Source organism: Cavia porcellus, unplaced genomic scaffold (assembly GCF_034190915.1).
Source record: "Cavia porcellus strain 051 isolate PalLab524CR breed Dunkin Hartley unplaced genomic scaffold, mCavPor4.1 scaffold_28, whole genome shotgun sequence".
Taxonomy (NCBI): domain Eukaryota; kingdom Metazoa; phylum Chordata; class Mammalia; order Rodentia; family Caviidae; genus Cavia; species Cavia porcellus.
The window spans coordinates 45,098,067-45,238,221 of record NW_026947511.1 but is presented as its reverse complement, the minus strand read 5'-3'; the positions used below and the strand labels follow the sequence as shown (position 1 = coordinate 45,238,221).

At 50.7% G+C, this 140,155-nt stretch overlaps 3 protein-coding genes and 2 non-coding genes across 11 annotated transcripts; 2 read left to right on the top strand and 3 right to left on the bottom strand.

The window, feature by feature from the left end:
* Nucleotides 1–3,979: 3,979 nt before the first annotated feature.
* LOC111757989 (small nucleolar RNA SNORA11) lies at nt 3,980–4,109 on the bottom strand. Its single transcript, XR_002792241.1, has one exon. It is a non-coding gene; the product is annotated as a small nucleolar RNA SNORA11 (small nucleolar RNA).
* A 31,637-nt stretch (nt 4,110–35,746) lies between these two features.
* On the top strand, nt 35,747–67,533 carry Brpf3 (bromodomain and PHD finger containing 3). Its single transcript, XM_003473893.5, has 13 exons — nt 35,747–35,895; nt 39,147–40,632; nt 43,650–43,806; nt 46,047–46,178; nt 48,320–48,448; nt 48,743–49,055; nt 49,756–50,055; nt 51,449–51,955; nt 54,642–54,735; nt 58,565–58,662; nt 61,339–61,436; nt 64,964–65,118; nt 65,937–67,533. The coding sequence occupies exons 2-13, from the start codon at nt 39,173–39,175 to the stop codon at nt 66,118–66,120; spliced, it is 3,627 nt and encodes a 1,208-aa protein (XP_003473941.1). The 5' UTR covers nt 35,747–35,895; nt 39,147–39,172; the 3' UTR covers nt 66,121–67,533.
* A 20,595-nt stretch (nt 67,534–88,128) lies between these two features.
* On the top strand, nt 88,129–123,600 carry Pnpla1 (patatin like phospholipase domain containing 1). 6 transcript variants are annotated; one of them, XM_063238982.1, is made up of 11 exons: nt 88,129–88,783; nt 103,595–103,827; nt 105,279–105,344; nt 105,802–106,011; nt 106,711–106,771; nt 111,982–112,545; nt 113,928–114,006; nt 115,492–115,617; nt 115,867–115,945; nt 120,015–120,120; nt 120,731–123,600. In XM_063238982.1, exons 1-10 carry the CDS (start codon nt 88,579–88,581, stop codon nt 120,117–120,119), a joined length of 1,728 nt encoding a protein of 575 aa, XP_063095052.1. In that variant the 5' UTR covers nt 88,129–88,578; the 3' UTR covers nt 120,120; nt 120,731–123,600. The 6 variants fall into 6 exon arrangements, with proteins under 6 accessions (XP_063095052.1, XP_063095053.1, XP_063095051.1 ...); XM_063238983.1 differs by having other exon boundaries at nt 88,130–88,783; nt 115,882–115,945; nt 120,727–123,600; XM_063238981.1 differs by having other exon boundaries at nt 88,130–88,783; nt 120,727–123,600.
* LOC111758028 (U6 spliceosomal RNA) lies at nt 110,688–110,790 on the bottom strand. Its single transcript, XR_002792269.1, has one exon. It is a non-coding gene; the product is annotated as a U6 spliceosomal RNA (small nuclear RNA).
* Bnip5 (BCL2 interacting protein 5) lies at nt 123,137–139,026 on the bottom strand. 2 transcript variants are annotated; one of them, XM_013156598.3, is made up of 12 exons: nt 138,876–139,026; nt 133,532–134,133; nt 132,662–132,781; nt 131,108–131,172; nt 130,702–130,951; nt 129,619–129,750; nt 128,956–129,017; nt 128,614–128,866; nt 128,073–128,210; nt 126,988–127,052; nt 125,676–125,921; nt 123,137–124,050 (listed from the first exon to the last, which is right to left on the bottom strand). In XM_013156598.3, exons 2-12 carry the CDS (start codon nt 134,127–134,129, stop codon nt 124,015–124,017), a joined length of 1,965 nt encoding a protein of 654 aa, XP_013012052.3. In that variant the 5' UTR covers nt 134,130–134,133; nt 138,876–139,026; the 3' UTR covers nt 123,137–124,014. The 2 variants fall into 2 exon arrangements, with proteins under 2 accessions (XP_013012052.3, XP_063095050.1); XM_063238980.1 differs by having other exon boundaries at nt 133,532–134,129.
* Between the last annotated feature and the right edge of the window lie 1,129 nt (nt 139,027–140,155).

Below are 140,155 nucleotides of genomic sequence, written 5' to 3'. Positions count from 1 at the left end.
CATACACACATTTATGTGTATTTAATTAAAATTATACATGTATGTATACACATAATACATATCTCTCTTTCTTTCTTTCTTTTTTGAGACAGGGTCTCACTATGCAGTTCAGATTGGCCTTGAACTATGTAGCCCAGGCTGGCCTCAAACTTGCAGAGATCCTCCTGCCTCAGCCTCCTGAGTGCTGGGGTTATAGCTATCTACCGTCATACCTGGCATATCTTTTTATATGTTCTTTAAAAGACATATAAATATTTAAGGAACATGCCACTACACTACAAAATTTATCATATTTATATGTTCATATGCATAAAAATAGGTTGAGATAAATGGAACTGTAATGTTGAAAGATTCTTGTATTTCATGTTACATGATGCAAATTAAATCTAAGTAAATTGAAGCATATAGAAATTCCTAGAGTATCCATTAAAAAATAATACAAAACAAGAATTAAAGAATGATTAAAAACCTCTCTTAGCCCCAGTTCCATCCCTAGTACAGTACTGCAAAAACAGAGTTAAAAAAAATACCCGGGGCTGGGGATTTAGCTCAGCGGCATAAGCGCCTGCCTTGCAAGCAGGCAGTCATGAGTTCGATCCCTGGTACCGGTAAAAACGAAAAAGACAAAAAAAAAAAAAAAAATACCCAGGCATTGTAGCACACATCCGTCATCCCAGCCCTCGGGAGGCTGAGGCAAGAGGATCACTATGAGTTTGAGGCCAGCCGGAGCTACGTAGTGAGTTCACAACCAGTCTACACTACAAAGCAAGACTCTGTCTTGAAAAACAAAACAAAGCCAGAACAATAACAAAAACCAACCACAACATAGAGCATTCAGTTAATTGAGAGAATGGCAAGAAAGAGAAAAGTAAATGAACAAGTCCAAAATGAGCAAAGTGGGGAGGGAAAAGCATGGAAGGGGAAGTAAAAAGTATCAACATGTAATACATATTTATATATGTGTGTGTGTGTGTGTCAATTACCACAATGAATATATTTATTATGTATTGCAAACATATGCTAATTTTAAAAAGAAGGAGGAAAAAGTGGCAAGAATGACAGGATAGGTGTTCAAAGTGAAGGGGATGAATGATAGTTTATTTAGACATTAAAGCCAAAATAGTAGGCCTAAATCCAACCATATTAACATTATATTAAATGTAAATGACCTAGACTTCAAACTGAGGACAGAGATTACATCAGAATATATAAAACTAAGACAATCATATATGCTGTCCACATGAGAAGTACTTTATGCTCTATAAACACACAAGTTAAAATGAAAAGGATGAAAAATTAAATACTAAGAAAACAGTAAGCATAACATACTTGAGTGCTTATAGCATATTCAACAAAAATGATCTCAGGACTAGAAGTGTAATTGGAGATAAAAAGGGGTGTTCATAATATGAAAAGGTCCAGTTTCATCAGAAGACATAACAATCATAAAAGCGTATGTGTCTAGCAACAGAGCTTCAGTGCATGAACATTGGTAGAACCAGTATTGACAGCATTCACAATGTATCTCTTTCTTTTCTTTTCTTTTAAAGAGGATAAAACAAAGCAATAAAATGAAACAAAAAAATGAGAAAATATTGGCAAAAACAAGACAGTAGGGAATCCACAATAGTGTCCATTATCCTGCCCTGCAGCATCCCAGTGTCGCAGGCTTAATCCACATTCACACACCCTATCATGATGCATATTGTTATTCTCTAAATCATGCTCAGACTCCCAGCTTTAGGTCTGCAAAGTCAATCAAGCAATACAAGCATTAAGTCCTTACTTCACTTCACTTGCTGTCATCTCAGCCTGTGTTCCTCGGAATCAGCCAGTTGCTTACGGGAGAGCAGAGAGGGGACGTGGTGGGGACTCTTCTCTCCCTGCCCACACATGGGCTGACTCATGGGGAGGGTGCTGCTTCCTGATTCTCTCCCAGCTGGTCCATTCTTTCCTTTTTTATGTTTTGTATTGTTAATATCCTCCCTTAACTATTTTACTGTATATATCATGCTCATTCTAAACTAGTTCATTTGTTCTAATACATGTCTCCTAATGGCATCTCTCATCTAGCTATGTGTAGGTTTTATTTTTCCCTTTTATCTTTGTTCCATTTGTAGGAAGGTTGGAGTATGACGACCTGAGTCCACTCAACAGCTCCCTATGCAGTTCCCCAGAGCAGGATTCCATAATGTCCTGATTTTAACAGCTCAATAAAGTGTTAAATAAAATGGAGATAGTAAGCAACTTTGTTTCAAAGGAAATGCTTCTAAAATGTTGCCTTTTAAAATGAATATTTAAGGCTGGGTGTGGTGATGCATACCTGTAATCCCAACACTTGGGAGGCTGAGGCAGGAGGATTGCTTAAAGTTCAAGGCCAGCCTGGGTTACAAAGTGAGTTCAAGACCGACCTGAACTGCATAGTAAAACTCTGTCTCAAAAAAAAAAAAAAAAAAAAAAAGAGAGAGAGATTTGAGGCTGGGGATTTAGCTCAGTAGCATAAGTGCCTGCCTGGCAAGCACAAGGTCATGAATTTGATCCCCGATACCAAAAAAAAAAAAAAAAAAAAAAAAAAAAAAGATTTAAAAAAATTGAATATTCACTGGTTTTGAGTAGATACAGCTTTTCAGGTGAAGGAAGGAAATTCATCTTTTCCCTAATTTTCTAGTTTAAAATACTACAAATGGGTATTATGTTGTATTAAATTCCTTTTCTGTGAAAATAATCTTATGTATTTTTTTCCTCTTTAAATCTATTAGTACAGTGAATGTATCAAATAGATTTTCTAACATTAAACTATCCTTAGATTCTCATGGCATTATGGCTTATAGCTAGATGTCCCCCTGAATCCCTTGTACTCATAGATGGGGAGTTGTGAAGGTGTCTGGATTAGGGTGTGTGAATGTGGATTAAGCCTGCGACACTGGGATGCTGCAGGGCAGGATAATGGACGCTCCGCCCTGGGCATGACCAGCACCCGGTCTGCAGTTTGCATGGACATAAAGAGACAGAAAGGAGGCCCTGCTGCTGCTCGTAGCGAGCGGAGCGTCCATTATCCTGGTCATGGGATGTCTGTCTGGCTTCTGTGATGCTGGATGCCTCTCTGTCCTGCTCCCCTATCAGATCAGGAACTGAAAATCTAAACACACACACACATACACACACACACACACACACTCTCTCTCTCTCTCTCTCTCTCTCTCTCTCTCTCTCTCTCTCCCAGGAGGCCCCAACAGTTTGGAGTCAGCTCTCAAAGGTGAGCTGAAACAAACCTTTTTCTTTTTTTTCTTTTTTTTTTGAGACAGGGTCTCTCTGTGCAGTTCAGGCTGGCCTTGAGCTCACTTTGTAGCCTAAGCTGGTCTCGAACTCCCAACGATCCTCCTGCCTCAGCCTCCCGAGTGCTGGGATTACAGGCATGTGCCACCACTCCCGGCTCGAAACAAACCTTTTCTCCTTTACCTTTTGGATATCCAGTATTTTGTCTCAGCAATGAGGGAGGTGACAAAGAGATGGTAAATCTTTCCTGGTCATGACACAGACTTGCAGATACTTCATAAGTGAGATTGAGGTGCCATTTCCTTTTCTTTTTTTTTTTCTTTTTATTGGTACCAGGGATCCAATTCATGACTTGGATCGAACAAATGCACCCACATCCTTTTTTTTTTTTTTAATTATTTTAAAAAATTTATTGAAAACAGAAATTCAAGGGGCTGGGGTTTAGCTCAGTGGCATAAGCACCTGCCTGGCAAGCAGGCAGTTGTGAGTTCGATCCCTGGTACCAATAAAAATGAAAAAGACAAAAAAAAAAAGAAAGAAAGAAAACAGAAATTCAAAGTCTTTACTTTTAGGACTATCAACAGATCCCCTATGGGTACACTCAAAATGTCCACCTCCCCACTAAATGCTACCCACTTTCCCCCATTACTGAGTCCCGTCACATTATTACTATCCGGCAACTATGTGGAAGCGTGTGGAATGCATGTGTAGGACATTTGCTCCCAAGAGAGGTCACAAGTTTTGTGCCCCTTGTCACAATGATCCTAGATTCCTGTTGGGTGTGTTGTAAACAGAGAAGCCATTCTTCAGGCCACCTGCTCTGAGCGCACCCCAATGCACCCACATCCTGAGGACTGATACCCCAAATAGTTCCCATCCCCCTAGGGAAAAGTCCATAAGAGTGCCCACTTTCTATGTGACTGGCTTCCCCATTTGTCCCTAATGTAATCAACTTTACCTGAAGTATTGATCTTATTGGCTAACTATAGTTATGTCCCAGCTTACGCCCAGCTGCCTTGTGAGCTCCCAGTCCCCCCTCCACCTTGAACCCATGGTTTTACTCTATCAAAGTCCCTAGAAAAGACCGAGTCCTGGGCAGCCTGCTTGGGACCCCTTCTGTCTCTCTTCAGACAGAAGCTTTCTTTCTTTCTTTCTTTCTTTCAATAAATGTATTCTACTCATCACCTCTGTTGTTCCTTAAATTCACTCTTCAGTTTTAGAGAACACAAGCTTGTACCGGACAGAGTAGGTCGGGAGTCTCAGTCCCCTGTATCACTAGGCACCACCTGCATGCCCACAGGAAGTGGCTGTGCCAGGGTCAGGCCACCTGTCCCAGGCCACGAGGTCCTGTCCTCTGCTCCGTGAGTCCGCTTCTCGGTGCACACCTGGGGGACACGTGGGTGTCGGAGCTGGACACCAGCATTTAGTCTTGGTAAACTGCAGTCTCGTGAGACATTTTATATATACATAAATATGTGGGTGGGCACGGGATGTAGATTATACACATATGCACATAGATATTCTGAGATTTAGATATATCAGCATAGCTATTTTTGTAACACTCTCTTAGGAAGTTTTAAATCTCTGCTCTCAATTTTACCGGAGGGTGTTTTTTTTAAAGTCTTTTTAATCCACTTTTGGCTCTATTGATCTTTTTTATTGCATATTTAAGTGTTTTCTTTAAAAAATAACTTTGTGTTCGTAATTTTAGTTCTTTTTTAGATTTATTCTGCTGTTCCTTTTCTAACTTCATAAATGGGGTGGCTAGCTCATTAATTTTCTATTCTCTCCATTTCTAATACAGTTACCCTCCTCCATACGTATGGGTTCCACATTGGCAGTATCAACCAACAATTTATTAAAAACATTCAGAAAAATTTCACCTGTACTAAAAAATATTTATAGGTTTTTCTTTTCATTATTTCCTAAAGAATTCAGCACAGCAGCCATTTCTATAGTGTTTGCACCAAATATGATAGGAAGTCATTGATTGACTGATTGATTGTGCTACTTGGATGGGACGTAAGACCTTTGCACTGTGCTAAATCTCTGGCCCTTTTATATGTTTTTATTTTGATACAGAGTCTCACTATGTTACCAGGTTGCCCAGTCTGAGCTCAAATTTATGATCCTCCTGCTTCAGCTTCCCAGAGTGCTGAGATAACAGCCATGGGCCACCACGCCTGGTTTCCAGAGATCATTTAAAGTATACAGAAGAATATATACAGCTTATAAATTAATATGCCATTTACTATAAGGTACTTGAGCCTGGGAAGATTTTGGTATATGTATGAGGGTCCCAGAACAGACAGACCTACTTCCCAACCCCCACAGACAGAGGTGTGACTACTTATATTTAAGGCCATTGTATAACACTTGATATGTGATAGACTACTTATTGTTTAGTGGTAAACTTTTTTTTCCAAATCTTCACTGAGATTTATTTGGGGGCCCATAAATTATTTCTCCCCCCCTAAGTTATTTCTAATAACTTTATTTTTGCATTTCTAAACGTTTGAGATTTAAAATGCATCTTTTTGTTATTCATTTCAATTCAACTGCATCACATCAAAGAACATGATATGTAGCTAACTAGGTTTTTATTCTTTAGAGCAGTTTTAGATTTATAGAAAAATTGAGCAGAGGAGCCTGGGATTTAGCTCAGCAGTGTAAGTGCCTGCCTGGCGAGTGCAACATCGTGAGTTCGATCCCTGGTACAAAAAAAAGTCTGGAAAAATTGAGCAGAAAATCTCTCTCTCCTCTTCCACTAACCTCAAGGCTTCTCCTATCAGGAGCACTTTGTATTTGTGCACTGATGAGGTACGTCTGTTACAATTTATAACCAATATCAATATATTATTATTGACTAAAACTCACACTTTATTTAAAAAATTTTTTTTAATCGGTACCAGGGATCAAACTCATGACCACACACTTGCAAGGCAGCACTTATGCCGCTGAGCTAAATCCCCAGCCCCAAACTCATACTTTACAATAGGGCCTTTCTTTGTGTAATACAGTTCTGTTGTAGTCAGGGGCTGCAAAGAGAACAATTATGTACAGGACACAGAATTTATAGTATTATTTATAATGATCACCCAGAGTTAAATACAAGAAAGTGCAGGAAATGTGTCCACACTCTAAAGACCTAGAACACCCAGCCGAGGGCCTGGATCCTGCAGCAATGTCCTGCAAGAGTCCAGCTGAAGACTGAGAGCCCATGACAATGCCCCCCATGAGTCCAACTGGAGGCCTGGAGTCCACGACAATGACTCCTGAGAATCTGCCCTGGGAAGGCCCCAAGGTCAGTGATGGAAGCCTAAGGTCTGTGTCCTCGGGGTGAAGGAGCTGTGCCAGCAGGCTGGGGGTTCGGCACTGGAGCCAGGAAGCAACGCTCCAAGTCAGGACCAGGGCTCCCCTGAAAAGTACCACAGCCAGCCTCAGCGACAAAGAGGTCCCAAACTTTTCTGATAACAGCCAAGTTCTTATCAGGTAGCCAGCCTGATAAGCTCCTTCAGGAGACTAAACAGCACACATCTTCCCCTCTGGAGCCAGGAAACGATGCTCAACGGAAGGACCAGAGCTCCCCCAAAGTGAACCGCAGCCACTCTCAATGACGAGGTCCCGAGCTCCTCCGATGATAACAGCTGAGTTCATGTCAGGGGAGCCAGCATGTCGAGCTCCCCCAGGAGAACCCCCGGCTCCACACAACACTTTGGAGAACCCACCGGGCTGCGCTTCCTCTCCGGGTCTCCTCAAGCTGCAACAGCCCTCAGGCGGGCGTCCACACCCGGCACCACACCCATGCAGCCAGCTGGGGTTAAGCTGACGCCTACTTCCCAATCCACTACAAGTTCCAAGGGTTTTGACGAATGCAAAATGTCACGTGTGCATCATTACGGGATAATACAGAATCATTTCATCATCCTCAGGCTCCTGGGCTCTGCCCATTCACTGTGCTTTCTCTTTGCGTCTCCGGCAATCACTGATCCTTCTGCCGCCTCTCTGGTTTTGCCTCTGCCACACTGTCACACAGTTGGAGCCTGCAGGCTGCGGCCTTCCTATAGTCTCCCCCACTTAGCTACATGCATTCAAAGTTCCACCAGGCTTTTCGGAGCTTGACAGCGCCCTTCTGCCAGCACAGAGTAACATTCCACGACACTGATGTGCCCGTTTGTTCATCCCCTCGCCTCCCAGAGAACGGCTCAGCTGCAGCCATTTGGGGGCCGTTATGAACAAGCTGCTATAAACATTTGTGTGCAGGTTTTGAGGGGCATAAATTTTTAAGGCAACTGCTTTAAGCTCCTAGGAGTAAAACTGCTGGATTGTGGTAAGCTTTTGTTCAACTCCTCAAGAAGCTGCCCAATCATCTTCCTCAGTGACTGTTGCACTTTGCATTCCCACCAGCAATGAGAGAGAGAGAGAGAGAGAGAGAGAGAGAGAGAGAGAGAGAGAGAGAGAGCCAGCCTGTTACCCGCATCCACAGCACCTTTTGTTACTCTTGGTATTTGCTGTTTTGGCCGGTCATAGCTGTGGCGCGCTACCTTGCTGTAATTTCCAATTTTGTGACGGCCACTGTGCTCTGTATCTGTTCAGCTGCTTCCTGGCTGCCTCTGGATCTGCACCAGGGAGGTGTCTGTTAAGACCTCTTGCCCTTTCTCTGATTGGGTTCTGTATTTTCTTACTGTTGAATGTTAGAGGTCCTTTGTGGGTTTGGGGTACATGTCCTTTATCAAATATATGTTTTGCAAATAATCTCCCAGCCTGCAAGTTTTCTTTCCATGATTTAGTAGTGCCTCGCACAGAGCAGAAAGCTCTAATTATAAATGAAGTCTAGCGTATCTGTCTTTTCTTCTATGATTGTGCTTTTAGCGTTATAGCTAAAACTTCACCCAGAGCCAGGTCACCTGGGTTTCTTTCCATGTGCTAAACTCACCTGACTTGAAGTGTGTGGCTTCTCCACCTTTCTGCATAGTATGATCCTTTAATTTCATTCATTTTCCACATTTTAGCAGCCACATCACTGAATCTCTCACTCCTCAACTCTCTTCTCTCCTGGGCAATCATCTTCCTGAGTCAGTACAGGACGAGCTCTTTCCTAATTTTCCAGAGCCTTTGTTCCGGCCCTTGGACAGTGATCTCTGCAGATAACATGGAGTGGAGATCAGGAGGCCGAGGCGGGAGGATTGCTGCAAGCTTGAGGCCAGCCTGGGCTGCACAGTGAAATACGACTCTGTCTAAAACACAAGGCAAATGATGTGAACGTAGCAGTCACTGGCTTCCTGAGCAGAGCCAGCCTTGGGAGATAAAGCAGGGAACAGTTTCCAAACTCTGCAACTCCTGCCTTCTTTGTGCTAAATATACACAGAAGGCACAGGATTTCACTTATCTCAGCTTCTCTACTGACTTTCCTTGGGCCTTAGCAAAGATACTTTAGTAGCCAAAACGTTCCCTTGAGGGAACATCTCTCCTAGCAGAAAGCAAATTTTAACTGGTTCTTTCTCATTTGCCTTTTCCGTCTGTCACTGAGTATTTGAGCTCCTAATGGTTCAAATAATTATACTCTCACTTCATATGTAAATAATATTAGTGAGAAATTTATTTGCTGGACTTGCTAGAAGACTGATTTTTTTGTAAATAATGACTGGGTTCTGATTGAAGTGTGCTGCTTACAAGGACAACGAGCCACTGAATCATTCATATGAATTTCTGCCTAACATGTTTTAATTGATTAATTAATGAGTCTTTTGAGATAGTGATCCTTCTGCTTCAGCCTCCCGAGTGCTGGAATTCCAGGGGTGAGCTACCACACTCGGTTTATATCCCCAGCCTTTAGTTGAATTTTTTTTAAAATGATTTTTCTGTCCTTTCCTTTTTTTTTTTTTTTTTTTTTTTGTATGTTTGTTTGTTCTTTGCCAGGTGAGATGGTGCATGCCTATAATCCTGCACTCGGGAGACTGAGGGAGGGATCACTGCAAGTTTGAATCCAGCCTAGGTTACATAGTAAATTCAAGGCCAACCTGAGCTATATAATTTTTTTTTTTTTTTTTGCTTTGGACATAGAGTCTCACTATGCCTTGAACTTACTGTGTAACTCAGACTGTCTCAAATTTGTTGCAGTCCTCCTGCCTATCTCTCAAGTGCTGAGATTACAAGCATGCACTACCATAACTGACTAAAATTTTCCAATTTTGAGATGAAGTCTCACTGAATAGCCTAGACTAGGCTTAAATTTGCCATCCTCCCGCCTCAGCCTCCCCAGTAGCTGAGATTACCCTTGCACACACTCTCACACACACCCATTTTTTTTTTTTTTTTTTTTTTGGTCTTTTTCGGTACCAGGGATCGAACTCACGACTGCCTGCTTGCAAGGCAGGCGCTTATGCCACTGAGCTAAATCCCCAGCCCCTCACACACCCACTTTTGATTCCATTCCTGTTTCCCCTCACTGTCAAGGGTCCAGCAGGCCGCTCCCAAGAGCCTCCCCTGCATTCCAGCCCCTGGGGTCACATACTTCCCAGCTACTGAGCAAGCAGAACTGTGCAGGGTTCTGCAGCTGTCCTCGGACTGGCCTGGTTCACCTCCGAGTCCTTATTCTCACGCTCACTTGGGTTCTCTTTTTCTTGGGTCCTCCCAGCACCCCCAGTCTTCCCTCGCTGTCTCTCACACCAGGGCTGCTGCCGTGCCAGGCCTGTGGCCATCATGGTGGCCCCGGGCTTGTGGTTTCCCACCCAGTTCTGCTGTAAGCATCTCTGGAGGTTTCAGTCTCTCTGCCCAGTGCCTATGTTCGTACTTCCATTCTGGGGGAAATTCACAGGGGCAGCCCCGGGGGTCCCACGCCGTGTGCCCTCAGCTGAAGTGCAGAATTGAAACGCTGAGATTGTGGAGCTGGGGGACGGGTGAGTGGCGGGAGTTAGAGACCTGGAGATGTTACCCTGTGAGACTGGAGGTGCGGGGTAGGAGTTTTACAGCTCTGCACTGTGATAAGCAGCACACCAAGGCCGGATCCCTCATGCCCTGTGGTGATGGTGTGTGGCGTCACTGCTGGGCAAACCGCGGCAAGGGTGCAGCATCTTTACCACTTCCTGTGAATCTATACTTATTTCAGAGTTTCACATTTTTGTTTTGTTTTTTTTATCCTGCTATTTTTAAATTTATTTTTCCCTTAATTAAAAAGATAAAAAGAGAAACGTAAATAATTTAAAAAGGGGGGGGATTGAGATAAAAGAGGGCATAACAACAGAACAGCGCAGGTCAAAACATAACTATTTAAGCCAATAGTGTTTCACCACAAGATATCCTGACATAAAAATAGTTACCATAGTGTCTCTTTCCTTGAAATCTTGGAGTATAACTTCGAATACTGTAGCACCAAACATATCAAGACTCTATAAAACCATTCAAGAGAATGACATTATTACAGGGTATTTAGAACCAATTAACAGAAAATGAACAATGGTTTCTGTATAATTTCCTTGTCTATAAAAGTTTTTACTTATATTATCATATATAATAAAATCCATTAAGATACAACCTTTTAAGACTGATGGAGACAGAAGAATACATGTTTGATGGGACTTCAAAACAAGATGATACTAAATCAGCACTAGCTATTATGACGTCTTGTTTTCTCCAAAATAGCTGTTCCTACCATCCAGTCTTGTCTGCCTCATTTCTGTTGAGCTCTTTTTCTGTCATTTGTTGTCAGTTTGTCTTCTTCATTTCGCTTTCTGCTCCATTCATTGTGGCCTCTCTGCCACTATTTCTGGAATCTTGGTATTTTCCTTTTTTAGAATATCCTGCAGTATTCTCTGTAGAGTTGAATTGGTGGTTGCATATTCCCCTAGTTCCTCTTTATCCTGGAAGCACCTTGTTTTTCCATCAATTTCTAGGGACAGTTGTGCAGGATATATTAATCTTGGTTGGAGGTTATTATATTTCAAAGCTTGAAATATTTCCCCCCATGCTCTTCGTGATTTGATGGTTTGTGCCGAGAAATCTGCTGTAATTCTGATGGGTGTTTCCTTGTAAGTGATCTGTTTCTTGTCTCTGATGGCTTTTAGTATTCTGTTTTTATATTGGATTTCTGGAATTTTGATTATTATATGCGTGGGTGTAGCTCTGTTTGGGTTGTAGGTGGCTGGGGTCCTGTATGCTTCATACATCTGAGTATCTTTACCATTTGCTAAATTAGGGAAATTCTCTTGGATTATTTCTGTGAATAGCTTTTGTAGTCCATTTGTTTGTGTCCCTACTTCTTCTTTTATGTTTTTAATTCTTAAGTTATAGATCCTCTTATCATCTTCTAACCTTTGTATTGTTGCTGTTTGTTTTTTTTTTATTTTTAAGAAGTTTTTCATTTCATGCTCCCATATTACAAATCTGCCCTCCAGTTCAGATAATCTATCCTTAGTTTCTTTCAAGCTGTTATGCTAGTTTTCAATAGAGTTTTTAGTTTCCTGGTAATCTCTTTGAACCTGCTTCACGTATTCTATGTTTTCTCTATTTTCTCCATCAAACAATTCTCCCCTTTTTTTCTGTTCTTCCATTCCACCATCTGTTTTTTCTTGGGCGGTGCTTAGCATTTCTCTAACTATTCTACTTATATCTTGCTTCAGGTTGTTAAAAACTTCATTCCTGAACTCGTCTATGAGGCTCTGGAGATAGCGCTTTATGTCTATTGGTGCCGTGTCTGCTATTGCATGTTTCTCAGGATTGGGGGCCAAGGACCCTTTCTTGTTGCTCCCTCTTCTCATATTTTTTGTTCCTTTTATCCAAGCATATATAGGAGGCCCAATTTCTTTTTTTGTCGGTTACAGTTTGTTTGAATTGCGCCGGCTAGGTGTTCCCGCCCACTGCAGTGTACTAGGAAGACACACACCTGGGCAGCCTATGCTGGGCCTGCCCCTCCAGGTCAGCCTACCAAAGGCTTCACTGCTAGGGTGTACCTCCAGGCACTGGGACCTGGTTTGGGCTAGCCTACTGGGTCTTAGTCAGCGGCATGACTCAGGCCAGGCACGCCCCACTAATCCCACTTGAGAGGGGGATATGTTACTGAAGTCACTGCAGCATCCTGTTCTGTCTAGTCTGCCTGGTCCCAGTATGTCCTTTGCTGAAGCCTCTTATGGAAGAGTCCCCAATCTGCTCACTCACCGCAGGTCGATGCAGGGCTCCCGGCCAGTCCCGCTCTCAACTCCATTCACCACTTCCTGCTCTCAGAGCTTTTGCGCCTCTCTCCTTGCTGTGCCAATTGGGACACAGCAGCAGCTGCAGGAAATTCAAATCGTAGCCTCCAGTGGCGTGGGGTCCAGCTTCTGCGTTGAGACCTTATCTGTTCCTGTTATATCACCGGGATTGCATTTCCAGTTGGTTTCTCTTAGTTTAGTTCGTTCCTGGATTGGCAAAGTATATCTCCCCTTGCTTAGGATTTCTCGCCCAGCACCATTCCTGGATTTTAAGTGTGGTTTCTCAGAGAGCCTCCGAAACTGCTGCTATCTATCTGCCATGTTCTCCTGGAAGTCTTATTTTGTTTTTGAGACAGGGTCTCTCTATGTATTCCAAGCTGGCCTTGAGCTCACTATTTAGCCCATGATGGCCATGAACTCATGGTGATCCTCCTGCCTCAGCCTCCTGAGTGCTGGGAGAACAAGTGTGCTCCACCATGTCTGGCTTAAATTTTTTATTATTATTTTATTGCTCATATTTATGGGGTACAGTGTGGTCATTTGATGGATGTGTAGGAATACTGATAAAATCAGCGTGGTTAACATTTCCATCTCTTTGGCATTATTGCATCCAGAACCCCCCCCCCAGTTATTCATGAAATATATAATAGGTTATTGTGAACCCAGGCCAGCAGCCCTGATGCAGGATGCTACAGCTTATTATATAGCCATAGCTGGTACCCTACTTCTCTCCACCTCCTCTATCCATCCTAGCCTCTATTCTAGAACTTTTGTTTTGTTTTGTTTTGAGATAGGATCTCTTTATGTAGTTCAGGCTGGCCTTGACTCACTACATGGCTCAGATTGGCCTCCAATTCATGGCAATCCTCCTGCCTCAGCCTCCCGAGTGCTGAGGTTACAGGCATACCCAATATACAGTTTGAACTTTTTAAGAAGAAAAATGAAGAATTAACACATGAAATAATAGGGACAAACTGTGAAAACATTATGTCGCTGACTGTGAGGCAGGTTTGAAACCCCAACTCAAGGAGGATGAAGTAGGAGGACCACAAGTTTGAGTCCAGCCTGGAAAACTTAGCAAGAACCTCTCTCAAAATTTAAAAAAAACTGTAAAAATTTTTAACAGGCTCAGTGCGAAGATCCTGGGTTCATTTCCCAGTACCACACACACACACACACACACACACACAAGCCAGTCACACAAGAGCCTGTACCCCGGAATTTTAATCTGTACCATGTCCAGAATGGGCAGAAGGTGGATCAGCGCGGGCATCATTAGAGGTTAGGGCTGGTAAGAGGGGCTTCAGGAGAGGATGATAGGGGGTGCAAGGGTTCTTTTCAGGGGGTGACGATGTTCTAGAATTAGCTAATCAGGTCGGGGACATAGCTCAGTTGGCATAAGCACCTGTCTGGCAAGCACAAGGTACTGAGTTTGATTCCCAATACAAAAAAAGTAAAATAAAATTAGCTAGTCATAGTGATTGCACAACTCTATAAATATTCCAAGTTTATAGAAATGCACATTTTATTTATTTTTTGTCTTTCTGAGACAGGGTCTCGCCATATAGTTTAGGCTGGCCTTGAGCTCACTTTGTAGCCCAGGCTAGTCTTGAATTTGCTATGATCCTCCTGCCTCAGCCTCCTGAGTGCTGGAATTACAGGTGTACACCTGGCCAAAATAAATGCTTTAAATGGGTGACTTTCAGGTACATAATTTATATTGCAATAAAGTTCTTTTTAAATGACTGTACTTAATATTGGTCAAGATAAAAAAAATTAGCATGCACTGTTGGTGGGAATGTAAGACAGTACAATTAATTTGGGAAATAGTTTGGGCACTTTCATTAAAAATTAAACATAAGTCTGCCATATGATCTCACCATTCCATGCTATAGGTGTCTCTCATAGTCTGGTGATCTTTGATTTTTTTTCTCATATTGTAAAAATAGAAAAGACACTACCCGCTTCCAGCGGTGACACATGCCTGTACTCCCAGCTACTTAGGAGGCTGAGGCAGGAGTATTGCAAATTTGAGGCCAGCCTGGGCATTTTAGTGAAATGCTTTCTCAACATAAAAAAATAAACTAGGCATAGTGGTGCATGCCTATAATTGCAGCACTAAGCAAGCTGAGACAGGCGGATGGCCATGAGTTCAAGGGCAGCCTGGGCTATGGAGTGAGTTCAAGTCCAACCTGAATTGCATAGTGACACCCTGTTTTAAAAACAAACAAACAAAAAAATGGGCTAAGGATATAGCTCAGTGACAGAGAACCCCTGGGATCGATCCCAAATCCCAAAAGAAATAAAAAGGCAGGTAGGGAGGGAAAAAACATCAAAAGCTCAGGTGTAAACAGGAGGCCTGGATTCCTTTGGGTACAATGAGGGGTCTGTGCTTTGCAGAACCACACCAGCTGCCCAGCCCCTCCCAGGCTTCACCTCAGTGTTTTTTCGGTGTTTGCTTTCCATTCTTCTCAGAGGGCTCTTCTGCATTCCCTGTGCCAGACCCTGGGCGGAAGGGAGTGGTGATTCCATCATCCTCCTGTGTGTAGCCTCAGTTCCCAGGGAAGCAGCTTCGCCCCCTCAACCCCGATGAAGAGGTCTCTCCCCTGCTTGCAAACCCATCTACCCCCTTCCCCACAAAAGAAATCCAACCCTATGTAACTACAGGCAGATCCCCGCATGTTCTGGGAGGTAACAGTTTGAGTCAAATCAAAGAGAAGGCTTACTCACAAAAACAAGCACAGACGCTTTGCTAATCCACAGCAGAACTCGAGTCTGTGTCTGCCCACCAAATGAGAAGCCATGCGATTTCAGCTCAGAAGGAGGTGTATTGATGTGGGTGTCTTTGCAGATCTGGATTCACTGAGCTAACAGCTGGGAGTGGATCTCACAGTTTGCTCTGCTGGTTAACCCAGCCCCACCCTGGATTCCACTTAACAACGGACCACGCAAAGTCCAGAAGTTTCTTGACTTAATGCAGAAGAGGTTTCAAGACTTGGGAAGACAAACACATTGGAAAGATTGATCCTACATAACCCCTCCCGTGGCCAGCACAGTTATCTGCCCTTCATCAAAAGCACAGCACATCACTGGTGAGAGCTGCTATCTTTGAAAAGCTCTTGAATGGCTCTGCTTCAGAGGCTACCAAGGTTGCCGGAGCACAGAAATGAGAAGGAATGAATAAATTTGACGGGACTGGGAACTTCTACTGTGGCAGGGACCCGAGAACAGCATTTACCTTCAGAAGCCAAGGGAATATGAGGCCTTGGAGATGTTCAGTTTGAGTCTGCAGAGATGCAGGATTTTCTCTATCCCATCCCAAATGCTTAGGCTCTAGGCCAATCACAGCAGTTGTTGCTTTAGGACTTGGCATGACATCAGGTCTAACAAGATAATGAGGGGATTCTGGAGGCTTCTAGGACATGTGTCCTCAATTCTTCAAAACATCAACAAAAAGAAAAACAAAGTTACAGGCAGCTGAGCTAGTTAGAAATATTACAGGCAGTCAGACAGGGCTAGGCCTTCGAAGAAAGCTGCACAGATGACCAGATATCTGATGACCTTGCAGGGGACACACACCTCTTGCTGTGGGCCAGATCTCAAAACAGAAGGCAAAACAAATGCAGCCACACCCTAAGTATAATCCTTAGGGGTTAGGTACGGATCACCTTGAGAAGCCAGGAGTCACCAACCTGACCTCCTACAGGAAGAGGCACTGATCCATAAAGAATGCTCCTTTAGGGGCTGGGGGTTTAGCTCAGCGGCATAAGTGCCTGCCTTGCAAGCAGGCAGTCGTGAGTTCGATCCCTGGTACCGATAAAAACGAAAAAGACAAAAAAAAAAAAGAATGCTCCTTTGCTACGGGATTGCTTCCCCATTTGTCCCTGATTTGGTCAATTTTACCTAAACAATTAAATGTATTGGTTGACCACAGCTCCGTCCCACCTCATGCCCATCTGGCTTGTGAGTTCCCAGTTTTCCCCAATTTTAGATTCGCCTTGCTTCATGATTTTACTCTAAAAATCCCAAGAAAATATAGAATCTTTGGCAACTCACTCAGGACCCCTTCTGTCTGTGTCTCAGACAGAAGCTTTCTTTCTCTCAGTAAATATATTCTGTTCTTAACCTCTGTTGTTCCTAAAATTCATTCTTTGATTTTAGAGCACACGAATTTGTACTGGACAGATGGTAGGACAGGAGTTTCATTCCCCTATATCAAAGGAACTCACACAGGAAGCAGGTGGGAGCAGGAATCTTTCCTCTTTCTTTGGGTTTTAGTATGCCCAGACCCCAGACACAACTCACACAATAACCATCGCTATTTGTGATCTTGAGGCAGCCAGTCTGAAGTCAAGGCACCAAATACAGGGATGAAAAACAGAGACAGAACTCTTTGATGACAGTACTGACCACCTGATCATAGTATAGCTCTGACTCTCTACCTCTGGATTTCCCACTGGGTTGGGTTTTTCTTGTAGCCAAAAGCATCAGGACTGAGCCCCTGGGATGATAGAGGTGGGCACCACCCATCCAGGTCACATTTGTGAGACATGCAAGAAGCTTTCACTTGGCTTGATGACCAGCATGTCCTATGGTGGTCCCCAAAAGAGTAGCAGTAGTGACTGTGATATGGAGTCTGTGGCAGGCTTCAGCGGGGACCCCAGCCAGCAGAGACCCCAGTGTTATGGAGTAAAGCTGCGGCCACACAGACAAGGGATTCTTTTCATCTTGAGCACTGCTGTACCCTTCCTCGCTCTTAACACAAATGCAGATAGCAAAGCTGGCCTCTGTGAGTCACATCTTACTGTGGCAGAGAGACAAGTCAGGCTCCATCCATTGCTGGTGACACCGGGAGTCGCGTGCTCCCGTTTACTCATCCTCCCCACAGCCTGGCCTGGCAGCTGGCCTCAGCCCAGCAGGCTGCACGACGGCAGAGCCAGATGTGGGACAACGGGGACAGCGCCATGCTGGTATGCAGAACATGCCCTGTGTTCTGAGTCACCGCCAGAGTGTGTGTGCCTATTGATTTTTCTATAATTAGAATATGTAGGTGTGGAAGCGGGAGAACACTTCTCGTGATGAAGACCAATGGCTTACTCACCAAATTAGCAGGCGTGGCGGCGCATGCCTGTAATCCCAGCACAAAGTGAGTTCAAGGCTGGCCAGAAACTGCAGAGCAAAACCCTGTCTTTTTTTTTTTTTTTTTTTTTTTTTTTTTGGTCTTTTTTGAGACGGGGTCTCCCTATGCAGTTCAGGCTGGCCTTGAGCTCACTTTGTAGCCCAGGCTGGTCTCGAACTCCCAACGATCCTCCCACCTCAGCCTCTTGAGTGCTGGGATTATAGGCATGAGCCAGCATGCCCGGCTCAAAACCCTGTCTTAAAACACAAACAAACATCTGCTTGGCAAGTGCAAGTTTGTAACTTTGATCCCGGGTACTCCCAAAAAACAAAAAAACAAAAAAACACATGCTGGGGATTTAGCTCAGTGGCATAAGCACCTGCCTGGCAAGCCGTGAGGTCATGAGTTCGATCCCCAGTACCAAACCCACCCCCTCCCCAAAACCCCCATAAAACCAAATTGTTGCTTCTCCTCGCTGTGACTTGGGCTGTGCTGAGCTGGACCATGGGAGATGACTGTCCTGAGTAACTGTGTCCTTTGAGGGGAAAGAAGGAGACCATTCAGAGGTCTGCACAGAAGTCAGTTCTGGCGTTTGCAGAGGGTCTTGTGCCATGGCAGCCGATGGGAAAAGGGAGTGGAAGGCTACGGGTCCCCGCAGGGACAGAATTCCACAGGGCCTGGGTAATTCTCATGAAGGTGCGTTTAGCCAGGAAGCCCGACTCACACTGCAGGTAGTGGGGACTGTGGCATCTGGGGGAGCCGGGAGTGGGACGGGCCGCCAAAAGGAACTGTCACTTCTACTTAGGTATTTCTTTGCTCCACGATGAAGTTTATACATTTTCATGAATTTGTTTCCTTTCTCTCCCCCAATTCCATCACTTACATTTGACGTGTGATTAACTGAATTAGCTGCACAATTTCTTTCTTTCTAAAAAATTATGGTTTACTGAGAGATAATTGAGTAGAATACAATGCACCCATTTTAGGCATTTGGTTCATTACTTTTTTTTGTACCAGGAATCGAACTCAGGACCTTGCACTTACTAGGCAGGCTCTGTGTCCCTGAGCTGTACCCCGGGCCCTGGCTCAGTACATTTGACATTGTAAAGCCATGTAATCAGTATCACAATGAGCTATCAATGACCCACTTCACCTTCAAAATCCCAGAATGCACTTAAGGTCAGTTTCTCCTCCACCTCTCACCCAGAAACAGCGAATCTGATTTTATTGGCTTTTTTTTCTAATCCGGGGATCAAACTCACGACCACACCCTTTCAAGGCAGGCACTAATGCCACTGAGTTAAATCCCCAGCCCAGCGAATCTGATTTTTGACCCTCTACCTTTGCATTGTACAAAATGTTATACTGCATGCTGCTTTGTGTTTGGAATCTATATAAAAATAGAATATATTTAAGTATATACTGCTAGGGTTATTTCCAAAAGATGAAAAATATTTCTAAAAGATGAGAAGTATAAAAACCGGCCTTTATTCTGAGTACACGGAGAGAGATGACTGGCACCCCCACCACTGGCGTCCCGCCATCTCTCTGGCAGACACGTGCCATGGGGGAATGGTCTCGGTTTGGGGTGGAACCTAAGGAGGGCATTAGGGATGCACAGGTCGCCCATTGGTCCTAGGTTTGGCGCCATATGTAAATTTCCAGGGGCGGGAAGATGGCATCACAGGTAAATTCCTAGGGGTGGGGGAGATATGGGCTTCCTGCTCCCGGTTGAGGCTTTCCTGGCTACAATGTCCTGTCTGGGCCAAAACCCTTTCATATACAACATTTGAAGAAATAAAAAGTGAAATCTTGCAATTAGTAACCAGACCCAAAATAGAACAAAGAGAGATAAGAAATTGAAAGACTAGCCGGGTGCGGTGGGGCACACCTGTAATCCCAGCACTTGGAAGGCTGAGGCAGGAAGATCATTGCAAATTTGAGACCAGCCTGGGCTACAAAGTGAGACCCTGTCTCAAAAGGATAAAAAAAGAAAAGAAAAAGAAATTGAAAAACTCAAAAGCAAGTTTAAGAGATATAAAAGAGAATCCAGTGTCTAATCAGTCACAGGATAAGAGAATAAAGGGAGAGGAGCTGGGGTGTAGCTCAGTGATTCACTGCAGGCCTGGCATGTGTGAAGCCCTAGGTTCAACCCCCAGCGTTACAACATAATCACTCAATCAATGAATCAATCACAGAGGGAAGCAGTGTTTGCAAAAGCAATTACCATTTTCCAGACCAGTTAAAAATATGAGGAATACAGCTCAATGGTACAGCGCTTGCTGGCAAGCACAAAGTCATGAATTTGATCCCTGGTACCAAAAAAATAAAACAGAAAAACCCCACAACATGTTAAAAGTATGAATCCTTGATTCAGTATGCAAAATGTACAGCAATCAAGATAAATAAAAAGAGAATTACATCTAAGCATAATGAAGTAAAACTCAGGACACCAAAGATTAAAAGGGTTTAAAAATAGCCAAAGAAAATGGTGGGGTGTGGTGGTGCATATCTGAAATCCCAGCACTTGGGAGGCTGAGTCAGGAGGATCACTTGAGTTCAGAGTCAGCCTGGGTTACATAGTGAGTTCAAGGACAGCCTGAACAGCATAGGAAGACCCTGTCTCCAGAAAAGAAAAAAAAAAAAAAAAAGTAGCTGAAAAGGTAGCTGGGCATGGTGGTGCACGCCTGTATTCACAACATTCTCAAGGTAGAGGTGGGAGTTCAAGGCCAGCCTAGACTACATAGGAGTTCAAGACTAGCCTGGAGGGGCTGGGGATTTAGCTCAGGGGCATCAGTACTTGCCTTGCAAGCAGGCAGTTGTGAGTTCAATCCCGATACCGATAAAAATGAAAAAGACAAAAAAAAAAAAAAAAAAAAAAAAAGACTAGCCTGGACTACCCAGTGAGAGCCTGTTCCAAAAGTCTATTTTTTTTTTATCGGTACCAGGGATCGAACTCACGACCATCTGCTTGCAAGACAGGTGCTTATGCCGCTGAGCTGCTGAGCTAAATCCCCAGCCCTGTCCCAAAGATCTAAAAAAAAAAAAAGTAGTTGAAGAATGGTAGATCGATAATGACAGAGAACAATAAATTGACCAATAACAGACTCCCCAATAGTAACAGTAAATTCTAGAATATTGACATAATGCTCAATGTGCTGAAAAAATAACATCAATTTAAAATTGTACACCAGAGAGTTATTTTTCATGAAATATAATGAATTAAAAATGTTTTCAGATAAAAAACTAACAGAGCTTCGCTGAAGAAATTCTACAGGGTACATTGCAGGTAGAGGAAAAATGAACCATTAAAAGGTCTGAGGCTGGGCATGGTGGCACACCTCTGTAATCTCAACACTTGGGAGGCTGAGGCAGGAGGATCACCATAATTCACAGCCAGCCTGGGCTATATAGTGAGCTTTGGGCAGCCTGAACTGCATAGCGAGACCCTGTCTCAAAAAGACAAAAAAAAAAAAAAAAAAAACCCGAAAACAAAGAACTGATGCCAAGGGCATCACAGAAGCCCTGCCTGGATGTCAAGTGGGGCAGATACCACAGATGACATAGATGACAAAAGGGGGCAAGAGGTGGCAGATTTTGGATAAAATCAGCTGAATTGCATTTCCTGCAGGTATAAGGCTCACCCTAAAGTGAGCCATTTACATCCTTTTCATGCCACAGAACAGAGAAACTGGAAACTACCAGGCAGAAAGCATCTTGTTCGAAACTGTGTGGGTAGAAGTACAATAAAAACGAAACCTTTCTGAAAAAGCTGGGCGTGGTGGCAACACACCTGTGATTCCAGCACTCGGGAGGCTGAGGCAGGAGAATCGTTGCAGATTCTTGAGACCATCTTGGGCTTCAGAGTGAGCTCAAGGCCAGCCTGAGCTGCATAGCGAGACCCTGTCTCAAAAAAAAAAAAAAAAAAGCTGTCAGAAAATGCCCACTAGGCACGATCTTAGAAGGCACTTCTTCCAAATGACTCGGCCAGAAGATCCAGATCATTGCATTAAAGGGAACAGGAGCTGCCCATCATGATTATGAAGATAGTATGATGAAAGAAAGCACGTGGGCCAAGTAGCTCAGTGGTGCAGTATTTCCCTGGCGTACGTGAGGCCACGGGTTCCATTACCAGTACCAACGTGAGAAGAAATAGTAAAGGAGACAGAGCCAGACAGGGAGGAAATGAACCTTCTGACCAAAAGGGACATAGAACATAGAAGTGACAAAAACCAAAGAAGTGAGAACAACGAAGGTCAAATGCACAGCCCTGTCCGGTGGGATCTTCACTGTGTGGTGTCCAACGTGGTAGCCTTTGGCCACGTGTGGCCATTGGACCTGTGAAATGTGGAACAGAACTTTATCTAATTTTAACTCACTTGAATGGCGATGAATGTGTGCCATACCAGACATGCAGAATTAGAAAGAAAGAAGAACAAAGGAGAATCAAACCCACAAGTGATCATTTCCCTGAAGACAATCAAACCAAGGCTTTTTGATTTCAATCAAGATCTAGTCTAAGACATAAAGTGTTACATCTTTCCTAAAATAAGACTGAAGTCTTTTCAAATCAACGTCCTACCTTGTGCTAGGACAAATTGTTTTAGACTTATCCTAGCAGGACTAATGGGCTTTTTTTTTTTTTCTTTTTGAGACAGGGTCTTGCTATGCAGTTCAGGCTGGCTGTGAGCTCACTTTGTAGCCCAGGCTGGTCTCGAACTCACAGAGATCCTCCTGCCTCAGCCTCCCGAGTGCTGGGATTACAAGTATGTGTCACCACCCCCAGCTGGACTATTGGACTATTAAAGATAAGGATTTGACTGGGCAGGCAGGTAACACTCCCTGCAAAAATAAAAGCAAAACAAGTTAAGACTTCTTCCGATTTCTTCCCAGCAATATGCAGCCTCAGCAGGGTGTGGGCCAATACTTGACAGACGGGGAAGTATGAATCAAGGGTTTTCTCTCCAGCCGAGCTGCCTTGCCAGGCAAAGGCTGCAGACCTGCAAGCTCTGGGGAACACGTGCAGACCCTTGCCAGATCCCCAGGAAAGGGGAATCAAGAGTAAGCATATAAAAGGGTGCAAAAGGTCTCTTATAATAATAGGAATTCCAGTTAAAGCTGCATGGACATATCACCTTCTTACATATCAGCCGGGCAAAATCCAAAGTCTGGTGGCACATTCTGCCAAAGAGTCTGGGTGGAACCGGGTGCTAGGTACGTATGAATAACTATTAATAAGAAAAGAACTTGAAAATATTCCAAGTGAAAAAAGGCAAGATGCCAAACAGTTAATTCCCATCTTTAACTTCTTCATTAAAGGGCAATCTGGAGTACTAATGGTCTGTTTGTTTATATTTGCTTGTGCCTAATAAAATCCTGAAGGAATACATAGCAGACTAAGAACAGTGACAGAGACCTGCTAGGAGAAAGAACTCAGCACATGAGGTATAAATCTGAGATGAAGACTTTTTTTTGGTACCATTTTAACTGCTGGTTTTTGCTCTGAAATGGAAGTGGTGGGGTACATTGTTTTTTTTTTTCTTTTGTTTTGTTTTGTTTTTTGTACCAGGGATTGAACTCACAACCTTTTACTTGGCAGGCAGGTGCTTATGCTGCTGAGCTAAAACCCTGGCCCCTAACTGCTGGCTTTTGAACCACGCAATCCTATCACTTAGGAATGTTAAATGCAAAAAGACAGGTCTAAGGGCCAGGGATTTAGTTAGCTCAGTGGCATAAGCACCTGCCTGGCAAATTATAGCATGTAATCAGAAGTTTGGGTAGTTGGAGCAAAGAGCTCTGTGTTCTTTATAATGGTCAGAAGTGTCACAGTACTGATTAGCTGAAGACTTTACTAAGTAAAACATCAATGGTAATCGCAAAAGAATAAAATTAGAAGCCAGGCGAGGTGGCCCATGCCTGTAATTCCAGCACTCCAGAGGCTGAGGCAGGAGGATCTTCACAAATTCGAGACCAGCCTGGGCTACAAAGTGAGCTCAAGGCCAGCCCGAATTGCATAGGGAGACCCTGTCTCAGAAAGACAAAAAAAAAAAAAGAGAGAGAATAAGATTAGAATTGTGTAATTTCTAAACCAGTACAGACTGGATCCATGGGAGAAGGGAGAAACAATTTGAAAATATCCAAAATGAGGCAAGGAATATATGTGTGTGTTGCAGGGGCTGCAGAAAAACAGAGAAAAAGATACACAAAGCAAGATGAAAAAAGGGGTCTGATAATGTAGCTCAGCAGCACAAGCACCTGCCTTGTAAGCATGCAGTCATAAGTTCAATCTTCAGTACCAAAAAAAAGTCTCTTAAGATAGAAATACTTAAATTAAATGTAAAATAAAATAAATCCAATATATATTGTTTACAACAGTCTTACCTAGGGCTGGGGACTTAGCTCAGTGGAATAAGCGCCTGCCTTGCAAGTGCGTGGTCATGAGTTCGATCCCCAGTACTGATAAAAAAAAAAAAAAAAAAAAAAAGGCATCACAACAGTCTTATCTAAAACAGTGCCACAGAGAGGTTGAAAATCAAGATAGAAAAGACTTTTTTAGACTAAAACCAACAACAGAAAACAGACAGTAATATCAGAGAAAAATTAATTTTAAAGCAAAAACACTATTAAGGAGGAAATAGTTCATTACATAATTGAAAAATAAATCAGGAAGTTATAATACACAAAAAATCAGCAAAAATACAGAGGCTTAAACTGGGTGTGGTAGCACACACCTGTAATCTCAGCATTCTGGGAGGCTGAGACAGCAGGATTCCAGATTTGAGGCCAGCCTAGGCAATTTAGTGTAACCCTATCTCAAAACACACAAAAGAGAGCCAGGGGTTTAGCTCAGCAGCATAAGCGCCTGCCTAGCAAGCACAGGGTTGTGAGTTCAACCCCCAGTACCAAATAAAACCAAACCAAACAAGAACAAAACGAAACAACCACAGAAAGACTGAGAATTTAGCTCAATGCAAAAGCCCTATGTTCAACAAAAACTTCAACAAAAGTACCACAAAAGTTCCCCAGTACCATGAAAAGAAAAAACAATTTAAAAATTGAAATAGAAATAAAAAATAAAAAATAGATGTATTCAAGAATACAATTAATTGTTGGTCACACAATGGAACACAATTGAATGCCAAACCTAAAAATTAAGAGAAAATGCGTTCTCAAGCACGTTAGAAACATTATAAAGTTTACAATTGTAATAAAGCAAGCCTCGCACATTTCAAAGAACTGCCACAATGCTGATCACACTGTCTGGCTACAATGGAATTAAATTAGGTTGTTAATAACAAAGATAGAAGAAAAAACTCTCTAGATTGTCAGAAATTTAAAACCATATTTTTCTTTTCTTCTTTCTTTCTTTTTTTTTTTTTTCTTTTTTTTTTTCTTTTTTTGTTGAGACAGGGTCTCGCTGTGCATTTCAGGCTGGCCTTGAGCTCACTTTGTAGCCCAGGCTAGTCTTGAACTCGCCATGATCCTCCTGCCTCAGCCTCCCGAGTGCTGGGATTACAGGCGTGTGCCACCAAAAGCATATTTCTAAAGCTGTCAGTTCTTCTCAAATTGATACACTGGTTTTATGCAACTTCTACTAAAATTCCAGAAGGTTTTTATGTAGAATAGACAAAATTATTCTAAATGTTAAATGAAAATGCAAAAATACTAAAATAGCCAACATCATTTTGAAAAAAAAGGATAAAGTGAGAGAACTAGTGTATCCAATTCTAAGACTTTTATAGAACTACACTAATCCCCGCGGCATTAGCAGAGGGACAGACATACAGATCAATGGAATAGGATGGAGAACCCAGAAGTACACTTAAACGAAAATGTCCGACTGAGTTTTCACAAAGGTGCCAAGAGGAAAGAAAACCTTTCCAACAAAGGGTGCTATATATTCACAGGCAAAAATCCGAACCAAAACAAAACAGTCTTGATGTAAATCTCCAACTTTATATAAAAATGATCTCAAACTAGATCACATCTTTAAATGTAAAGATAAAGCTGAAAAACTTTTAGAAAATATAATAGAGATCTATAGTAGAGAAAATGTAACTGAGCTCTAGCAATAAACAATGATTTCTTAAACCTAATACCAAAAAATTGATTCTTAAAAAGAAGTCTGATAAATTGCAATGAAAATAAAACAACCTTTGCTTTGCCAAAACCATGTTACAGAGATAAAGAGATTGGCTACAGGCTGAAGAATGTATTTGTGAACTACGTACCCAGGGCAGGGCATGTAGCTCAGTGGTGTAGCACCTGCCTGGCAATCGTGAGGCCCTGAATTCGACTCCCAGAACCAAAAAAACAAAAAACAAAACCAAACAACAACAACAACAACAAAAACCCAAGCAGACAAATATAAATCATTCATGCAACAAAAGCCTTAGTCTGTATAATATGTAAATGTCAAAACTGAACAGTAAAAACTCCAATCAAGTTAGCAAATGAGTAAATAAATTAACAGATATTGTACTGAGGAGTCATTATAGATGACAAACAAGTAGTTATAAAGATGAGTAATTTCATTAGCCATTAGGGAAGTGCAAACCAAAACCACAATAAGAAGTATCAATATCTCCTCTTATAGCAGCTAAAATTAAAAAATTTCAACACTATAAAATGCTTGCAAGGATGCAGAGAAACTAGATTATTCATATATTACTGATGGGAATGCAAATTAGTGTAGCCATCCTGGAAAACAGATGGAGAGTTTCTTTGAAAACAAAACCAGCTGGATGTGGGGTGCATGCCTGCAATCCCAGCACTTGGGAGGCTGAGGTAAGAAGCTCGCTGTGAGTTCAAGGCCAGCTACACTGCATCACCAGAGCCCGTCTCAACAACAACCTGCAAATATGCAATTCAAAAATTGCACACCTGGCATGAATCCCAGAGAAATGCAGATTTATATTTGCACAATAAACCTACACACAAATATTCACAGCATCGGAGCTGGGGATTTAGTTCAGCAGCATAAGCACCTGCCTTGCAAGCAGGTGGTCATGAGTTCGATCCCCGGTACTGATTAAAAAAAAATTCACAGCATCTCTATCCATAAATACCTCAAATTGGAAATAGTTCAGGTGACTTCAAGGGGGTGAACCCTTAAACAGTGATACATTCATATCATGGATTCTTACTTAGCAACAGTGGTGAATAAAGGGCTGGGGATTTAGCTTAGCAGCATAAGCACCTGTTTGCAAGCAGGCGGTCGTGAGTTCGATCCCTGGTATCAATTAAAAAAAAAAAAAACAAACACACACAAAAAAATAGTGGTGAATAAGTTATTGATAAAGCCAAAAATCCAGATTAATCTTTGGAGAATTATGCTGAGGGGAAAAAAACCAATCCCAAAATATTATGTAATGTCTGATTCACATAACATTTTTGAGATAGCAAAAGTATAGAAGCAGAGGATTAGTGAGGATTTAAGAGGGATATTTGAAGAAACAAAGTGTCACTTTGGGAATAGAGATGATACCTTTGCCAGACACCAAACCTGCTGGAGCCTTGGTGTGGGCTTCCTTGGCCTCCAGAACCGTGGGAAAGCACTTCGCTGTTCTTTATAAATCTCCAGGTTCTGCTGTGTTGTTGTAGTAGCAGAAATGGACTGAGCCAGTGAACTCTACCAACTCTCTGGTAGAAAGGGTTAACTGAAGGAAAGACTTAATTCCAACTTTATACAACCTCTTCCAGAAAAGAGACCTTACAGTCAAAGGAAATATTTCCAACTTGTTCTGTGAGGTCGATGAAACTCAATTTCTCAAACAAATTATGGCAGTCTCATCTGATAGTCTACGAGCAAAAATCTTAAAATATTAGCAAACCAAGTTAGTGGTGTATAGCAAAAACGAAGAAATCATGAGGAAGCCAGGCTAATTCCAAGGATGTAAGAATGGTTTAATGTTAGGAACAAATTCTTCACCTCCCATTAAAGAAATGTTTGAGAAAGGAAAGCAATCCGTTTCTCCTGCTAGCTTGTGTGATTCTGTATGTGCTGGGATTTTTATTAGTCCATTTTTTACTGCTAAAATGAGATACCTGAGGGCAGTTACAAAGAAGTTGATTTTGGCTTGTAATTCTGGAAGGTTCAAGGGCATAGTGCTGGAATTTATCCACAAATATCCTACTCAGTGTATTACTTTTTCCTATAGTGTAGAAAATTAGATGATTGGGGCTGGGGATTTAGCCCAGCGGCATAAGCACCTGCCTTGCAAGCAGGTGGTCGTGAGTTCGATCCCTGGTACCGATAAAATGAAAAAGACAAAAAAAAAAAAAAAAAAAAAAAGAAAATTAGATGATTAAAAACTGAATTCAAATCTGCTGTTACTTTATAATTTTCTACCTTTGCTATACTCTTATATTTTCCCCCTGGTCTTCTTTTTGTTTGGTGGAGGGTTTTTTAGCTTGTTTATTTTTGTGATTCATTTTTTCCTTATTAGCTTGTAATTACATACTCATTTTCTTTATTCTTTTAATCTAAAAATTGCAATTTATTAGTGGGAAAGTTATGCGAGGTAAATGAGAACTATTGTATAGCCTGATCGGTTTTGACATGTGTACATACCTGTGTTTTTCTACCATCACCACAATTTATAGGACAGTTCTGTAACTCCTAAAAGGTCCTACATGCCCATTATAGTTGATGTGTGTTAGGGTTCAGATCTAGAATACCCCCAAAGCCCCCTGTATTTCAAGGCAGGACTTCTGGGAAGTGTTGAATTATGGGGGCGATACAGTTGATTTACTGTGCAGGGGAGGGAGCTAGTTGGAGGTGGGTGCCTCAGGCATGGCCTACAGGAGGATACCTCCCTCTCTGGCTCCTCCTTCTCTATTTCCTGGCCACCATGATGTGAGCTGCTTTTCTCCACCAGACCCTTCCCCCCTGGTCATTCTCCCTTTGACCCATGCATGGACTGAGACCTCTCAAACTGTGAGTCAGGACCTTTTAAGTCATGGGTGTCAGGTATTTTGTCCTAGAGAAAAAGTGACTAGGACAGAGCTCCTCGCCACCTGCAGGTTGCATTCTCAAATAAATGGAAACATGCATTTGGTTATATTATATATTCCTAAATAATCAAGGGTAATACCAATTCAATGTTACCCTTTTCCCAAATAATTCAAGGACCTTAAGGTATTTTCATAATGGAATTTCAAATATCTTCTAATCCACTTGTTTCAACTTTCATATGCACAGGAATCTTGTTAACATGCAGGCTCTGGCTTGGTAGGTGCTATTATGCTTGTGTATTTTTTTCTTCCTATTAATAAAATTATACCAAGAATATGGCTGTTTGTAGGATTGGTTCTTCTGCTAAAATATGAGAGCAAGTTACACTTTATGATTTCCTGGCTTCATTTACAGTTAGGAACTTAGGATTTAATAGAAATGCTAATTAAAGGTTGAAATAAGACATTAGGTCAGATCAAATGATTTATGTTGTTACACCTAATTTGCCCTTGCAGTTTAGTGTTCCATGGAGTAGATGGTAAGAAGGTCAGCTAGATTCAAATCCAAAGAGGACAAGGTAAGCCATACTGGATGGATACTGTACCATATTTTCTTGTCTTCCCAAATCTTTCTTTCTTTTTTTCTTTCTTTCTTTCTTTTTTTTGGCTTTTTTAAGACAAGGTCTCACTATGCAGTTCAGGCTGGCCTTGAACTCATTTTGTAGCCCAGGCTGGTCTCAATAATCTGCAATGATCCTTCTGCCTCAGCCTCCCAAGTGCTGGAATTACAGGTGTGCCCCATCATACCTGGCAATCTCCCTGAATCTTAAAATATGAACTATTCAATAACTTTGCTGTTTGCTGTACTGCCAGTCCTGGTTTATTTCCCTACCTGACAGTCTCCGTGCTTTGACTTCATTTCAGCTTTCCAGCCCTCTCTCTCTCATCGCCCAATTTTGCATCAAACAGGGAAGCTGAGTGTTTCCCACACTAAACTTCCACATCACCAAACCCAAACCAAACTGTTTACTTGGAAGATACGACCTTCCTTCGAAGAAATCGGGAGATGCTAGCCAAATCCCATTAAGCTAACCATATTTTGTTTAATCCCCATAAAGAAACTAACTGTGAAAAGACCAATCCACTATTCATTCATGGTTCCTGCTTTCCTCAGGTTTTTTCCCCACTTCTTCCTGCCAATAAAACTCACCCATTCTGTTTTGCTCATGGGAGTTCCTTTCTCTTTTGTAGCCTGGAAGCTGCCCACCTCGCAAATTGCTAATAAAAGCCAATTAGATCTCTGAAACTCAATCTGCTGAACTGTTGTTTGACACACAGTTTGCTCATGCTGGTGGCACAGACTGGGCCACACTCCCACCACCATCCTCGAGCTGGCCCTCTACTCACTCTGCGGATGGAGCTCGAACAGCGGCTTCTTCAGTCTCTCTGCTCCTCTGAAGCCCGCCTGCCTCTCTCTTGGGGTGTCCCACTTACTGACACATATGCTTTATTTTGTGAGTAAGCTGAAAGTGCCCTGAAGTGTGAAAGCACACTCCTTTACCTTTGGGACCTTTACATGCATAAAACAGAACCTGACTCGGTTCCCAGTCAGTTATTGAATAGATATGTATTTTAGGGTGACCAAAAGAGGCCCTGCAGAATTTGAGCTGATCTTGTGATTTCCTCCATCGGCTGGCACATTTCCAGTAGGACGACGAACCGTGTGCTACCTCTTAATTTACAATAGTTGTACCAGTTTTAAAGAGGCAAAAAAATAAATAAAACAACCAAAACAAAAAACCAAATAGAACCAAAATAAAATAAAAAACCAACTCTCAAGTTAGAATTCAGATTTACTTTGTTTTGTTTTTGTCTTTTTGAAACAGTTTCACTATGCAGTCTAGGCTGGCCTTAAAGTCACAGTAATTCTCCTGTCTCAGCCTCCTGAGTTCTGGGATTACAGACATGCACCACCACACCTGAATGATTTGTCTCTTTATTGTAAACCCAAAAATCGAGTTCAGTCATCCAAGTATTGTAATCCTCTTTCTAATTTTCCTCTCAATCCAAAAGGTTATATTTGTAATCCCATTGAGACGTTATTGGAATTCCAGCTGGTCAATTCCAATCTACCACCACCAACGCAACCCACAGCAAGACATAAAGACACTGAGATATATTCCAAGTTAAGGGCAGCCAAGGGGACCCAAATCCATTTCCCGTGAGGACATGTGGACAAAGGCCACGATCCTAGGCCTCTCCCAGCATTTATTATCTTGTCAAGAAAAGGGAGGGGTTGCTCAGAGATGAGTGATAGGATGTCTGAGATAGCTGAGTAACTTGAGCTGGCTGGCCAGGTGCAAGGAAGGCATCTTTGTAATCTGCAGAGATAAAGATATGCAGAAGGGTCAATTTACACAACCTGATTAAGGTAGCAGGGGAATCGTTTTGGGAGGCTGTTGCTTCGGTTTTTGATATGCAAACTCTTGTGTCCTGGGAAGTCATAGCCTCTTATCTTGAGGCTCCTTCCCAGTTGACATCCCTGGAGTCTGCTCTGCCAGCTGAATCCTTTAATGTGGAGAGCACCATGCATTGACATTCCTTGAGCTAATTGCTCTGCGTCTTGCCAGCTCAATCCTGTAATGTAGGAGAGCGTCATGCTAGGAAACAGGGGGCTTGTCTGATGGCCAGACTTTGCATATTACCACCTCGGCTAGCCTTATTTGCAATGCTTAGAGCCAGTTGAAGAGAGGAGGATATTTCCTAGCCAGCCTTTCACATATCAGTATAAGGAAATGAGTCCCCAAGTAATCAAAGTCACACTAATTGTTTTGGATCCAAAGGAAGTCACCGGAGTTGTCTCTCACTCTGTGATGGCTGCACATGAGCACCTGGGCTAGCCTGTTTGCCATGCTCAGAGTTAACTGAAGAGAAGGAAATACCCTAGCCACCTTTTTACATATCAGTATAAGGAAATGAGTCTCCAGATATTCAAAGTCACAGTAATTGTTTCGGATTCAAAGGGAGAGACTGGGGTTGTCTCCCACATCTCTTGATCTGGTCCTTCCTTTCCCTTTTTCTCCACCACCTCTTCCATCCTTTTGATTAATGCCTTTTTATTTTCCTAATGCTTATTTACCTGTAGTCAATTCTTCCTGGTATACCTCATGTTTGGCTCTAGTTTTCCTGTGTGTAGTGAGGATGTTAATGATACTTCATAGAGAACACTGATAAATCTGGCATGCATATTGGGCCTACTGTATTTTGTACATGTGCCCACCGTTCTGTGGAGAATCTGTGTCCTCTGGTTCTAGCAGTGGCACATGAGCGTATCTTACCAGAGCAGGGTAACTACTGGGTCAGGATGGTAGAGAAATGGCAAGACAGCAGTGCTCCATGCTATCATCTGAGTCCCAGTGCTGGGGATTTAGCTCAGTGGCATAAGCACCTGCCTTGCAAGCAGGCAGTTGTGAGTTCAATCCTTGGCACCGTCAAAAAAAAAAAAAAAATTTAGTTTCTATCATCTGAGGCCCTTCCTTGCCCCCCTGGACTTTCTCAGTTAAGCACAACAACAAAGATTTGGGATAAATGGTATATGTAAAGCACTGAGCCCAGGATCTTGCATGCTGATTTTTTTTTTAAATCTCTATTCCCTTGCTATAATACATACCCAACTCAGCCTTCACCCCTCCCACCCTGCCTTCTTGCCTTTCTCCTTCCTCCTCATTATGATCATTGTGTGGGCACGTGGGTGTGAGATGGGGTCTCCTATGTTGCCTTCACGGCCACGCTCGATGATCCTCTTCTTCAGTCTCCCAAATAGCGGAGACAACAGGCTCCACACCCGCCCATACAGACCAGTTAGGACTATTTCCTTATTATTCCCTGCATATTGTCCCTTGGCCTGGGCCACCCTGTCACCAACCTAACAATGGCATTCTACACTGTTCACCAATTCACATCCATCACTGTTCAGAACCAAGCTAAAGAAGCTGCCCATCCTCCAAGCATGCTCCTTGGCTGCACTGCTTGCGACTGTATCTAATTTTTTTGATTTTTTCCCCCTGCGTGCCTCTCGATTTTTTTTCATTCTGCTTGACATAAGGGTAATTGGGGGCTGGAGTTTCTTTCTTTACCTGTGATCACTTATCCCTTCCTAGGTTTTAATCTTGTCATTATTTGTATAGTTTTTGATCAAATGTTTTAAGAATAACAGGACTTCAGCCGGGGATTTAGTTCAGCAGCATAAGCAACTGCCTTGCAAATACGTGGTTGTGAGTTCAATCCCTGGTACAAAAAACACAACCAGAAAGAAACAAACAATAACAGGCTTCAATTTAGAGGGTGTGGTAATCTGTTTCAGACCTTCTGATTAATCTAATTTTTTCCCTTTTTCTTAATACTCTTAAATCATTTGCGTTACAGCATAAAAATATGATTCCAGGGGCTGGGGATTTAGCTCAGCAGCATAAGCACCTGCCTTGCAAGCAGGCAGTTGTGAGTTCGATCCCCGATACCGATAAAAAAAGAGAAAGACAAAAAAAAAAAAAAAAATTAGCTCAAATACAAAGTGCAGGGGAAAAAAATGATTTAGCAACCAAAGACCTATTTTTTGTTATCACACATATTTTATTAATCCAGTGAGTGCAGTATCTGACTGCTTCAGAGGTTTCCTTCCCTGGTAAACTAATGATAATAGTGAAGCGTTAACAAAGATACTGTGAGACACAAGGGAAGAAAGGTGTACACGCGAAACGGAAACTTGTTGTATTTGTTTCCTCTTTCAGTGCTAAACGGTGAAACAGTCTCCTATTCCCAATAAGTAGCTTCTACTTAGAAATGAAGGAGTTAAAAAAAAACCAAACAAAACTACTTGGAATCAAAGGCCTGGGTCCCATCTGTTGAACTTAACCACTGTAAGATTTAATGGAAAGGCCAGGAGCTGATGAATATAAACTCTAAAACAGCTAAAGATGAAAGCGAATTAAATTTAGTGCCTCTGGGATTGTTGATACATGTTCCAAATTTGTTTTTAATGACATAATTGTTCCATGTTACATTTAAGATTACATCACAGTGAACTGCTTATATGTGCAGTTACACTAATAGAAGCCAATTCCAAGTGTCAAAAACGAAAAAGAGCACAACTGTAATGTTACCAGTAAAAAAAAAGTGTTCGCTGAAAATGAAAGAGAAATACTTCGGCTGAATAACGTAATATGAAGACGTTGGGTAGAAAAACCTGAAAAATCACAGCGTTCAGTTGACATTTTCAACAGCATTTAGATCAAGTAGAAACCGGGGCATTTTCTCAAGGTATTATTCATTTTAGTAGGAAAAAAACAACTCCCAATCACATAAATGGGAATTGTGCTAAATAAATTTTGAGAACATTGTTCAAGAAATATGACATTAATCATATGTATAAATGCTTATATTTTACATTTTAGAACAAGAAATGAAATTCAGCATTTTTTGTTTCTGAGGTCTTCAGATATACACTGTTTTTCTGCTGAAAGTAATTGCAATATTTTCTTGCCTCTGGGGCTCTCCCTTTCATAATTAATCATTTCTTCCACACCGTCCCCTGAATGATTATTCCCCCTAGCTTTAAAACACTTGACAGTAACTAACACAATTTCATCTTCTCGGCTTTTCAAAACATTTTCCGGCCCTTGCTTAGTTCTTTAACCATCTTTATTTCTTCTTAAAAATTAGTTAACAGAATTCTTGCCAGAAGATGTATTTATTCAGAAAAAAACTCTGTAGTGCAATTTGGTTTCCTTGCTTTAAACTTTTAAATGTAAAGCTAAATATTTAAAAAATTTTTTGATATTTAAATTCTTAGACTAACAAACACCTGTTCTTCAAAAGTAGCAATATGGTCACTGCAAACATTTAGGAGGTCTGGACCCTAAGATTTCATCGTTCATTCTTCTGACTTTCGAACCTATGTCCTGGATCATCAAAACCAAGAAGAGACTGTGAAAGCCCCACTAACCACACCGCCAGCGCGGGCAGAGGAAATGCTTTCGAGATATGTCATTCATCTTCACATTTTGAAAGCAGCTTATCCATATAGCCTTCGCAAACATCATTAAATATTGGTGCTTGGGATTTCAATCCTGTGAGGTAAGCTTTCCAAGCCGTAGGCAAAGGAACCTGTTTTTTCTTAAATTTATTTTTCAAAATCAAAACAGCCAGTTTGATTACATCTGAAAGTGTGCAGTTGCCATGTGTCAAGCATCTTTTAGGAAGCCGCCGACAAGTGCATTAAATTAACCGACTTGTAGCCAAATCAGGTTTAAGGAGAATGTGTTTCGGGTGCCTACGGTGATAAACGAGTTCCCCGACGTCCTTAAGCAGACTGTCAAACTTTTATGTTTACTATTCTTACAAATGGAAGGGTGGAAGGGATGCCACAGGGCGCAGAGGCAGGTCTGCTCCGCAGAAGGGAGCTGGACGCGCACCTGTGCACCGCAGCCGCGGATCCCGCCCGGCTCCGCTTGCGGGGGGAGGGGACAGACCTCGCCAGACCTTTGTCCTCGGGACCAGGGGTGAGGGCGACTTTCGGGGAGTCGTGCAGTTAGCATCTGCACCCCAAGAAACCACGCGCCAGTTCTGATCTCGCTGTCGCTACCCTGGCTTAACCTTCCTGGGGACCCTCCGGGTCGGAGAGGGTGTGTGTGGGGGGTGACGGCTCCCCCAAACCCCCGCAGGGACGGGGAGAAAGGACCGCAGACCAAGGGAAAGAGTGACAGAGCCCAGGCTTTGCCAGCGGCCCCGCAAACCCGCAGCTCCCGCCCAGCTCGCTCCGCGGGCAGGGCCGGGTGATCCGGGGCCGCAGAGCCGGTTCCGCCCGCGGCCCGCCGCGCCCGCACCGCCCCCGTGAGGCCGAGCTGGGGACGCTGCCCCGTGGCGGCGGCGGCTCCGCTGCGCGCCGGCCGGGCGGGCGGGCGGGGGCATTCCTCCCGTGCCCCCTCTTTCGCGCTCTCGCTCCTGTGCGGCGGGAGAGCCGCGGAGCCGGGGAGGGAGCGAGGGAAGGGGTGGAGGTGGCGGGGGGAGGCCGGAGGGGCGGGTCCTGCCTGGGGGCCGATCCCTCCTCCCCTCGGCTGGGCTCCGTGGCGGCGGCGGCGGCGGCGGCGGCGGCTCCATTCCCCCTCCTCCTCCCCCGGGAGCGGCGGCGGCGGCGGCGGCCGGGCCGGGGCCCCAAGCGTGGGCCGGGAGGGGGGCGGCGGAGGCCGCGGAGGAGGCGCGGAAGGTGGCCGCGTTCCGCTTCTCAGGCCGCGCCGATCTGCTGGGCAGCCCGCCCGCCGGTGCCCAGGGGCCCCGCACGGTGGGGCCGGGCCGGTGGCTGAGGTAATGGGGGCGGCAGCGGGGCCGCACCGAACGGGGGCGGGGGTAGCGGGGCCTACGGGGACCAGCGACCGAGCGAGGCGGGGAACGAGGGAAGTAGAGGGCTTCCCGAATGGGGAGGGGGCGGCGTGAAAACTCTGCCCTGGAGCGAGGGCGGCGGCAGGGAAGGAGAAGGCGGGCGGGGTAGGGAGCTGAAAGGCGAGGACCCCCTCCCGTACCCGCCATCTTGTCTCCCCCCCAAGCTATGGAAGCCAAGCAGCCAGGCCCCGCCCCCGCCACGCTGTCCAATTGGCTGGGCCAGAAGAGAGTCCCGCCTCCTGTGGGATGGTCCCTTGGCCTCCCGGTTCCCGATGATGGGCATGTCAGACGGCCAATAGACCCTCTCCTCCCTGCCCCGCTCGTTCGCTGGCGCTAGCTTTCTGTGAGGGTCGGAGTCGGAGTCAGTGAGTCTCTGGTGCGCTCTCCGTGTTTTGTGGAGAGATGTTGTTTCCCTCTTTTCTCCTGTTCCGAGGGCTGAAGATTCTTCTGGAAAAGGTGCCCCTTTCGAGGGGCAAGGGCCTTGACTGCGACCTTCCCTAATCTCTTGAGGCTCTTGTGTGGAGCGCCGGGGGTCCTGTCTAAATGCAGAGACGCCTCATTCTTGGGGGAGGGGTGGGCGAGTAGGGGTGCGCAGGGCGTCCTGAGAACCTTTAGGTGGGGTTGAGAAAACTCCCGCCAAATCAAGGCGGGTGTAGACTGTCAGCTCCCTGTGGGCGAAACCCGCTTGGTTTCCTCAGCAGCAGCCCCGCTGCGGGGCTGCTTCCTGTCCAGGGATGAAGACAGCGCCCAGGGGGAGAGGGCTGGGGTTCAGAGATTCCTGAGCGGCCAGGAGCTGGGAGGAGTGTAGCGAGGCCTTAACTGGAAGAGGTTTAGATGGTCTACTCTGGGCGCCTGCCTCTAATCCCAGCACGCAGGAGGCTGAGGCAGGAGCGGTTAGTGCAAGTTGGAGGCTAGCCTGGGCTCTGTAGTGAGGAGCCTGGACAGAATTGTTAGATGATTGTGTTCTTTGGCTCAAATGGGCTGTGGGCCTCCCTTTTTCGCAGCCAGGTGGTTTGTTTCAATCATGCTTAGTGTGGGAAGGGCCTTTTTTTTTTTTTTTTTTTTTTTTTCCTCTTTTTCGTTTTTATCAGTACCGGGGATCGAACTCACGACTAGCCTGCTTGCAAGGCCGGCGCTTATGCCGCTGAGCTAAATCCCCAGCCCTGGTGGGAAGGGCTTTTAAGTAAGGGTATTAACCTGCCTGGCACACACTTGTGATTCCAGCACTCTGGGAAGCGTGAGGCAGGACGGTTGTGCATTCAAGACCACCCCGGATTGCATAGCAAGGCCTTGTTCCCAACCCCCTTCAACATCCCAAAAGTAATGATGTTAGTAATATTAAGGAGTAGCAATCCTTAAGAGTTAGATTTTATAGCTGTTATTTTATTGGTAGTATATGCAGGCACAGAAAGATTAAGACTTTTTCTAGATCACATGAAGCTGAGATTAGATCCTGGATTGCCCCAGAGCCTCTTTTTGTACCAGACAATGGCATCGCTGTAATGTTCTTACCTCCCTGTAGATGAGCAGTACAGACAAGAAGGTCTGGCTTCAAATTGTAGCTTTATCAGTTACTAACTTTTCCTTGAGTGACTTTTTTTTTTTTTTTTTTTGTCTTTTTGAGACCTATCAGTACAAGCTGGCCTTGAGCTCACTTTGTATCCAAGGCTTTGTATCCCAGGCTGGTCTCAAACTCACCACACTTCTCCTGCCTTAACCTTTTGAGTGAGTGTGAGTGCTGGGATTACGGTGTGCACCACTACGCCTGCTGTGAGTGACACCTTTTTGAGCTGTTTCTTCATCCTGTGAAGTGCAGATGATAATATGTATGCTTTTTCCCAAGGGAGCTGTGAGAAGTGGCAGAAGGGACAGGGCTTTGTAGTCTGTGAGCTATGCTAAATTAACTATCTCTCCTGTATGGCAGCTAAGGTGATGATCTTTTTTTTCTGTAAAATTCTCCCTCCAATCCTCCCTTTCCAAGTCTCTGCCCACTTTGTGAGACACCGTATCCCCAGAAGTCTTTCTGGTGACAATGGCTTTGATAACTGCCTACCACAGCTTCCTAGGAGTTCATCATAATTCCCTCTAGGGAATGAGGTGGAAACCTTGAGGGCTTTCCATTAGCTGGACGGGCCAGGCTAGGGGAGTGTGTTTTGTGAGAGAAACTTTCAAGATTACAGTGCGTGGAGAATTTACCTTGCTGGTGCTTCAGGCTGTTTGGCCGCTCTCCGAGTTAGACTCTGAGTGGGAGTGTACCACTAGCCGTTTCCCCATGCTGCCCTACAGGGAACACCCTGTGTACTCTGGTCCGAAGCTGAGTGCACTTGCGATGGGCCTTTCAGATGCCTTCCCCACGGCAGGGCCTAGTGAGGGGCTTCCCATGGTGAAATGGGTCAGGAGGTGACTCTAGACCTGCAGAGCCTCTCTTGGGACCCAGTGTTTGGGTACAGTGCTTAGAAGTGCTGCGCCCTTTCCTCCCTTCTGTCTCTTCCCCTCTCATTCCAACACCCCTCCCCATCTTTTTTAACAGAGTCTCACTGTGTTACCCCAGCTGGCCAGGTAGCTGAGACTACAGCCAGGCACCACCACACCCGAGCTGTTTCCTCTCGATCTTCTTGCATAGTTAGCTCCCCAGGGCCATACTCAGCGCATCGCTAGAACCTTAGGCCTCTCTTTGTCGTGTAAGGCTCTCTTCTGGCTGTCTGTTTAGCCATCAGAGGGCTCCTTAAGGACAGGGCTCACAAGTGTCTGCCCTCTCCTTTCATCCACCTAGAGTGGACTGAGTGCTCACTGGAGGAGCTGGGGCACCTCCCAGCATTGGGATAGAAGAGAAGGGTGGACCAACCAGGCAAGCATCCTCAGCTCCATGGAGCTTATGTTCCAGCAGAAGGAAGCCAAGATGAGCCGTACAAACAAGTGAATTGCACAGCGTGGAGGGAGATGGCGGACCAGAAAAAGGAGAGCCCGGTGAAAATGCTGTTGCTGACGTAGGGAGGAAAAGGATTTACAATTTTAATGGAAAGCTCAGAGACGGTCTTGCTGAGAAGTGTTTGTGGGAGGACCTGAGGGGGCAGCAGGCACAGCCAGTCCTCTCGGCGGCCCCTTAGGTGGGATGTGAGCAGGGGCATGCGTACTCATGTGTATCTAGCTCACAGTCTCCTGGCTTTCTCCCCCAGGCCTGTCCCCTCGGATCCCAGGTGCCATGAGGAAGCCTCGCCGGAAGTTGCGGCAGAATGCCGAGGGCCGGCGCTCCCCATCCCCCTACAGCCTCAAGTGCTCCCCAACCCGAGAGACACTGACATACGCCCAGGCCCAGCGGATCGTCGAGGTGGACATCGATGGACGCCTGCATCGCATTAGCATCTACGACCCGCTCAAGATCATCACAGAGGATGAGCTGACGGCTCAGGACATCACCGAGTGCAACAGTAACAAGGAAAACAGCGAGCAGCCTCAGTTCCCTGGCAAGTCCAAGAAACCCTCGTCCAAGGGCAAGAAGAAGGAGTCCTGCTCCAAGCATGCATCCGGGGCCCCCTTCCACCTCCCGCAGCCCAGCTTCCGGGTGATGGATCTGGGCAGTCAGCCCGAAGCACCCCCGCTGCCCGCTGCCTATTACCGCTACATCGAGAAGCCGCCCGAAGACCTGGATGCTGAGGTAGAGTATGACATGGATGAGGAGGACCTGGCCTGGCTGGACATGGTGAATGAGAAGCGGCGGGCGGACGGGCACAGTTCAGTGTCGGCAGACACCTTCGAGCTGCTGGTGGACCGGCTAGAGAAGGAGTCCTATCTGGAGAGCCGCAGCACCGGGGCCCAGCAGTCGCTCATCGACGAGGACGCCTTCTGCTGCGTGTGCCTGGATGACGAGTGCCACAACAGCAATGTCATCCTCTTCTGCGACATCTGCAACCTGGCCGTGCATCAGGAGTGCTATGGCGTCCCCTACATCCCCGAGGGCCAGTGGTTGTGTCGCTGCTGCCTGCAGTCTCCCTCCCGACCTGTGGACTGTGTCCTGTGCCCCAATAAGGGTGGTGCCTTCAAGCAGACCAGCGACGGGCACTGGGCCCACGTCGTGTGTGCCATCTGGATCCCCGAAGTTTGCTTCGCCAACACTGTGTTCTTGGAGCCCATTGAGGGCATCGACAACATCCCGCCTGCCCGCTGGAAGCTGACCTGCTATATCTGCAAACAGAAGGGGCTGGGCGCAGCCATCCAGTGCCATAAAGTGAACTGCTACACGGCCTTCCATGTGACCTGTGCCCAGCGGGCCGGGCTCTTCATGAAGATCGAGCCCATGCGAGAAACCAGCCTCAACGGTACCATCTTCACCGTGCGCAAGACTGCCTACTGCGAGGCCCACTCGCCGCCCAGTGCCACCGCAGCCAGGAAGAAGGGCAGCTCCCCTGGGAGCCTCAGTGAGGCAGGGGAGGAAGAGGGGCTGAAGGAGGGTGGCGGGGAGGAGGAAGAAGAAGGGGAGGAGGAGAAGGAAGCCGAGCATGAGCAGCAGGAAGGCCAGGGCAGTGTGGGTGGCCCTCTCAAGGCAGTGCCCAAGAAGAACAAGACAAGTGTGAAACAGAAGGTCAAGAAGGAGCCCGAGGAGGCGGGCCGGGACACGCCTTCCACCATTCCTGTGGTCACCGTCCCACAGATACCCTCTTACAGGTGGGCCTGCCTGCAAGGGCACTTTTAAGGTTCTGGTTTGGTCCTGGCCCTGGAAAGCTTTGGGACTTTCCCCAAATGTGGCTGATAGAGGTCTGTACCCTTTTGAGCCCCTCAATTTAAACTTCACTTTTGGAGTCTGGCTTTATCTGTCCTGCCTCCTGGTTTTTGTGTTCCCTTTGGTTTAGGGCAAAATGAAACATTTAAATTGCTTAGAAACTGATGACATTTATGTCAGACAACTGGGTGCAGCAACCCACACCTGTAATCCCTAGCATTTGGGAGGCTGAGGCAGGAGGTTCCAGTTGTGAGTTCATGAGTTTTCGAGGCCAGTTTGAGATACATAGTGAGTTCAAAGCGAGCCCAAACTACTTAGTGAGACCTTTAGAGTCTTAAAAAACCAAAACAAAACAACAAAAACTCGGGCTGTATTTTTCTTTTTTTGTCTTTTTGAGACAGGGTTTCTCTATGCAGTGCAAACTGGTTTTGAGAACTTAGGTTATAGCCCAGTCTGGTCTTGAACATGCAATGATCCTCCTGCCTTTGACTCCCACATGCTGGGATTACAGGCGTGAGCCACCACTTCCAGCCAGGCTGTTATTTTCCAATAAGGACATGAAGTGGCATTTCGGACAGGATAATTCATCACTGTTAGAACTGTCCCATGCATTCCTTGACGTCAAACATCCCTGGTTTGTGTAAATCCCAATTACAGCCCAAATAGTTTCCAAAAATCCCCAGGGAGATAGACTTTTCCTGATAACCAAGGTTGACACCTCTGCCAGCAGGCTCTGTCCCGGGTGTGGGGAGAGTGTTTTATTCCTTCTCTGAAAAAGCTTTAGACCTAGGGAAAGTTCAGCTGGGGAACTCAGCCCTACCATCCCCTACCCCTGCTGGGACCTGTTTCCTGCCCTTCTTGAGGCAGGGATGGGACCCGGTGGAGTAGGAGAGTCAGGGAGAAGGTCCCAGCAGAGGCTCTCCGCAAGGGCGGTTCGTTGGCAGGTGTGCAGTTTTAGAGCAGGACCACTGTTGGAGATTGTTCATCTAATGTAGTCCTTGCACCTTCTCCCACACCCCCAGATGAAGAAGCCACGGCCCCAGGAGGTAAAGTTACTCCTTTATTCATTCCATGAGATATTTATTGAGCACGTACTACCTGCCACATTCTGTTCTAAGGGATGGGACCAGGTGGAAAGGAACAGATCCTGGACCCAGCTGAGGCTTCGCACGCCTCTTCAGGATACGCTCTTGCTCTCCGGCTCTCTGGATAGGGAAATAGTGCTGGAAGATGGCAGGGAACGAGTTGTGTGCAGGGGACAGAAGCCAGATACGCAGGCTGGGAAGAAGGCACGAGAGTGTGACCAGCATAGGAGGCGGCTGCTGTGTGCCTCGGCCCCAGTGAGTTTTGGTGACTCCGACTGTGTCTCTTAGACACTAGAGCCATTCTAGGCTGCCTCTGTCCCAAGCTGTCTGTGCTTTGTCCCCATGTGTACAGTAGCTCTGTCTGGGGTGGACTCTGGGTGTCACACCTGCTCCTCCAAGAGGACCGTGCTCTCGGGGTGGCTGAGCTGGCTGACAACACACAGACCTGTCACCCAGTCCTCGAGTCATCTGGACTGCTCTCAGCTGTAGTTTGTCTGTAAGTGGACCTATCATGCAGAATTGGGAGAAATAAGTGTGAGAATGTAAGGAAAGCACTTAGCACAGTGACTGGCATATAGTAAGTGCTCAATAAATGGTGGCTGTTGCTGCTGCTGCTGCTATTTTTTTTTATTATTATTCTTTTCCCTACTTGCACAAATGCTGTCGGAACCCTCCATGGCCAAGAGGTGATAGAGGGAGGGGGCTGCCTGCATCTGGGCAGGTGTGCTTGGCATGGGCGTTGATGGGGATCTGTCCTTCGGGAAAAGGCCTAGACCTTGAATTTGGAAGCTTGGCTTTGGGGCAGGAATGTCCGACTGGAGGCGAACAAGGCCTAGTTGAGTAGTGTCCTGGCCAGCGTGCCTATCCTTTGTAGATGCCGTCTGTCTTGATTAGCCACAGTTATCTTCTTCCAGTGGACTGGGGGGAAGAGATCAAAGCAGAGGAAACACTGCAGAAGCCCTGAGGTCTGGCTTCCCCATGAATAACCAATCTGGGGAGGCACCGAGGCAGAGAGATCATGGATTCAGATCTCACTCAGAATTTCCCATCTTACTAGCTTCATTCATTGCTCTGACAGCTAATTCAGTCCCTGTCCCTAAGATGTCTTCCTGTCTTTTGCAGTGTCGGAATAATGTTACCCTCTTAGAGTATGTGTGTTAGGCTAGGGATTGTGTTTTCTCTTAATTCCGTTTTTTTCACCACTTGCCCTTCCTGGCAGGTGTTACTTACTGGCTGAAACCCTGCCCTTAAAACTTCTTTTTGGTTAAGTTTTCAGGCCATCTATTCTCCTACACCTTCAGATCCCTTTTTCCCCTCCCATTTGGTTCCAAATTAACTATTTTTAAGCAGCTAAGATTTTTGTGGTGAAGAACCAGAGATCAGACGACTCTAAGGGGTTGCATCTGGGACCAGAAAGTGGCAGTTTGGTGTGTGTTTTCCTTCCAGCTTGGTTGTGAGCTGTCTGCTGGTTCTGTGGGAATCCTTAGCTGCAGGAGGCGGAGAATAGTGGCCACACTGCCCATAGTCGACCCAAGTTCCTGTTACTTTTTGCTGCCTTCATAGAGAGTGGGGCAGGGGGTTTGGAGGACTGGACTGTTTCTCACGTAAACACACAGGACCAGAGGAAACAGAAGGTCCAAAAGAGGTCAGGGCTGCAAAACAGGAGGTGGAAAAGCAAGTGCAATACCTCTTGCTGCATCTGAGCTGCTTAACTTTGCTGACCTTTCAAGGCTTTCCCGGAGGTGAGGCACTTGGCCACTTTACTCTGCCTTCCTCTGTCAGGTTCGGAAATGAACCAGGGTCTGGATAGGATGCATGGGCTCTCATCCGGGCCACCCACTGACCCTGTCTTTCACTTCCCTGTGCCTCTACTCAAGGTTGAACAAGATCTGTAGTGGTCTCTCCTTTCAGAGGAAAACCCAGTTCATGCAGCGGCTTCACAACTACTGGCTGTTGAAGCGGCAGGCGCGGAATGGTGTCCCCCTCATCCGGCGCCTGCACTCCCACTTGCTGTCCCAGAGAAACGCCGAGCAGGTAGGTGCCGTGGTGAGCGGAGGCCAGTGGAGGGAGGTGGAGAGGAAAGGAGGAACCCTCCAGGGGGGTCAGCCCTGTCTCTGGGTGACCCATCACAGGCACGGCCTCCACTGCTGCAGAGGCTTCAGAGCTGACTGCAGCCCCTTCTGGGTGGAGGGGCTTCACTTAGGCAAGCCCTGGGAAAGAGTGGAGAGCCGTTCCCCTTCCCTGTGACAGGAACAGTGCTTCAGATATGGCAGAAGGCAGAGGCAGGCTGTTAAGTGTCCAGGCTGCCACACCGTGCATGCGTATTAGGAAGAGACCCCCTTTTTCTCGAGACGCTATACTGACACTGCCATCTGCCACTGTGTGTCCTAGTGAGCACATACAGTGAGAGTGCTAGGTGTGGGCACAGCCTGGCCATTAGCGCCTGGAGTTGCTGCATGTTTAATGTTCTTGGCTCCCAATGTCCCCTCTGGTATTTATGTCTTTAGATCTCTGTCCTCTTTTACCTGCTTCATTACCAGTCTTTAAATCTTTCCATACTGCTGCTCCAGGGAAGAAGCAAGCCCTTCCGTGACTGGTGCTTGTACTTCCTGTGTCGTGTTACGTTTGCCTTTTGTGGCTAGGTTTCCAGACGCAGGCGTCTAGCTGGCCCCCCTAGACCTTTTGGTCCATGTGCTTTCCTGAAGCCTCTCCTAAAACACCAGTGACCTCCTCCCAGCACATCTTTCCCCAGATTGTCACTGTATTGACGTCACCTGTCACCATGTCTAAGCGCTCCTGCATGATGCTGTCCCCCCTCCCTTTTTTTTGGTACTAGGAAATCGAACTCACAACCTCCTTGCCAGGCAGGCGCTTAGCTCTTTCCCATTTTTGTCCCCAGGATTGCACCCTGGGCTGATCTGCCTTTTGCTCTCTAAAGGTTCCGTATGGCTTTACTGCTGCTTGTTTGTGTGGAAAACGTGCTTGCTGTCATAAATGAACATAACTGTGTAGCAGTAGCTCCTGAGTTTGGATTTCATTCTTAGCCCTGACCCCCTGTTTTTTGCCTTCTGTCCCTCTGGGCTATTTCCATGCTGATGTTGGTGCCCTTGACTCTGTCCTGTAAGCCTAATCCATTATCTTATTCTCAGCAAACATTCTCCCTAATTTTGTCAAAGACCTTCCCTTCCAGCCTGGACCAGAGTCCCTCCTGGGAGTTACTTCTGATTCTTCCTCCCTCCCGTAGTGGGTGGCAGTTAGCCGTCCCCCAGCTGTTCTGACGGATTTGTTCAGGGTGGCCTTTCTTCCACTCTTCAGTTCACAGCCTCGCCAGTCCCTTGGAATCTCAGCGATGGCCATCACTCTAGCTGGTCTTCGGCCTCTGATTCCATTTTCTGTCCTGCCTCTTCCTTTTCCAGAATATACTCTTCTGCTCCAGGCAGGCCGAGTCCAGACTTTTGCCTGGCGCTTGAGGCTTTTTACCAGCTGGATCCTGGGCTTTGTGGCTTTTGTGGTTCTCCAGCTTCTCGGCTCTGGCTGGCCCATTTTGCTCTAAGCCAAGACTCGTTAATTCTACCTCCACATTTCCACCTATTGCCCTGTCGGGTCCAGAAGAGGCCTTGCTTTGCCTATCCACGTCTACCATTGTAGACAGCGGATCTCTGCTGTTGGGAGATTGCTTTTCCTGAAAGATTCCCTGACCTAACCTCCGCCTACCCAAGGCCTTTCTCTGTTTTGTATCCTCTCATCATTTTACCTTCAGTTTACACGATCAGTTTTGCCATCCTTACTGTGACAGGTGCTTGTGTTTCAGCGCTGAGTCTCCTCCTTTCCCCAGCAGCCCTCAGTCTTCTAGGTCAGCATCCACAGCTTTTTGTTGTGTTACCAGAGTATGTGCAAGCCACATAACAGGAGCTAATAGAAAAAAAGACTTTACTTTGTTTTGCAGCCAAGTCAAAGCTCTAGGGTAAGATTCTTTCTACCCCTGAGGTGTCTATTAGTTTTCTTCTGAAATTCCTTGCAGCCCCAACGGCCACAGCTGATCTGGGTGTCCCTAGGGGGTGTGAGGAAAGAGTCCCAGCTCCCTCTGCAGCAGCTTTACTGTGCTGCAGTGAAAAAACAGTGTCAGAAGGCTTGGGACGGAGGAAGGTACCGGGAAGAGAGCCTGGGTCAAGGGGGCAGGATTCCTGTCTGCCGAAGCCGGCTGGGGCTGGAACAGGGAGAGGACTTTGGGCCGCAAGGAGGCCCCCAGCTCCTGCTCCCCTTGCCTCCCACAGCGAGAGCAGGACGAGAAGACGAGTGCAGTGAAGGAAGAGCTGAAATACTGGCAGAAGCTCCGGCACGACTTGGAGCGGGCGCGGCTCCTGATTGAGCTGATTCGGAAAAGAGAGAAGCTCAAGCGGGAGCAGGTAAGGCGCAGTCCCCAGCACCAAGGCGCTCGCTCCCACTCCTAGTGTGGCACTGGGGGACCTGAGGCCTCGCCTGGCACCAGCTTGCTTTCCCCTTCCTGCCCAACTCTGCAGGCTCCACCATCTGCCACTGTGCAGTAATTGTGGTTCTGTGCTTCAGTGCAAGCTTAGTATCATTGGCCCACACGCGTTTCTGGGGCTTCTGATGAGGGAGTTTTAGGGAGGGGCCTCAAGTATCTCGAAAAGCTCAGGCTGTTCTAATGGGCATCGCTGGTTGAGAGGTTGTGGCCTGGGAGTTTCTAAAGCTTCTAATGTGGCCCATTTTACATATATATATATACAGGGCCTCATTGTGTAGTTCAGGCTGGCCTTGAACTAACTCTGTAGCCCAGGCTGATCCTTCTGCCTCAGCCTCCTGAGTGCTGGGATTACGGGCAGCAAGGCCTATTTTTAAACACTTAGGCTCTTAACATCATTTGAAGTGTCTGACCTCAGTTCCAGGAGACTCCATGCCCAGGAGCATGCGGCACGGTAAAATAAGGGCGGACCACAGGGCTCTAGGGTTACCAGCTCTGGCACCAGACTGAGTTTTGGTCCTGGCTCTGGCAATTACCACCTGTGTAACATTAGGCAGGTTGCTTAATCTCCGGATACTCTGTGCCTTCACCTGTCATATGGAGCCCATGACAGAGCCCACGTCACAGGGCCAGGGAGATTCAATGACTCTGTGTATGGGAGAAGAGCTTTGAACAGTGGCAATGTGGTAAGGGCTGTAGACATGTCAGCTGCTGTCATCCCTGTTCCCACTGATGCTCTTTGTCTTGCTAAAGTGGCTGTCTTAGTGGCAGAGGGCACTTGGCTGTTAATTGAATAGACGGCCCACCAGAACTATTCTCTTTGGTCCAGGAATAGCATCTGTTATTCACACGGTTCACAGGCCCGAGTTAAAAATGTTCCGTCTCCCTCTTCCCAGCCCTGAGGCTCTAAGGAGAGCCCTTCTAAGGAGAGCTCAGACACAAGTTTCCGCCTCTAGTCTTGGGCACACGTGGAAAATAACATCTCTGCAGCAGCCGCTGTAAACATGCAAGGCCGCTGGGGGGTTCTGTCATGCAGGCCGAGCCGGCATCGTGTGCTGATGGCCACATCTTGAGGGCTTTGTCACCGTGGGCCGAGCTGAGTGCCCTGAGCACAGATGGCCGCATCTCGGTGCACCTTGTGGAACACTGCAGCGGAGGCACATTTGATTCCAGAGTACGCTCCTTGGCTAAGTCAGACTTGTCAGTTGGTTCAGATGCTGTCTGTAGTTTTCTAGCCAGGCGACCTTAGGCTGGTGGCTCCATCAAGCAGTTGCCAAGCGACAGGCTCACATTTTAAAGCAGGTGTCACAGTTTCCCCTTCACAGCTGTTGTGACCGCTGGAGGTAAAGTAAGTAGAGGAGAAGAGGGAGGTGGTGGTCAGGAGCACTTAGGTCAGAGCCAAAGCCTCGGGAGCTGAATCCTAGCTCTGCCCCTTGTTAGCTGTGTGACCTTTGGCCTATTGCTTAGTCTCTCTGTGCTGCTTCTTTGTAAAATACCTTGCCTGTCCCCTCCACAGACATTCACTTGTGTTACATACAGTGCTTAAAACATTACCTGGTATTTAGTGTGATCGCAGAAGTATTAATTATGACAGTCACAGTTATTTTACTACTGCAAGTCTTGACAGGGAGCTTGATACCCGAAAAGTATTCTCAAGACAGCAGCTGCTTTGCTTTACCTTTGTCATAGACTGGGCCATTTATAAAGAAAGTCTATTTCAAATGGCTCACGACTGAGGGGGCCGGCAAGCCCAAGTGCAGGGCGTAGGGAGACTCCTGTGCTGCACTGCATCGTGGCAGAGAGGCAGCTGGAGCGGGAGCGGGAGCGGGAGAGGCCACCTCTACAACAGGCTACTCCTGCGGGACCCAGCCATGCCACAGGCAGCCCGGGGCACACCTCCGAAGTGGGGCCCCGCTGGTATCATCACACCTGGGTTCGGAGTAGCTGAGAGCCCTTGTAGCAGCCAGCTTGGTCCTGGTGGAAATTTGTGGTCAGGTTGCAGAGAAATTTCAGCATCCCTTAGCATGGATGTCCTGGTCAAGCTGCCCACTCCTCACTCTGCAGGTCAAGATCCAGCAGGCCGCTATGGAACTGGAGCTGATGCCCTTCAATGTGCTGCTTAGGACGACACTGGACCTGCTGCAGGAGAAGGATCCTGCGCACATCTTTGCTGAACCTGTCAACCTGAGCGAGGCAAGTCCCCCCGCCCCCTTATACAACAGCACCCCCTGAACTGGGCACAGGGGCAGCATACGCCGGGAGGGGAATGGGGCCACAGGGAATACAGAACCGAGTGGGTGCTGTGTCTGGTGAGGCTGGGAGACATGGCTGTGGCGAGTGGTCAGCAGGAGGCAGGTGGGCCAGGCCCTCGCGCCCAGTGAGGTGGGCACGTCCACACAACAAGTGGGAGGCCACGAGTGCCCGAGCAGGGTGCGCATGTGTGACTAGTAAGTGGTTGTTGTAATTGTACAGGTTTTATATGTTTAGGTTCCAGATTACCTGGAATTCATATCCAAGCCAATGGATTTTTCTACTATGAGGCGGAAGCTGGAGTCCCACCTGTACCACACCTTGGAGGAGTTTGAGGAGGACTTTAACCTTATAGTTACCAACTGCATGAAGTATAATGCTAAAGACACAATTTTCCACCGAGCAGCTGTCCGCTTGCGGGACCTGGGAGGGGCCATTCTACGGCATGCCCGGCGGCAGGCGGAGAACATCGGCTATGACCCCGAGAGGGGCACCCACCTGCCGGAATCACCCAAATTGGAGGACTTTTACCGCTTCTCCTGGGAAGACGGTGAGAAGTCTGAACGGGTGGGGAGGACAGGGACCAGGAGGAGACACAGGGACAGTGCACAGAGAGCCAGGGGTCAGGGTGGGCCTGAGGGCTGTGGCCTGGACTCCAGGAGCCAAGCTGGGGGTGGGCACAGCCTGGGGCCCACCCGCCTGAGGCTGGAATAGTTCCATGGTTAAAATGAAACTGGGCTGCTGAGCACTTCCTGAGTGATAGGAAGGAGGAGTCAGGTGCCGCCAAGGTCTTCTCTCCCAGATCCCCTCCGGGTGGCACTGGCACAGGGGCAGGGGGTACAGTGCTGTCATGTGCATGGCCCATTCGGAGGAGCACAGGCGGAGGACCAAAAATACAGAATTGCCTCGGAGCCCGCACTGCCTTCCAGGCTCTCTGCCTTTCCACGCAGCAGCCAGACAGTCACTCAGAGGGGCTGGGGATTGCCAAGCCACCTCTGGCCTGCTCCACAGAGCCCTAATCGTGACTGTCAACTGCTTCCTGCAGATATTTCCCGCATTCTGACTTTGTTCTCCCGTGGCTGCCTTCCGGAAAGCGCTGTCACAGCCTAAGTGCCCACAGTGACGCCACTGGCAGCCATGGGCCTGAGCATTCCAAGAGAGTCTTTTGCATCCAAAGGACTTGGTTTCTTTCCCTTGCCCTGGACTGGGCAGGTCCTTCAGCCCCTTCTGTCCTCCCTTCTCCCTGGCAGTGGACAACATCCTCATCCCAGAGAACCGGGCCCATTTGTCCCCGGAGGTGCAGCTGAAAGAGCTGCTGGAGAAACTGGATCTGGTCAGCGCCATGAGGTCCAGTGGGGCTCGCACCCGCCGCGTCCGCTTATTGCGCCGGGAGATCAATGCCCTTCGGCAGAAGCTGGCGCAGCCACCCCCGCAGCTGCCCTTGCTGAATAAGACAGTGTCCAACGGAGAGCTGCCCGTGGGGACCCGGGGGGACACAGCTGTGCCGGAGCAGGTCCTGCAAGAGGAGCCAGATTATGATGGGGACAGAGGTGAGAGAGAGGAATGGGTGGTAAGATGCCGGGGAGGTGGCTGAATTGTGGGAAATTCAGGGAGTTTCTGGTGCCAGAGCTCAGGAGCTGTTTACTAGCCACTTAAAAGTCTGACAGTATTTTGCAGCAGATGTGGCCGTGTTGTACAGTGCAGTTAAATATCAGCCTGCTTTCTACCACCATGGAGAGACTCACAGAGCAGGTTAGGTTGGGGTGCAGGGCTTTAGCAGGGACCCCAGCTCGGAGCCGCCTCGTGGTTTTGAACCCAGCTGGCTGAGTCTCCAGGCCTATGCCACGCAGAGAGGCCAGCCTGTGAGAGCAGCTGAGGCAGTGGTCTTCAGAAACCCAGGAGCTTTAAGCTGAGCTCTTCCCGTCCTTCAGGGGACAGAGTTGTCACCCTTGTCCCTGCCCTTGGATCAGAGCCTAGGGCTTGGAAGGGCCTAGGGACAAACAGTCCCAAAGGTTGGGAATCATTTCCGGTAGGTAGGGGTCCAAGTTGCAGGGAGTAGTCTTCTTTCTTTTCTTTTCTTTTCTTTTTTTTTTATGGTTGGCTGGGAATTGGGGACATGGCAGAAAGGTTACATGGTTACATTTGGCACTGGGACTTTGTGTCTGTGAGTGACTCTTCCCAGCTCACCATGTGGCGGTCAGCGTGCTGTTCACGTGTTCTACTTGTAGCCTCTGACAGGGCAGTCATGCCCAGTAGACCAACTGTTGTAGCATCCCAGGGTGGTGATGGCAAACCTTTCAGGGTTCTCAGTGATAGAGACAGCCAGCTGTGGCACATGTGCCATAGGTTCGCCACCTCTGCCGCAGGGGATTCAGAACAACGAAATTCCCAGCCTTGCTTCGCAGAGACTGGACTGTGGTTTGCAAGTCTCAGTTCTGTACAGCGTCCAGTAGTTAGGTGAGCAGACCTAGTGGATAACCACTGTTTCAGCTGCCTTGGTCTCAGTTCTCCTCTTCTGTGGATTTACTTTTTCTGCCCTTACTCTCACTTGGATAATGTGAACAAAATCGATGGCAGATGGAACTGTGCACCTCTAATCTGCCAAGCCGAGACACAGCCTCACTACTGATGAAGCAGGTGACTATTTCAGAGTGCTGGTTTGCGACCCTCGCTTCATTAGCCTCAGCTGGTCTGGGGTGTTCTGTGAGCATTAGGATTTTTAAGAAACTTTCTAGGAGGCTGTGATACTTACCCAGGTTTGAAAAATGTTTCTTAGCGCGGGAAAGCTTTGTCTTATTCTCTCTGCCTTACATCTAAGACCTGGGATGTCTCGAGCCTCATAGCAGCCTGTGCTTTAAGTCTGTGGATCTCAGTGTTGGTATGTGGCTTGCAGGGGCAGACGCCTTCTAAAATGTTCAAGCAGGTTCTCTTTCTCTCTAACAGATGACTCCAAACTGCCTCCCCCACCAACCCTGGAGCCCACTGGGCCTGCACCTTCCTTGTCTGAGCAAGAATCCCCCCCGGACCCCCCCACCCTGAAACCCATCAGTGATAGCAAACCTCCAAGTCGATTCCTAAAGCCCAGGAAGGCAGAAGAAGATGAGCTCTTGGAGAAGTCACCTCTGCAGCTAGGGAGTGAGCCCCTGCAACATTTGCTCAGTGACAACGGCCTCAACAGACTGTCTCTCATGGCCCCTGACAGCCCAGCCGATGCCCCACTCAGTGGCGTGGGACGCCGCACATCAGTCCTTTTCAAGAAGGCCAAGAACGGGGTTAAGCTCCAGAGGGGCCCAGACGGGGCCCTGGAGAATGGCGAGGACCCTGGTGTGGCGGGCTCTCCCGCCTCTCCGGCCAGCATCGAGGAGGAGCACCGTTCCCGGAAGCGGCCCAGGAGCAGGAGCGGTAGTGAGAGTGAAGGGGAGAGGTCCCTGCAGCAGGAGGAAGAGACAGGTGACCTTGCCTGTGCTTCTCTCGCTACCTCTCGTCTGCTTTTCCACTTTGCCTTGCCAGCCAGCACCTTCTCCAGTGGGCCAGGTCCCCAGTGGCCTCTGGGGACGCCTGTGGTGGCGCTGTGGGGTCTGTAGCTTGTGTTTGGGCCTGGCACGTGAGCCATGGCCTGGGGAAGCAGGCATAGCGGTGCCTCCAGAGGGCCAGGCTGTGCCCCGGGCCGGCTTCCACTCTGAGGGCACGTAGGGTGTAGGTGATGAAATGGGTCCTCCTTCATTGTGGGTCATTTGTCCAGCGCTTAGGTGCTGGTGGAAAGCTCAGTGAACAGAACAGGCAGAGGCCTCCTCCTTTAGAGGGGAGAGAGGCCTGAGGCAAGCCAGGTATCTTACATGAGCAGCTTTGTAACCAACCCAGCAGGAAGCGGGGATAGGGCAGGCTGGGATGGCATTCGAGCGGGCACCAGGGAGGCGACATGTGAGTAGAGATGTGAAGGAGCTGGAGGCCTGAGGACCCACGCTATGGGAAGACAGGTCAGCAAGTGTGCAGCCCTGGGTGGGACTGAGCCTGCCTGTCCCCAGAGCAGCGAGGGCCACAACATCCTGGGACCGAGCATGGCACGGTGGGGAGCCGGGTGAGTGGGACATGGGGACCTTACACTGGTCACTGGGGTCCTGACATGGACTTACACTGGTCACTGGGACGGGGGCCACAAAAGCAAGTCAGATCGGCCCCCTGGAAGTGTCACTGTCTCTGTAGTACGGGAACAAAGTTGTCTCTCACTGTGTGCTGAGGTGACGGGGACAGGTAGCAGTGCACAGCTGCTCGGGGCACCTGGGCTGCTGGAGCTAGGCGGGCTTCCTCAGGAGGGTGTGGGCAGCCTGGAGCCAGACCTGTGTGGGGACGGGCCTGCGGACGAGGAGCAGCGCCAGGCAGGGGGGTTGGTCCTGGCGAGCCGAGCTGCTCCTGGCTGTTGCTCCTCGTGTTGCCGTTGTGTACTTTCATGTGGTGGCTTTGAGCTGTGTGGCCAGCACTTGCGTCTTTCGCTTTGTGCCTGCCATTTTGTTTTCAGCAGCGTATCTTTCTTTCCCATCTGGCCCCGTCCTCCCTGAGGGCAGAAGGCTGATGATAGAGAGACACGAGAGCTTGAGGCCTGGGGCAGGGTGTACCAGAGTTCAGAGCCGAGCTTCTTACCAACTGTGTCACCTGGGAAAATTCATTCAGCCCTGAGCCTGCATTTCATTTCTGATATGAGAATAGCAGTAGCTACCTTGCAGGGCTCCAAGGAGTCAGAAACAGTCTATAAAAGCCCTGAGCCTATAGCGGTTACTGTTCTCTTCGCTATATCTGGCAGGGCCAGACAGCTAAAAACTGACACTCCTGCTGTCAAGAGCAGAGTGGACAGCAGGTCCATCCTGCCTGAGGGGGCTGCTGCTTTGTGCTGCGAGAACCTGTCCCTCTGCCACCGTCGCAGCTGTCTGGCACCAGGAATGCTTCCTGGTTGATGTCCACAAAACAGGTGTTGAGCCGGGCATGATGGTGCGCTCCTGTCATCCTAGCACTCAGGAGGCTGAGGCAGGAGGATCATTGCAAATTCGAGACCAGCCTGGGCTGAAAGTGAGCTCAAGGCCAGCCTGAACTGCACAGTGAGACCCTGTCTCCAAAAGACACACAAACCAAAAAACACAGATGACGACCCTTTGCTGGCCAGGTCCTGTGAGAGGAAGGCATCTGCTGTCAGGGTGTGTGCAGCTGGCCACCAGCATCTGCTCTTTCAGGCGCGACCTGCCTCGAAGTTCTGTGGGCAGCGTGACGTACGCTGTGCAGCCAGGCACCCTCCCCTCCCTCCCCTCAGCTCAGCTGTCCGAGTGGGCTTGGGAGTGTGGTGAGAGATCAGATTCGCAGGAGACTGGCTGGCTACATAGCAAGGTCACTGGGTTGGGTTGGCTGGCTTGCGTGTGTAAACAGAGGCTCTTTCATCTATACTGTGTCCCCCACAGGGAAGGAGACCTTAGTTCCACTTTACAAAAGCCAAAGCTTAGTGCAGAGAAGGGGCCAGCATTTCAGGACCCAGCATGGAACCATGGATTCCAGCTCCCCGGCCTGGGGATGTCTGGGTGGCTCTAGTTCTCCTGAAAAGTACACCGTTCCCCACTCTGCTCAGCATTGCCAGGTGGCCTGGGTGCGGTCCGCACCGAGCCCTTATCGTGCCCTAGCCTCTCCTGAAGCCATCCTCAGGGTCAGCTGTTGCCGGCTTTGCAGTGGGCAGGGGCAGGGCATGTGGCGTTTATCTGGAGCTGCAAGGTGCGTGGGCTCGCCTGGCCCCTGATAATGAAGTTTGAAATTAGAAGCAGGCCCAGAGGAGCCTGCCCAGGTGGGGAGGCCTCAGTATTTCCCTCTGTAGCCAAACGACAGCAGCCAGAGTCAGTTGGGCACAGTGTGCTCCTGAAAAGTGAAAGGATGGGAGGAAAGGGGTGGGGAGGGAGGTGGAGGTTCTGCTCATTGCCTGAGCCAGCAGTGTGTTCGCCAGCCTTAATTTCTGCTGTTCTCTCTGTTACCCTTTTCCCGGGGGAGGAACAGCCACCCTCTCCCTGCTCCTCCCTGCTCTCCCCAGGACAGCTGCCTTGTGCTGACACCTGTGGAGGGGGAGGGGAGCTCCTGCACACCCGCTCACGCCATGTGTCCTTGGCAGGTGTGACCAATGGCTTTGGAAAACACACTGAGAGCGGGTCTGACTCCGAATGTAGTTTGGGTCTCAGCAGTGGACTGGCATTCGACACTTGCAGGTAAGGACCCTTGTATTCAAAGCTTCGGCAGCAGCTACCACCCCTCCCTTTAGTGACCCTTCAGCAGGGACAGGCGCATGTCTTCTTTTTTTTTTTGTATTTTTCTTTTCCCTGCTGTTCCTGAGGCCTCTCGGATCTAGCAGGAAATGGGCTTGTCTCCCAGGTCTCCTCCTACTGAAAGGAATGATGCTGATGCTGTACAGATACAGGGCTGGCTGGTGTACGAAAGGTGGGCTCCTCAGTGGGGAACAGCTGGTCACCTTTTGCAGCAGAGCTAACATTTGAAACACCCCACCCACCCGCTGCCACTCGTATCTAGGTGATCCAAGGTTATAGATAAGGTTTCCTCTTCGGCCTCCTGGATTTCAAAGCACTGGCCTCTTGAGGGGTGTGACCTAGAAATGAGGGAGGAGGACCTTTGGAGTTGCCTCTTACATCCTTGAACTGAAAAGAGCTGGGTTTCTTCTGTCATTCTTTAACCTGGAAGGAGGATTTCTGAGAATAAAACCTTAAAGTTTCTTCCAAGTCCAAGTGAACCCCATTCTGTGGTCTGTAGTGGGAGGATCTCAGGGAGCGCAGGACTCTCTGAAATCAGAGAAGCTCATACAGTAGAGGGAAAATGACCTCCTGAAGTCTGATGTCATGGTCCCACAGTGCCTAGGTTCAAGGCTGGAGAGGGCAGGTTCCCAGGCAGCACCAAAAGATGCCCTATCTGTTTGGCTGCTTCCACACGGCTCAGATGTGCCCTGTCCTGGTGGATGGGCTCCAGCTGGGGTAATGGGGACCCCTACCACGGCTATTCCTTGGCCTAGACTGATTCCATCATTCTGTGCCTTTGAGATTTTCCTCCCCAGTCTCAAAATTGCCCTCGCAATTTTGTGTACTCATTCTTGTGTTCTTGTGTACTCATTCTCTCTTTCTCTCTGTCTTTCTGTCTCAGTCTGTCTGTCTCTCTTTGTGCTTCTCTCTCTTTCTCCCCCTATTGAAGACTTCAGAGAGATGTGGGGAGTAGATGGAGAAGAATCATTTATCAGACAGGGGGCAGGTGCCTTCAGGCTCTCCTGGGTTGGAGTTCTAGGCTTCTTTCAATTGTTGGGGTTGGAGCAGGAGCAAGGCCAGCTTGTTCTCCCCTTCTGGGCCTGGGCTAAAAGTCCCCCTCCATGAAGGACGCTGGCCAGCTGTGTGTCCTCAGCAGCAAGCCGGGCCAGCCGTGGTTAGCCTGTTGATTCGGGTGGAGTTTGCCTCTGCGGAGCTCGGTGCCACTGATCCCACTGAGCTCCTGCTCGATGTTGGGACACTGCCCTGGAAGGTGTTCCTTCTTCAACTTAGTGGCTCTCGGTGGAATTTCAGGGTTTAGAGTGAAGTTCAGGGACCCCAAAGGCAGGGTTTTTCATCTCCTGCATCTATCACAATAAGAACATAAAGGAAGATCTTGTTTATTAGACTGAAGCCACATCATTCCACAATTAGAAAAACCCATTGCCACCCCCTCTTCCCAGCCTGCCCCTCGGTTGGTCTCTTCTGCTGGTTTTGAGTAGGTGAGTACTCTGCTCTCCCTCTCCGAGGGGTCACTCTAGTAACTGGGCGATTGCGCACACACCGTGTGCCCAGCGCTGTTCCAAGCACTGATAGGGTGTTGGTTCTCATGGAGCTTCTCTTCTAGGGGAGACAGAAGCTAAACCAGCAACAAGATCCTTACTGATCGGGTGGCCTGCTTGGGCCTGAGTCACTGGGACAGGGGCCGACACGCAAGCCAGGATTGAGTCAGTTGTGCTTCTACCAGTTAGAATCAGGCGTTTTGGGTGTTGTATTTCATTGAGCTCATGTTCTCAGAGCGCATTGTTCTGTGGGATAACACTAATTTAACACATGAAAATTGACTGCCCTTCGCGTAATAGTCAGACCTGCCACTTTCTGAGGACCCGGTGTGTGCTGTGCTGGGTATATTTGTGAGTATTGACTCACTGACTCCCCACAACACTGTGGGGAGCACAGACCTTCCAGAAGTGAAGTGATTACTATCAGTCACAGAGCCCATGAGGAGAGCTGGGCTTTAAACTTTGGTAGTCTGGCTCCAGAGTTTAATCTCTTTACTGCTCTGCTGTGCTCTTTTCTGTTGTGTTTAGAGATGTTTTCCCAGGTTTGGGATGAACTTTGAAAGGTTCTCAGAATAAAATTACCAGCACCTTACTTCCATACATAACCTCCGAGTCTCTAAGCATGCTTTGACTAATGAGAAAAAAAATTCTGACCTAACTGCTATTTGCTGAAGGATTATGATTCATGGATTTTGGTTAAGCAAAATTTTCCTTTTTTTTTCTTCTTATTCCCCTCTTTCCTCTGTACCCAGGCTCTTCACACTGAGCTGAATATCCCCAGCCCTTTTCTAATTGTTGAGACGGGGTCTTACTACATCCCCAGATTGCCCAGGCTGGGCTCAAGCTTGCTATCTTTCTTGACCCAGCCTCCCGGAATGTTGAAACTTCGGGCTGCACCACCGTGCTTGGCCGCAGAGTTCTCTTAGCATAGTAATAAAGTCAGTCCTGACCCAGTGAAACACAATATCCCACTCTCCAGCCATTCTCCCCTGGCTGCTGTTTATTCAACCCAGGACTTTCTAAGCATTTTCTACTTTTATGCAGCAGTAGACTTATCTTATAAGCATTTTTTAAATTTGAAAAGTTATATAGCAGTAATACTTTTTGAAGTTTGGGTAGAAAAAACCCCTAACCACATCTTTCTTGCCCAGGGAGCTCCGCTGATGGTTGGGTTGTATCACTCACTGCTCAGCATTGTTTCGCACAGATTTGCTTATTGCCTTCTAGTCCTTGTCTAGTATATATTTTACTTCTGTCATAGCCATGTTTTAAAAAATGGATGTACTTTTTAGTTTAAAAAAAAAGCCATCTCTGTCTATCTAAGAAAAGCTTCACACATAGAGCATTTGGAAGTGAGAAGACTTTTTTTCTCAATTTAAAAATGTCTTTTCTAATTTTGTAAGTTTGACATGTCCATTATAGGAAATTCGGAAAAGACAAATTTTTATGTCTCAAAAATAAAATGCTTTCTAAAGAAACAGCATGTAGATCACAGACTAAGGAATTCTGGGCAAAGGGGATATGGCCACTGTCTCTTTCTCATTGCAGGGACAAAATACCCCAGTACCCACAGGTTAAATGTGGGAAAGTTTATTTCAGCTCTCAGTTGGTGGAGGTGTCAGTCCATAGTTGGCTGACCCCAAGGCAGGGCAGCATGACAGGGGTGAAACGGGTCACGTGTGGCAGACCAGAAGCTAGCCCTCCTTTCCCTTTTTATGCCATCTGGGCTACCAGCCTATTGGTTGGTGCCACTCATACCCAGGGTGGGTCTTCCATCTTTAGTAAATCCATTCCGTCATACTCAGAACTGTGATACCCAATTAGTGGGTGAATCCAGTGTGACACACCTGTGACCCAGTCACTCCTCAAAACCCCACCTGTAAACACCTGAGGCTTTCGGGGACGGTAGAAGCCGTGATAGCCACTCCTCATGACAAGGCTGCTGAGCTTCGGGAAGCATTGATGAGTGATGGGGGTGCCTTTTCCATGACGAGGACCTTCCAGGTTCACTCCTTCCATGCTGTGAAATGATTCCTGAAAACCTAGGGGGAACTTCCCACTGGGAAGTGTGTCGAGGCTCAGTGTAGTGTAGTGGGGGGGGGGGGGAATGCAGAGAAACATCTCCCCTGAGAGCTGTTGCTTCTCTGCACCTGCCCAAGATGGGAAGTTCCAGGTGGCAGGTTGGTCCTTGGAACTGTTCCTTTGACCCTCTCTCCCTGCTCTATGTGCAGCGGTCTGACACCGCCCAAGCGCAGCCGGGGAAAGCCAGCCCTGTCCCGAGTGCCCTTTCTGGAAGGCATGAATGGAGACACCGACTACAGCGGCTCAGGTGAGGAGCGGTGGTAGACAGAGCTGGGGGCCAGGCCTTCCCGGGAGCCAGTGCAGCAGGCTGTGGTGCTGCTGGAGCTCAGAACCAGTCCGCGACCCTCGGGCACCCCGAACCCTTGGGCACTGGCCAGTGAGATGGCCTGAGCTCCCTAGGCCATTCATGCTTCCTTTAAAGAATATCATCTTAAACTTGAATGTGTAATTCTCACCCTTGGTAACAAAAATCTGAAAGGCAACCAGCGGCCTATGAGGAAAGCCCACACTCCCTTCCTTGGAACATCCAGTGTTGGCATTTGCTTTGTGCCTTTCCGGAGGCGATCCCTGAACATGCAAGCCAGGACTCGTGCGTGTGCTTAAGAAAGCCGTAAAGAAGTCCAATGGGCTCGTGCCTCTGTGGTACTATTGCTTTTTCTCCAGTTAATAACATACCTCAGGGAGCCTTCTGTGCTTTGCAGTGGCGGCCTCGTGTCCGGCTACACGGGAGCGCCTGCATTTGTGCAGCTACCCATAAAGACAGACGTTTCGGATCTTTTCACTTACTTGTTACCCTAGTCAGTATTACCTTGAGCAATCTGAAGTGCGGGTAGTCACCCTGCTCCCACGGGGAGGAGGCAGGATTGTCGACGTAAAGGAATGTGCATGTGTAACTTTCATGGGTATTGCTCGTCTGCTCTCAGTGGTCCATGGTGGCCTGAGGCTCACTATAACCCTGGAGTTTTATGGATCCTGTCTTCTTGGCCCAGTAGGATGAAAGGACAGGACAGGGCTGGGGTAGTGCCCTGCACAGAAGGTGCAGCGGGGCCTGAGCACACCCTGGTGCCGCCCCGGCAGTCTAGATGCTGTCTTTAAGGTTCCCTGTAGCACACCGGCTGGCTGCAGGCTTTCTCTTCCCTTTCCCCAGCTGCTCTCCCTTCCTGCAGCATCAGTGTCTCACACGCGTGTGTTGCTGAGTGTGTGCTTGTGCGTTTCATTCCTCTCTATGACTGTCAGCCCCCAGAAGGCGGGACTTGTGTCCAGATGAACTTGTGTAATACCTAAGCTCAGAACCAGGAGTCGATTGGCACAGTTAGCGCTTCTGGTGGTGACATTTTATTCTTATTCTACAACTTATTCCCATCCCTAAAAGGATGCCAAAAGAAATGTAAAAAAGGAATTGAGCTCTCATAGTGCTACCATCTTAAAACACAATTGTCTTTGTTTCTCTGTGTTGCCTTCTGTTTATTTTAGGCACATTTTTAACAAAGTGCTAATCCAAAACACATGTACTTTTGTATCCTACTTTTTTCACTATTACCTCATACTTTTTTCCATGCGGACACACAATCTTCCATCTCACATTATTGGCACACTGGATCTAACGATGCTAATTCGCTTAACTGGTCTGTCGTTTTAGACCCTTGGTTATCTTGGACTCCTGATTTACACATGATGTAGTGTAGTGAATCCACATTTTTGTTGTTTGTGAAAGTTCTTTTTCTTAGAATAAATCAGCAAGGAAGGAATTTACTGACGAGCAGATGGTTCATATGTTTTTTTTCCTAATGGCTGGGAGACGTACAGCCAGAATACATTCTACAAGCCACGGGTGACAGCACACTTCCCCTCAGCCATCCTCTGGGGCATCAGGTTTTATGTTTTAGTGCTGTTGCTGTTTATTCAACAGAGTCAAAACAGTGCCTTATTATATGTTCAGTTTTTTTTAAAAAAAATTATAAGGAGTGGTGATTTTTCCTTGGAAATGTAATTGCCTCCCTTGAGATTTGAGTGTTTTTCCCCTGACCAAGTGCAGTCACCTCCCCATCCTCAGTCTGTAGATGTGGGGGAGGGAAAGAGCCATCCCTTAGGGGTCCAGAAGTGCTGGTGCTGCCGCACCGGCTGCCTGTGGAACAAGGCATGGGGTGTCAGCTGCAGGGGTCACAGCAGTGTGGACACGGTGCTGATGGCAGCAGGGCCCCGTAGAGCTGCGTGCCTGCTTGGTTCCTCTGGGTATGGGGCAGCCCAGTGCCCTGGGTGGCTCGGGACCACGTGGTCGGAAAGAACTCACTTGGCAAGTGGTTTTCCTGGGGCCCCCTTTCCAGGGCTCTGTTTCCACGAGGCCTCTGTCACGCGAACTCCCCACCTGGGGACTGAGAGTGGCATGTGGCTCTGCGGGCAGCCGTAGGCCCCCTCTGGCTGGCTCAGAGAACGCAGGGAAAGTCATCCTAGGGTTCAAGATCAGAGGTTGCTAAGCTGTGTGCTGCTGCTCTTCGGTGAGCTTAGAATTTTTTTTAAATGGTTAAAAAGAAAATTAAAAGAAGAAAGTTTTATAACATGTGAAAACTCTGTGAAATGCAAATTCCAGTGTCCTGAGTAGAGTTCTATTGGTTGCACGGCTGCAGTCACCTGTTTCCGGGTTGTCTGGATGCCCTGATGCTGCAGCTGCAGAGCTGGATAGTTGGGTCAGAGACCCTGTGGCCCGTCAAACGCAAACCATCCGTTTGCTGTCTGGCCATCAACAGAGCTGGTTTGCCAACCTCTGATCCGATCTGTGCATTTCTCCTAAGGAAAGGGTAGGGTGGCGGGGATGTCACTGACTCATTCCTGGGCTGCCCCAGTCTTATGGAGGCCACAGGCAGGGCTTTGGGGCATCATTCCAAGTCCCCTTTGGGCACTGTCTCCTCCCCTCCCCTACCCCCAGGCAGAAGCCTCCTGATGCCCTTTGAAGACCGCGGAGACCTGGAGCCCCTGGAGCTGGTGTGGGCCAAGTGCCGCGGCTACCCCTCCTACCCTGCCTTGGTGAGTCTGCCCCAGACACCTGCTCCTTGTTCCCGGGCTGCTCGGTCTGGCCTGCCGTGCCTTGGGGCCTTGTCTGATTGGTTCTAGCCAGCAGTATGGTGGGGGTCAAGGTACCTTTAGCTGCTGAGGGGTGGGGGGCTTACCCTGGCCTTTGTGGGGCAAACCAGCAAGGCTCCCAGCTGGAAGAACTTTGGAAAGGCTGGAAGTGGCCAGATAGAGATGAGGGCTCTTAGGGTTTTAATACCACTTTTTAAATTTACTTATGCATTAAGGTAATATGCGCTTATTGTAGAGGATGGAAAACGCTCTTAACTGTGCTTAGATGTTTGGTTAAATCTGTCACACTAAGTCCTTGAAGTCCTGAGGAAAGTGTAGTTGTTCCTGTTTTGGAGGGAGGAGCAACCTGTTGGCTCTGGTCTCTCACCTAGGAAGCGGCAGGTGGGATTTGAGCCCGTGGCTCAGGCTGTGTGGTATCAAAGCCTGTGTTCTGAGCCTCCGAGTTCAGAATCAGTGAGTCCGCCTAGGGGTATGCTGGTGTGCAGCCAGCCTTGTTTGCTGCACAGATGTGCACGCATGTTGGGCCGCACTGTTTTTAATCTTCTTTTCATTTAAGGCACACGGTGCACACACACGACTCATGCCATCACACACTCCATCAGCGTCACTTAATGACCACGTCAGCTGTGCTCATGTGCTGTACTTTATTCATCCCCTGGCTGGCGACGTAGGTCATTTGAATTTTTCACTATAATAAACAGTTGGCAATAAACATTACCGTAGCTTTACCTTTGTGTATATCCGCGATCATTTCTTCACAGTGAATCCTTAAAGGTGCCTTCTAGGGGCTCGGTCTGGACAAAATTTGGATATATGTTGCCAGGTTGCCTGGACGTTCCGGTTTATAGTCCCATCGGCAGTGGCTGAGATTTCCGTGTCTTCCCCAGTAGCAGTAGCTAAAACCTGTTATGTCTTAGCTGCTGTTGCAGTAGGCGAGGGGGTCCACCCCACTGTGGACGGTGGTGCTGATTCTAAAGCTTGGGGGGCCTGTCAGAATCATGGCAACACATAGAGGGAGTCAGCTCCACCCCAGGACCTCTGAGGTGGATTCTCCGAGGCCAGAGTGAGGAGGCCTGTTTTTCCCAAAGCTTCCTGGGTGATGTGATGCCCCGGCGGGAACCGCCCTCCCGCTCTCCCAGCACTTTCCTAGCTAAGAGCAGCTGCTCCAGATACGCAGGGCAGGAACTCCCATCCTGGTGAGCAGGTAGAGAGAGCGTCCCGCAGGGGCTGCACACTTCCTGGAGCCATACCCAGTCTGGCTGGCCTGCCTCACTGTCCTGCCTCACGAGGCTGGAGACCCTCAGTGCCCTGTCCTTCAGGACGCGTCTTTAGATTCATTATCGTGACTGTTTTAATCCCACAATGCACAAACGTTGGTTCAAAACTAGTGGTTTTTAAAAATTACTTGTTTTGGATGGCATCAGAAGTGGAGCTCCTGCCCAGGACTTCATACATGCTGGGCAACACTGCCCCTGAGCTGCGCCGGATCAGGCTTCTTACTCAGGCAGTTTCCTTCTCGGGAGAGAAACTCAGCCCCACCTGCGTGGAACTCGCGGTGTTGGTGTTGATGCATGCTGCCCGGTCCTTTTCCTGTGCATGCCGCAGTGTGTATTTGCATACCGTTTTACTGTCTTATTTTAAATCTTTGTCTTTTGTATATTTATTTATGGTCTTTCTGAGACAGGGTCTCACTATGTAGTTCAGGCTGGTCTTGAGCTCACAACGATTCTCCTGCCTCAGCCTCCTGAGTGCCAGGATGACACGCGTGAGCCCTCACGCCTGGCTAAGTTTCTGTCTTTTTTAAGACAGATCTCACTGTGTTGCCCAAGCTGGACTGTGACTTCTGTGCTCAGGCGACCTTCCTGCCTGAGCCTCCCAAGTCGTTGGGCCCCTCAGTGTGTGCCCTGTGTTTGGTTGAAGTTCATGTCTTTTAAACAAATAACAATACTTTTGGTTTTTTGTACAAGTAAAATATAGTATATTATAAACAGTTTGGAAATACAGAGGGACAAGAAAGCAACCCAGAGCCCCCCGTTGCAGCACATGGACTCCGGTACCTCACAGCCTCCTTTTACGGGTGGGCCCCATGCTGCAGGTGGAGGGGTGTGTGCGTACCCATCATTGTCTGTCGTTTATCGCTGGCTGTGTTCCACGTCTGCATAGCCTTCACGGAGTGAGTGGACCATTGTTATATCTCCTGGGGGGCAGCCTGTCCTTGCTTTCGCTCTCAGGAAGGTTTCCCGAGTCCCTGCTCTATAGGTCGCTTTGTCATTGAGGAGGCTCAGAAGGGCCATGTGGCTGTCCTCGTGAGGACCCTTCACTTCGGCCCCGGATGGGACTGAGACTGGGGGAGCTTGGACCGGAACACACAGCTGGCAGTGGGGCCGGCACCGTTCTTTTTCAGAGTAGCCTCTTCCCGAGGGCACCCGCCTTAGCTGCCTCTGGAGAGGGCCATGGCAAATAAGGAGAGTAGTGCACTCTGAGAGGGTCCACGGGGACAGGGCGCAGGAGCTGTGCTTGCTCCGTCTTTAGGGAAGGCTGCTTCCCTGTTGCTGCCGAGGTCTCTGACCCGGACAGCTGCTCTGCAGAGGCTCACCTTGCCCAGGTGTCGGGTTTGAGTCCCAGCCACCACGATCTGTGCTTGGCTCTTTCCTGTCAGCGAACACCTGTCAGCAGGCTTCCTGGCATCAGCCGGCAATCAAGTGAGATGAGGTGTGGATTATTAGGAGCTCTGGAAATGTGGAAAGTGCCCCAGAGTCATGGAGAATTAGTGCTCTGCTGGTGCTGCCAGGCGTCTTGCCAAGCACCTGCTCTGAGCCAGGTGGGGGCTGCTGGGTGCTGGAAACAATCCCAAACAAGACAGGACTGGCCCAGTGTCAGTGGCTCCGCGCCATTGCCCCCTCCACCAGCCCTGTGGGCGCAGGCAACCAGCCGTGCACTGGGCCTCCTCTGAACCATCCCTGAGGATGGCATGCAGCTGCTCCAGAAGACGGAGTCCTGAGGTGGCAGCAGGGACGTCCCCTTGCTGATGCTGAGCCCTTGTAGCCCTGGTGCCCGGCAAGGCCTCTGAGCACTTGGGGTGAATTGTAGGCTCTAAATGGAAGAGTCAAGGAAATGACCTCACCCCAAAAGACCTTGAGAGAAAAGGGTTTGCCTGCCTGGCCAGATGTCACAGACCCCTCAGGCCCCCAGCTTCCTTGTGTTTCCCACTGCGGTCACAGCTCTGGGGCCTGATGGGCCGTGGAGTGGTTCCCTCATCAGGACTGGCTGGGCATGGCTGGAGGACCAGGCCAGGGCGGCAGAGCCACCATTCCCCCGGCTGTGCCCAGGGTCTCCTCCTGGACAGAGCCGAACCTCTGGGGGGAGGGGGTGCTGCAGGGGTGAGTCTGGTAGTGGTAGTGAATCTGGTAGTGGGGATCCCTGCTCCCCCAGCTCCCCTCCTGAGCACCTGCCTTCTCTTCTCCCTGCAGATTATCGACCCCAAGATGCCCCGGGAGGGCCTCCTACACAATGGCGTCCCCATCCCCGTCCCCCCGCTGGACGTGCTGAAGCTGGGAGAACAGAAGCAGGCAGAGGCTGGAGAGAAGCTCTTCCTTGTCCTCTTCTTTGACAACAAGCGCACCTGGTGAGTGCAGGGCCACCCGGGCAGGGACAGGCGCTGTGGTTACTGGCGTTCGAGGTCGTTGGGGGAATGGCACTTGGGGGTCTTGGGGTGCCAGCTGAGGCCGGTGGGGAGGTCACCGTGCTGAGCGGAGGAGGAAGAGCCACGGTGGTGCGCTCAGGAGTGCTGTTGGCAACCCTCTCCCCGGGAACCTGTGACCAAGCCTGCGGCAGCCTGGAGAGGGGCCCGGCTGTGCGCCCTGTGCAGGGGACTCAGGCACCTCAGTTTATGCACCTGAGGTGCCTTGGCACCGGCAGGAGAGTGCTGTCACCACTGCTCCACAGCGGGAAGGTGGGACTGCTGATGAGAAGGTGACAGGAGTGACCGGGTGTCCTCGTGCACACTGCTTAAGCCTACTTGAATCCTGAGGCCCTTGATCACTTGGGGAGGGGAGAACCGCCCCCCCATGGCCCAACCTGGGGTCCACACCAGGAGCTGCCTCTGCCGGCTGTGTTCCCAGCCATGGAAGAGTCAGCCAAGGGGTGTGAGCACACACACGCACGCATGTGAACAGGCCCCAGAGAGCCTGGCACCAGCCCCCCACCCCCAGCCACAGCTTGCCACACCGAGTTCCTCAGGGTGGCGGAGAGGCTTGGCCTGGCTCCAGGGACCGACAGCCCTCAGAGCGCAGAGGGCCAGGGGAGGCCCCTTGCCTGGGCATCCCACCCCATCCACTCTGCCCTGTACCCCTTCTCTGGTCCTTGCTTGTCTGGGGCGGAGTCCCAGAGGAACCCATGTGGGGTCCCCTGGAGCTCAGCCTCTGAACCTCGCTTGCATTTTAGGCAGTGGCTTCCCAGGGACAAAGTGCTGCCCCTGGGTGTGGAAGACACGGTAGACAAGCTCAAGATGCTCGAAGGCCGCAAGACCAGCATCCGCAAGTCGGTCCAGGTGGCCTATGACCGTGCCATGATCCACCTCAGCCGGGTCCGGGGTCCCCACTCCTTTGTCGCCTCCAGCTACCTGTGAGGGCAGGCCTGGGCCTGGTCCACCTTGGGGCTTGGAGAAGCCTCTCGTGTGACCGGGGGCTGGACTGTGTCCCCAACAAGGGCAGGCCCCATTGTCACTGTTCAAGCGGCTCCCTGGAGGGCAGGGGCCTGCTGTGTTCCAAACCCTGCCAGGCTGCCCCAGACCTCTGCTCTGCTGAAGAACCACTGGCCAGGCTCGGCCCAGCTGAGGAGCCCCCAGAGGTGAGAAGCTGGGCTCCCCCTCGGCCTGCCTGGCTCCCCATGCCCTCGGGCAGGCTGGCGGCCCAGGCTCTGAGCCTGACTCCAGAGATGCTGTGGCTGCTGCCCGCCGTCTCCCGCCCTGCGGCTGCGGGGCCCTGGGCTGGGCTCTCACTCCCCCCTGCCGCCCTTCCTGCATCTCTTGTGCCAAACTGACAAACAGCACCCAACCTGACCTTTTCTTTCATGTCTCATTTGCCTCTTGGGTCAGCTGCTCTGCTAGGTGGGTGTCAGGACCCAGGCAGCGGGCAGCACCCCCAGAACCCGCAGCTCCAGAGACCCCACCTTGCTGCGGGAGGGCAGGCTGCGTCCGCAGCCTGAGGTGGGGTCGGGGTGGCCTGGCCGCCTGCCCGCAGCTCCTGTCCTCTGCTCCTGGGCCTGAGCTCTGCTTTCACACCCGTCCCCTTCCCCTGCCCCTGCCCCTGCCCCTGCCCCCTTCACCTCAAAACATGGAAGGGAAAAGCAACGCAAAACAAAACTGTGAATGAGGATTGCTGACCGGCAAACGGCAACCTTCCGAGGCCTGGCCCTTGGATGTCCTCTCACCTCTTAAGCACCAAAGTTGCAGGGCCAGGGCCGGCTGCAGGCCGCAGATCGCCATCTTGATTTTTAACTCAACATTCTTTTTAATTGTTTTAAATTTTTTCATAGGGGAGTTTTGGACAAAACAAAAGTTGCCGGGGAGATCACTGCCATTTTTACACACTCAACTTTTTAAAAACAAAAGCAACCACACACCGACTTCTTAGACATTTGGGACACGAGCCAGAGTTGAAAGGGAACCAGCGGAACCCGCCGTGCATATGGGCGGGCTTTCGGGCTTTTTGTACAACAGTAACGAGACTGGTCCTGGGCAGGACACCGGGTGTACATAACTGTAAGATACCGGCCTGTCCGCAGGCCGCCCCGGCCCCGGGCACCTGTGTCCGCCCAGCCACCCCCCGCTCCCCCTGCGCCTGCTGCTCGGTCCACGTGTCCTCTCCTGTCCCCTCGGTCCTGCTGGGCCGGGCCTCCGCGTCTCTTGTCGCGTCTGCTGTGAAGCACACGATGCTCTATTTATTGTAGAAAGTGACTTTATTTGCTTTCTAGAATTGTTTATAACAGATGGTATAAGAGAGATAATAAACAAAGATCTATGCCTGTAAACAATAGAGAAGTTAATTTTACCTGCTCTAATGTGACCGTCGGAAACTTAGTTTCTCTCTGAGAAATAAACGTTCTGGGTGCCAGGTCACTGGGGCCGAGGATCCTTCTGCCCGAGCAGCCCCCCTCCTTCCAGGCCTGGGGGGAACGGGAAACCAGCGCAGTGGGGTGTGGGGTGCAGCGAAAGGAGCCCGAAGCATCCACCCTGCCCCTGTGGACCCTGCCCGCTGGCTCTTCTCTGGGACTGAGTGAACACAGGTGTGGCCACCTTGGCCGGGCCTGTGATGTCCTTTACGTTGAGGTCACTAATGTGAAAGTGGTCGGTGTGTCCACGTCCCTGGGCTCTGCCGCTCGCCCTGATCCGTGACCCATCTATAGTGCTGACGAAGGCCCGGGTGAGGGTCCCAGGTGTGGACAAGGGTTTGAGAGCCTGGCGTGTTTGGTCTCGGAAACTTCTAAAGAAAGCAGGACAGTCCTTGAAGATACAGGGCCGCCTGACTTAGGAATTATATCTCGAGTTTCAAAGGCAGTGACCAAATACGGAATATTTAGAATGGAGTTACAAGCTCTCTCTAAATGTCCTGGGGGAAAGGGAAGAGGCCCTGGCCTGGTTGGGAGCCTCTCCACAGGTGCAGCCGAGAGACTGAAGCCCTGTGAGCGCCAGAGCCCTGTTCCTGATGGCCGATCCAGGGAGCTACCGCAAGCTGGTGAAGTGTGTCTAGCTTAGAAGCCTTGTCACTGGCGTGTGACCCAGGGTAGGACAGATGTCTTAAAGGACCCTGGAGCCAGGGCAGGGCACGGCACCGGCTCAAGGCAGATGGCAGCACCTATTGGAGGATTTGAACAGGGAAGAGACTTGCTTGGAGCTCGGCTGCTAATTCTGCCTCAGAACCAAAAGGGAGGGGTTGGGGGGGAGTGTTGGGGAGAGGCAGAGTTTAGTTTTGGGTAAGTTTTGTTGCTTATAAAATCAGAAAAAAAAAAAAAAAGCTGTGCCTGGGGTTAAGAAAAAGGAGAGCCAGGCATGGTGGCACACACCTGTAATCCCAGCACTCGGGAGGCTGAGGCAGGAGGATCATTGTGAGTTCAAGACCAGCCTAGGCTATAAAGTGAGCTCAAGGCCAGCCTGAACGGCACAGCAAGATCCTGTCTCAAGACAAAAAAAATTATAGAGAAAGATAGGGGCTGCTGGTGTGAATATGGGGGTAGTGAAACCCAGTGGGCTGCAGAGTGGCCAGCAGGAGGCAGGTGGAAAGCACCTGGTCTGGTGCAAATCCTTGCCCAGGGTGATGCCTGAAATCCCACACTAGCACTCCTGCTTCTACCTGTCAAGGCCAAGATCCTGGGCTCAAGGCCATGACCCTATCAGTTTGCAGTGGGGGAGGGGCTGTGGCTCTTTAAAGGGCTGGCGGCCCAGGGTGGGTGAGGACGAGGGAGCTGGTTTTGATGAGGTGGAGCAGCAAGGACACTGGGTCCTTAAGGGAAGGCTGAAAGGACAGAGGAGAAAGGCTGCTGGCTGGTGGCCGGCCCTGCATTTCAGAGTCATGGAGCTAGAGGCCAGGGAAGACGAAAGCCGCTTCAAAGGCTTCACAGGACCTTGTGCAGGGAGTGAAGGTCGCAGATGAAAAGCAGGGTCAGGCAAGGAGCCCGGAGGGAGCCTCGCCTGGAACTCAGCTCCTGGAACAAAAGATTGCAGAGCCGGGTCGGCCAGGCTGCTGAGGCTGGCCCTGTCCCAAGGCCCAGTGGGCATCCTCAGGGACTGAGAGCTGGGGTCTGGGGTGCACATATAGTACAAGGGTACTGGAGTCCGGTTCCACCCGTGCCTCTGGCAGGGAAGTCTTCCCCTCTGGTCCTCAGCCTCCCAGTTTGCTCCCCAGAGGCTGCCAGTTTCACCAGCTCATGTAGAACTTTCTAGAGACCCTATAAAGAGAGAGAAAAAGAGAGAGCCCTTTTTCGATATAAATGGTAGCATTTTGTTTACAGTGTTCTAGGGCTCATTTTTAAAGACTGTCTTTATTAAACCAGGTGTGGTGGCACACACCTGTAATCCCAGCACTCAGGAGGCTGAGGCAGGAGGATTGCTATGAGTTTGAGGCCAGCCTGAGCTACCAAGTGAGTTCAAAGCCAGCCTGCACTGCATAGCAAAACCCTGCCTCAAAAAACAAAACAAAACAAAATCTTTATTAAATATTTGAGCAGGTAAAAGACAGTAGTTATAAAATAAAAAAGCACTCATGATATAATAAACCTACTCAGTATCTAGACCTTGTTCTAGACAAGGAAGCTGGACCTTCCCTCCCCTCCCATCCTCCTCCCCCCTTCTCTCTCCTCCTCTTCTCTTTTTCCCATTTTTTTTTTTTTAAATAGGCTGTGTTTCCCAGACTGGATTCAAATTCGCGTGGCCTGAAGACCCTATGATTCACTTTTCACTGTACTCGTTGAGGGCATTAGAGTTTGCTTTCAATTCTAGGCGCGTGGCTGGTGAGCGTGTTCTACAGGGCTTCTCGTGTTGGGGCTATGGGGTGTGGTGGGGTGCAATGGGGTATGGTGAGAGTTTCTCTGGAGCCCCAGGTTGCACAGCTTCTGTAGACAGTGACAAACCGTTTCCCACAGTGGCGGTCCTCACACACGGGTGCTCCCAGAGTTCTCCTTGACCATTTTGCACATTTCTAGACTGATTCGTGTAAAAATCGTTGGCCTGTGGGTGTGGGCACTCCCAGATGTGGCAAACCAGATGAAGTGCTGGTGCCCTGCGGGAAGCTAGGGGGCTCAGAGTGGGAAGCCGTGGGTGGTCACAGTGGCTGCAGCACCCACGCCAGCCAAGGGCTCAACCCTCCCAACACAGCAGCCAGGCTGCAGGCATGGGAGCTCACTCTGCTTGCAGGGCCTCAGACAGCGAGAGTAGCTTGGACTAGGTCCCGCGGCCAGGAAAGTGATGTAGCCGGGATTCTCAAGTCTCCGCTTTACCGACAACAGTGTCTCCCTCCCTGTCTCCTGCTCTCTGCCTCTCTTTCTCGGATGTCACTTTTACGTGGCTGTAAGAGACACAACGGTGGCACTGCTCTTTTTACCCCAGCTCCAGTGTTTTCCTTTGTAGTGACTGTGCAGGGCGCCTGTTTTTTTTTCTTTTTATTTTTTTCTCTCTTTTTTAGCACTGGAAATCAAACTCAGGACCTCGTGCTTGCCAGGCAGGCGCTGTGCCGCTGAGCTACATCCCAGCCCATGCCCCTGTCTCTTATAACTAGTTTTAGAATCTTCTGTGTGTGTAAATGAATGTATTCTAGAGACTCTCCTCCACTTTTTGGGCAAAAATATACTGGTGTCCTGTATGTGCTGTTTTTCTCCTTCTTGTTCTTGTTTTTTTTTTTTTTTTTTTTTTTTTTTTAGTGAGATTGTTTGTTTTTTGTCTTTTTGAGCCAGGGTCTCGCTATGCAGTTCAGGCTGGCCCAAGCTCACCTTGTAGCCCAGGCTGGTCTCAAACTCGCAACGATCCTCCTGCCTCAGCCTCTGGAGTGAGTGCTGGGATTACAGGCGTGCGCTGCACGTGCTGTGTTACTCGCAGGGTTTGCTTTGCTTCAGTATCTTCCCCTGCTGGCTCCCAGCTTGGGGCTCAGGCCACTCCAGGCCCAGGCAGAGGTGAACGCCCTGGAAGGGGGCTGGCTAAGCTCATGATGTCCCTCATTCTGTTGTCTCCAAATCTGCTCAGACTCAGCCGTGAAGATGCTTCTTCCTTCTGTAGCTTGAAGCCTCCAGCGTGTCCCCTCTGGGGGCAGGTGCCGTCTCCTGAGCTCCTGCAGAGCAGTCCAGCAGTAGGAGGTCACCAGGTACAGCGGGCTGCACGGTTCCCCCTGTGTCATCATCTCCTCACTCGGCCCTCAGACCACAGCTGGGGAGCCCTGGCAAGAGCCGTCACCCCACTGTGCAGGTGGGGGCAGCATGGTTTGCCCTGGGCCAGGACTGACCTTGGCTGCTTGGGCCGAGGAGGAAACCAGGGGCTCCATGCTCCCTCCGTCTCCGTTCCCCAGGCAGCTGCTCCGGTGACAGTGACGTGGGCCCGCAAGCCAGGGCTTGTTTGCCCACAAAGATTAGAAAGAGGAGGCGGTCAGGCCAACACTTCCTGATGCACACAATTCCAGGGCTTCTCAAAAACAGAAGGGTCCAGGATGCCACCATTGTTGCTGTCACAGGGATGGCGGTGAGGAGCGAGGGACAGAGCCCACGTGCTCTGCCCTCCTCCCCGTGGCCCTCGATCAGTGGCAGTCTGCCTGGGATGCTGGTCTCTGTCACCATGGATACAATTCCGAGCTCTCCCGATGCGGTGGCCAACTCACTGGTGTCATCTCGGAGGCCACAGGGAGGTCTCCCGCCAACCCTGCGTCCTTGTGCACTGCGCCATCAGTGCCCCCAGGCTCTGGCTCTCAGCCTCAGGCCTGGTGCCAACGGGCCGGCTTCTCCTCCCTGTAGTTCTTAGTATAAAAATAACACAGCTCCCCTCCAAATGCAAGGGGGTGCTGTCCCGTGAACTCCATCTTCACAGGCCCTGCTGGGTCAGCCCCGGCCCGGCTGGGGTCTCCACACTGACCTGACACTGCTCTCTGAATTCCCTGGGGGCTTTTAATGTCCACCTCCCCGTCCTCCTGCCAGCACCTCCAGCCTGGACGCTGAGGGGGTCCCCACCCGCTGGCCACCCCAAGACAGTCTAGCTTCTCAGATCTTTGTCCACCTGTTCCCAACTGCTCTGCCTTGGCCACTCAGTCCTAGGGTCAAGCTTGGGTCCTCCAAAGATGTCACCATGGAGCCCTTTCCAGCCTGACCTTTTGAGTCTTCCTCCTGGGGCCCCAGGGAAGGGATCAGTGGCTTCCCCTCCTTTCACAGCCCCTTCTGGTGCTCACAGCCCTGAATGCCATGGTTACACAGGGCTAGTCTTGTCTACACCAGCTCGCCACACCTGGAGCCTGCCGGCTGGTTCTCCCTCAGCACAGCCGCAACCAAGTTAGCCGGCAGGGACTGCTTCCCGGCTCCCCTGCGAGTTTCCTCACTTCCTCTGCTGACCTCTGTGCTCCTGGCCAGCACAGCTGCCCCCCACTCCGTCCACCCACTGCTGTCCCCACTCAGGGAGGAGAGAGTTGGGTGCATGGCAGGCAGGCTCACAGTCCCGGAGTGCGTCCCTTTCTGAGTGTGGAGAAGGGTCTGAGCACCAGTTTGCACCAGGATGTAGGAAGAAAGTGATGAGCGGAAGTGGCTTTGGGTACCAGCGGCCATGGGAGGGTCAGGCAGGCCTGGATGAGGAGGCCGAGCCTGGGGCGCTGCAGGTTGCCTATGGAGAAGGCTGATTAGCTCTTCCTGCTCTGGACGGTGATCTTGGGAAAGTTCTTCATATGAGAGCCCAGATGACAGAATTCCGGACTTTTGCTAACTATACTGTTTCCTGTCCTGGCAGGGATATCTCGGGTACTGAAGGGTTTCAAGCAGTCTGGGATGGCCAGGGATCTCTGAGATATCTAACGCCAGGGGTGACCTGACTGATCACCTCGTCCAAACCCTGCGTGTCACAAGCACGCAGCAAGGCTCCAAGAGCAGGATACCAGGCTCTGCTGGTGGCCAGCACTTGAACCCAGGTCTCCTGCTCATCTGCTCCTTACAGCCATGCCACCCCACTCTGCTGTCTTGTGCTCGTGTTAGGCCAGCTACAGCTGAGTGGTGTTTCTAGTCCAGGCCTGCAGCTGGCAGTCAGCTCAGGGCGTCCATGGAAGGCATGGCCATCATGTTCTTCTTCCCGTGCTTTGAGGACAGATGAGTTTCCATGGAGATGGGGAAAAGGGTTTGAAGCAACTTAGCACCAACTTTTGACTCCAAAAAAAGAAATCTACTCATCCTCATTTGCCAAGCTGTAAAAGAAATACAATTTTTTTTAAAGAAACCAAATTACTGACAGTGTCCCAAGGTTTGCACTTTGTTTTTCCAATGATCAGTAGATTAATGTGAAGTTTCCAGGCAGAGACTGCCCAGGGTGACAGGAAGAATCATGTCCTGTTGTGGGGACACTGAGTTGGGCTTGCTGTGTGACCTTGAGCATGTGACTCCTCATCTGTGGGTCTCTGTTCCAGCCCTGTGGAAAGCAGGAAATCAGGCTGTCAGCTCTGGGCTGGGGATCAAAGTCCTCTTGCATCACTTGCTAGCTGGTAAAGAACAAGTCAGGCAAGGTGCTTACGGATGCTGGATTTAGTTTCTTCATATGTAAAACACAGATTGGTCATACTTCCGTCATAGGATTGCAAAAACAGACTCAGAAAATTCATTTGATTGCTTGGCTTTCGTTTCCTGCTGTGGTAGACAATCACAGGCAGAAAGCGCTTGTGGCCCTTTTTGCTATCTCAATAAGAATGTGTTGTGTTTTTGGAGCTGTGGCAGCAGTTCTGTGACCATGAGGCAAAAGCACAAGGTGGGGATTCTACAAAGCTGAGGATATCATAGTATAGGAGTCTTGAAAGAGACTGGGTCCTGTCCGGATGACATTACTGAGCAGAGACACCAAGCCTAGTGGTACTGGTTGTTAGACTTTTCCTTGTGTTCTTGTAGCTGCATCCAGCCTGTCTTGTACACCGTTCAATAAACAGCCATAAAACATTTCTAGTAGTGTTGGGCACCCTTCTAGGTGTTAGGTTTCCAAGAAAGGATAGGGAAGCATAAGCCAGGTATGGAGGCACATACCTGTAATCCCAGCATTCTGGAGGCTGAGGCAGGAGGGTCACCCTGTATGGAAGATGACTGTGCTGCTTCTCACCTGTGGCGTGAGGTGTGGCTATGGGAACACGTGGGTGGAAGTGGTATGTGTCGGTTTAGGGCTGGCCGCCACAGGTCCCTGCGTTCTCTCTCCCCTACTTCTGCCAGGCTGGAAAGAGTTCCGCTCACACGATGGCCAGAAATGATACCTTTGTTCTTCTTTATTTATTTTGTCTTTTTGAGACAGGGTCTCCCTATGCAGTTCATGCTGGCTTTGAGCTCACTGTGTAGTCCAGGCCGGTCTCAAACCTACAACAATCCTCCTGCCTCAGCCTCCTGAGTGCTGGGGTTACTGGCCTGCACCACCACCCCTGGCTAACCTTTGTTCTTCTGAGCTCCTGGTGGTTGACCATTGATTGTCCACCGCAATATAACCAAGCCGAAGTTGACTGATGCATGAATGGATGAGTCGTTAAATGAATGAACGAATGTCAGCAGGGTCAGGACTGACTTCCAGGGGAAGTGTGGGGCAGAGGACTCTGGTTTCCCACTAGTAGGAACTGCACTTCACCTTCCTCCTGTCAGAGCCTGTGTCCCATGGAGGAGGTGGATGGTGCCCTGAGAGGGCCCCCAGCCTTCCCTGCGGCTGCAGCATGGGCCTGCAGGTGGGCGGATCCCAGAGAGCAGTCCTGGGGACGGTGTCCGAGAGCTTTGTTCCCAAAGAGAGGAAAAAACAGATCTTCCCATGAGGCTTTGGTCTGGACGGGTGGAGACATCCCCAGAGCCTGGGCTGCCCTCCCCGGCCTGGGAGCAAACTTCACAGCTAGAACTTCACAGATCATGTTCGCCTTGCAGCTTGGCTGTTTTAACTGTGTTCTAATCGTTTCACCTACGGACTAGAGGGTGATGGAGGCTGACCAGTTCTGTACTGCATAGGCCTGAGCATGCGCATGTAAACCAGGGTTCCCCTCTCATCAGGTGCAGGTAGCGGAGATCACCTAGCTGCTTCCTTCCTCTCAGACGATACGGATTTCCTGTGCTTGAATACTGAAAATCAGGTGGTGACAATCGAATTTGTCTAAGCTTTTTCGATGCTGAATTTATTTCCTTCAGGCAAATTTTCAGAAAGAGCATTGTGAAGTCAAAGAAATACTAAAGTAGCAAGTCTCACCTAAAACACGGCTGTTAGGATTCTTGATAGATGCTCAGACTGCTCAAATTCCCAGCTTTTCTCTCAGGCTGTATAGTGTGAATATAGGGCTTCAATTACAGATGTCACAGTATCTGAGCTAGAAAGTAATGTTTCCTTACCTTTCCTAGAAAACCAAGTCATGGTTCTGTTAAATATTGAAACTAAATAGCCAACCACATAGAGGTAGGCACATGTCTGTAATACCAGAATATAGGGAGGCTGAGGCAGGAGGTTCACAAATTCAAGGCTAGCCTGGGCAGTTAACAATGTTGTCAGAACCTGTATCAAAATAAAACATAAGAAAGGGCTGGGGACATAGCTCAGTGCAAAGGCTCTGGGTTCCTTTTCCAGTACGGCAATAAGTAATAAAACTCTTAAGTTTGATTAATACCCATATTTTGTGAAAAATAAATAAAATGCTTACATTTGATTAATACTCATGTTTTGTGAAAAATAAGTGCTTCTGCTCTTTTCTTGCTAGTCCTTAATTATTTTCCAAGGGATTTTTCCCACGTGCGAGTCAACAGGGAGCTGGAGAACGCCTCTCTTCAGCACTGACTTCCGCCTTCTTGCAAAATCTGAAAGTTGAATGGCCCGCTTTTTGTGCGTGCGCCAACGCCCCCCCCAATCAGCTGTCGCTACGTCATCCGCCCACCTCCTTAGCTCCACCCCTGTCAATTCCAAATAAAGCCTGCGGTTTTTCTTTGTTCCCTTCAGAGGGTGCTTGCATCTCTTGGGCAGCCGTCTCCTGACCGCAGTAAAGGCCTCTTTTCTTTCTGTGTTCTCTGTCTCCTTTGTCTCTGTCTTGAGTCAGAGGACGAAATACTTTCTTCCTTTCATTCATTCTTTTTTTTTTTTTTTTTTTTGGAAATATTTTGTTACATCCTAATCTCATTCTGGTCTTGTCCTGCACATGAATAGAACGGCCTGGCTCTTCTGACCAGCGATCCTTTGTCCTGGCCGCAGGCTGAGGCCCCTGGTAAAGCTGATGTCCTCTCTGGGCCCTTAGTAAACATAGGAAGCTCTGGCCACCAGCTCCTCATCGTGAGAGCAGAGGAAGTGTAACCAAGGCCGTGAACAGATGTTCAGAGGAGGACGCAGCTTTCCCTCCTGGTATGACTGGGCTCTAAATTAGCGCCAGAAACCGGGCCACGGAGCCTGAACTGTGAGTGCAGCCTCTTTTCTGATCACAGGACTCCCTGTAACTCACCTGGCTTCTCTAAATCTCACTTCCTCTTCCACAAGCGGGGATTTAAAAATATGTACAGTACAGTACAGTACTACAGTACAGTAGTATGGTTGCAGAAATCAAATGAGATGATTCTGTCAAGGTCTGTGCACTCAGGTAAAAGCAGTGGTCTGTGTTTTGCATTGTCAATAACGCAGATAGCACCTGCATTGCAGTGTGAAGCTCCAGGCCTCTTCTCAGACGCTGCATGCAGAGGAACTTTTGGGGTCTGCTAAGGGCAGCCCCTCAATTCAGCGGGCCTGCGGTAGGCAGAGTTGATGCCTCACATACCTTGCTTTGAGTAATAAGACTTACAGCAACTTGCAAACCTGAAAATGTCTAATAGTAGGTTCCTGGCAGACTTATGTCACCAATTTCAACAGTGGTTTGTGTACCCTTTTTGTTATATTGTCAACTTAGCCTGTGGCTGTTAATATTTTATGGGTAATGTACTTGGATGGTGCAGATTAGAAGGCAGAAGCCAGGGACTACACAAGATTTTTCTAGATATGTCAACATATGTCACTTTAGGAATATGTGGTCACATACATTAGTGAACCTTAGGTTAAACAAAGTGTCTTAGCTACTTTCTTATTGCTGGGACAAAATACCCAACACCCTCAGTGAGAGGAGGAAAAGTTTATTTTGCTCAAAGTTTGTGGAGGTTTCACTCCATAGTCAGCTGGCTGCAAGGGGCAGAGGGGACTACAGAGGAGAAAAAGTCCTTAGCGTGGCAGGCAGGAAGCAGCAAGCAGCGAGACTTCTTTTCCCTTTCTATTCCATTTAGGCTACATGCCTATTGGTGGTGTCGTCCACACCCAGGGTGGGCCTTCCCATTATCCATACCCAGCTCTATGCTGAACAAATCAGTAGACTAATCCAGTTGTCACACACCCATAGTCCAGTATCACCCATAACCCAACCACCTCTCAAAAGCCCCTTCTATATATTCACATAAGTCTTTGGATGTGTATTTAGATGTAAGGCAAATTAAGCCAGGCATGGTGGCACATGTCTGTAATTCTGGCACTCAGGAGGTTGAAGCAGAGGATTGCCATGAGCTTGAGGCCAGCTTGGGCTCCATAGTGAATTCAAGGCCAGCTTGAATTACGTAGGGAGACCCTGTCTCAAAAAAACAAAAAACTGTAAGTTAGAAGCAGTTCTCGACAGGTGTGGTGGCTCACACCTGTAATCCCAGCACTTGGGAGGGAGGATCGTTGCGAGTTGGAGACTAGCCTGGGCTACACGGTGAGTTCAAGGCCAGCCTGAGCTGCATAGCAAGACCCTGTCTCAAAAAGAGAGGAAAAAAAAAAAAAAAAACCAAGCAGTTCTCTACTTCAGGGCATTCATTGTCACTTAGGATACCTTCTTTCTCACGTAACATAGAGAAATGGTGTAAATAAGGACATTTTATTTTCTCCCAATACCATAAATATGGCAGCAGAAAAGTTTGAAGATTAGTTTATCCAGTAGTTTAAAGACATGGTTGATGCTGAGTGTGGTGGTACCTGTAATCCCAGCACTTGGGAGGCGGAGGCAGGGGGATCACAGAGGGTTTGGGGTCAGATTAAGCTACAGAGTGAGTTTAATGCCAGCCTGCACTACATAGCAAGACCCTGTCTCCAATAAACAGAGAAGATATCAGTAAGAACCAAGTCCTTTCCATATTCTTGCCCTGCAGTATATGGGCCTCATCTTTAGGCTGGCTGTCCTCGTGACCAAAACCTGACTACAAAACTCAAACATCACAGTCCGATGATGGCCAAAGGAAAAAACAAAACAAAACAAAACAACAAAAATAGACTCTTCTTTTCGTTTCTTTTTTTCACATTTGTACTGTTTTAGTTCTAAAATTTCCATTGTCTTTTATAGTTTCTGTTTCTCTGCTGAGCTTTCTTATCTTTTTCATTCATTGTGATCATACTTTCATTTATGTCCACAAGCATGGTTATAATACCTGCTTTACAATCCTTGTCTGTTAATTCTTACATCTTGGGGTTGGTTTCTTTTGAGTCCATTTTCTCTTTTATATAGGCGAGATTTCTCCATTCCTTTTAATAACAAGTATCTTAGGACTGAATCCTAAACATTGTGAAGGTAGACACTATGGGTACCATTCATTTTGCTGATGAATATTGCTTTGTGCGTATGTTTGTTTATTTTATCAGACAGTTAACTAACTTACCTGACTTCTCAAACTGGAAATGCTATTTTGCCTTCTATTGGATGGGAGCTGAAATCTCAGGGTAGAGCTTTCAGCCTTAGCTTGGAGTCTGTCCCTCGTGCGGGCTGAGAGACTTACAGAGCCTCTAACCAGGATTTGGGCTATGCGTTTGTGGTTCCCTCTCTCCAGGGTTTCCTGCCTCACTTTCCAGCTAGGTTCCTCATGCCAGGCCAACTGCAGGTTTATATCCTAGTTTACCATTTGGAGTGACCCCGACTGAGGCTTCCCTTGGGCAAAAACAAAGACACAGAAAAGCCCAGCGCTGTTCCCTTCCGCTGCCCCCACCCCACGGCTATGTGTTTTGCCTGTTCTGGTGTTTTCATAGCTGCTTTTGGGGAATCTTGTCACGTGGGTGGTTGGCAGTCCAATGAGAGCCACTCAGACTCCACTGGATGGGGAATTCTTGTTGAAAACCACATTCCTGTGATTCCCCAGCAGATTTCCTCTGAGTCTTATCAGCCAGAATTGGGTTCATCTGCTCTTTTTCAAGCTCCCTCCCTCCAAGGCCTGCCCTCCCCACAGGATGCAGCTGCCCCTAAGGTAAACACTTTAGGTTTGCTAATCAGAAGGGGTCAAAGAGGTGAAGGGCTGGGGGTGGGCTGTAAACCCATGGAACCTGCCACGCAGGACCTTTCAGTACTTGGGACAGGGAGGTTGTGTCTTAGCCCAGGTGTTTATTTGATTAGTCAGCCTTTTATCCACAGGGCACACAGGTCAGGACTAGTCTCAACTTCTGCAAGCAGAGAAGTTCCAAGGCCACTTTTGCTCACAGCGCTCAGTGTGTTTGACCACCCTGCTGTCTGACCAGTGGCCTCTGGGTCTCACTGGTGTCTCCAGTCCACCCATAGCCTCGTGAACCATGGCCACTGCCCCACCAAAGTTCAGGCCTAAACCAAGCTGGGACAGCGGCCACGTGAACAGGGATCTCGACGAGAGAAAGAGTTGTGTTCCTTGTAACACAGCTTAGTTTAGGGCTCTGTCTGATTTACACTCAACCAAGCTGCAGAAGAGGCCATTTCCCTGGGGTTATAACTTTGCCCATTAGCTCTACCCTGGTGCTAGGGAATTCCTTGTGAACCACTGATTGCTCCCTGAAAACAGTTTAAACTGTATTTAAAGGAAAATTTGAGCCGGTCAAGAGAGTTTAAACTGTTTTGTTTCTCTAAGGCTCACCTATAATCTCAGCATGCAGGAGGCTGAGGCAGGAGGGTCACTGCAAATTTAAGAACAACCTGGGCTACAAAGCAAGTTCAAGGCCAACCTGAACTGCATAGTAAGACCTGCCTCAAAAAGTCAAGGAAAAAAAATGGGGCCGGGGATATAGCTCAGTGGCACAAGCACCTGCCTGGCAAGTACAAGGTCCTGAGTTTGAGTTCCAGTACAAAACAAAACCAAGAACAAAACAAAAAACCCCACCAAACTCCAAATACCATAGCTACTGGTTAAGAATGACTATTGATTACAAGATGCATTTTGATACCAAAAACCTTAAAATGTTGGGGAGGAGATGGTAGGTTCCATGGAACTGAAGGGCACAGTAGTAAAATATACACATTTAAAACAAGAAAGTGTCTTTGAGTCAGAGACATATTGTCAGAGTTCGACATTCAGAAGGTACAGAGAGGGTCTCCCCGTGCTGTCCGTGGCGTGGCCCCCTCTTCTGAAGTTTCTGCTGATACCTGATCATGCTCACCCCTCACTGCTTTTGCATAAATGGTAACATATCATGGATGCTTTTCTGAATCTTACTCTTCACTAGAAATATAGAGATGGGTCACGCCTGTTCTGTTTCCATTCCTTTTGTTTCCCGAAGGCCGCACCACAAAGGCTTCTCTACCCTCAGAGGTCATCATTTTAATTGTCCTGTTCAGTTGGGTTCCAGCCTGCTCTGGGAGGTGTCTGATGCTCCTGCCCCAGGAAGTCTCCGCCCCAGGAAGGCTGGGTGTCCCCCGCTGTGCGGCTGTTACGGAGAACCTTAGCGGGGCGGGTTGCACTCAGCACATATTCATGAGTTGGGATTGCAAGTGCCTTCTTGGTGCCGGAGCAGCGGGGATCTCGGTGCGGCACAGCTGTGTCCCCTTCCCTAGGGACCCTGAACACAGCCACACTGCCCTGGTGGGGGGAAGGGAGCATCGTGGGGGTGAGGACCCAGCTCTGCACACAGTGGGCCTCAGCTCAGAGCTTGTCCACTGCGGCTTTGCATTGTGTGTCCACCTGGACAAGACTCCACCGTCACGCAGTCTGAGGCCCCAGCACTGCTGAACTCAGGACGTGATAATGAAGAAGCAGACTGATGCTTGGAAGCACTCACTGGGTGCTGGCACAACCCCATGAGGGAAGCAGCATTATTTACCCATTTCTTAGATGTGAAGACCAAGGCACAGGGGTGTTAAATAACTTCCCAGTTGTGCCACTTACACAGCTGCGATCTGTAACTTTTTTTTTTTTGTCTTTTTCGTTTTTACTGATACCAGGGATCGAACTCACAACTGCCTGCTTGTAAGGTAGGCACTTATGCCACTGAGCTAAATCCCCAGCCCCTATAGCTGCAATCTGAACCTAGCAGGAAACACATTTTGTGGCCCATAGAAAGCCCCGGGGACAGATCTGCCTGCTCCGTGGATGCAGTCATGGTCCCTGAGTCCCCTCCTCACCTCCTACATTTCAGCATGTGAACTTGGTGCCTTTCCTGCTCCTGTGTCAGAGGAGGTGTCACTCAGTTGGACACTGCTTGCTCCTTCTAGGTTGCAGACTCTGTTGCGGGAGGCTCTGAGGTTGGGGCTCCTCCCAGGGAGAAGCTTTCCAGGCTTCTCCTGCCCCTTCAAGGCAGGGCGGCTCAGACTCTAGGCAGTCTGCATCTCTGGGCTTTGGGGCTCAGGGGCCCAGCAGATGCTCTTGGCTCACAGATGCCCCACTTTTGAAAATTTCGCATCCTCTATGCCCTCCTAACCCCACGCGCCCCACTTCTCCTGCAGACCTCAGTGAACCCATGTCCCATTGGCCAGTGCAATGCCACCTCTGATGCTCCAGAGCTGCCAGTAACATGGGCCAGTTGCTTAGGGAACTCTGGGGAGCCCCACTTGACCCAGGAGGACTCCGGATGCCAAAAGCAGGGGCAGCCTGGTGATCACTCACAGCAGGGCTTCTCTGTTTACCGGGTGCAATGACAATGAATTTTTTTTTTTTTTGGTCTTTTTTCGTTTTTATCGGTACCAGGGATCGAACTCACGACTGCCTGCTTGCAAGGCAGGCGCTTATGCCGCTGAGCTAAATCCCCAGCCCCGAATTTTTTTTTTTTTTTTTGGTCTTTTTCCTTTTTATCGGTACCGGGGATCGAACTCATGACTGCCTGCTTTCAAGGCAGGCGCTTATGCCGCTGAGCTAAACGACTTTTAAAGACGGTGCTTTGGGGCGTCTCCTTCTTTCTCCCCCACCCCTTTTGGACTCCAGTGGTGGCACAGTATCCTGGAACCCCTTGTTTTATTTTCATTTTTCCAATCTACTGCCACTCCTTGGGCAACATTCCCTAAGAATACACACAATCAGCCTTACTCTTCTTCAACAGCTCTGAGAATTGCATCACGTAGCTTATACCATTAAATCATTTACCCGGCTTTCCACGGATAGGTTTCCAGGTTATTCCTAGGTCTTTACTGTGTCATATTTAAACCCTGTGAGTGTATTTGGGGGAGACTTATGCGTATTTATGCAGTATAAATTCCTGAGAGTATTGATTTTTAAACAGTGCCAAGCTGCCCACCAACCTGCAGCTGTTCTGTGGGAACTACATGAGTAGCCCAGGCTTCATTTAAATAATTTAAAATAGCTTTGGCGGTTAAATCATTTAGGATAATTTAGACCCTATTAAATGGGAGAGCATGCGAATGCCTTTAAGATATGAAAACAAACTGCAGAAGAAAATAATGATTCGTTTTATTATGTTACAATTTTTACCTTTTTTTTGAGACCGGGTCTCACTATATAGTTCAGGCTGGCACTGAGCTCAGTGATCCTCCTGCTTCAGTCTCCCTAGGGCTGGAATTACAGGCATGTGCCAGTACATCCCTCGCTTTTAAAGTTTTAAACTTTTGTACCACGGATTGAAAGACAAACCACAAAGTGGAAAAGGGTATTTGCAGTGCATTAAATGTTGCTAAAATTGGTACAAAATTTCCACTCTTTTTTTCTTTTTCCTGACAGTGTTAGAGATTGCTCCAGGGTCTTCATACAGAATCCCAGCTCTTTTTCTTTTTATTTATTTTGAGATGGGATACTTGTTAAGTGGCTAAATTGCTCAGGCTAAACTTGAACTTGCAGTCCGTTAGCTTCCGCCTCACAGAACGCTGGGGTTACAGGCATGAGCCACTGTGCTTGGCTAAAATTTATGCATGATTAACAAGACCTAGTCGCCTACCACCCGAAATGGAAAAGGGTAAGGTCGAATAGCTCAGAGAAGAGGAAGCCAAGAATAACCAATGAACCGGACTTGGCCTCATGAATAATCGGAGAGTAGAAATTAAGCCACTGAGAGACAGCATCTTTCACACCCTTTAGGTTGGATTCTCTGTGCCTTTGCTGCCTCCCTGTAGGGAGACCCCCACCCTTCACCTCGCCCTCCAGGTTAGAGCTGGGTGCAAAAGGGCTAGCCAGGAGCCCATCGCTCCTAGGGAACCCACCAATCCAGGGAGGCCTTGTTCCTCAGCCCCAATCAGCCAGGGTCTGATGTCAACTAGAGCCCGCCCACATTGTTTCAAGAGCCAATCCTAGGCAGTTGTCCTGCTGTCGGCTCCACCCTCCCAAGGAAAACCCATTACAGACTCTGGGCCACGCCCTCCCTCACCCAGAGGTAGTTTGACCAAGCCTGGTGCTTACCCCTGTGGCTCTGTGTACTGGAAATGTCAGTACAGGGGTGTTTCAATATCATTAACTGCTCTGCGGTGTCACCCATCACCTACGCAAATTGGAATCTTATAGGTACAATGGACACAGTGCAGAGATGGCCTTGTGGATTACCACAATAAACACTGGAGACAACCTAAGTGACCATTCTAGGAGAGCAATAAACGTATCTCAGGGTTCCTTAAAGGTTTACCAAAAAACCATATTGTAGAAGACCAAGCCATGAGTGACACGGCTGAGGAGAAACAGCAAGTCCCAAAATAAATGAATTGTGTTGCCAAGCTGGGAGGCTGAGGCATGAGGATCTTGAGTTCCAGTCCAGCCCGGGCCAGGCCCCACAGAGACTCAGTGAGGCCCTGTCTCAAAATGAAAAAAACAAAAAGAGTTGGGGATGGTGGCTCAGGTCAAAAGCCATGGATTTAATCCCCCGTATCAAAATAAATAAAAGAAATGCAATGTGTTTGTTTATATAGAATCTGAGGATGTTTATAAAATAATACTAGGGTATGGTCTACAAAGTACTCACATATACAAAACACGAAGAGAAGGAAGATTCTTCCTGTTAGGAATCTGCTTTCCCATGAGAGAGAGGGAGAAGATGAAATCAGGAAAAAGTTCCGAGGTTTCACCTCTATCTGTGATGTTTCATTTCCTCAAAACCAAAGAAATGTTTGGTCAAAATGTCATAAAATGTTAAGATTTGTTCAAATACTTGTAAATATTTTACATTATTTGTGAGTAGTAAATTATAGTAAATATTTTGCATTAGGATTTGTCAGTCTGGCTGTTAAGTATGTGGATGTTTACTATGCTATTTTTGATATTTTACTGTCTGTTCAAACTACGTCATTAAGAAAAAAGATGCTATCAAACTGCACAAGCGATTTCAAGATCACTCAAAAGGACAACCTGACAGCTCTGTCCCTATGACAACTAGGTCAGACTTTCTTCTCTGTCCCTTCAGTTGTACATTTTTAAATTCCTGATTTTCACAAAAGATTCAAATATTGACCAGAAATGGGCCTCATGGGCATCTTTAGCTGCAAAGGAGGCTGGGAAATCACATACTGTATCCGCCTTCCCAGCTGCATGATGGGAAGTTGGGCAAAGAAAAGGTGGGCTGGGGCGTGCCTGCCCCCCACAATCTCAGTTCTTCTGATGATCTCCAATAGCATTTAATGTGCTCCTTCATAGTCTGTATTTCCTGGAAATGGGAAGTTAAGTCTCATTACATTCAGGTTAAATATTTTGGGCCTGGTGTCACTTTCGTACTCCAGGGCAGCAAATAACAACCAGTGCTTCGTTTTACAAGTTTCACAACGAAGCAGGGGTGACAAGCGGCCGTGAGAAGCCGGCCCAGAATCCAGATCTGACTTCCTCCCCAAGGGGAGCCTGGGTGGCCTCGCATACTTCGAGCCTATGCACCTTGGATTTGCAGTAGGGTCAGGGTCTCTGTGTGTTTATCTTGGTTTGGTTTTGGAACTGTGTGGTAAGCAATTTCTCTTTCTCCGAGGTGATTTCCTTGGGGATCGATGAGTCATACAAGAAACCTCAACTCAGTAAAAAAAAAAAAAAAAAACCTCAAAAGAGGAGGAGATGATTTCTGAAGTCAAACACAGAAATGTTGGGAAAGGATTCCTCTTCCATGTCACTAGAACCTTTTATTTTATGGTGGAGGTTAAACCCCAGGTCTTCAAATTGATCTACCCCTCTTCTCCTTTTGGTAAATTTTGCGATAGGTTACTAAGTTGCCTGGTATGGGCTCAAACCTGTGATCCTCCTGCCTCAGCCTCCCAGAGTGCTGGGGTGACAGATGTGCACCACCATACCAGGGCTTTCAGTGGGATGCTGGGAACAAGGTGAGATGAGACAAAGATTCTGGCCCTGGGTCTCACCAGCCCGTGTCAGCGGCGTGGAGGCCGCCTGAGGGTGAAAGCACTTAGGGTCCTCTGAGGCCTCTGCACAGGTGTGGGCTTCTAGTGTGCTTGTCTGTGCAGAGACTGTGCGGTGATGCTGTGGCCTCTGGTGACGCCGTGGGACCAGAGACCATCTCCGCTGCCTCATCTGCTCACCCGGCCCTGTGCCGGAGCCATCCCTGCCCAGTCTGGCTGCCACCTGGAAAGCATCTTAAAAGGAAAATAGCATTAACCGCTCTGCGGTGTCACCCATCACCTGTGCAAATTGGAATCTTATAGGTACAATGGACACAGTGCAGAGATGGCCTTGTGGGTTACCACGTGGGTTACCAGCCTCTGCCCATGTCCCCAGGTCCCTGTATCTTCCCCAAGTCTGCCCAAGGTGGCCCTTACGCTTCTCACCAGCAAACGAGGCTTCAGCCATGACTCACCGGGTTACCCAACCAGTCCCCTGTGCCCAGCGTCTTCGGTGGCAGTGGCTGTATTAATTTATCCTCGGCTTGCTGTAACCTCGGCCTGGCCACCACCGTCCTCCTCCCTCATCCTCCGTGCTGGCCTTATCTCCAGTCCCAGGGCCTCCTGCCTGTGCCATGCGGAACCAGCTGTCCCATCCCGCCTTATCTCCAGGCTCTGGGGGTTCCAGTCCCTTGGACTTTACTACCTTCTGCTAATGACAGATGTACCAGCTGCCCGGCACTCACAGCCCTTATCTCCTACTTTACAGCCTCCTCGGAACACATGGCTAAGTGACTGTTTTCCAGGAGGCTCAGAGGATCCTGCAGGTCAGCCTTGCTTGTAAATAGCAGAGCGAGGAGTCAGCTTCAGATCTCCCCTTCCTCCTTTTGTAAACTTTTTGTTCTTCCGTGGCTCTAGAGGTCTAATCAGGAAGTGTGGAGCTACCTCCCCTGCCCATTTTTTTTTTTTTTTTTTTTGAGACGAGGTCTCGCTATGCAGTTCAGGGAGGACTTGAGCTCACTTTGTAGCCCAGGCTGGTCTTGAACTTGCAATAATCCTCCTGCCTCAGCCTCCCGAGTGCTAGGATTACAGGCATGAGCCACCACGCCCGGGGTTGCCCTTTAAATTTTTTATGTTGAGATGGATTCTCAGTAAGTAGGTCAGGTTGGTCTTGAACTTGCGATCCTCCTGCCTCACCTCCGGTGTAGCTAGTGCCTAACAGTCCTTGTGCAGTGCTTCCCTCCTCTGCCAGCCCCTGCTGGTTCCCATCCTGCAGCTCTGCAGAGGCTCCCCACCAGCCACACCCCTTGCCTCTTCACTCTCCGGACAGCAATCTCAGCCCGGCACAATTCAGTTCTTAGTTACAGATTGCTGTGCCCCGGCCTCTGGTTATTTCACTCCTGCCTGTCTGGTTTCCAAGAAGCTCGTGTCTGAGTTGGGAGTGGAATTTCTCTGGAGCAGGGGAGGTGCTCCATAGCTGAGGGCTCAGTCTGGTGATGCCCCCGGCCTCTTCCCCCAGCAGGATGCCTCAGATCTCGGCTCACATGGTGTGTGCATGGCACATACACATGCATACACACACACATGCGCGTGCGTCTAATCAAAAGCCACCTTTCAAAACCAGGTATATGCCCAAAACTACCCCAAACAGAAAACTACCCCCTAACTGCACCCTAGGCAGTGCCCCGCTTGTTGAATTCCAGTTTGGAACACGGTGTTGGTGGGCGCTTCCAGGATGAGGGATGCCACTATGTCACCTAGAGAGGGAGAGGCCGGCTGGGCTGGGAACTGGGTGTGGACTTGGTATTTCCAGTCTATGTCTGGTCCTGCTGCTAACGCTCTCCCGAGGGGGTGTGGGGAGGTACGGTCACCCACACCAGCACCTTGTTATGAAGTTTTGGGGCCTGGGAGGGGATCCTTTCTCCAAGGGAGGTGGGGTGGGCAGCCTGTAGGACTCATCTGGTCCCCATGTGCCACCTCCCTGCCAAAGCATCTACGGACCCAGGTCTCTGCCCCGACCCCCAAGCTGTTGATCCGGGGGACTAGATATCAACCCCTCAAGTTTCTCACTTCACAGTGGGGAGCAGAGCAGATGATATGAAGTCCCAGATCTTAGGAAGGATCTAGATTTCAGGTTGAGTTCTTCCTGGGAGTTGGAGGGTTTGGAGAGGGCACAGACCAGGCAGCAGCGGAAGGAGCAGGGGTACGGCCAGTGGCCCGGAGGCCACACTTCTCTTTATGGCTTTGCCCATCGGTCAATTCTAAGATGAGGATAAACAAGCAAATAAACAGAGGAATGCATGTGTAAGAACAAATAAAAATGACTATGTAGCATGTCACAGACACCACATAGCCTGGAGGGGTGCCGGGCTCGAGGGCTGTGGGCGCTGTGTGTCCCCTTGGAAAGCTGGAGCCAGAGAGCAGCCCAGCCTCTTGGAGGAGGGGACACAGTCCTGGGGAGCGGTGGCATATAACTGCCTCACCCAGCAGCAGCGAGGCAGGAGGGAGGTGCACACAGAGCCAGCGGCAGAGGTTTTGCAACTGCATGCCTGCAGCCTGTCGAGCTGGGCTGAGCAGTGCCCGCCGCTGTGGGCATGGCCCGCGTGGGAAGCCCTGAGCGCGCCCGGCCTCACCGTCAGCAGGGACTTGGCAGGCACAGGCCCCTCGGAGGTGTTCTTCACCTCGTCCCAGGCATCAGGCGGCTCTGCAGCCTTTGAGGCTGCTTTCCGGCGGAGCCTAACAGGCCCAGGCGGTGACGGAGCCACCCGTGGGTGCCCCAGCCGACTGGGGAGAGACGGCCTCATTCCAGCTCCGGGCTGGCAAGGCAGCCAGATCGAGTTCCCACGGGGCGCGGTGGGCCAGGCTGGGCCGGCAGGCGCTGACAAGTGGATCCTCCTCCCCGTGGGAGGCCGGAGGCTGAGGAGATGGAGGAGCAGGTGTTCAAGGGGGACCCGGACACCCCCCATTCCATCTCCTTCTCGGGCAGCGGATTCCTCTCCTACTACCAGGCTGGGGTGGTGGACGCCCTTCGAGACCTGGCCCCCCGCATGCTGGACACGGCTCATCGCTTTGCAGGGACCTCAGCAGGGGCGGTGATCGCAGCCCTGGTCCTCTGTGGGATCGAGATGGGTAAGATCTGGGCGGCTTTCGCCAAGCAAAGCCCCAGGAATATTGTGGGTGTGGTGGGGACAGAGCCAGGCCTGGGGGCTGGGAGGCCGAGCTGGGGCTGGGGGCTGGGGCAGCTGCATCCATGCCCTTGTCCCTCTGTGTCTATGCTGTGTGCTGTGGCCTGGGTTGACAGAGAGAGAGGGAGAGAAGGAGGCTCTGTGAAGTTACAGGCGACACAGTCACATGCACTGGGTGCTTCCTTTAAAATGCAAACAAGCTCAGGAGAAGCCAGGCAGGAAATCTGTATCAGCCTGGTGAGGGTGGACCTTTCGCCCGGTCCCTGCAGCTGCACTGGGAGGCCTGGCGGAAGGGGAGCCAGAGGGGGAGAAAACAGGGATGAGAATGGGGCAGAGTGTGGACGCCCTTGTGTCACCTCAGGTCGGGCCACAGTGCTGTCTGTCCCAGAGGGGGCAGCTTTGGCCACACGGCAACTCTCGAGCGGATGCCTCCCTGTGGACCCTGCCAGCCGGCTCCTTGGGGTGAGGCTGGGGCTTGGAGGTTTGCTCCTGACCGAGCTCCTGCTTGGCTCCAGGCAGGGATCCAGACCCCTTCATGGAGCAGAAATTCTAGAAAGATCTAGAAATTCTAGACAGATCACGAGGAAGCTCAGGGTCAGGAAGAAAGATCGGTGGACCGGGCAGAGCGGGGTAGGGGCAGAGAGAAGCAGGTGAAGGGTGCAGGAGGACACGAGTGCCTGGATTTGGGCTACGCCTGCATGGTAGAGTCAGGGGGATGTGTGAGGGCCAGCCGCCCCGTGTGGGGCACTGGTGGCGGGGACCTTACCCTAGTCCGACCGGAAGTCTGCATGCCGGGGCTTCTATGCTGGGTGGAAGTCTTTTTTTGCTGTTGCTGTTTTGGCTTCTTGTTTGTTTTGCTGTGTTCGTTTGAGACGAGGTTTTCCAGGCTGGCCTCAAACTCAGTCATCTTCCTGCCTCAGCCTCCAGAAAGTCAGAATTACAGATGTGCGCCACCACACCAAGCTCTGGAGGTCTCTCCACCCCTCCCTCTGACCTGGTGGATTGAAAGGGTGAACTCAGGACCTTTGCACTGAGCTCCTCCATCCCTAGCACTCCCTGCCCTTTGATTTTGAGACAGGGTCTCTAAGTCACCAAATTACCCAGGTGGGGCTGAATTTGATCCTCCTGATCTTCCTGCCTCAGCCTCCCAGAGTGCTGGGATGACAGATGTGAGCCACCGGGCCTGGCTATATAAATTACGTTCTAGAATGTCTGGGCAAGTCTGTCTGTGGTGCCTTCCCTCTCAGGCATTCAAAGACTTTCGGAATGGGTTCAGTTCATTCAGCTGGATAAACAGTGCCCAAGCCCGACTGGGCCGGACCCTGACGAGGCGGGCCGTGGAAGACCAGGTGTGCTGCTTGTGCTCACAGTGTATGTTCTGGGGGAGGCGGGAGGGCTGGGTCTCCGAATGTGTCCTGTGTTGCTCGATCCGGCTCTGTCACCTCCGCTGCTGTGTGATTTTCCAGCTCCTTGTAGCGGACCCTGTTCCGTGTTTGCCTGCGAGCTCATTCAGTCCTCACAGCAATGCTGAGCGAAAAACTGTTGTCATCCCCTCTGAACAGAGGAGGAAACTGAGTCACGGGACACTTGGGTAACTCGGTGATGGTCACGCAGATAGCCGTGGGTAAAGCTAGGACCGGGGTTCAGTCTGGCCAGAGCCTGCACTCCTGAGCTTTTCACCTCGCTATTCCCTGGCAGTGCAGACTCAGGGCAGGGGTGGCGGCTGTGTGGATAGTGAGGCGCAGGTCAGACGCCTCTCTGAGAAGGCAAAGCATGCAGACCAAGCAGGAGGGCAAGGGCCCGAGGACACTTGGGGACAGCTTTCTAAACTGAGGGAAAAGTGACTTAGGTAGAGCTCTAGCTTCAGTCAGCAGCAGAACAAAAACCAGGCCAGCAGTGGTGGCAAATAGTCCTGCAATCCCAGCAAACAGGAGGCTGAGGCAGGAGGATTGCCATGTGTTTGAGGCCAGCCTGAGCTACATAGCAAGACCCCGTCTCAACAGGGCAGAGCAGAGCAGAGCAGAGCAGAGCAGAACGAGGGCCACGATGGGGTGTGCTAGATTTCCACACCCGTGTTCCTCAGCGCACGGGCACACTGGGGTTCAGTGCACAAACTGTTAGCTTTGCTGAGTCCCTCTCCTGCGTGCTGGAGCCCTCTTAACCTCGGCAGCATGGGCGTGAGCCCTGTTTTCTTCTGGATGTCATCAATCCTGGGTGCTGTCGGACTGGACAGCTGCGGTTCAGTCCATCGCTGTGAAAGTCTCACCATAGTCAGCTCTGTGGTTTAATCTGCGTGTCCTGCTTGCGGGTGGGGCAAAGTGCTGGTTCACTGTGCGCCCGTTGCCCCCGGAGCTGTCTGCTTGCTCTCTGCCGGTCTTCTGCACTTGCACCCCGTTTTAACTTCTAGGTGGTCTTTGTGTATTTTGTAGCAAATCGTTGGTCCGGTACAGATGTTGCTTGTACCTCCCCCCACCCCCCCCTGACTCTGTGGCTTAGCTTTTTATTTTTTTCTGCTGGTTCTTGTCATTCTGAAAAATTTAAATTTCAAAAGCCGTTGGGGGCTGGGGATTTAGCTCAGCGGCATAAGCACCTGTCTTGCAAGCAGGGGGTCGTGAGTTTGATCCCCGGTACCGATAAAAAGTTAAAAAAAAAAAAAAATCGGTGGTGCAGGCCTGTAATCCCAGCACACGGGAGGCTGAGGCAAGAGGATTGCTGTGAGTTCAAGGCCACCCTGGGCTACAAAATGAGTTTCAAGCCAGCCTAAACTGTAGTGAAACCCTGTCTCAAAAGGACCAAACAATAATAATAATAATAATTTCATATAGTCACACATCTGTGTCTTTTCCATTTTTTGGTTTTAAATCTTTGTAACAATGGTTTCTTCTTTGCCTTTTAGATTTTTTTCAGGTTATTCTTTCATATGTAAATCAGCTAGCTAGAGTTTATATTTGGCTGACAGGTTGAGACCGAGATCCAATTTATCCATTATCTATCTCCATCAATATCCATCTGTAGTCTGTCTATCTTCGTCATCATCCTCTATCCATCCATCTATCTATAATCTATCATCTGCCTGTCTGTCTGTCTCTCTGTCCTCTGTCTATATTTTTCAGTACTGTTATGTGAACTACGTCTTAGTTCATTTTATTTTGAGACAGGATTTTAAGGAGGTCACCAGATCACCTCCGGTTGTGTGCATAAATAACCAGGTGATTGCATAGACCCAGAAGCCTGCCTCTTAATCCCCAGATGCCGGGGTGAGGGGCACCCGCCCTCTGGTCCCCTCCCTCTTCCATCCTTTCCTTCTTCCCTCAGCGCTGCTTAGCACACCCGGATCTCTCCCCCGGACCAGGTGTGACACCTTGGGAATCCGCTCTTGCCCTTTAGGGGTTCCCCGCCTACTGAAACTTGCAGGCAGCGCCCCCCCCCTCAATTCTACTGCTAGAAAGCTGGGCTCAGGTGTCGGAAAATCAAAAGGCACAGGTGGGGGCGTCACCTGTAATCCTGAAAGGCTGCTTGGAGGTGGCAGCCAAGCTAGCACTTGAGGCTGAATGGAAGCTGGATGGGCAGAGACAGGTAGCGTAGGAGCCCAGGCTTCTAAAAAGGGGCAGTGTGGCAACATGACTAAGCCACTCGGCACAGGCATGCCGTGGCCCTGGCATCTCCAGATTGATGGGCTAAGCCTGAACTAAGACAGACTTGTCTATTTTGTGACCTGGCATCCAACACAATCTAGGAGGATCATTGCCCAACTTTAGAATGCTTGCTATCACCCTGGCTGTGCCTGCCATATTCTCTTCTCGTTGTTACAAAGTGTCCATCAGAGTGGGGGTGAGGGGGTGGGGGGGTGCGCACCTGGGATCCTAGCACTCTGGAAGGCTGAGGCAGGAGGACGCAAGTTTGAACCCAACCCGGGCAACTTAGAGACTCAGTACCTCAAAATATTAGTAGACCCCAGAGATGTCTTGATGGGTGAGTGTTGTATTCCTGGATCAATAAGCACTTACTGATCAATAAGAAAATGATCTGGAAATAGAAAAAAATTGGTAAAGCCTTTTCAAACGTAACTAGAGAATTTCTAGAGAATGGATTAACCTGATTAAAACAAATGCTGGAAGATGCCTAGACGCCAGCCCGGGACCAGGGCATGCACCTAATGTTGCAGCGGTGAGCTCCTCTGCGATTCTGTGTGCCCTGGGCAGTTTGTGTTGGTCCTGATTGGGCAGCTCAGGGTGATGCCAGATGCTGATGAATTTTTATTTTAATTCTTCTGTACAGCATTTTTTTTTTTAATTTTTTTGAGACAGGGTCTCTCTATGCAGTTCAGGCTGGCCTCGAGCTCACTTTGTAGCCTAGACTGGTCTCGAACTGGAAATGATCTCCCTGCCTCAGCCTCCTGAGTGCTGGGATTACAGGTGTGAGCCACCATGCCTGGCTCTGTACAGCGTGTCGATTCAAATTCAAGACGAAATACAATGCAGGACTGAGGCTCCACTGGTGGGGGACATTTTGTGATTTTTTTAAAACTCAGAATTGCTGTAGGCACAAGCTACTGGCATTTTGGTTGGGCAGAGGTCTCAGTTCCACACCGACCCCAGACCAAGACTGTGGACCCAGGTCCGGCCAGGGCTCTGGTCTGTGACTGTCCCTGTCACCATGAGAGTGTGCATTTCTGTCTCTTGGCTCACACTGGCTTGTGGTTTCCTACTCATTTCTTCCATATCTTTCTTGTGCATTCAACCATAAGCACAATTTTGTTTTACAATTTATTGTGGACTTTGTGTTGCTAATGTTGTCCTGGAAGCTAGAGAGATTACATGTAATCCAGCCACCACATTGCCAGAGCTGGAAATCTCCCCATTCATTGTCCTTTAAGATATGAAGAGATATCGCATTTGCTCCTGTTGCTGGGCGTGTGCTTGTGTGCATGTGTGTGTATTTGTGCGCAGGTACATGTGCCCAAAAGTTGCTTGGATTTCAATCCCAGTTGTTGGGTAAACTTTCAGAATCAAAATGTTTTCATTAAAACTAAGCGTGATGCTGCGTGCCTGTAATCCCAGCACTCAGGAGGCTGAGGCAGGAGGATTCCCAAGAGTTCGAGGCCAGCCTGAGCTACATGGTGAGAGCCTGTCTCATAAACAAAACAACCACAGAAGCTATCTTCATTAAAAGCCATTCTCAGAGTTATTTACCTGCCTGAGAAAGCAGGTATTTATGTGAAAAGGTGTTCTGTTCAGGTTCACAGCCTACCATCCTGCTAATAATAGCTTTTTACCAGGCACTTGGATTCCCAAGCACTGAGCAGGTGCCAGGTGCCCTGCTAAAGTGTTACACACATCGTTTATGTTAATTCCCTAGCCACCTTATTAAGTAGACACTGTATTTATAATCATTTTACAAATGAGAACACAGGGATTCAGAGAGATTCAATCTTTTTCCCAACAGAGCCAACACTGGCATTTCTCTGAATTTCTAAGGTCTCCATCCTTCTTTGTTATGATTGCAGAAGTCACCTTTGGAGCTACCTGACAGCTCCAAAACTCCACAGGTCAAGCAGTTGTTTACTTGCTATAAAATGGTGCAAAAGTGATGTCCCGTGTGGTTATAACTCCCTGTACCATGCTGGCTCCAACTGTATCCAAACAAATGAGACAGACTTATTTTCCCCAAACAATCCTTTGCACCTCACACAGCAGAACATTAAAGGAAGAACCTGGCCGAGCTCGGCAGCTGCTGGCTGGCTGCCTGGCAGGAGACCCAGAGCTCAGAAGCTCTGCCCTGAGGTTCCAGGTACCCCGAGCCCTTCCAGGTACCCTGAGCCCCTTAGGAGCAGGTGTTCTGTGCCTAGCGGTCTTGCGTTTTGTAATAATAACGTTTTTATTTTGAAGTAAATGTTAGATTTCTAGAAAAATTGAGTGGGACTGATGGATCTGGATATGCTTCACCTGTGTCCTGGAGCGCTCTTGTGGGGTGTTGCTATTAACCGACTACAGACTGTGTTGGAATCGCACCAGTTTCTTACTGACTGACACCTTTTCCTGTCCCAGGATCCCACACTGCATTTAGGTTGGATCCGTTTCTAAACCAGCCTTCCCAGAGAGTATTAAAATAGTGCAGTTTCCTTTGTTCATTTTGGGATCAAATTCAGGAAAGAGAGTTAAGTTTCCTTTCCAGTTCTGGGGGCAAAACAGGCAGACGTATGCTAAAGCAACATGAGGATGAGACGCTGACCTAGGGATCCTGAGGGTGACTCCGTGCTGCCCTCACAGCCTAGCACAGGGTCTCCCACCCATCCACACAGGGACAAGGGTTAGAAGCAAGCTTGATGGAGCTCTGTGACTGACTTACTGACATCTGGTCAAGGCCAAGGTCCCCAAAGAATCCTATTTTCCTGAGCCTGCAGGAAAGATTCCCATCAGCCCTGTGGAGTAGAGCATGCTCTTTGATCTCCTGCATTTCATTCGTTCATTCTTTTTCCTTCTTCATCATTTGTTTGTTTAGCAAGCACTTAGGGAGCTCCTGCATGTGTGGGGGCTGAATTAAGCGCTGGGGCAGAACGGAAACCTCCATGGCTACTCTGTCATTCTTGGATTCCTCCAGTATGTCTGGCACCGAGCTGGGCGGTAATGAGGGAAAAAGGTGTCCCTGCTGTAGGAATGCAGCTGGCCAGTGAGGACAGGCAGCTGGACAGCCTGCGATCCTAAGCACCAGAGCTGACCTCTGGGGAAGGAGGGAGCTGAGACCAGGGCGATCAAGAAGGCTTTTCGGGGAAAGCAGATCTGAAACTGGCGAGAGGCTAAGGTCAGAAGTGATGGGGAAAAGGCAGAGTGGCTGGGTGGGGAGGGTAAGGCAGGCCTTCCTACGAAGGATTTATGGATTGGAAGGGGCCTTGGGTTTGGGGAGCCCAACTGGGTGTGGTAGCACACACCTATAATCTCAGATCTGTGTGAGGCTGAGGCAGGAGGATTAAAAATTTGAGCCTAGTCTGGGTGACTGGACTCAAAATTTTAAAATAATAACAATAATTTTTAAATGGGTCTGGGGATATAGTTTAGTTCAAAGGCCCTGGGTTCAATTTCCAGTAAGCTCCCACCTCCACACACACAAAGAAAAAGGTCCAATTTCTGTCTTGTTGCTCTAGGCTGAGATTTCTGAGCCTGGGAGGTGGGGTGGGGTGAGTGTCCACCTGAAGAGGAGGAGGGTGGAGCCCCAAGAGCCTCCGTGAGCCATCTGGTCCAACCCGTCACCTCATAGTGGGAACTGAAGCAGCCAGTGGTGACAGGACTGATGCTGGCTTGGGACCCTTGGGCCCCAAAACCGGGAAAAGAGCCTTGAAGATCATGACTGAGTGGGGGGGAGCTGCAGGGGTGCCCCATGAGTCTCCCCAGTGAGGAGATGCCCAGCAACAACCTCCTCTCTGCAGAGCTATGGTCATGCATGCGGAGTGAAGGACCCTCCAGCCAGGTCCACAGAGGAGGGCCACAGCCCTGAGGACACTATGCATTTCCAGAGAACTTTCTAGAGCCTCCCTTCTCTGCCTGCTTCCCTTGGTGATCAGCAAGGAGATCAGGCAGGGAGAGTCTCCCTGCGTTCTGAGGGAGGGGGACGGGGTGTGGTGTGGCCCTGGGTTCTGGACCCAGGAGCAGAGAAGCAATCTGGGGACCCTGGCTAGAAGCCCAGGTGATGAACGGGAGGCGCTTCCGTTCCCATGGCAACGTGCTGTAAGAGGATTGGAGCTTTCAGACGGGGTTCTTGAATAGACTCCTGGGAAAGGTCTGCAAGAAGGATTTTTACCTGTAAAATAGTGTGGCGTTTGTTTTGTTTTGCTGTAAGTAAGTGCTAAATAGGTCAGCGTTGTTTTGCTTTGGGCCAAAGCTTATAATACATTCGGAGCAGAGCAGGAAAATGTGAGTTTTCACACACATTTAAATTCTGCTTCTGTTAACAGGGACAGTGTGAGGTTGGGTACATCCATCCTGTGCCCATCATCCATCCATCCTATGTCCATCCATCCACCCATCCATCATATGTCCATCTATTTATCCCATGTCCATCCATCCATCCTATGTCCATCCATCTATCCTATGTCCATCCATCCAGCCTATGTTCATCCACCTATCCGCCCCACGTCCATCCATCTGTCCCCTGTCCATCCACCCATTCCATGTCCATCCATCCATCCTATGTCCATCTATCCATCTCATGTCCACCCATCTATCCTATGTCCATCCATCTATGTATCCAAGGTCCATCCATCCTGTGTCCATTGCCCATTTATCCCGTGTCCATTCATCCAGTATTTGTTGAGCCTAATCTTTATCCTAGGTGAGACTTTCCACCTGCAAAATGAGAGAAATCATCTGGACTAGAGTTCTTGACCAAAGCTCTTAGAATTCCCAGTTTCTGGGAGGTGGGCAGAGGGGCTCCCCTGAAGGCAGGGGACAGGCTGATGGGACAGGGTCTAAGATCACACCTGGTTTCTTGAACCCAGAAAGCCATGTGTTTAGCTGTTTCATTTGCTACATTTCTATTTTAGGTTTGTTGTTAACAAAACCCTGACTGAACATCAGCTGCCCTAAAGGTCTCTTCAGATGGTGTCAGTCAAAATGTTTTTAATCATCTCGCCTGCAGTGTGAGGTACAGAAATAAAATGGTGACAAAACCACGGTCACTGCCCTGCAGGGGCTAGCTGTTGCCTGGAGGATAAACAGATTAGAGGTGGGAAAGCCTGCTCCACGGTTGTTAAAACAACAATAATCATTATCCTTGTGGAGTCTGGTAGACCCCCAGGGAAATACAGCCGAGAATTCAGCCTGCAGTTTGAGGCCAGACAGGAGCAGCGGACTCTCAGGTCCTTCCCGCAGAGATCGGGAGCCCAGGGGGTTTTCCTGTGCTCATGATGCCTCCCCAGGGGCCGAGGCGCCAGGCTTCCCCTGCACCCAGGGCGCCCGCACATTGCTCAGGGCAGGGGCTGCCTGCGTTTGCCTTACGGTGATTGGTTGGGCTGGAGACTGTTGCTAGGATACCGATCCACAGAGCCTGCAGCCTTATCCTCCACCTCGTCCCATCCCGCACCGCAGACCTAATTCAGGCACTCTGGGAACGGGATCCTGGCAGCTTAAATCTCAGCTTCCAAGGGCCCCATTGCCAGGATGTTTTCCAACTTAGCAGGAGATAACATAGAGGCTGGAAGAGAAGGCCTGCGTTTTTACCTTCTGGGTCATTCTGAATAGAGGCTTCTCTCTCTGGGCCTCAGTGTCCCTCTTTGGTTTCTGTCATTGATTTATTTATTCATGACTCACGCACGCGCTCCCGTGTATCCAAGGCAGGCCTCCCTGTGCTCTAGGCGCGATACGGAGTGCTAGGGACAAAAGGATTAACAAGACACCCAGCATCCCTGCGAGAGGGACAGTCATCAACTCATACATAATACACAGACTGCCCCTCTTTTCTCCTCCAATGAGTTTTCTAGCATCCTTCACCCCTGCTTTCTAAGCCTTAGGGTCTCCCGGGGTTGACGAGGGAGGATAGTATGCTGTCAAATATGCCCCCACTACTGTGAAATGGGGTGCTCCTCCCTGCTCCAGGGATCATCACCCCTCCTCCTGAGAGAAACATCTGCAGCTGCATTCTCTATCCCACAGGAATCACCAGCACTAGAATCAAGCCTTACTGTGGGCATGTAGTTTAAAAAGTCAAAAACGTAGAGCCCTTTGGAATTCCACTGTCACAGGTGGAGGGACTGAGGGGGAGGAGCTACTGAACTGACCAGCGGTAACCCAGACAATACGTGGTGATGTTTTCCCAAGCAGCGGAAAAGAACGAACAGTCCCGAGTGGTTTGGAGCGACGGCTTCAAGTAACTGTCAAAACCTCCTCGTCCTAGATCAAAATGCCTTATCTGTCTGCTGAAGTTCTTGCATGATGCAACCTACTGAGCTGAGGACACAAATGAACAGGGGTCATTCTCTTGCTGGTCCACCCGCTGCGGTGATGTGGCCTCCAACACTGCGCTTTTACCAAAGGTCACAGGAGGCTCCGTGAGCAGAGGGGCGCTGGCCTACAGGGACGGTTTCGGAAGGGATCTGTACAGGCAGCGTCTGGCGACAGGGTGTCAAGAAGGACAGGGAGGACCACGCGGTGCTGGCCTCAGAGAATCTCTTCTGTGGCTGGGGTGGGACCTGCTGATTAGATTCCTGACCTGGAGCCACCTCGCTGGGATCAGGGTGGCACCCTGTGTCCCGGGGCCAGCGGCCCACACTGTAGGAGACCTTGGAATGAGAGATGGTGCAGCGGAGTACCCAGAAGGGTCCAGAAGTAGGTGAGTGTGTCCGCCTCCTGGCCCTGACGCTGACACTCATGGAGATTTGTTTTGACCCCTTGGCTGAGAAAAGAGGGCCGGAAAGGAGAGAACAGGAAAGAGAGGCAGACAGGCAGGCAGGCAGACTGAAGACAGACAGACAGACACACACACACAACAGAAGCAAGAAGAGGCCGAGACAGAAGCATCCTTCGGTTTGCGGTTCCAGGAACCAATGAGAAAGAATTTTAAACCAAGGACCAGATGGGGAGAAATCACACAGCCCGCCCCACCCAGCCTGGCCACAGGACTGCAGAGGGGATGTGGATGACGCCCAGAGAGCCCTGTGCAAGTTCACTCCGTTCCACTGTCCCGGCCCCTCCTCTGTCCCCCATCCTCCCCAGGGACAGTAAGAATTAGAGGTTTTAAATACCTCTGACCCGGCATTCCCAGTCCGAGGAATTTATTCTAGACGAAGTAATTAAGGTCATAGGCAGGACTGAGGAAAGCAGGCAAGCAAACAGCCACAACAAAAGAAATAAACTAATTTAGGCAAACCCGACTGGGGACCTTCTCCATAAGTAACGATATAGGGGCTGGGGAGTTAGCTCAGTGGCATAAGCACCTGCCTGCAAGCAGGCGGTCGTGAGTTCAATCCCCGATTGAAAAAAAAAAGTGACAACATAAGTAACGATATAACCGCACAACAGCTTCTCTGGCTTCTTTTAAAATTACATTATGGCGGGCATGGTGGCTCATTCCTGCAATCCCAGCACTCGGGAGGCTGAGGCAGGAGGATTGTTGCGAGTTCAAGACCAGCCTGGGTTACACAATGAGCTCAAGGCCAGCCTGAACTGCACAGGAGACCCTGTCTCAAAAAGACAAAAAAAAAAAAAGACATTATGAATACATATTGGTTTTTGGTGAGAGAAGGCACAATAGGCCCACAAAGAAGCGCAGTTGATGTGGGTAGTGTGAGTCCCTGTACATAAGAACAAAGATAACAGAATGGACGTCTAAGAAGTCAGAGCTGACCTCTGCAAGAGGAATTCCAAGACACGGCTTTCCTTTTCACTTGTCTTCACTGTTAAAAACTATTTTTATCTACAAAGAGTATACGTGCTTTGTGTGACAAGAACAAATTTCCTCCCACCATCCCGATGGTGTCTGCATGGGATCAGGCGGTGTAGACACGGAGTCCGGAGTCTGGCTCGCTGCGAAGCCGCAGGGGAAGGTCATTGACCTTTGCAGGGCTGCGGGCTGCTCATTAAGGATTCCAGAAAGAACGAGTCCCCATTCTGGCTCCTCTCCCTGTGCCGACCGGTCCTACAAGTCAGACCTCTACGACCCAATACCCCGGTATGCAAGCACCCGGCTGATTCATAACCTGCTCCAGAGCTGCCTGCTGCTCTCCTGGAGTGAGATGCTGCCTGTACTGGCCTGGGCAGGGCCCTAACACCGCAGGGCCTCCCCTCCCGGGTGCCTCTCCTGAAGAGGGTGACAGCTGAGATGGTCCCTAACGCAGGTGGGAACCTGCCACACAGAGGCAGGTCAGATTCTGAGCCAGCGTGGAGGAGGCCGTCACCATAGCAACCGGCTCCCTCAATCTCTCCCTCCTCCGCTCGGTCTGATACTTGGGGAAATTTCTCAAGGGCAGGGTTTCCAGTGAGGAAAACCGCTGCCTGGCTGTGGGAGCTCGGGAAGGCACTGAGCTTCACTCTGCCTCCGTTTCACTCTCGTTTGCCCCTTGCCAGAATCTGTGAAGAGAGTAGTCCTGGTTTGGTTCCTCCTCACCTCGGGGTGTGATTTGGGGTGAACTGCTTAACCTCTCTGTGCCCTGGCTGCTCTGTGAATAGGAGAGAGACGCTGATGGCTTCCTAGGTATGATGTCCTTCTACAGGAGCCCTGAAAGCCCTCTTCAGTAACTTTAGTTGCTCTGTCCTGGCTGCCTCAGCTTCCTGAATTGATTCAAAACATTGTCATCTCGCAGTCATTTTGACTTTGGGGAGGAGCCACATGGTGCCGGATCCAGGGGACAAGGTGGGTGAGGACCTGGTGTCATGTTTTGAGGAGGCTTCTTTTCCATTACATGGCACATGTCAGTCACAATTGCTGTGTTCTTTTATCGCGCCTCATAAAGACACTCACAAAAGAGGACTTCCAGAACAGCTTTAGAAAGTGGCAGGAAAGACGGGATAAATGTATTTGAATCAAGGGGGAGTATTTTGAGGAGAGAACGTAATTTTATGTAATTTTTAAAATATAAACATTCACTGCATATTTTGATCACACTGTTTATATTGCAAGACATAGTGGGAAGACTCTGCACCCTTCCTTCCCATATAGAATCCTCAAATAAGCTAACAAAGGAACTTGTCCAATCTCTCCTTGGTTACCTCCAGAGACAGAGAACTCACAACTGCGCAGCCTCCCAAGTAGCTATTACTACCTCAAGACGCTGCCTTCCTGAAGAAAGTTCATGCATGTAGGATGCTTTATGAGCAAATATTTGTTTAAGGGCTGGAGCTGTAGCTCAGTTGCAGAGCCACGGTTAGCATGTATGAAGCAGACAGTTCAACTCCCACCACCAAGAAATATATATATTTGCTTCCAAAATGTAGCTGTCCTTTTCAGAGTTACTTCCATTCTGCTTTTTCCAAGATGCCTGCTCAGGGCAGGAATTAGCAGCGATCAGCAGGAGGCAGTTTAAGTGTTGTAGAAGCAATGTGGGTTTCTATTGTAATCCAAATATTGTATTTAGATTTTCCCATCCTCCTTCCGGTCTGGGAAGTTTATATTTGTGGTCCCATGGAAACATTATTGGAATCCTGGCAAGTTCATCACAATCTGCCACCCCCAGTACAACCCACGGTGAGAATAGAGACACTAAAACCTATTCATAGTTACGGGTAGCCAAGGGGTCCTAACTCTGACTGGGGTGAAGATTCACTAGACAAAGGCCTTGGCCCAGGGCCTCAGCCAGAATTTATTAACTCATGCAGAAGGGAGAGGCTCTCGAGGCTGAGTGACGGTGAGAATGGCGTCTGTGGGGCTGGGGATTTAGCTCAGCGGCATAAGAACCTGCCCTGCAAGCAGGCAGTCGTGAGTTCGATCCTCGGTACCGATTAAAAAAAAAAAAAAAAAAAAAAAAAAGTCGAGAATGGCGTCTGTGAGCCAGGCTTAGCTAGGAGGCCAGAAAGCACCTCTGCAGAGAGAAGGGAACGCACAAAGACCAACCTGCATCACTCAATCGGGCATTTGAATGTTTAGGAGGCTGCAGAGTCAGTGTCTGATATGTAAACTTTTGTGCCCTGGGGACTCATAGCCTCTCATCTTGAGGCTCGAACCCTGCTGACATTCCTGGTGCTATGTGGCTCTGCTGTTCTGCTGGGCTCAACCATTTACAGGCAGACATGAAGTGAGGAAACAGAAAGCTGTGACTGGCTTCAGAGATCACACATCCCCACTTCAGCCGGCCCTAGTTACACTGCTTAAGCCAACTGAAGGGGGAAGGAAATGGCCCAGCCAGCTCTGTACCTATCAGTACACGGAGACAGCGGTGGGTTTAGCTAACTCGGGGGTAATTGTTCCGCATTCAAGGAAAGCTGCCCTGATGGTCTTCTACAGGTTCCAGGGTAAACCTCAATCTATCTACTAACTAGGTGATCCTAGGAAAGTACCGTGATAAATGCCTACTGTACCGCATCTTGTGAGAATTTAGCATAAGGCTTTTCTCACTGAGCTTACAGCCCACACATCACAGGTGGGATCCTGGGTCTGGGTGGAGGAAGGGACTCAGCACCTGGCTCCTCCCTCCCAGCCTGTATCTTGGGCCACACAGGAAAGACAATTCACCTGCCTCCTGGTCACTGAATCAATTTCCCAGGGTGTCGCTTGATAATGTCTTTCAACTATTTGTTTCTGTGCTGGGGATGGAACACAGGGTCTTTGCACTGAGCTGTATCCCTAGTCCTTTTTTATTTTTTATTTTGAGACAGTCACCCAGTCTGGGCTTAAGCTTGCAATCCTCCTGCCTCAGCCTCCCGTAAGAGCTAGGATTACAGGCATTCACTATCCATATTTTTAATAGAAATCTCACAGAAGACCTCTAATGAATATAGTCTGGAGTAGATACTCAGGTGGGACAAGAAGCTGGAGAAAGCTATTTTGGAGTGAGAAATGGTTCCTTTAGCTGTCAGTATGAAAGTTTTTGTCGTGTAGCAACTCGCGGTCAGGGACTAGGACACCTGGGTCCAGCTCAGCCGTTGCCCAGCTGTGGACCCTCACGAGACAGTGACTTCCTCCTTCTGGGCCTGGCTGTGTTCAGGTGCAAGGTGGCAGGTCCTTCCCTGAGACCTTCAGGACACAGGATGAGATGGGGAAGTCCCCTTAGCTGCTGCCGAGCCCTGGCCCGTGGTGACCACCCCCACTCTGCCCCCACTCTGCCCCCCCGCAGAAGAGTACCTGCGCATGCTGAACTTGGGCCTGGCCGAGGTGAAGAAGTACTTCCTGGGACCCTTCTCGCCGTCCTGCAGGATGGTGCGGATGATGCGGGAGTTTCTGTACCGCACGCTGCCGGAGGACTCCTACAAGGTCACCACGGGGCGGCTGCACGTGGGCCTCACGCGCTTCGAGGACGGCGAGAGCGTGGTGGTGTCCGAGTTCACGTCCAAGGAAGAGCTCATCGAGGCAAGGATCCTGGGGCGCTGGGAGGGCACCCCCCTCACCGCAGCCCTCCTTTCTCCACACCTCAGTGCTGCCCGCAGAGGCCTGGGTGTGGCTTGCAGGGTCCCCAGGAGCCTCGACGGTCCTCCCAGCCTGGGCTGCAGCTCGGGCCCTCCTGAATGATTCCCAGTTTGTGCCAGGTCCTCCCTCCAAATAATCCGGTCATCACAGAGATGGTTATCGCGCGGAGACATCCACGCCCTGTGGGCCTTGCGCTGTCCTGCGAGCGCAGCTCATGCGTAGAGATAAAGTCACCAATCCATAGCTGATGGTGCCCCAATGTGTTTGTTTCTAGAACAAGGGCTTCGTGAAGCTGCCGCTCTTCCGCCCATCCCACTTTTCCCCTCCTCCAGCTGCGGGCCTTTAACATTCTGTCCACACCGCCCACACTGGTCTGGTCCTGGGGCTGGAGGTGCACCGGTGCTGACCCCCCATGTCCCCCCAGGTCGTTAGGCCCCACTCTCCACGGCCACGGCCACCGCCTTGGCTCCCCAGCCCCATCTCACCTCGCTGTCCAGCGGGGCCAGTGCAATTCACCAAGCCCACAGCAGGCCCAAACCTTCTGTCTTAAGTCACTTTCCTGTGCGAGACACAATGCGCGACACCCACAAAGTGGAGGAAGAGAAGCTTCAGCCCAGTCAGTGGGCTTCTTGGCGGGAAGGCTGGGGCTGGCAGGACAGAGCTCACACCACTGCAGGGGGCGGGGGGAGGTAGAGAGCGCCAGAGAGGGGGAAGGAGGCGTGTCCTCCAGGCCACGCCCTCTGGGACCCGCCTCCAGGAGACCCCGCCCCCATCCAGGCCCCGCCTTCTCACTGCACACTCAGAGGCTGCCCTCACTAGTGGGTGAATCCACTGAGGACTACATCACCCCATGATTTGATCACCTTCCAAATACAGGAGGACTTGGACATTTTAGATAGAAACTAGAACCCCTTTTGTGCCACACCCACTCTGCCTGGGGTTCCTTCCGGCCTGTCTACCGCACCACACCTGCTGGGAGCAACCCCAGGCCCCCCAGCCAGGACGCTCCCCTCATCACCTCCCCCCTCACCCCTAGTGCCCATGCTCACTTCCATCAAAGCCCTGTCACCTCCTTATTCCCGCTGCATTCCCAAATGTGGCCATCTCACCCTTCTTTGGGTCCAGGGCCTGGCCCAAGACAGACACAATTAATGACCACTGAATCCCACTGGATCCGGAGACCCCTAAAGACACAGAGGCCACCTCTTCCTTTGCATCAGGTCCCTTTTGACCAGGAAGCTTCCCAAGCTCCTGGGCTCCTTGGGACCAGGCCAAAAATGGAACTGGAGGCTCCAGTCTGGCGGCTTCACCTTGGCTGAAGGACATCGGGATGGTGGGGTGGGGCAGCAGTGGCAAACGACCCCCCAGTGACCCCCAATCCTGTTGTCCTCCAGGCCCTGTACTGCAGCTGCTTCGTTCCCGTGTACTGTGGCTTCATCCCCCCAACATACCGTGGCGTGGTGAGTGACCTTGGTGTTTTGGGGTGAGCTGGGAGCTGGGGACACCTCAGGGGCCCTGGGACCCACGTCTGGGCGAGCAGAGGGATGGTCTCAAAGTGCAGTGAGGACCTAGAGCTGGGACGTTTCAATATTTTTCTGCTCAGGATTCCCGAGGTGGGGGCTCCTGGGCAAGCTTCTCTGGGCTCTCCAACCTATTACGCAGCTTCTCAGATTTCCCCAAGCTCCACGGAGCATGAACTATGACCCTGGAAAGTGGAGACCTGGAATCTCAAGGGATGGGGACCTTCAAGGCCATCTTTCATGTGTCCCTGAGTCACTCGGGGTCTCATAAGATCACCTGGGTTCTGGTCCGGTAGGTCTGGGAGGGGGTGGAGGTTCTGTTCCTCCAGGCCCTTGCCAGGCCCCCGAGTGGGGTGAGCCCCGGCTGCTGCTGACCCTCCTCGCCCTGCATCCCCAGAGGTACATCGACGGGGGCTTCACCAGCATGCAGCCCTGCGCCTTCTGGACAGACTCCATCACCATCTCCACCTTCAGTGGGCAGCAGGACATCTGTCCCCGGGACTGTCCGGCCATCTTCAACGACTTCCGCATGTTCAACTACTCCTTCCAGTTCTCCTTGGAGAACATCACCCGCATGGTCCACGCCCTGCTACCCCCGGACCTGGTGGTGAGAGGCAGGGCTGCTGGGGAGATGGCAGGGATCGAATTCCATCGGTGTTTTCTCCCCTCCGGTGACCCCTGACACTTGCTCTTAGGCTGGTGATCTGGCCTTGCTGCTCACCAGCTAGGTGACCTCGAACAAGTCCCCTGAGCTCTCCCAGCCTCAGTTTCCCATTTGTAAAACAGGTTGATGTCAGAACCACAAACGGGAATGGTACCCAACTGCTTCTGTTTCAACAGACAAGGGACCAACACAGGGCAGCAGCAAAATACGGCCTGCAGGCTTTGTGGGCAAAGTCTAATGCGGTCCTCTGGCACCCCATGAGCACGTACTACTGCTGCCCCCATTTTACAGATGAAGAAACTGAGGTTGTGAGTAGGACAGCTATGTAGCCCATAAGCAGTAGTACTGGGATTTGAACCCAGACCCCAAATTCTTCCCACAGTCAAATGCATCTTCTCCAGTTCTCCCATGAGCACCCAGAGGGTGCTGAGGACGGAACACGCTATGTTCGGTGTTAGCTAACACAGCATCACTGGGATCTTATCAGGAATCGCTCCCCAGTCCGCAGCAGCGAGCAAGCAATAGGACCCTGGACGGGTACATTTTGAGAAGTCCATCAAATACAGTTCAAGAGCTGCGCTCTGGGTGGGAAGGGGGCTGACACTCTCTGTCACCCAGCTTGGTTGTTTTCTGCACCCCCAGATCCTACAAAATTACTACTACCGAGGCTACGAGGACGCGGTCGACTACCTGAAGCGGCTGAGTAAGTGCCTGGGGCTTCCAGGGGAGGGGGGTGGGGAGAGGAACCAAGAGGGGCGTACAGGCTCAGGACAGAGTCCTTCACACTTGGGGGCCAGGCCTCTGGAAACCGGGACAAGTGCCTAACAGTGGCCGTATGCGTGGATTTAAATCTGTCCTGAGGAAATTCACAGCTCAAATCTCAGCCCGGAATCTCATTTTCCTCCCATTTCATTGTCTTTCCCAGAAAGCCATGTGAGTAGTTTGTATTTGTGCAGGACTTTGAGCGACATATTAGTCAACCAATCAGAGAGAGGAGCCCTTGGCCCATGCAGGTTTGGGAAGGGGATCCCTGTATCTGTGTCCTCTCCCCTTTGGGCTTTATGAGGGCAGAATGACCCCAAGGGCGCATATGAAACACTCCGGCTCCATGAAGCCCGTGGCAAATATCTTTCTTAAGAGAAATGAAAAGAGCTTTTCCATCTCATTTATTTATGTGGGTTTTTTTTTTTTTTTTTTTTTTTGAGGCAGGGTCTTGCTACGTAGTCCAGGCTGACCTAGAACTTGTGGCGATCCTCCTGCCTCAGCCTTCCAAGTGCCGGGATTACAGACAGGTGCCACCATACCTGGCCTTTTCCATCTTTAGAATTAGCTCCTTAGACAGAACACAGTTTCAGACAAAGCGACTCCTAGATCTAAGTGCACTTACCTTGTGCTGTCTCTGAAGATTTGCCCTGTTGCCGTATGGTTTTTCACAGCTCTGTAATATTCCATCACAGTTGCCCTAGATCTCATCATGCCCCTGAGTCTCTGAATATTCTCTGTTACAAGGGATGCTTCTGAGAACGGTCTGTGTGTGTGGCTTCAGCAACACTCGGGAAATAAGGTTAAAGGGTGACCAGAATTTTCCTCCTGGGACACACTCGCTCTTTGTTTTCCTTCTTTAGAACTGCTTCCTGCTTTCGCCAGCCCCCTTATTCTGTCTTCCTTCCTTTTTCTGGGTCCTCTCCCCCCAGTGGCCGGGTGTTTGGGGTAGGGATTAGTCTCCTGATGCCTCGGTTTCCTCATCTGTAAAAGGGGGCCTAAAAACAGAATCCACCTCAGAGCATTACTTGGAGGATTAGAGGAGCAAAGATCCAAAATCTTACCAGCAGTTCAGGGGGGCCCCTCCTGAGGGCCTCTAAGCAGGGCCAGCGTGTCCTGCCCCACCTTGGTGACAGCCCCACCCACCTCCTCCACATCCACGCAGGTGGCAGCTGTGAACAGAGCCCCAAGTGTCCAAAGCACTGTGCCCTGAGAGGAACGGGTGGAGCCGGGGGAGGGGGAGACAGGCGGCTCCCCAGCGTGGGGATCAGGCGCGGTGGGTGCTGCGGGTTTGGGATGTAGATTTCCTGATCTGAAGCTTGGATTTGGGGTGCTGGGGATGTAGCTAAGGGATAGAGCGTTTGCTTCGAGCTTGCGCAGAGCCCTGGGTTCCATCACCAGCACTGCCAAAAAAAGGGGGGATTGAGAGTTGGATTTGGAGGCGATTGCTTCCCTGCCCCAGGCTCTCAAGCCCTGGGGAGGGGGTGGGAAATGGGCCTCAGCTTCCTCCGTCTCTCACCGCACCTGCACCCCCTAGGGGCACGCACCTTAGCCAGGACTGGGCTCCGAGGGGTCTCCAACCCCTGACTGCAAGCGTGCGCATTAGTCCTGCACACAGGGCGCCCCCAGTGCAGTCCTCCCAGGGGTGCGGGGAGCGGATCTCCCTCTAGCCCCGCTTGTGGGCAGGAGCCTCAAACTGGACCCGGGCAACTAAGGTTGGTGCCCGCCGACCGGGTTCTTAACCTCCGCCTGCCAGCAGCCTGACTGCTTTCCGGTGGGGTCACCTCGAGTAGGAAGCTGTACCACCCCCCCCCCCCGAAAGATGTTACCCTAATTATTTCCTGCTGCCAGGCAGCACCCCCGCCAGCGGAGAGGCACCACTGGCTGGCGTTGGTGAAATCCACGCAGGTGTGCGGCGTGGTCCGCGAGCAGGCGCTGGTAGGAGGCTGGGCCTCCTGAGACCACGACCCCCCCATCCCTGTCCCCACCCCCTTCCTCCCCGTCTCCCTTTCACACATGCACACGCGCACACACACACACACGCACACACACACACACACACGCACACAACAGGCGTGATCCATCATCCCCGCGTTCCTTCCATCGCCCCCTCATTTCCAAGCAAGCTCCCATCTGCTTCCTGTCACCCTGGATTAATTTGCGTCCTGCCGAGCTCTGGGTGAATGCAGTCTTGCAGCGTGAAAGGCTTTGATCTGATCCTTTGGCCCTGCATAGTTTTCCTGAGGTTTGTCCGAATCGGTGGCTTCCCACCTGTCCCTTTCTCGCCTCCCGTTCGGTTGCATGACACCGCGGCGGCTCCTCTGTGCCGCGGCCTCGCCTGGGCTCCGGGGTGGGCTCGGCCAGGCCCGGGCCCGAGGAACAGGGCTGCTGAGAGCGGATGCCGGGGGCTTCACGCAGACCCTTGGTTCCTGCCTAGCAGCAGAATAGCTGGACCGTGCGGTGCATGTATAGTTTACTTCCGTACACGCGTGTTTTAATTGTGATGAACAACAGCAGCACCCACGACAGCACACGACTGCCTTTACCTCTTGTGAGTGTGCAGCTCAGTAGTGTTGGCTGTGTCCATACAGTTGTGCAACAGAACTCGGGAATGTTTTCAGCTCACAGACCTGGAACTTTGGCCCCAGCAATCCACGTGTCCTCTTCCTGCTGCTGGTAACCAGCCTTCTGCTCTGTTTCCACGAGGGTTTTCCCATTTAATTATTTTCTTGTAGATATCGATGATGCCTAGCAAAGAGTCGCTGCTCCTTGATCCTCTTCACTTCCCTGTCCTCTCCCTGTCTCCCCCATTCCCAGATCCCCTTCACCACTGAAGCCCCTTTCCGTGTTTCTTAGCATTTGTCATTTATTTTGCTATTTAAATTATTATCCTTTGGGTTTCTCATAGAAGAGAAACCACGTGACGTTTAACCTTCCGTATCTGACTTATTATGTCACTTAGCGTGATGGTCTGAAGCTGTGTGATAGTCAGGGGTTTGCAGGAAAACAATTTAATACAGGACAGAGATTTTATAGCAGTCACCCAAAGAGCCACATACCAAAACATGCAGGAGATCTGCCCACACATTACTGACCCAAAGAACCCAGCTGAGGACCTGGATCCCATGGCGATGCACTGCACAAGTTCAGCTGAAGACCTAGAACCTATAGCAATGCCCCTCACGAGTCCAGCTGGAGGCCAAGAGCCCACGACAATGTCTCATGTAAGTCTGCATCGAGGATCTGTGCTGGGAACATCCAAAGGTTAGCAGTGGAAGCTAGAAAGTCTGCGCCAGTGGGATGGAGGAGCTGAGCCAGCAGGCGGAGGGATTTGCACTGCAGCCAGGAAGTGATGCTTACGGTAAGGACCAGGGCTCCCCCGAAAAGTACCACAGCCTCAGCGACAGCGAGGACCTGAGCTCCTCTGATGAGAACAGCCGAGTTCATACCAGGAAGCCAGCGTGACAAGCTTCTCCTGGAGACTGAGCAGCACACATCTTCCCCTCTGGAGGAAGCGATGCTCAAAGTACGGACCAGAGCTCCCCCAAAGTGAACCCCAGCCCTTCTCAGTGACAAAATGAGGTCCCGAGCTCTGATGATGAGAACGGCTGAATTCATATCAGGAAAGGAGCTCGACAGTCTCCTCCAGATGACCCCACAGCAGCAGGAGAGCCATCACGACTCCTTCCTCCACTTCTCCTTTTCATGCTGTGGGCAGCAGTCCGCAGGTGGGCCCTCCACACCCAGCGGCACACTGATTCCGTCCAGCTGGGCTTTACAAGCTGATCACCAGTTGTCCGGATACCACAAGCACCATCCAGTTTCCTACAAATGAGTCAAATCTCTCCTTCTTCATGGTTGCTAAGGACTGCTTCATGGATATGCACATCACCCTTGTGCAGGGACCGTGCTGACCTTTGTGTGGTTCCCATCTTAGTGTATGTGCTGCCCAGAGAGCACTGTCCTGCAGCTTTGGCTACTTGAGACATCTTGCAGAAGTAGAGGCAAACAGTGTTTGATGCTCTGCTGCTCATGGTGTGCTCGAGCTCATCCATGCTGTAGACTGGGATAGCATTTCTCTTCCTGTTTAAGGCTGTGTGTACATGCTGTATTTTCTTTCTTCATTCATCTGTCTGTGGACACTCAGTCTGTTTTCACCTTGGGGGCCACTGTGATTGATGCTGCCATGAACACGGGTGTGTGCCTTGCTCCTCAGGATTTTCTGTTCATCTGGGTTCATCACCAGAATACAGGTGTGACTTTTTAAGAAACTGCCAAATGGGTTCTCAAAGTCACGTGACATTTTACATTCCCACCAGTATCAGATGAGAGGTTCAGTGTCCCTACATTCTCACCAGCACTTGGTATGGTGAGTCTTTCAATGCTAGCCATGCTAACAGCATGCAGTAGTTAGGTTATCAGGTGTTTAATTTGCATTTCCATAATGCCTAATGATTTTGAACATCTTGTCATTTGCTTAAATGTTCTTTGACTGCGTGTCTATTTAATGCTTTCCCCATTTTCCCTGCCAGATCTTTAGTAAGCTTTGTTTTTAATAATAGTTCTAGATTTATAGAAAAATTGTGAAATAGGACGGGGAGTTCCTGTGCTCTTCCCACCCGTTATTAACGCCCCACTTTATTAGGTGCGGTGGCACAGTGCATGCATAATACGGCACCCAGCACCACACAGTGAATGAATGGGTGTTTACACCCTGTTACTAACTGAAAGCCGCAGTTGATTTCTTAGTGTTCTCTAGGGTATTCCCGCAGGCAATGCCTACCTTCCCGTGGTGACCAGCGAGTGCTGAGCATCCAGGAGCCCATGAAGGCAGAGGAGAGAGGACAGGGAACTAGAAGGTGGTCTTTAGTGATGGGGAAGTGGGGGTAACGGGAATGAGAATTATCAAAAGATGTGGTGGGCCTCTGCCAGGGCACCGCCGCACATCTCGTTATTCTGTATACTGACATGCACCAGTCAAAAGCCTAATAAATAAATGAATGAATAAGGTCCAGGAACAATCACGTTTGTCACCGTAACATGAAGGAGGAAAAGTGAGGGCCCAACTTGGGAAGCCGTTTTTGTAGCACCAGGCTGTCAGGGGAGGCGGAGGGTCAGGGACCACGGTGACCATGCTGCTGTCTTCCCCAGATGCTGTGTACCTGGATTCTCCCTCCAGGAGAGTGATCTTCCCAAGGGTGGAGGTGTACTCCCAGATCCAGCTGGCCCTGGGCCCCAAGTTCCCCGAGTACGGCCAGCTGTGTCCTCGGAGGTCCTGGGCCCGGCTGGAGGAGCCTGCTCCACTCCACATCCAGCAGGCCGGGAGGGACAGCTACCCACCTGTGTCCCCACCTGTGCAGACGCTCGAACCCATGCCTGAGGGGCCCGTGGAGTCACCTGTCGCCTTGCCTGTCTCTTCACTCAAGCCGTCACCTGCTCAGCCACCAGCTGCATCACTGCCACGTTTTTCAAGTGACTTGGCACCTGGGCGCCTCACCTGCAGCTCAACACCTGGCTCATCGCTGCCTGTCGCACTCCCTGGGAATCCACGTGTGTCACCCTGGCAGCAGGTGCAGCCATCTAGAGTCCTACTCCACACATTTGCATCTGCAAGACCTTCAGCTGGCCCTGTTCCTCCAATGTCATTCCGACACTGTCCTTCAGGGTCACCAGCTCGGCCCCCTGTGGAGATGCTGGGCCCAGAGCAGCTCCAAGGTATTGACCTTTCTGCTTTCTCCAGAGCTCTGCTGATAGCCTTGAACCTTAGCGGCCTGCCTGCTATAACCGCGGGCTACCACAAGGGGGCAGCGCGGTTGACATTTGAAGCGTACTGACCCCACGGCAGCAAATCCTTTGGGGAGATTGGCAATGACAGTTCTCGGGGCCTACCCAGAGGTCTACTAAGCCCCAAGCCCTCTGGGTCTCACTGTGCAGTTCAGGCTGGCCTTGAGCTCACTTGGTAGCCCCAGCTGGTCTCAAACTTGCAACGATCCTCCTGCCTCAGCCTCCCGAGTGTTTGGATTACAGGCATGCACCATCGTCCCTGGTGGCCTGTATATTTTTAAAAAACTGTTTCTTCACTACAAATAGTTTGAGAAACATCACTCTGGGTGCTGCCAAGATGAGCCGTTCTTATTCCTTACTCCCAGGAGCTCTCTCCAGCCTGGGTACTGACTCCAAAACACACATTTTGAGTGGCTGTATCTAACAACAGCAGTGTTGAGCGTGTTCATAGTCAGCCCCTCCTCTCTGGGGGACGGAAAGGCTTTTGGCTGGGTGGGGGTAGGGTGACAGGTGAGTTTAAATGGCCGGGATGTTGATGAACTGTGGTTTGTGGGATTAGATGGGATGCAGAATAGACATTTCAGATTCTGTCTAGATTTTCAGGTGGAGAGTAGGAAAGTGTGAGAACATCAGGAGGAAGAGAGGCGGGGGAGAGGGCTCCAAGGGCATCCTGAAGCCAGACTGCCTCGTGGCCCCTGCCCCAGATTCCATGGCAGACACTGCAGAGCAGCAAGGGCCCATCTTTGGAGGTGTGGCTCCAGTCTAAGGTGACCCCCTTTCTCTGCAATAGGTTTATTTTGATTCTTTTAATCCCAATAAGACAAAACACAAGGACATTAAGAGCTAACAAACAAGTCAAAGGTGGGTGTGTTGGCACATCCAGATCCCCTTGGAGACCATGGCAGGAAAATTGCAAGATCTGGCCCAGCCTGGGCCACTTAGAGAGACCCTCTCCAAAACTCAGAAGGGCTGGAGATGCCGCTCAGTGCAAGGCATTTCTTTGTCACCTCACATCTGTGCCACCCTGGGGGGTCCTCGCTTGTGCTGGGTGGAGCTTCTTGGATGAAGAACTCTGGAGATTTCTGTAGTTGCCTTGTGGGTGGAGGCCGGGGTGCTGCTGAGTATCCTACAGTGCACGAGAGGTGTCCCTAATAAAGAATGAGTTATCTAATGCTAATGGCAACAGTACCGAGGCTGAGAACCTCCCACAGTGCCTCAGCAGCGCCTCACCCCTCGCTTGTTACTTCGCAAATGACCCAGTACCCCATCCCATCTCGCTCATGTCTCCTCTCTTTGTGCTCTCTTTGCTGTAGCTCTCCTCACCTCTTCAAATCCCAAAAGTGCCCCGGCTCTGACTAACGTGAAGGAAACTGCCAGCAAGTCCAACGTGATGTAAGCTTCTCTTCGGTGGGGACCATGTGTGTGGGGATTACACCCCCAGCCTGGGGGCATACTCCTTTCCTTTGGTCGGGGCTACAGGGGTGCAGCCAGGTGATGCATTCCACCCTTCCGCTGTGCTAGGAGAGCCAAGGTCCTCTCTAGCTTATGTGTGAGTACAGTCCACCCCTTTACAGCTCTCAGTCCAGCCCTTTCCTCTTCCCGATGAGGGCAATCAGTGAGCATGAGCCGGTTCACACAGCTAAGGCCACTCTCTTCGTTTCCCTCCTGCCCTGCCAAAAATGCACCTCCTTGGGGTGCTGTGGGGAGATGTGCACACCTCCACACCTGTATTTTACTGTCTAGTGTGACCACAGTTAGAGGGGGCTAGCAAACAGCCTCATCCAGGCCCCTGCGTGATGTGAATTCACTTCTCTCCAGCTGGCCCCTCTCCCAGGGCTGCCTACCTCAAGTGGCCTCTTATTTGCACGTGAAGGCCCCAATATCCATAGTGAATCACCCAGAAAATCTCCTTCATCATATGCATCAGTTGTCCAGGCTGTGTAACATATGCCCTGGTGCCTCGGTTTATGAACTTAATTTGTTTTACAATTTTGGGGAAAGTGACCGTGGATGTCTTTGTCACCTGATGTGGAGTTTGTCAACAGAAGCAAAATTTTGTCACGTACTCTTGTTTGAGAACTGGATTGTTTGCAAACAGAAGTGTTTGAGAACCAGGATGCCATGTACTCTGTTATCTTTGCAGCAGTTAGGACAGGCCTTGGGATGCTGGTTGCTTGTTTGTTTTGTTTTGGGTTTTTTGTTTTGTTTTGTTTTGTTTTTGGTACTGGGGATCGAACTCATTACTGTGCTTAGCAGGCAATCCCTTGAATCACTGAGCTAAGTCTCTGGCCCTGTTTTGTGTTTTTTAAAAAACATTCTTGGGGACCACACACCAGGCACCCTTGCTGGATGCCCATTGGATGAGCCAGTGGAAGGCCACAGGGTCACTCTGGGGTATTTCTGCCTCCACCCTCCATGTAGCTGCCCCCCTCTCTCTGGAACACTCTGGTAGTGACCCCTCTGGCCACAGCTGCAGGAGGGGAGAATGGGGCCTGAGACATTCTTACTTTTGATGTCTGCATCCATACCACAGCACATTTCTTGAAATGTACCTGCCTACTTCCCATATTGCATCTAATTTATGTATAAAATTTTTAGATAATTTGTGTACATTTAGTCATTTCAGGCTTAGGCATAAAGGAGGCATGAATTTCACAAAAGTTAAACTTTTTTGCATCTGCATGGACCTGAATGAAAGTTCGGGTTTCGGATGACAGGTCTGTGTGATGTCGCTGAGATGAATCCTCCCTGATGGTCGGTCCCACAGCGGGGACTCTGGTGGCCCTGGGCGCCTGCCTGCCGGGTGGGCCCAGGAGCCCACGGTGACAGACACAGGACAGGCCACTGAGGAAGCCCCTGCGTCATCTCTTTGCACAGGGAGAGCCCCGCTGCAGACTTGAACCGGACTACCAAGGCGCTCAAGAGGAACAAACAAAAGACAGGCAGCTCCCGGAAAGGCTTCCCCAGACAACCTCGGCCCAGGAAACCGAGTGGCAAGGCGCAGTGAGTCCACGATGCTTCCTAAGTCCCCAGCAGAGTGACAGCGTCCAGTGCTGTCTGCAGGACACTGCAAAGACATTAAGGGCCGGGAGGGAGGAGCACAGGGAGCCGGGGCCTCAGAGTCAGGCCCCCCCACCTAAAATCTGTCTTGCTTAGTGATCATGGTTAAGACCCTTGATCTTCTGACGCTCAGTTTCTTCTTTTCTTTCTTTTTCTTTTCAATTTATTATTTACTTATTTATTTTGACACAGAGTCTTGTTTTGTAGCCCAGGCTGGCCTCAGACTTGTGGTGATCCTCCTGCCTCAGCCTCCCCAGTGCTGGGATTACAGGTACATGCCACTATGCCTGACCTGAGCCTTAGTTTCTTGACCTGCAAAATGGGCATGATGTCAGTTCATGCAGTTGTGAGACGTAGGGCAATCAACTAGGTGAATTGCTTGAAAGATAAGGAGGAAAAGTAGAGCTTCCCCTAAGTAGGTGTTCCAGTGACTCTGAACAGACGCCTAAAACCAGGCCAACCTCACCATGTACCACTCCAGCGTGGAGCTAAGAGCCCAGTCAGGGTCAGTTTGGTCACTGTGTGGTGCTGTTGTTGACTTAATGATTTATCGAGCACCTGCTAAGTGCCAAACACTCTCCTGAGCTCTGAAAATATCAAAGATAAACTTAGTCTCTGACTTTCAATAATTTACCCCAGACCAAGCATAAGGCCAGTGACCAAAAGGATAATTTGCTCAACTTTGAGCCTCGCCTAAATCAAGTTTTTTCACTGAATCATAACATTTCCCTGAAAGGCACATGGTACAGACAGACAGACAGACAGACTCATGGATTTCACACGAAGCCTCACAGGAAGCCAGGCTGAGTATTAATACACTGCTTCACTGGGTTATCGGAGTCCTTTCTGAATGGGACAGAACCACACTGCTGTTCCCTTGGCTTCCATCCTTCATGGATCAGAAACCCCTGATCACTCAGAGGGGCTCCCTTCCGGCTGCCCGACCCCCCAAGAAGACTCAAGATTTATAAGAGGGCGGCGCTGCGGGCTCAGAGCCCCCTCCAGCACCGGGACAGATGCCTCCTCGGTGCAGGGAATGGCATGATGGAGGGGAGTCTCAGGGCCCCTCAGGAAGAGGGCCAAACCCTCGTGTCCCTTGGGAGATTAAAAGGAGGACGGGGAGCAGCCCTGTCATCCCAGCACTCTGGGAGGCTGAGGCAGGAAGATCGCACACTTGAGCCCAGCCAGAGCAATTTAGTGTTTAATGAGATCCTGACTCAAAATATAAAAGGGCTGGGGATAAAGCTCAGTGCGAAGGCCTTGAGTTCAAGTCCCAGTATCTCGATAAGATAGAAAATAAAATGAAAGAGGGAAGAAAGGGAGGGGGCAGAACCTGGGTCCCTGGGCTCACAGGCAGGGCAGCCCAGGGCTGAGCTAAAACAGCACATACTGCAGGGGCAGGGCTGCGTGGCCACAGGGCTGGGCCTGGCAGCTGAGCCTGTGACTCTAACACAGGCTGACGGCAGTCGAGCTGCAGAGGTCTGGGTGAGGGGTAGAAAAGAGAAGCTCAAAGGTGCCCGTGCTCTGGGAGGCTGAGGCAGGACGATGGCAGTGCAAGCTCGATCTAGACAACTTGGTGACTGAGTGAGACCTTGATTTATAAAAACTAAAAATGATCTGGGGTTGTTGTAGGTCAGTGCAAAGGCCCTGGCTCAATTTCCACTACAATTAAAAAGACAAAATGGAAAGAAGAGGGAGGGATCCTGGAGGAGGAGGCATCTGGTCATTTCCTCCCAAATTACAGTCATAAGACATGCTGTGACATTCATGGTCCACAGCTGACATCCCTTCAGCAAAAGAGAGGCAACAATAAAAACTTATAGACAGGGGCTGGGGATTTAGCTCAGCGGCTAAGCACCTGCCTTGCAAGCAGGTGGTTGTGAGTTCGATCCCACCTAACTTTAAAAAGTTAAAGTTAAAAAAAACAACGTATGGGCAGAAATCTGGGTACATTAATCAGGGTTATCATTTAAATATAGGTTTCTATGCATACTCTGATGTAGGTTGTATTAGTCAGTTTTTGCTCCAAGGATAATGCTGTGTAACAAACCACCCTCCAATCCCAGTGAATTAAAACAACAGGCATTTATTTCTGTCTTCCATGAGTTGGCTGCTGTAGCTCGGCCTGGGGACCTGTCAGGTTTGACTGTGTTCTGCGTCCCTTTCATTGAGTAACAGTGGTGATGGGAGAGGTCCTTTTCGGGAGCAGGACTGGATGTGGGGGCCAACCTGGCTTTCTCTGCTGGTCTTGACTCTCCTGCAGTAAAAGTGCAGTGGTCATCTGCTCCCACATTGTATGCAGGCCCCAAACTGGGCTAAGAATGGAGAAGGAGAAGACTCATTGGGCCCCCAAATCCTCCCGTTGCTACCAAGTCTGTCAACTCCTCCAAATTTTCAAATCATCAGAGAGCCTCTCCCATGAGTTCCTCTCTATTCAAATGTAAATATAATAATAATAATAATAATAATAATAATAATAATAAACATATAGAGTCATTATGTCCCAGGGACTGTGGTGTACACCTTAAGCGACCGCCCCATGCCACACAGTTAGTTGCTAGGCAGCAAACTCGGGATCCGACCAGCTTGGCTGCCCCGCTATCTGGATGTGATCACGAAGCAGTTAGTTTGTCCGCCATGACGGTGACGGGAGCATGGGGGGCAGGAGCCTCAAGTTGGAAAGTCCAAGCCTCATTTCTCAACTAGCCGGGTCACTTTATTGAATGAGAGCCTCAGTTTCCCCCCACACCCTCCGCCTTCCTGTCACCCCCTGTTACTTGGGACTCACTCTAGAAGCAGAATGTGAGAGTGTCCTGTAAATTCTGGGTACCAAAGCCTTGTCAGGTCGGACAGCAGAGCCCTGGCATGTGGGGGCCCTTGGGTGTGTCCCACGCAGGAAGAAGTCACTTTGTGGCTCCGGACAGGGCAGTGTCTGTTGGAGCCTGATACTTTAGCCCACCTGAAAGAGGCATCATCTGTGTACATAGAGTCTTACACCTGCCTTTCTCATAGGATGACCAATCTTACTGCTTTCTCTGCTTCTAAAACCCAACGTAGACGCATTACCCAGAAAAGCTGCCCCTGGAGAGCAGCAGAACTGGAGAGTAACGCTTTCCAGGAGGCCCACCCCGACCCAGACGGGATGTGTGGGTAAAACCTTTCCACATTCACTCAGCATGTGCCGACAGCCCTGATCCCGTGTGCTACATCCTGCTGTCTTGCCTGCTTTGAATGAAGCCACATATCATTAGTGCTTCCTCTGCCAAATACAGATTTCTCCAGTTTGTCACCGGCCCCCAGGGTTCATGTGGTGTGAGGATAGCATTGTATCTGTAAGCGTCCCCTCTACACAGACATTGGCATTGTCTCCACAACTTTTGTCACCGTCACAGCTACCTGGCACCAGGAACACTGCCACACAAGCTTAGCTGGTGCACACAAAACAGGTATTGAGCCGGGCGTGGTGGCGCACGCCTGTAATCCCAGCACTCGGGAGGCCGAGGCAGGAGGGTCGTTGTGAGTTGAGGCCAGCCTGGGCTACACAGTGAGCTCAAGGCCAGCCTGGACTGCATAGCGAGATCCCGTCTCAAAAAGACAAAAGAAAAAAAAAAAAATAGAAAGAAAGAAAAAGGAAAAGAAAAGAAAAGAAATCACACAGGCTCAGCACTTGCAATTCTAAAATGGAAAAAGCTCAGAAAAAGCAAAACTCTATGATTGCTCTTTGACAGCAAGAACCTTACCGATGTAGATGTGAGCTCTGCTTGTTTGTTTATGGTGCTGAGCGGGTGAACCTAGGACTTCCCCGCTGAGCTACATTCCTAGTCACTCCTTTTTTAAAATTTCCGACATGATCTCCCTAAATCATTAAACTGCTCAAGCTGGGCTCAAATTTGCAGTCCTCCTGCCTCAGCCTCCGAGAGTTCTGGGATTACAGGCATGCACCACCACTCCCTGCTCAGATGGGTACAAGTTTGAGTCCCTGCTGGGGGAATTCTCCAAATTGGAAAAAAAAAAGCCTGGAGCTGTAGCTCCAAGTGAAAGCCAAGCCGTAGGGTCAACCCCCAGGACCAGGAAATCCGAGCCCCCTGAAGTCCCGGGCCCCTCTGAGATGACCTGGGTAAGAAGCCGGGCAGTCCCACCCCTCCTGGAGCCCGCGTTCTGAGCACCAGGGGCTTGCACTGTCTCCCGCTGAGCGCCATGGTGCAGGGGCCGTCCCCAGGCTCGGAGAGGGCAAGCGACCTGCCACTGTGGCACAGCCAGGAAGCCAGGGCTCAGGACTGGCCTCCCAGTGACGCTCTTTGGTGTCTCCTCACCCAGCCTCCTTGGCTTCCTCCACCCAGGTCTGCGTCCTGCACGCTGGACTTGGCTCTGCTGTCCGCCCCTGGGACCGTGTGGGTCACCTGCAGGCCTCACCCCAGCCGGAGCCAGGCGTATGGCGGCCCTGAGGTATGCAATGCTGGGCTGTCCCCCACCCCAGGCTGCTGTGGTGACCCCAGATGACCCTGGGTTCATCTCTGCCCCCACCCTGCTCTCTTCCTGGGACAGTCAAGGTCAAATTGGGCCCAGACAGCACTGTGAAAACAGTGCCTCTCCTGGGGGACTTGACTGCCAGCAGCTGGAAAATTGCTGGGCTGCTGTTAGAACAAGGCGGCCAGAGAACCGCAAAGACACCTGCGTGAATCCACCGCTCCCTTTACATGGCCCGTACTTGTTCAGTGCACAATCCGTACAGCTGTATTCGGTGACCTCTAGAGACCCCTCAACCCTCACATTCTTCCTGAATAACTCAGTGCCAACTGGACTTTTATAAACTGATTAATGTCCCTTTGTCACCTCCCAGGGGAGACTCCATTTGCAGAGCAGCGAGGATCCCTGTGTCATGAAGTGAAGCCCTTAGGTAGCTTTTGGTGTAACCCAGATTTCCAGTTTGCGTGTGTCTGCTTGGCTGCCACGGGGCCTGCTCCGTGATTAAAACTGGGGGACTGTTCTGAGCGGGTGCTAAAGTTAAAACTGGGGGGACTCAGAAATCATGACTCCTTATCTTCTGCCTAGGAAGCTGTGAGGCAAGAGAGAATACCCGTGCTGGACCAGGAGAGAACGTGAGAGGACCCGAGGGCTTGGGGACCTGGGGACCAGAGACCAGAGGATGCGGGACCGGGCGTCACCTGGAGGATCTCAGTCATCCTCCCAGCCAGGCCTGCGTGGGTGACACCTGCCGCTGCCCGTGGTGACTAGGACTCAGGTCCTGAGCAGCTTCTGTCTCCACAGTCTCTCTGCCTCCCCAGCCTGCTGGGGTCCGGACGCCCTGCCCAGACGCCCCGTCCCGTTGGACCAGAGGTGTCACCTCCTCCTCCCCTGGACCAGGGGCAAACCTCAGGCAGCCAAAGACACCCTGTGCTGTTCCCCAGTGTCCAGAGACCAAGTTCCTCTTTCAGTTTGTTTTTTATTCTCTCGGGGTGCCCAAGGGTGCACTGGGTACCGCCAGAGTCAGCCTGGCACGCAGCCTGGACCTCCGGGTCTTCCAAAGCCCCCCAAGATTCCGCAGTGAGGAGGCTCGGACTTCCGGAGTCTGGCTGTGCTTGTGCAAAATGCAAAGCCGCAGGACCTCAGATGTCCCCTCCCAGGCACCGCTGGGGGACAGCAGATGTGTGCTGTCCACGCCTCAGTGAAGATGGTCCAGGAGAAAGGCGTCTTCAGCCTCGATCTCTCCAGCCTGGCTAGGAAAAGAGGTGCCCTCAGCCTCCTAGAGAGAGGAGAGGCTCCCCACACCCCAGCCTCATTTGCTTAACAAATCCCAGGATGCAAACTCCAGCACCCTGCTGGAAGGCAAAGCAGCTGGGGGAGCCCGCATTTAACAGCGAGCAGGGGACGAAACGGACATTGAGTGGGAGGCCAGCAGCTGAGGGTTTGCAGGTGGGGACAAGGTGGGACCCCGGGTGACCCCTGCTGCAGGCCTTTGGAATCCCTTGTGGAAGAGAGAGGGATCCCGTCTTATTCCCGGGAGCGCAGGGGACTCGAACTCACTAATAATTATCGCCTCCGGGCAGAACCTACGCTTTTACTGTTGGTTCAGTTACAAGGATCAGTAAATCCCCTGTGGATGTCTCTGAATTCTGGTTAATTTCCCATGTTTTGAGGTAATTAAGAAGATTATTCTTGCATTCGTTCCAGATGAAACACAGGACATCTTGTTCAATTGGAATTTTAGATAAACACTGAATAATTGTTTGTATAGAAGAATGTCCCTTCATATTGCAATTCTTTGTTGTTTATCTGAAATTCAGAATTAATTGGGCTTCCCATATTTGTATTTGCTAAATCTGCCAGCCCTAGCTGGTTTCTCTCTCTCCTTTCTCTCTGTATCTCTCTCTTACTCCCTCTCTTGATCCCTCCCTTCCCTTACCGGGGATTGAACTCAGGGCCTTTGCACTGAGCTATGTCCCCAGCCCTTTTTTGAAATGGAGTGGTGCTGAGTCACTCAGGCTGGACTTGAACTTCTGATCCTCCTGCCTCAGCCTCCCAGAGCACGGAGAGCACAGGTGTTCCCCACCCACTGGCTTCTCGATCTTTTCTAACCAACAAGCCCTATCAGTGTTTGGGTGACTGCCATGAGCTTAGCATGAGGAGGCCTCACTAGTGCCAAGGGCAAGGCCAGATGCTGGCCTGTTCCCCAAAGTGGGTCTGAGAGACGCCCACGCCTCCCACTCAGCCAGCTGGATCATCTCTGACTTCTCAGGGGACAGCGTGAGGTTGTGTTATGGTGTCCTGCACCCATCTTTCAAAAGGCTATTAAAGCACCAGGGTCTCCCACACCCAGTGCTCCCACAAAGTGTCCGCTGGGTAGGTGCATGTCTCCTCTGCAAGATGAGGCATAGGACGCCATCCCGAGCTCCTCCACGTGTGACGTGAGCCTTCAGAACTGGGACCGAGGTGTGAAAAGCTGACACCGATGTCCGGGGAGTGCAGAGGGCGTCTTCCGCCCCTTCCCACCGGGGACTGTTTTCCTGACCATCTGCTGTGTTCTGGCAATTTCTACCCTGGTTTTGAGGGCAGAATTTGGGACCAGAATTTGGGGACTATTAAATCAGTACTGGTCTCAGATTGGGGGGGCTTATAATGAGCCCCCACCTGAGAGTCACAGCGCTCCCAAACATCAGTCTGGGAGGACAAGCATCTATCTGTCCCCACAGTCATCACCCAAACCTGGGCCACCTGACACCCAATCTGAGACTTTTTCTTTCTTTCTTTCTTTCTTTCTTTCTTTCTTTCTTTCTTTCTTTCTTTCAATTTCTTTCTTTCTTTCAATGTCTCAGCAATTTGTCAACCCACGGGTGGGAAACGTGGACAGGGTCCGGATGGGGCCCGGGAGGCGGAGCCCACAGCCCTGCAGGTGCCGAGCTGTCTGGGGTGCGCCAGGGGGACATGAGTCTCGCCTCCATCAGGATAACACAGCTCACACCTGTGCAGGCCCATTTCTTTATTACTCAATAACATGGTTTAAAAAAAAGTGAGACCCGGATGCCAGCATCGGGGACTTGTTCAGCCTAAAGCTCATCACTGCAATAAGAAATTACACATGAAAGGTTCCTGACCTCTGTCAAAGGAACTCCACGATCCTGACCCCTGTCTGGAATAACCCGAGAGGAGAGCAGCCCTGCCCAGTCTGCATGGGTGGGCAAAGCTAACGGACCTCCGCTCTTGCCCTCACTTTTGTGCAAATACAAAAAAAAAAAAAAAAAAAAAGACCCTTTACTGCCCCCAGCTGGGAAATTGTCATTATGAGTTTCTAGACCCCATCTCCCGCGATGTGACAGTGCCTTTTAGGGTACAGGGCTTTTATGCAGCGCATGCCAGGCTGCTGTCCATGGAGGTCCGCCACAAGCCCCCTCTCCTACTTCCTGCTCTAATAAAAATAACCTAACTGTACCCCGGACACGGCATCAGATATTTTTGAAACTCTTCACATCCGGCTTCTCACTGACCCTCAGCCGGTCACAGGAGCCGAGGTACAAGGTGTCCCCTCACTTTTCTGGCCACAGAATTCCAGGGCCCAGGGAGGTGTCAAGGGCCTTCTGTCGGATCCCACGGAGTAGAGGGCTGTGTCCAGTCTGGCCGCAGGTCCCGCGCTGCCCTGGGGTCAGCTAGCTCTGGTCCAGGGCTCAGCCAGCACCCCCCACCACCTGCAGTCTTAAGGCTTCACACATTTTAGGACAGTGGTGTGCGGTCTTCAGAGTCATGGGTGGAGCTCGGATTTGAGGGGTTAGGTAGCAGCTTCGGGGCTCCCGGCCTAAGGCACCAACTGTTTGGCTAAGACAGGAGCTGCAGTTCTAGGCATCACTCTTAATCCGGACTTTGACAGTCGGGACTCGTGAGGTTCTGGGAGGAGGAAGAGAACATACAGTTCAGCCCCAGCCCGGAGGTTTGTGAGTCTTCACTCTCCCAGCTGCCACGGCTACAGGGCTGTCCCCATCCGCCCTCCCCGCCCACCGCCTCCCATCCTTGCTGGCCACAAGCAATGCCTGCCACCTCCTGGGAGCCTCCCGGGATTAACTTGCTTGCCACCTCAGCTGCCGGTCCTGGGCATTCGGCTGCGTTAAACCTAGTCTCCTCCACCAGCATGTGAGGTCGCTGAAGGCCAGGCCTCCCCAGCACCTCACCGTGCTTTGCACACATGCGTGAGCAAATACACGAGTGAATGGAAGAAGGAACCCTAAAACCAGGAGCTGTGCTCATGACTACCAACGATGGCAAAATTGAAACTTTCAGGCCAGGAATTTAGATCAGCCCTGAAGATGTTCTCTAACCAGCCCTGGGGGACAGGTTGTCCGTGAGCCCCAGGCTGGGGGAGAAGACAGGGAGGCTGAGAAAAGAAAGGCCCAGGAGGGTCAGGAGGTATCCACACCGGGAAAATCAGCCAGCCGGGACCAGGGTGTCTGCGAGTTCCGACTCCTGCGGGGGAAGGCCAGCTTCCTAGAGAGGCTTGCCAAGGGCCTCGGAAGGTAAACCCCGGACAGGCAGGTAGAGCATGTCCAAGGACGGTAGCCTCGCTGAGAAGGTCTGCTTTCCCAGGGGCCCTCTGGCCCGCATAGTCCTGGTCCTGTTGGTTATTTTAAAGCCAAGCCTTCATTTGGTAGCTCTGCCCTGCGGATCGGATCGGGCTGACTGCGCGGGCAGATTATCTCAAGTGGACCACACGATCATCAGACCCCACCAGAAAACAGGAAACTTCTGAATTTTTAAAATTCCACTGTTATCTTTCACAGGAATTTCTCAGAGGCTCTGGGGGAGCCTCAGGCAGGACAGGAAAGCCATTACAAAGTAGCCAGGTGCGATGGCCCACTGCTGTCAGCCCAGTACTCTGGGAGGCTGAGGCAGGAAGACTGCAAAGTTGAGCCTATCCTGGGCAACTCAGATACTTAGCGAGACCCTGTCTCAAGCAAAAAAAGAATTTTTTAAAAGAGGCTGGGGATGTGGCTCAGTGGGTTCAATTCCCAATGCTGCAGGAAGAAAGGAAGGAAAGAAGGACGGAAGGAAGGAAGGAAAAAAAGAGAGAGAGAGAGGGAAAGAGTGTGAGAGGCTGACGGCTGATTTCAGTGGTCAGCTGCGGCTGGGCAGTGCCCGCTCCCTTCTGGAAACCTGCCCAAACCAGCAGCCCATGGAGCCTTCTTGTCTGCCTCCACCACCCTTATCTGAAATATAACCTTCCTTTATTGTTATTTAAATTTTCCAGCAGTCTAGAACTGAGAAGTCACCAGCAGAACCCATAAAGTACTAACACGGCAGCTGAGGGACGAGCCAACTTCCTGTCTCCCTGCCAACATCGAGACCTGGAAACCCTGCTGCCCAGGGCCGGTGCTGACCAGTGACACCCTGGGGAGGAGAAGAGTCCTTGTGGTTTATAACTGTCCCGGGGGCCCTCGGGAGGTGGTGGCATTTGAATCGCTGCGGGCTGCCCAGGCCCTGGGGTCCCTTGTGCCACCATCTTTGGCCCCCTCTCTCACCGGCTGGGCCTCCCTGGACAGGGTCTGGGCTCCCCCTCGGGAGCCCATGAGGCTGCAGATGGTGCGCCTGTGGCTGTCAGTGTATCTGCTGCCCAGGCCCAAGGTGAACGGGAACGGTCTCGTGGGGAGGCCCCCGTCCCCGTCTGCCAGGTGGGCCTGCTGGCTGCTCAGGGTGGCCACCAGCTTCCTGAGGGCGGAGTCTGAGAACTCGTAAAAAAACCTCTTGAAGCTGGGGTGTCTCTGGATCTGGAAGCAGAGATGCAGGCGGCATTAGGACTGCTGGTGGGTCCTCCTCCCCCAGGCCCCCACCCCCAAGCTCCATGCAGCCAGGCCAGCATGGTTGGCCCTGGTTTTGACACATGCATGTCACCCCAGCAGCGAAAATTCCCATGCTGCCAAATCCTGTTCCCAGAGAGGCCCTGGGTCCCCTGGTGGCTGCAAGGTGGGCCTTGTGCTGGTGGTGGGTAAAGCCTGGGCACCACTGTCCCATCTGTAACCTGTCCCCCTTGCATGGGACCTACAAGTCTCCCCCAGGAGCTTTTTTCTCAAGGGCAGGGAGGTTTCTGTTACAGAATCAGGGGCCCACGGATGCGGAGGGGCCTCAGAGCAGGAGGAGATTTTGGGGCCAAAGGGCCACAGAGACATGGGGCTCTGAGACATGGGGCTGAGCTCCAGCTGAGGGGTGAGGACTGGGGAGGGTCTGCTTGCAGACGGGAGCCTCCTCGAGTATGACAGACTCTGCTGTAACTACCACTGGCTCCTCTTGCTATGTCTGGCAGTTTCTATGTGGGCACCTTTGGTCAAGTAGGTGATTTTCCCTTGTGATGGTTAAATGGATAGTGTCAACTTGATAGCTTTGGGATCCACCCAGGGGATTGGTGCAGCACATTTGTGGGTGTGTCTGGGAGGATCAAGAGGCGTGGCCTTGTCCCTGGGTCCCTTGATCTCTCCCTCTCTGGTCCTGCTCCCTGGCTCTGCTTCCTGGCCACCGTGAACTAAGCAGTTTTGTCTGTACCCCCTTCCGCCATGATGTCTGCTTGGAAGCCAGCATGGTTACATGGACTGAACCCCTTCAAATGGGAGCCAAATCAAACCTGTCCTTCTTTAACTTGTGGGTGTCAGATATTGTGTCCAGCTACAGGAAAGCTGATCCATACATCCCCCATTTTGCAAAACAAGACACTGAGTCTCAGAGAAGTTAAGGGACACGTCCAGCATGGAGATGGAGAGATTGAAAGGGACCCGGGTCTCAGGGGTAGGCAGATGAGGTCCGGGCACCAGGCTGGGGAGCACAGCGCTGGAGAGGACTCACCTGCTTCCCCAACTCGCCATCCACCTCTTGGAGAAGAGCCACCAGCTTGCAAATGATGAGCTCCTCTGAGGGAGGAAGAAGAAAGAGAAATTAGGGGCTGGGGACTTAGCTCAGCGGCATAAGCGCCTGCCTTGCAAGCAGGCAGTTGTGAGTTCGATCCCCAGTACCGATAAAAAGGAAAAAGACCAAAAAAAAAAAAGAAGGGGAGATTGTTCCTGGGTGGTGTCTCACCCCCCCCCACTGGAACACTGTCACCAAACAACTGTCAATAAAGGCTGTGAGTTTTATGTACCATGGGGCACACAGATCAGTAATAGCCAGCATGGAAAAGTCTTTCCTTAAACTCGGGCTTTTGTGTAATTTTGCTTCATAGAAACAGAAGGTGCTCCGGCCAGCTAGGCCTCACCAGTAACCATTCGGCTCCATTTGACAGATGGGAAAACTGAGGGGCCCCGCATCAAGAATGGAAACGTGGAGTAGGAGCCACTCATCAGAATTTGAGGAGGGGACACACGGTGCTGTCTGGTTATCAGTCCCCTGGGCCCGCAGAGTACCCAACCCCAAGGTCATGGCAAACAGGCAGGAAGGGCCTGCTGGCACTTTGTGATTGACCAGGTGGAAATGTTTATGCCTCTGAAATCTGCTAGTGCTACAGGTCCCACATACACCTACACATCATCTGTCTACCCACACGGCATAGTTACCAGGGCAGAGCAAACCAAGGTTTTGGTTTTTGGACAGAGTCTCACCACGTAGCCCAGGCTGGCCTCCAACTTGCAGTGATCCTCCTGCCTCAGCCTCCCAATTGCTAGGATTACAGGTGTGTACCGCCAGGCCTGGCTGAACTAGGGTTTTATGTGTACGATTCATGCAAACCCCAAGAGGGCAGTCGAGCCCTGCCCAAGAGACAGGTGCCCCCCGCCACCTGCGATCTTGCCCTGCAGCCCATCTTACAAGGCCACCCATGCCCCTGGCAATCCTCGGTGTGTCGGCTGCCTTCTCGGCTCCCCAGGGACTCGTCCCCATCCCGTTTGGCCCGTGACATCTAAGCACAAGTGAACCCCCCAGAGACAGGAGGTACTGACTAGATTTGCAGGCTCCCTCCTGAGGGGGCTGGGGCCCCCCGTCCGGCGTGCAGCTGCTGGCCTTCGAGGCCACTTCTGGGAACACGGGGGCTGCCCCTTCTGCGGCCGAGGGCTCCAGGAACTCTGGTTCTTCTCCATCTGAGGGCAAAAGTACCGATGTGAGCGTTCGCAGCTGGCTCAGACCCTCACGGCCTGGAATAGGGCAGTCAAGAGTGAGCAGCCAGGCCAGCGAGTCCACCCCATGAACAACCGCTCTCCAGCTCTGCGGGGCTGGGCAGGGTCACTCAGCATGTCCGAAGCTGACTCTGTCCATCCACTGGGTGGGAGCAGGAGGCTGCACCGCACAGGGCCCAAGCAGGTTGGATGAGACGCGTGAGATGGTGGGGTACAGTAGATGCTCCATAAATGCCGGGGAACCACTGTATACACGTGGTCCTCAGGCTTCAGTGTGGACAGACAGAGACCCTAACCACTGGACCTGGGCAGAAAGCCCAAGCAAGCCGGAAGCCCCCGTCGCCATGGTAACCCCAGACCCACTCACCAGAGCTGCAGGAGATGGAGGTGCGCTGGCCACCGACACACAGGGGCAGGAAGCTGGGCCTCTTGGGTGGCCGGGACTCGGGGGTGGCAGCCCCCCCAGTCCTTGCAGCGCCCGCTCTCCTGGGCTCCTTGAAGCTGTGTCTTTTATGAGAAAACGCTCTCCGGAGGCCGCTGGGCTTTTTCTCTTGCGCCTTCCACCTGCCAGCCAGGGCCAGGCCTTCCCCAGCTGCGTCGGCCTCCTGCACTTGAGGCTGCTGTGGGAGAGAGGAGAGAAACTGAGTCAGGGCAGTGCAGGGAGGAGGGGCGCTGGGAGGGCCGCGTGGGCTCCAGAATGGCCCCTCACCTGCTCTCCAGCCTGCTCCTCCGCATCCTGGAGTAGCCCCAGGATCATCCGCATGAACTCACCTAAAACAGAAAAGCTCTGTGTGATCAGTCTTTGCTCCCTACTACCCCACGGCTTCTGGTTCAGAGGTGACGGTCAGAGGATCTTGGTCACCATCACAGCCCTTGGCCCAGCCCCTTCCTCCTCACGGCCATAAGACAGGACCCTGCCAGTCCCCTTCAAGGAGCTGACTGCCCACTCTGCCAAGGATAAAATCTTACGAGTGCCGATGGCTTCCAGGGTCCAGCCCCCCTCCCCGGCCCCAGCCCAGTCATTTAATCCTCTGATACCCCCAGGAAGGAGGTTCCAACTGTCCCAGCTTCCAGACAGACAGCTGAGACCCCAGGGCTCACAGGGGTGAGAGGGCAGATTGGACCCCAGGCCCTAGGGTCATGCTGTCTAGGGAGCCCTGGCCCCTACGTGGCCGTGCCCCCACCCCATTGTCTGCTGTCTGCCTCCCCCAGGTGACACCTGCTGCCTGGAACAGTTGAGGTTCAGACCCGGGCCAGGCTGCAGCCTGGGCTCCCCGCTGCTCCTCAGCCTGTGGCCATAGGGGAGGTTTGGACCCTTCTGTGACTCAGTTTCCTAAGGGGTTTCTGGGGGAGTCCCGGACAGGGTACTGACTGGATTCTGAGGTTCCATCCAGCGGCAGCTCATCTTCGGGTCTCTGGCATGCAGCACGGGTGGGGAGCTCAGGGGGGCTGGGGCTGTCACTGTCTGCAGATGGGGCCTCGGGGGCTCCTGGTCCTTCACAGCCTGGCAAGCAGAATGGAATTCTGGGTATGTCCTGTGAGCCCAGGGGTGGCCACTCCGCACAGGTGGTGGCCCTGACTGCAGTAGGCACCACAGCTGGGTTCCGAGAAGGTCCTGCTGCTCTGCAGGTAAGCGGCCGGGCTGGTGGGCACCTCAGGTGAGCCACACCAAGCTGCCCTCCCCTGGGCTTTGAGAGCTCACTCTCCCAGGCTTCCCTGTCCCAGGGCTCCACCTCCAGGATGTGGACATGTGGATCCATGGCAGGCAAAGAGCAGGTGCCTGACCCGGTGGCAGGCACCAAGGACCAGGCAGATGGCCCTGCAGGAAAATCCCTCCTCCCGAGGCCTGAACTTCCACCCTGGGCATCAGCTCTTTGGGGTCCACACACCCCTCTCCTTGTGCTGTGTCCCCGGCTAGCACCACCTCCCCAGGTGACCTTTTCTTGCCCAGCTCCAGTTCCATCACTGAGGAGCGCTGTGGCCTTGAACACGGCCCTCCCCTCCCCAGGCCTCAGTCCCCTCCTCTGTCAGAGGATAAGAACTGGGCTTCCCAAGATGACAATGAGGAGGACTGAGACACAGAAGTGTGACAGGGAAAGAGGACAGTCTTGGGATGACAGAGAAAGCACCACTCTCAGACCCAGGCTATATCTGCAGCCCAGTCCTCCCCGAAGCCACTGGCCTCTTCTACCAGCATGATGGGGAAGCCCAGCTGCGGAGATGGGCATGACTGGGGAACCCGATCATAAAGCCGTCCAGGGCTCAGGTGGGCAGCCTGGACCTCAGGGTCAGCATGGGAAGCTGACCGGCTGGCTGCCCTTCCCTCTGCTCTGGCCCCCTCTCCCCATGCTGGAGATCAGACCAGGACCCACCACCCGGAGTGCAGCCAATCCCGGCCCTGAGAAGTCTCCACAGCCCAGCAGTGTTGCTATGGCAACCGCCAGAACCCGCTCACCAGGGCTGCTGGAGGTGGAGGGCCGGGGACCACCGCCACCCATGCAGAGGGGCAGGAAGCTGGGTCTCTTGGGCGGCCGGCCCCTGGGGCTGGGCACGTCAGCAGTGGCCACCCTCCGGGGCTCCTCTGAGCTGTACTTCTTGAGGGAAAAGGCCCGCTTGTGGCTGCTGGGCTTTTTCTCCTGGGACTTCCTCGTGCAGCCCAGGGCTGGGTTTTGCAGCAGTACTGCTGGCTGGGAGGCTTGAGACTGCTGTAGGGATCAAGGGGGAAACTGAGTCAGGTCCCTATCCTGCAGGGTGGCCCCAGCCCGGGGGAGCAGAGTGCTGAGCCCCAGAAGGAGTAGGAAGAGACCCAGTGGGGCTGGATGGAGGAGGCTGGTGGGGGCTCCTGGGGTGCTGGTCCTCACCTCCTCCTCCCACTGGTCTCCCACTTTCTTGAGGAATTCCACGATCATCCGGATGACGTCATCCTCTGGAAGACAGCACAGCGCACCCACCGTCACCCTCTGTCTCTCCCTAAGGTGCTCTTCCTGCCACCGTTTTAGGGGGGTGGGGTCTTGGGCAGCCGCTCCCAAGGCAGGAGAAAAGCAGTGCGCCCCAGGGGCTGTGGCCGAAGCATGACATTTAACACCCAGGTCAGGCTTCCAACTGGTGCTCGCTAATTTCCGTCCACTTCACCTATCTGTGAGCCCCCACTCTGGGCTCGGGGAGCTGCTGACTCTGGGGAAGTCCCTTATTCCCTCTGGGCCTTCAACTCTTCCTGGGAGTGAGGATCCTAATCCCTGGGGCCTGGAAACACTTCCTGAGACTAAATCTGATCTTCCAAGCTGCAGGATTGGGTAGGGATAAAGGGAAGGCGGGAAGGAGGTGGCGGCAGGCTAGAGCTGAGCACCCCCAGCTTTCAGAGGAGCCACAAACAGGGACAGCCTCCTCCCGCTGGCCTCACCCAGGACGTGTGCCCAGCCTGCCCTCCGCTCACTGCCCACTGTTTGCACAGAAGAGTCTCGCTCTTTGGCTCTGTCTTCCAGCTGACTCCCTTTCCAGTGAGAAAACCACACCCACAAAATAATTAAATACCCCACAGAACAGCCAAGGCCATGTCTTCTAGTTATGCTCCGACAGGTGCACAGACCTCAAACTTGCTCGTTTTCTTTTCTTTTTTTGTACCAAGAATCAAACTCAGGACCTTGTGCTTGCTAGGCAGGCACTTGCACCGCTGAGCTACAATTCCGGCCCTACATCCTCATCTTCAAAATATGGTTTTTTAAAACATAGGGAATTGGGGCTGGGGATTTAGCTCAGTGGCATAAGCGCCTGCCTTGCAAGCAGGCAGTCGTGAGTTTAATCCCTGGTACCGATAAAAACGAAAAAGACAAAAAAAAAAAAAAAACAAAAACAAAAACCACAGAGCTGGGGCATTATTATTGTTTTCTTAGGAGAAATAAAGGTACTGGGCTTGTGTTTGGGACTGGCCTTATTTCTTAGGGACCTCTGCCTAAGTATTTAGAGAAGAAGAATTGTTTTATTCTAAAAAGATTCTACAAAAACATACATCCACACACGTGCAGAGAACTGAGAGAGTTAACGATCGTAGGCACACAGAGGGGCACCCAACTGTTCTTCCTACTTTCCTGCACATTTTATTTGATCGGTGCTGGGCCTTGAACCCGGGACCTCCTACATGCTAAGCAACGTTCTGCCTTGGAGCCACGCCCCAGACCTTACTCATCTGCATGCTTTTAAAACAAAATACATTTTACAAGTCTAAAAACAAAGCCCCATTCCCATTAGCATGTAAGGCAGGAGCTTTTCCCACAGCCTTTCTAATTCCTAAGCCTCCCTTCTGGGCGACCCTAAAATAAGTGGGTGTGGTCAGAAGCCAAAGAAGCCTGGAAAGATCCGTGCATGTATGTAGCAGCCACCAGTGATAGACAGAAAGCCCATGAAGGACTCCCACTCACGGTCAGGCCTCCCTGGCTCCTCTTCTGGCCCAGAGCCTGTGGCCTGGGGTGAACTATCCAACTGTCCAGCGCTGGCCCCTCTGGAGGGCAAGGACAGGTGGTCACCAGAATCCCGTCCACCTGGAACACATTGAGGGTGCGTGCAGGTGTTAATCCAGGTGACAGTGAGGTTCTCCTAATCTGTCAGTCCCCACACAAAACAGCACCAAATATGCACCACAGGCATGACTGTGGCTCACTCTAAGAGTCACCCCCAAGCTCCAGAGTGTGCTGAGATTTTGATCTAAAAACAGCTGCCTCAGGCCAGGACACCTCAGCTACTCCCACAGCAAATCCTGGGCTTCCCAGCAAACCACGGGGAGCTCCGGTGCGGGACAGAGGTGTGTGTCCTTCAGTGCGCTGAGACCAGATCCCTTCTCCCGCACACGCAGACCCAAGGCCCCTTGGGGCAGCTGCTTGCTCAGACTCACGCGGCAGGTTATTCCCGATGGAGCTGTGTCCAGAACCAAGGTCCAGAGCCAGGGCCTCAAAGCTGCCTGCAGCCCCCTCTGCCCCTCCACCCCCACCCCACTTTCCTGCTTTCGCCTGTGCTCGTCCAAGTGAGCGCTACAGAGCCACGGAAAACCACCGTGCACCAAACACTGCCCCATGGGCCACGGCCACCCAGGAGCCAGCAGCCACCTCGTTTCCGCTCGGAGAAGAAAGCTACCACGCAGCCAAGTGGTTTGGCTTCAAGTGCTCGGCCATGGTGCTGTTCTACCTCAGACAAACGTCCCCTACCCTGTTCACATCCCCTCTGCTCAGAGGCTCAGAGCCCCCAGGCCCTCAGGCAAGGACCCTGGGTCACCCAGGGACAGCCAGTCTGCTCACCCCTGCAAACCAGGGCTGCTTCGGGGTCCTCAGCCTGCGAGGCTGCAGCCGTCCTGGGCGGCCGGGCCTCCCGGTCCTGGTTCCCCGCGGCCTCCGCAGCACCATGCTTTTTGTGACCGTGTTTCTTGCGGCTGGCCTTCCTGTCCAGGGCTTTCTTCCTGAGGCCCAGTTCTTCAGCTGTCTCTGGGGACTCTGGGGGCTCTTCCTTCTCCTTCGGCCTCCTGCTGGCCTTGTCTCTGGGCTCCTCAAAGCCCGTCCTCCAGAGGAAGTTCAGCACCATCTTCAGCCAGCCCTGCTGGGCCCGCCACTGGGCCTTGTCCTTCTTGATGTCTGGCGGAGGCCTCTGCTCGCTAGGGAGGAACCCCCTCGTCTCCTCCGGAGTGTGAACTGCAGCACCCTCAGCATCCTGAGCTCCCGAAGGTGGCGAGTCCAGGCTCTGGGAACCTCTGGCCCCTTCGCCGATGGCTCGGCAGGGTGCCCACCTGCAGGGTGTGCTGGGCAGTGACAGGCACTGACAGCTTGACGTCTCTGAGTCCTTCCTGAGGACTCGTGGCCTGTCCAGGGACCGGGCTCTCCGAGGGGCCCTCCGGTTCTCCATCTGCCTACAACCAAAACAAACAGCTCCCTTAGGAGAGGCCCATGGGAAAGACCCCTGCATCCTCTGTGACCGTGATGGCCGCTCTATTGGTGACACTGTCCCCATGCTGCTGTCCTGTGTAAAGCCCTCTAGCGCCCCCCTGGGGTAGGGCTGTCACTATCCCCCCTTTCCTCCCAGCGGTCCCGGCTCCTCCAGAGCCTCTTAGAGGCAATGGTGCTGCTCTTGGCTTCATGCAGTCTGCTAAGACTGACTTTGGACTCCGGCTCCAGAACTAAAGATAAGCAATTTGTGTGAACTGCACCACGCCAGTGGGATTTTGTTACAGCAGCTGCAGGAACCTAATACGCCGGAGCCAGGGCCACCCATACTCATCCTGGTACTTTGGGAAGCTCAGGTGCCTTCACTGGCCCAGAGCCTCCGGCCGCTCTGAATATTTCCTGAGGCAGCTCTGAAAATGCCACCTCTGTGCTCCTGCCTGCCTCTTTCCTGCTGGCTTCGCTTCCAGAGCGTGTCACCTGCCACACCACCTCCATCTGGGCCCCAGGGGCGCTCACCTGGCCTGGTCTCCCTGCCCCCCTTTGGCTCCCCTCAGCAGCCACAGGGGCTTTGAAAGCACATTTGCGTGTCCCCTTCTCCTGCCTCCGGGGGCGCCCCTTCCTCTCAGGGTCCAAGGCTTTTCAGAGGCGGCCCCCCCAGCCTGGCCCGAGTCACCTCCAAACACCTCACCTATTCACTGCAGCTCAACGTCCTTCAGTCCTGCCCCACCTCAGGTCCTTCACCCTGACCAGAACATTCTAGAAGTTCTCCCCCAGCAGGCTTATGGCCGCGTCCCTCACTTCCTTCAGGGCTCTGCTAAAATGCCACCTTCTTCTTTCCCATTCAGCACCCATCACTGTACCCCTTCCCTGTTACTTAGTTCCCCACGCAGTCTACGTTTGAGCGTTAAGCACCTGGGTCCCACTCTCTCCCCTCTGCCTGTCCTGCTAAGCCATGAGTCCTGAGAGCCCCGGGCAATGTCTGGCACATAATAAACACTCACTGAACACGTGAATACACGTATGACACAGTGAACAGTGTCATACGTGTCCTTAAGAGGACCATCTGTGCGCCTGGGACCCGAGTGATTTGCGCCTGCACCAGCCGGGAACCTGCCTCCTGTTCTGGGAAGCTCGGAGCCTGGCTGTGCTTCGCAAACACAGCCCGGGGCTGGGCGGGGGGCAGAGGTCAGCTGCAAGGAAAGCAGGGCTCTCAGGTCCTACGATTTCTTTCAGCACAGGCTGCCTAAGCACCCCCCACACACCAGGAATTGTGCTCAGTGGCGCCCGAGAGATGGATACGGCTGTGGGGATATGCTGGCCATTGCTGGCTGGGCGGAGAAGACAGGAGGACGGGGAGGATGGTGCTGACCACAGCAGCTCCATCCCGCCCGCTGTCTTTAGCAACACGAGGTCTTGAAGGTAAATGTAGGTGTGCAGGACTATTGGACATTTCATTTTCCCAGAGTCTCATGGTGTATTTCGGGCCAGCCTTGCACTCACGGTGACCCTCCCGCCTCAGCCTCCCGCGTGCTGGCATTACAGATGCACACCTGGCTGAGGGCTCTGATTTTTTTGAGGGTTCTGATTTTAACATCAAACTAAGCTGAATCAGAAATATTACAAGGTTCTGTTTCTCCTGTAAGGGTCCATGGTCAGGACAAATGGAACAGGCTTGGCGGGAAAGCCTCTCAGCAACAAAACCAGCAGAGCGGGCAGGACACCTGTCTGTGTTCGGCTCAGCCCCTCTTCTTCCTGCCCGAACTTCGTTTGTGGGGGCCCAGCCCACGGAGGCCAGAGCTCCCTCACCCAGCTAATGCGGATGGAGACAGGCACAGTAAGCTTTTATAAAGCTGCCGTTGCCATGGAAACCATTTTTTGCCAGTGCCATATCGGGCTCCACCATCTCAGAGCATGTGCTGCTTCTCCTGGGAACAGCCGAGCGATTCCACCTGGGAGGGTCCCTCCGCCTGCGGGCCACGAGTTAGACAACTGTACATGTCTGGGTTTTTCTCAATTCCCTTCTGGTCCTTTCTTGGTGGTTTTTCCAGGAAAAATGCCTGTATTGTGGCCTCCCCCCTCGGAACAGCCTGTGGCCTGACCCAGCCAGAGGTGAACCTCAGACCAGAACCAAGCCCAGGTACCGATGCGTCCCCGGGGCAGGCAGAGCTCAGGGCAATCCTCCTGCCTCAGCCTCCCGAGGCCTGGAGTACAGCTGTGCGCCACTGTGCCTGACTTAGGAGGCCTTCAGTATCCTCTGCCTGGGCCCCAGTTCAATCCCTCTGGGTGCTCAAAGTGTAAAATTCTGTGTATCCAGGACTCAGCAAAGCAAGACTTTCTCTCCCCTTCCTCTTTTTCTTGTTTGGTATGTCAGGTTGCTCGGCCCAGCTCTCAGGGAACACCCTCCCCCACCTCGGCCTAGAAACCAAGCCGATCTTGTAAACATGTTTATTGCCTTGGCCCAGAGCAGATTTCAGAGCAAAGTCCAAAGCAACCCTGAAATATCCCAGTGATCCACAGATCACCGGACTGCTGAGAAGTGACGTAACCCCAGGGAATAGCCGTGGCCGGAGTGGGAAAGTCACCTGCTCTTCCTCTGCTCCTGGCTGGGTCTCCTTTGTTATTTGAGTAGCGTACTGACCTCATCGGTCACCTGGTGCTGTTACTCTCACTGTGTGGCCCCGTGTCCCAGGTATGGCACCGCCTTCCTCTGCCCTGCTCTTCATGCGGTAAACAATTCATTACCACCGAGGGACCACGTGGGTGGCACATGCGCATGGACACCAGGCACACACACGGACTCCTATGGGACCCTCAGAACCCGCACAAGCTCAGACCAGTGTTTCCTCAGCCCCAAGCACAAGGCAGCAGCCAGATGACCAAGCCTGTCATTTGCCGTGGGCCCTTGGTCCCGCTCTGGTTTAATAACCAACACCTAGATGTGCGCAGACACAACTCGGTCTCCCCGGGTCCTTTCCTCTCTCCCCTACACACACTCATGCACACACATACTCACACTCACACACACACACAAAGCTTCCCTGCTTCCTGCTGGCAGAGGCCACCCCCCCCCACACACACATTCACCACCATCCTGCACAGTGACACACCCTCATGTCCCCAGGCCTGGGCATCTGCACCTGGCCCCTCGACAGGAAGCCACCTGGCTCCTGGGGGGACCCTCAACCTCCACAAGGCCCTGGACCAGGGACAAGTGGTCAGCTTGCCCAGAGACACTGGCCTACCTTGCTCCACACCTGCCCCCAAGGTGTTCAGCAGTGACAGCCCAAGGTGCCACCTCTTCCTGGGGCTCCTAGGGAGGGGACGTGGAAGGGCCTTGCATGTCCTGTAATGTGGCAATCCCCGAGTCACATTCCCGTAGGAGGACCTGCAGCTGGGGGAGGGGTCACCTGCCTCCCAAACAGAACAGGCCATAGTGGCTGACCTATATTTTAGGGGATGTCTGCCTTAGGCTGAGTACAAGCCGGAGGTGACCATCCCTCACACAGCCTGGAGAAGCCGCCTTGCCCCTGGAGACGTGGATTCCAGTCTATTGCCCTGATGCTTGGGTCTTCGGGGGCTTCCAGACCTGTCATATGCTTCCCTAGGGACCCCCTAGCTGGTCCCTGCCCACTGCAGCATGGGCCCAGGCATGGATAGACAGAGGGTGCTGAGCTCTGAGGCCTGAGCTCTGTGGACACAACGGGATCCACCCACAGCACTCCCCTCACCACGGTATGAACTCCCTAAAAATGGGCCTTCGGGTACCATGGGGCGACTTGGATGGGGCCCCAGGGGATGTCATTCAGAAAGCTGGAGAACCCCAAAAGCAATCGTCACTCTCTCCAGCCCACCTGGAGGTTGCCCCCGATCCAAGGCCACAGACAGACAATGCGTGCTCCATGAGAAGCAGTGGGGGCCATGGCTCATCTTCCAGCCCTGCCCGCTGGGTCCCCAGCAGGAACCAGAGCTCTTTTTACATTTAATTTAATTTAATTTAATTTTTTGAGACAATTTAGGCTGGCTTTGAACTCACTGTGTAGCCCAGGCTGTTCTCAAACTCACGCCAATCCTCCTGCCTCAGCCTCCCGAGTGCTGGGATTACAGTCATGAGCCACCACACCAGGCAGTGGACAACCTTCCTGTCCTCAACCAACTTCCAGGGACCTCAGAGATCACAGAGGCTTAACAACCACAGGTAATAATAACACAGGTAAAAACAGCAAGTCTAATGCACAGCCCCGCCCTGCCCACTTCGAGTCCAGCTGTGCCCAGTGAGTGCAGTAAACAATGCTGCCCCTGAGCCGGGCGTGGTGGGTCACACCTGCAATCCTCCAGACCCTGTAGTGGGACCCTGTCTCAAAAAAAGAAAAAAGAAAAAAAAAAAGAATGCTGCCCCCACGGACCATGAAGAACCTGGGGCCCAAGGAAGTGGGACTGCTTGCTCGGGGTGTCAGAACAGTACTGGACTTGAGATCAAGGGTCTTTAAACCCACGGTGGCTCTGAGCTGTTCCAGTGGCATCCGGTTGGGAATCACACCACTGAACCCCACTCTAGAGACAGGGAAACTGAGGCCCAGGGAAAGGCTGGCAGCTAACGGCAAAACTGGGGGTCTGGGATCAGGGTCCGAGTCCTGGGTTGATTCTCCTTTCAGGACCCCAAGATACTGGCCCACTCCAGCCCGGAAGAAAAGGGTGGCATTTTGCCTACCTGGAGCTTTGGAAGTCGCCCTCCTCTGGGGACGCCCTGGGGTGGGACCTCCAGCCCAAGGGTCTTGTGTGGGGCAATGCTCCCTGTTAGCCGGAAGCCCTCAGGCTCAGACCCAGAAGTCCCGGGGAGGGGACGCTGCTGTGGCTGCCGGCAGTTGCCAGCCTCTCCGGGCACCTTGGTCTATAAAGGGCCATCTCCCAGAAAGCCAGCTGGGCGACAGCCAATCCCGGGGCAGGCCCCGCCCATCGGTCTCCACCTGTTTCAGCCTTGCCCGGGCTGCCCGCTGCCCCCGATAGGAGACTTAGCTCAGTACCCTGGAGAAAAACAGTTTCAGTTGACAGCTTCCTTATGGCACCCAAGTCCCCGTGAGAAATCAATAGCTAGAAAACTGCTCCATGCCTGAAAGCGGCCCTGATGGGAATCGGGCGTGGCCTCCCTGGGGCCTCTGTGTCTCAGAGCCACGGGACCGAGGATCCAGAAGCGTGGCACTGATGGGGCACGTGCACTCCGGACCTGGGGATGAGCCTCGGTTTGGACGTTGGTTCTCCAGTCCTGCTCCCCATGGACAGTGAATCCTGAGAGAGCATCCTAAAAAGCCTTAAAAAGCCCGTTTTCGCTTTCTATAGTGTCTGACCTTTTTTTAAGAGTACATATGTAGCCAAGCGTGGTGATACACACCTGTAATCCTAATTACTTGGGAGGCTGAGGCACAAGGATCATAAAAAAATATAAAGAAGAATACACATGTGTTTTCAAAAAGTCAGAACATTCCAGGCATGGTGGCACACTCCTGTAATCCCAGCACTTGAGAAGGTTTTAGGCAGCAGGATCATTGCAAGTTCTAGACCAACCTGGGCTACAAAGTGAGCTCAAGGCCAGCCTGAACTGCATAGCAAGACCTTGTCTCAAAAAAAAAAAAAAAATCTCAAAAAATGCCAGGCAAGGTGGCACACACCTATAATCCCAGCACTTGGGAGGCTGAGGCAGGAGGACTGCCGTAAGTTCTAGGCCAGCCAGGGCTCCATAGTGAGCTCAAGGCCAGCCTGCACTACAAAGTGAGACTCTGCTTCAAAAGAAAATCAGAAAGCAAACATAGTTTTATTTCAATAAAAGTAAAAAAATTGGTCAGAAATCACCGTTGAGTTCACTGACATGAGAAGCTATTGCAAAATACATAGGAAGTAGGGTCTGGAATTTAACTCAGTGGCACAAGTGCCTGCCTGGCAAGCACAAGGTCGTGAGTTTGATCCCCGGTACCAGAAAAAAAAAAATAAAAATGA

What these genes read in the sequence shown, in the direction of transcription:
- Pnpla1 (XM_063238982.1), top strand. Translation starts at nt 88,579, where the DNA reads ATGGAGGAGCAGGTGTTCAAGGGGGACCCGGACACCCCCCATTCCATC. An exon ending in CCCCAACATACCGTGGCGTG is followed by an intron (nt 105,345 to 105,801) that starts GTGAGTGACCTT and finishes CTGCATCCCCAG; the next exon opens with AGGTACATCGACGGGGGCTT. An exon ending in CCCCAGTGCTGGGATTACAG is followed by an intron (nt 115,946 to 120,014) that starts GTACATGCCACT and finishes TCCTCCACCCAG; the next exon opens with GTCTGCGTCCTGCACGCTGG.
- Bnip5 (XM_013156598.3), bottom strand. Translation starts at nt 134,129, where the DNA reads ATGGAGAACCGGAGGGCCCCTCGGAGAGCCCGGTCCCTGGACAGGCCA. An exon ending in AGCAGCCCTGGTTTGCAGGG is followed by an intron (nt 132,782 to 133,531) that starts GTGAGCAGACTG and finishes AATGTGTTCCAG; the next exon opens with GTGGACGGGATTCTGGTGAC. An exon ending in GGAGGGAGCCTGCAAATCTA is followed by an intron (nt 127,053 to 128,072) that starts GTCAGTACCTCC and finishes TTCCTCCCTCAG; the next exon opens with AGGAGCTCATCATTTGCAAG.
- Brpf3 (XM_003473893.5), top strand. Translation starts at nt 39,173, where the DNA reads ATGAGGAAGCCTCGCCGGAAGTTGCGGCAGAATGCCGAGGGCCGGCGC. An exon ending in AGAAGCTCAAGCGGGAGCAG is followed by an intron (nt 46,179 to 48,319) that starts GTAAGGCGCAGT and finishes CTCACTCTGCAG; the next exon opens with GTCAAGATCCAGCAGGCCGC. An exon ending in CTGGCATTCGACACTTGCAG is followed by an intron (nt 54,736 to 58,564) that starts GTAAGGACCCTT and finishes CTCTATGTGCAG; the next exon opens with CGGTCTGACACCGCCCAAGC.